General features: G+C 43.9%; 1 protein-coding gene across 2 annotated transcripts; it reads left to right on the top strand.

The window, feature by feature from the left end:
* The first annotated feature begins 8158 nt into the window (after positions 1 to 8158).
* Positions 8159 to 88537, top strand: LOC106609188 (cGMP-inhibited 3',5'-cyclic phosphodiesterase 3A). 2 transcript variants are annotated; one of them, XM_014207699.3, is made up of 15 exons: positions 8159 to 9612; positions 60705 to 60962; positions 69905 to 70062; positions 71567 to 71694; positions 71971 to 72205; positions 75931 to 76004; positions 76140 to 76324; positions 76551 to 76691; positions 78768 to 78879; positions 79184 to 79291; positions 80040 to 80341; positions 80500 to 80703; positions 80983 to 81144; positions 87151 to 87418; positions 87954 to 88537. In XM_014207699.3, the coding sequence occupies exons 1-15, from the start codon at positions 8692 to 8694 to the stop codon at positions 88277 to 88279; spliced, it is 3582 nt and encodes a 1193-aa protein (XP_014063174.1). In that variant the 5' UTR covers positions 8159 to 8691; the 3' UTR covers positions 88280 to 88537. The 2 variants fall into 2 exon arrangements, with proteins under 2 accessions (XP_014063174.1, XP_014063175.1); XM_014207700.3 differs by having other exon boundaries at positions 8160 to 9612; positions 80040 to 80251.
* Positions 88538 to 108701: the final 20164 nt, after the last annotated feature.

Below are 108701 nucleotides of genomic sequence, written 5' to 3'. Positions count from 1 at the left end.
AGGCCCAGGAGAAAGGTTACATGGTCCAGCAGAGGCAGACAGGGCCGTCCTGCTAAGGTTACAGAGATTGGTCCTACAATGCAATACATTGACTTTGTGTAGTAATAACATTGTAATAATGTAATATGGTGTTACCATCCAGTCAACTCTTTGGGTCAGTTTGAAATGGATTTGGTCCTACTGTGAAATGGAATTGGTCCTATTTGTGTTGATTGCTAACTATTGTGTCTCGTTAACAGGAATGCTGCACCCTTTAAAAGGGGGTCTGCCCTCAGCACCGCTGAGCAAAGCACGGCTAGACAGAGAGGAGAGGTGCTGCACGCCAACCAGCCATCTTTATTATAACATTGTAATACCTATGTAAGTACAGTGTGTTTACAGTGTAGGTATACATAACAAGACTGTCTATGAACCACAAACAGATTATACTGGACTCACTAAATATACAGTAGCCCTTATCCAGCTATCCAGTTAGCTAAACACTCAGTCAAATAACTGGGAAGCAGGGTGCTGTTTTGGAAGTTTACTTGAATCACAGTGTGAAAATGCAACAAACATAAAAGTACATGTTTTCAGTTACAGTAGTATAGAGCATAGAATGTCTTCCACAATAACTGCACTAAATGTATGAAATAAGGAATAAGAGTACTCAATCTAGAGCCAAATATAAAATAAAGTTACTAGAATGCAACTGTATGCTTGATATTACTCAACTAGGTATCCCTAGGGAGAAATAGCATTGAAGCTAATGCAAAGTAGCTAACTCAATTATTCATCTTTTACAGAAACATGAAAATGATATGTGATGAACATTTATCTTGGGTTAATAAACAAATGTACTTACAGACATTGCGTCATACAAAGCTTATAAAGAAGGATGTTGAAGGATTGCAACTACTCTGTCACACCTGCACATCTTACACATTGCTTCATTTCTGAAACTGCTTCCTGTCACATGACACAAACAGGTCAATTCTAGACTGCTGAACTTAAACTGCCACTAGGGGGTGGTAAACAACTAACAGGTCCAGAACTCCCCGCCTGGGCTTTAACGATCCCACATAAACCTAACTCTGACCACTGGGGTCTTCCGAAGAAAGAAGGAGAACCACTTCGGAAATAGGCAGAGAGAAGACCTTCATAGTTCCCTCCTTGACAATTCTCACGTTGACTTTCCTCAACCATCCCATCCCGGCTGGGAAGGGTCTTCACAACGATGGCCATAGGCCATTCATTTCTTTTAGCCTGACTATCTTTCATTAAGACAACATCCCCTTCTTTAAGATCTGGCCTCTTAAAATGTAAAAAAAAAAGTAAAATGTTGTCCTGCCACTTGCGTCGGTTCTGCAGCGTGCAGAGATACTTCTTCCGCCACTTGTTCCAAAAGTTGTCTGTTAGACTTTGTACCTGCTTCCACTCTTGCTTGTTGAGTTCTACTTCCCCAAACTTGCCTGGAGGAGGGGGGATGTCAGTCTTCTGGGTCAAGAGCATAGCTGGAGTGAGGATGAGGGGTGATTCCGGTTCTGAAGATACTGGGATGAGAGGCCTGGCATTCATCACAGCAGTGACCTCAGCCATCAGTGTTGTCAGGACTGTTGCCACTCCCATGCACCACCCATATGGGATGAGTGAGGTGGGTTGAACACCCAGGTACATTTCTGTTCTTGGAGATACCTCTCCACGCTCTCTGAACTGGAGCTTGATCTATCCATCCTCAGGTCTCGGCAAGCCCCAACAAAGTTTGTACCACAATCTGAACGTATCTGCTTTGCTATGCCTCTGATTGAGAATAATCTTCTCAGGGCGTTTATGAAGCTGGAAGCACTTAGTGATTCAAGTACTTCTATGAGTACATGCACGAGAACATCACTGCCCACCATTTGCTATTGGCGCGTCCTCCTCTGGTGCGGCCGCAAAAACGTCCGCGCCTACGTAGGTGAAAGTTGGTGCTACCTGTAGCCAGTCAGCTGGCAGTTCTGCCATCTGTTGGTGTTCTGTCTTCCCGCGGAGCTCCTTGCACGTGACACATTTGAAGAGCGCACCGCTGATACATCTCTTAGCTCCAGCCAACCAGAGTCCATCTGCTCGGATGGCACCTTCTGTGAAATGTCTCCCTTGATGATTCACAGCCTCATGGTGGTGACGCACAAGCAAGGTTGCCAGGTGGTGACAACCTGGAATGATGATGGGGTTGACATTATTTGTTCATAATTTAGATTGCTCAGAGTTGGCGGCCAACTCTGAGCAGTCTGTCACTGTCAACGATAGGATGCAGACTTTGTAGACTACCGTCGGTAGGAATACTGCGTTCTGCTGCTATGCACCTACATTCCTCTGCATAACACTCATCTTGGACACTCTTTATCAGAAGGACTTTGGCTCTTTCCAGCTCTTCTTCAGTGGGGTTCTTCAGACAGATGTGCCCTCCATGGCAGCTGCTCTCTTGTGCAGGCTGAGAGAAGGTGTGAGCTATCTGGATTAAGCGTGCTACTGTCCTTATGAGACTGTTCCACTTGGAAAACCGCTCAACGTTTTTGGAGCTCAGCAGGTTCTTGGAGACTTGAGTGACATTAGTAGTCACTTGTGGCCATATCTCAGAGTTGCAAGCAGAGTTGATAAGGTCAAACAATTCTAGAGATTTGGAGGAGTGCAGCGCTGGATTCTGAAGAAAGGCTGGTCCAGACAGCCATGTCATGTTGCTGAGGAGGGCTACTGTTATGGATCTAGACCCATGGTCAGCTGGGTTGAGATCTGTGGGAACATACCTCCATTGGTCTGGGGACGTGGATTGCCGCATATGCTGAACTCTGTTGCTCACGTAGATGTAGAACCACCTTGTTCGGTTGTGGATGTACCCAAGCACCACTTTGCTGTCCGAATAGTATGTGATGCTGTCAAACTTCAGATCCATGTCCTCAACTATCAACTCTGCGATCTCGACTGCCAGCACGGTTGTGCATAGTTCCAGTCTGGGGATAGTGAGTTCTGGCTGGGGAGCCAGCTTGGCCTTTCCAAAAACAAAGCCGACTTCACTTTTTCCATTTTGAGTGGTGACCTTCAGGTAAGCTACGATAGCTTTCACCGATGCATCTGCGAAGACACAAAGTTCCTTGAGCTGAGCATTAGAGGTAGAGGAAAACGTGTAGGTGCAAGGTATTTGGAGCACCTTTTAGTCTTGAAGTGAATCTCTCCCTTTGTTCCACTTCTCTTCCATGTCTGCGGGAAGGGGTGAATTCAAATCTTCCGCTCCCATAGAGAGCTCTCTGAGGAGTAGCCTGCCTTGTATGGTGACAGGGGCAAGGAAGCCAAGTGGATCATATAGACTATTGACCATAGAGAGCACTCCCCTGCGTGTGAATGGCTTCTTGCCGTCTACGGCTTGGAATGTGAATGTGTCTGCCGTAATGTTCCAAGACGCTCCTAGACTGTGCTGTAGGGGGAGATCATCAGTGAAGAGGTTTAGATCCTTAATGTCCTTGGCCTGGTCGTCAGGGGGAAATGCATCCATCACCACAGAACTGTTGGAGACAATTTTGTGTAGCCTGAGGTTGGATAGCGCAAGCATTTCCTGTGCTCGACTGAGGACACTGATGGCCTGTGTTTCAGTAGCAAATTACTTTAGTGCATCTCACATCGTGGAACCTTCTCACATCGCGGCCAAAGTCATCCTCTTCTTCCTTGGCAGCCCTCCTTAGGCCGTATATGGCGACAGCAGGGGACGGGCTATTGCCGAAGACATGAACACGCATTCTGTAGTCCACAATGTCACTGCTGGTGTCATTGTTGTGATACCACAGGAAGTGAAGGAAGTCTATGATCCTCTCTTTCCTGAACCTCATGAGTACCCCCAGCAGGCTGTTGTTGAGATCAGGGCCTGTGAGGAGTACATCATTGAGGGAGACTCCTTCAAATGGTGCACTTGAGTCGAACACCACAAGGATCTGGTCTGGCTGTTTAGGGTGAGAGACTCCAAACAAAGGGAGGTACCAGCATTCTTGACCTTCCTGAAGTGGTGGCGCTACCTCTGCATGGTCGTTGATGAGCATTTTCTGCATGAACTCTAGGAAGTTCTCCTTCATCTGAGGCCGCTTTGCTAGAGTACGACGGAGTGAGGTGAGACGACTGTAAGCGTACTCCCTATTGATAACAAGCCGTAGTCTGGGTGTCTGGAACGGCAAGGGCGCGACCCAATTGTTGGAGCTGGCGGGCAGACCTCGTAGACCATGATCTGAAGGAAAATCGAAGGTGGATCGAAGGTGCAAGTTTGTGATCGCTAGTGGTGCGACAGAAGATTGACCGACCCAGGTTCTCTCCAGTAAGTGTCAGTGAGTTGTCTTGCAGGTTTGGCTCGTCGAGGATCTGCTGCTGTGCTCCATAACTGAGCTTCTCTTTCACCCTAACCTGACTATTGCATGAGCTGAGGCAGGTTGGATGACCATTTTCCAAGATGGATGTCTTGAACGAGCTCACCTGAGATGGTTTGTGGGCACCTCTGAGACACACGTCCCCGACGACAACCCAACCTAGATCTAGCTTCTGGGCGAATGGAGCGTTGTCTGGACCGTTTATTTGGTTCCTGACTTTATGTACTCTCAAGACATCTCTGCCTAAGAGAAGTAAAATGTAGAAGTATGTATGCATCAGGATCCAGAGGTGGGATCTCGTCTGCGATGCGTTTCAGGTGACTGTGGTGGTGAGCTGCAGTTGGAGTGGGAATTTCTGAGCAGTTGTTAGGGACTTGGTTACATTCGATGAGTGTGGAAAGGCAGAGACTCATCTTCTCATTGACTGACTCCACAACGTAACCACGGGCCCTCCTGCAGGCTGTCTCTGTGAGTCCTGCACACATCTTGAGTGTGTATGGTGAAGAACTACCTTTGACCTTGAAGATGTCGAAGAACTCTGATCTTGCTAGAGACCGATTGCTTTGTTCATCCAGTATAGCGTACATCCTTTTGGATTTTTCACGACGTCCTTTGGGGAACAAATTAACAAGGCATATCTTGGAGCATGCTCTCGCGCTCATTCCTTCTCCACATACCTCCGTACACTTAATGTTACCTCCTGATTGGCCGGTTCCTCTTCCTCCCCGCCATACTCTGAAGAGGAAGGGGATGAGCTTAACTTCCATGGAGCTGGGCCGGGATGGAGTGCCTTCTCAAACTTAATGTCTATCTCACTCTTCGCATACGCTGCTCTGGCTTGGGCTGCTTCTGCTTTGGCGATGACTACACAAGCCCTTGAACTGGCTGACGACCTCGAACTGACTGATTGATTTGTAAGAGCGAGAACTTAGACTGTGCATCAAATGCTCCATGTTTGTCTTTAATGTTTTCGTCTTGCTGCGTAGCATTTTCCTTACTACTTTCTGCCATGATGATGTGAGGTAATTGTGGCACGTAGGGTGAAGATTTAAACTGGCGATGTCATGATGGCTTGCTCTGCACCGAGATGACAGACCGCTGACTCTTTAATCCTTGTTGCTCCACGTGGAGGTTCCTCTCTTATGGGTTTTACAGAAACATGAAAATTCTATGTGATAAACGTTTTTGTTGTGTTAATTACAAATGTACGTCATACAAAGCTTATAAAGAAGGATGTTGAAGGATTGTAACTACTCTGTCACGCTTGCACATCTTACACATTGCTTCACTTCTGAAAGTGCTTCCTGTCACATGACACCAACAGGTCAATTCTAGACTGCTGAACTTAAACTGTCACTAGGGGGTGCTAAACAACTAACAGGTCCAGAACACAGATGATTTCAGCCTTTGTGGTAGGGCTCCGGTGTAACACTCATAAAACTAGGCGACCGAAACACAAAATGTACAGAGGTCTGTCTGTGTGTGCACACCTCCTTGTATGTTCTGATCTGGAGTCAGTCACATGTTTATTTTAGCTTGGGTATATTAGCAGTGGTCTCTGTTTGACACATCACACTCTCTTCATCTTCAACTGCTCAGAGCTGTTTGCTTTGAGAAATGGTCCTTGCCATGTGAGATCCATCAGCCCAGGCCTATTCCTGTCTTTTGTCCAATAAACATGTTAAGGTTAAGTTGGAGAGCAGGGCTTTCATATTTAAACGTATTTTAGTGTTTTTGTATAACACCTGAGTGCCAATGTACAATGTTGCCTCTGAAGCTAAGCAGGGTTGGTCCTGGTCGGGCCCTGGATTGGAGACCATATGCTGCTGGAAGTGGTGTTGGAGGACCAGTAAAAGGCACTCTTTCCTCTGGTCTACAAAAATATTCCAATGCCCCAGTGCAAGGATTGGGAACATTGCCCTGTGTAGGGTGCCGTCTTACGAATGGGGCGTTAAACGGGTGACCTGACTATCAGTGGTCACTAAAGATCAAATCAAATCAAACTCTATTTGTCACATGCGCCGAATACAAGTTTAAACCTTACTATGAAATGCTTACTTACAAGCCCTTAACCAACAGTGCAGTTCAAGATGCGTTAAGAAAATATTGACCAAATAAACTGAAGTAAAAAATACTAAAAGTAACACAATAAAATAACAATAACGAGGCTATACACAGGGGGAACGGGTACCGAATCAGTGTGCGAAGGTACAGGTTAGTTGAGGTAATTTGTACATGTAGGTAGGGGTGAAGTGACTATGCGCAGATAATAAACAGCGAGTAGCAGCAGCGTACAAAACAAATAGAGAGGAGGGGGGGTGTCGATGTAAATAGTCCAGTGGCCATTTGATTAATTGTTCAGCAGTCTTATGGCTTGGGGGTAGAAGCTGTTAAGGAGCCTTTTGGTCCTAGACTTGGTGCTCCAGTACCGCTTGCCGTGCGGTAGCAGAGAAAACAGTCTATGACTTGGGTGACTGGAGTCTCTGACAATTTTATGGGCTTTCCTCTGACACCGCCTATTTATATAGGTCCTGGATGGCAGGAAGCTTGGCACCAGTGATGTACTGGGCCATACACACTACCCTCTGTAGTGCCTTACGGTCAGATGCCAAGCAGTTGCCATACCAGGCGGTGATGCAACTGGTCAGGATGCTCTCGTTGGTGCAGCTGTAGAACTTTTTTAGGATCTGGGGACCCATGCCAAATCGTCTCCTGAGGGGGAATAGGTTTTGTCGTGCCCTCTTCACGACTGTATTGGTGTGTTTGGACCAGATGACCTGGCACTTAGGGGGTGTTAACCCTGGTGCCCTGGATAAATTCCCAATCTGGCCCTCATACCATCATGGCCACCTAATCATCCCCAGTTTCCAATTGGCTCATTCATCTCTCTTTCTCTCCCCTGTAACTATTCCCCAGGTTGTTGCTATAAATGAGAATGTGTTCTCAGTCAATTTACCTGTTAAAATAAGGGTTAAATAAAAAGTACATGTAAGGTCAAGCATTAAAAAGCTACAATGTGACAACACATAGCTGGTAGGGAGGGAGGTTGGATGTGTGACTGCTACCTGCGGCATACTGTAAACACAATCTGAAACGCCTTCCTCTCTGAATACATATCCTCTCTGAATCGAACTTGGGTCCCAAATGCCACAGATTCCCTATGTAAAGCACTACTTTTCACTATATAGGGAATAGGGTGCCATTCTTCCCACAACACAAACCGTCAGATCCAGTCTTACATCATGTGAATTGTCCTTCAGTTGCACCTGCCTGGACTCCTCTTTCATGAAAATAGATTTATTTGGATATACCCTAAAATCAATTACTATGATAAGATCATAAAAAGTGAAAGATAGCCTAATGGTTACCCTCTGAAGTGAATTGCTTTCATAAAATACGCTATGAGAGAAGAGGTGTAAGTTGAGCTCATATTTTCAGGATATGGATTGGATGACGTGGCCCATGATGCAAGTGAGTTTAATATGCATTATCTCACGAGCCATTTTCGACTATCATGACATCATGGTATTTATTTCCAGCATAGCCTACAGAAAATGTTATAATTGATGTTTGTGGAAATAGGCCTAATTCTATTGCATTCATTATCATAATTATAATAAATTCCATCACCATCATCATTGATTTGTTTTGTGACGCCTCTCGAGCCACCGGACCAAGCCGGTGCTCTATTTCATCTCCTTTTAAAAAATAAAAAACGTCAGGAAATCTCTATGTAAACATGGTTTACGTCCGGGCAGCATTATGCCACGCTTCGGCAAACTCCGCTGCTGTTTCTTCAAGAGGAGAGTAGTAGCCTAGCCTATGAAGAGCAGAAGAAACGTGAGGGATAAATAATACGGAGAGAGAGGAACAGACGGAGCGGCACAAAGGAGAGAGAATAGTGTTGTGCGGGAGGGCGAGATAGAAGGAGATGAGACGAGATGCAGGCAGTGGCCTAGATGTGCGAATCGCCAAGAGTTGCTCTTTCTGGTTCACTGGATGGAGGCTGCTCTCGCGCAGGGAGGACAATAGAAATATGGGGATGTTTTACGTGGTTTGTTGAAGGCTAAACAGTGAAACGTTACTTTTTCCAGTACGTGTTTTCGTTCATTCGTGTTCTGTGTTTTTATGTGGCCTACTTTATGTGTGTTTTGGGGAGAAATGGGTCAATAATTTCGAAGCGCGCAAGCAGTAGCGCACAGCCCCACACACTGCCGCGCGTTATGGCTCCCTCTGTCAAACATGGTGTATGAAAATGCACTGAACCTTTCACATTTACACACTGCGAATATATAGTTCACGCCGCTTCCTTCGTCCCCCCTGTGTGATGACGATGGAAGTGGAAGCTGACAGCGGCAGACGTATATCAAGGAGCGCTCATGAGAAATGCCCGCGGGCGGTGGAGCGCAACGGCTATGTGAAAACATGTGTCACCCCTCTGTATCAGGACGCGGGCTGCCAGTCGTGGCTGAGACTTGCAGATATATGGAGTTCCCTAAGACTGTCGTCCGCGGTGTGTGTGGGCTCTGTCTCGGTTATTCTTGCTTTGCTGGTCAGATTGGTGGACTGGGACGTGGAGCAGCAGAGTTGCAGCAGTAACAGCAAGAATAACGGCGAGTCTGGATCTCTAGTTTATTTCGTGGCGACCTGTGTGGTGGAACTGTTGTTGAACGTTTGGTACCTGGTGTCCCCCGTCTTCACTCTCGTATGTGCCTTCTTCTGGGTTGGCTTGTACCTGATCCGCTGCGGGGTGCTGATCCGGACCGCCGTGTTTCTGTTGGCAGTGTGTCACTTCGGGGAAGCCGCGGCGCAGTCTCTCCTGTACGGTGCGGAGGACCAGTTGTTGTCGTTCACCGCCACCGTGGTGGTTCTATCCTGTCTAGCCGTCGGAGCGCTGATGGTGGTCAGACTCGGACAGGGGGTTTCCGTCATCGTCTTCATCAGTATCATCAGAACTGTGTCTCTCATCTCCCTCAACAAGATCCGGGCCAGCTGGAGACCCTACCTGGCGTACCTGGTAGGAGTGCTGGGGGTCCTGCTAGCGAGGTATGCTGACCGGCTCCTGACGGGCTCAGTGCCACTCGGGGCGGGTTGTAGCTACGTGACAGCGGGGAAGGAAGAGAATATCATTCCCGTGTTTAAAAGGCGACGAAGGTCCAGTTCAGTGGTCTCTTCAGACATGGCGCACAGTCACAGCAACAGCAAGTCCCACCGAAGGACCTCACTCCCATGCCTTCCACGGGAACAGGTAAAAGCTTAGCTATAATTTGAATGTTTGTCTTTTTTTCGTTTGGGTTAGAGCAAGGGAATGACACAAAAATGTGCACACAATTTATGCATTGTGCCCGAATGTATTATTATTATGATTATGACTAGTATTGTTATTATTATTCGTCATATTTTTATTACATTAGAGGGTCCTTTGAATTACTTTGCGGGATGCCTCAAAGCTTAGCTTCTTCTCTGACACATATTCCTATAGGCTACTCTGAATATAGAACACGTGTGTAAACTTGTGCTGATTCTATCATGAGCACTTTATCTACGCTATTAAAGGTGAAATACTCTTCGCATACACGTTCTAACCCTGGCTGCCTTTTTCTGTTCTATTTTAAAGTTGGCCATTGTTCAAATTGCAAGTATGTGTTTGTGCTTTTGATAAACAACTGTATGCCACTGTCCAGTGGTCCGTATAGTGTATATGTTGTGTGTCCAGTCCGTCCATCTAGCGAAGGATTGCTTTGTCCTTCAGGTAGTAAGTCATGCCAGGGCGGGTCACCTGAGACAGAGTCAGGGCTGATAACCAGCCCTCAAACCCGGCCTTTTGTTTGACCTGGCCCGGGCGGCTCTGGCTCGGAGGAATAGCTTTCACGTCAGCTCACACCAATTTTAAAAGGTTATCAGTAGTTAGAGACTGATATCAAACACATTTCTGCATCGTTTACTGTAATTCACGTGTTTTTATACGGTGGTTACCAGGAAACGCGTTCGACAGACCGGCGTGAATGTGGTTTATATGAATAAGAAATTAATCTTAAATGTGAAGGTACACATTCTAGAGTATCTTTTTATTGTATTCAAGTGCATTTACTGACCTTGCCTATTGTTTTATTCGGCCTCGTGCTTTGTTTATTTTATGTCTCAGGATACTGTGTATCCTCAGAAGGGTTTCCTGTCTTCAAGAACAGATTTTGTGCAACGCTGGACTTTTTTTTATACTACCTGAAATCTTCTCTCATCATTGAATTGCAATCTAAAGTTAGTACAGCTGCTATATTTGAAATGCAGATGTACAGGTTTTGTGCATGGGACTCCCCAAGTATACAGCCTTTATAAGCTGTACAACAGAGAAGACATGCTGTTCTGCTGTTCTGCAACGTTTTTTTTTAAAATCCTCCTCAGCATGTATGATGTGAATGAACACATATGAAGCTGAGGTACTCTAGTATGTCAACCAGACCTGTGGGTGGTGTTCATAATGCATCATCTCAACTGTGATTTCTACAACAAAGTGAATCGACAACGACTGATCTCATAAATGTTCGATTTGCTGTCCCTGATCTTCAAGGGTAAACTTTCACCACAGCTCTACCTCCTCCACACCTTCTCAGCAGTTCCTACTGTGTTGCCTCCCATTGACGTTACGCCCTCGGGTGATAGTTTCGAATAAAACCAAAATAAAAAGGTATCCAAGTTGAGATGATATCCAAGCAGACGTTTTGTGTTGGCAGAAGGCATGTTCCGCTATTTTAAAGACGAGATACCGGACACTCTCGAAAAGGTTTCACATGTATTTGTCCCAGAGGGAAATTGGTTTTGCAGCAAAGGAGCATAAAAAAACAACATTGAACATATAAAATCCACATGGATATCCACAAGGATATTGTACTTTGTACTCAGGATGAGCACGCTGTCCAAAGTCTTAAATATAATGACTTATTTTTAAGTAAGAGGCCCTAGCTGGCCCATAGCTTCATACGGATGTTTATTGCAAAGGATTTAGGCCATGTGTTTTGGTGTTGACTGCTGAGTGACTTTGGGCACATCCCTTTTGAACTGTACAGCGATGGGTCATCTGTTAGCGATGGGTCATCTGATCGAATCGTGTTCAATGATGCTGACCAACCTCACTAACAACACACAACGACACGAGGTCTGACAAATTGGCCCCCCTCTCTCAGAGGACTTGGTTTCGGGAGCTTTGATACTCAAGAGGCCTTGCGATTGGTCAGGGTGAGTGCTGTGCGGAGCGGCAGGCCAGGCAGCGTGTCCTGTCCTCCACAGGCGTCTCCTTGAAGTGAGTTGCGTAAGCCTCTTGAGAGAGAGAAGGCTAGCTACACCAGGAGAGGCTCACTGGCTTGATCAAAACAAGTCTGTCTGAAAAACAGGGCCTGGTCGCCGGTCACCAGGGTCACTGTATGTGCTGTACAGTATAGGAAATTATCAAATGTCACCTATGATGGTAGGACATTATTCTGTATTCTCTATAGTGAATGGCATTTTAGTGCAATGGAAATTGATTGAGGGTATAATTTGAGAAGCAGCCTTATGTTTTTTCCCAAGGGTTAAAAAAACCTGTGTGTGTGGTGTGTGTGTGTGTGTGTGTGTGTGTGTGTGTGTGCGCGCAGCTCTCCTCTGGGTGCAGTTCTCGCTCAACTCAGAGAAGCATAGATTTTCATAAACCTGTCCTCCTGCAGTATTTATGAGCCAGCCTCCTCTGACTGCCTGCCAGAATGTGTTCTTGCTTTACATTGCAGCATCAAACAGCTCCTAGAAGTCCTCCACTGCTACTTCGAACTCTCCTGTCGCCATTGTTTTGCTCAATGTAGCCATAATGTCACGTTTACGATGCGTTTATCGATGTGTAAGGTAGGCTTTATGAACATTCAGTTCTTAGTAACTCATTACCATCTGTATAATATAGAATGTATAGTTTGAGGAAGACATTGTCATGTCAGATGAAACCGTTTCAGATAGATTACTGGTTCATAAATAGTATTTTAATGAATTCTGGGGGATTTCTTAGAACGTTAGAGCACTTCTAATGACATAGCATGATATAAATCTCCTTTTAGACTGAGTGCATGCAGAGACAGTGTGAGTAGCTCTGTGGTAGCGCTGCAGTGGACGAGCTAGCTGCAAAAAATGTTTGTGTTTTAGCAGAGGCTTCTAGAGGGATATGATTCGAGGAAATAGCCTTTTCTAGTGAGTTCGGGGCAGATTCAATCCAAACTTTGGCTCAGTAATAGAGAAGTTGTAAGTAGGACATTTAAAAATTCCATTTTATGAGATTAGTTTCTGCCTTGGTTCTCATTTTCATTTTACCCATCCACACACACAGAAGACTGTATATTATACAATGCCATACATTATAACAATGCTTCTGCTAAAATAGTTGAATGCTTGAAAAAGAGTTGGGGAATGGGGCTCCAACAGTCCAAACAGTTCTGAATTTTGTTCAATTTTCGAACTGTATATTACCTAATTATCAAACGTCTTAATATTTCTATGCCACAGCGAGAGAGAGAGAGAGAGGGAATGACACAGAGAGAGAGAATGACAGAGAGAGAGAAGAAAGAGAGAGAGGGTGTGATTCATTTAAATTTGAAGGAGAAAAGGGTGCAGCGAGAATCTATTTGAGGGAAACACTATTCTCTCAGTGACGCACATTCATTCCCACAGAGACCCGCCACATTACGCTCTGTGCCATAGATTCCTGAATTTCTGTGCCACTGATACAAGGTTAGTAGGCTGGACTATTCTATCTGCCCTCGTAGGTTTAGACTATAGTCCCCAATAGGGCCTGGATCATGTACAGATGTACGATCTTATTTTGATCCCCCTGTTGCAGGAGAACGTTCCTGCGATGCAGGAAATGTAAAGCTTGTAATGTATTTGAGGTTTAAAAAGTCTTCTGAAATTTGTAGATCCCAATTTGAAATTCCGGACTTGATTTTCCCTTAAGAAAAATGTATCAACCCCTACAAAAATGTACATGAATTATAATCCACATAATAATTCACATTTCCTGTTGCTGCAGGATTATTTTCATGCTGTAGCAAACTGGCTCAAATTAAGATCCTACATCTGTACAAAAACAGATTAACTTAGAACCGGTTTGTACTTAACTTAGTGGCTTCTTGTGTGTGTGTCGCAGCTAGGCCGCTCACTCACCAACAAAATAAGCTTGGCCGTGCCGCGCTTGTGTGTGTGTTGAGCATATTCCTCTACATGTTGTCATAGTGAACATTCACCTGTTTTCATCTTGTCGGAAGCAGAGAGGGTGTCTTTTCTACCTGATGACTAGACATGCTGGATGTTGACTTTATTAGTCTGCCTATCCCTCTCTGTTTAATTGAGCTTGTCTGTGTGTGAATGGACAGAGGGATCTTTTACGTGCGCACACACACATGCGCACTCACTCACTCCACTCACTCACTTCACTCACTCACTCACTCACTCACTCACTCACTCACTCACTCACTCACTCACTCACTCACTCACTCACTCACTCACTCACTCACTCACTCACTCACTCACTCACTCACTCACTCACTCACTCACTCACTCACACAAGCTCAGCACGGCCAACCTTATTTTGGTTGTGAGTGAGAGGGGCCTAGCTGCGACTGTGAGAGGGCGTCTGAGGAATGTGTAGCTTCAGCTGTTTGATGGGGCCGCTGGCTGCCAAACCTCATTCATTTAAAAAACACAGCGCTGCACAGCGACCCAAGTCTCAGAGAACAGCACCACCAGTACATGGTCCTGGAGAGGAAGAGAGACGGAGAGGTTAAGGTAGGGAGGTATAGAGAGATGCAGGGGAAGAAGAGAGTGGGAGGGAGAAGCAACGAGAGAGACAGGGGGAGATGCAGAGAGGGAGCGACAAAGGAAGATCTAGATTGATAGACAGAGGCAGCGGTAAAGGATAGGAGAGGTAAAGAAAGATAGACAGTGAGCAAGAGAAGAGAGCGCCGTGCCCTTTTGTCACCAGGTGTGCAGCTGTAGCACTTATGAAGACAAAAAGAATGAATTCAGGCCAGAGGTAGGTGGAGAAGGAGGGAGGAATGGAGGGCAGAGAGCAAGTGGGGAAGAGAAGGATGGGGATGGAGAGTGATGAAAGACGTGAGAGAGATGAGAGAAAGGGAGGAGGGAGAACAGTTTCCTGCCAAGTCTACCAAAGCTGTCAGTCGTAACAGGACAACAGCCTAGCTGGCCTGTGGAACCTCACCACTGTTCTTATAAACACACCACAGCGCCGCTCTGCTCACTAAAACACTAACAGACACCACACTCAAATACTAACACACACTCACTCCAAACACTAAAACATTTCTACAGTTTCTGCCGCGGCTGCCAAGGCAGTGTCTCCTATATAGACAACGCTTCTTTTCCATGTACTTGTTTTTTTCTATCCAGTACCTGAAGGTACATTAGGATTTGGGTTGTTTTCTCTTTCCATTCACTAGTGAAACATAGCAGATGCCTGTGTAGTCTCTTGTGTCGGGAGTTAGAGACCAGAGTCATCCCAAAGAGAAATTCTGCCTCCGGTTGTCACAGTCTGACTTATCCTCCTCATTAGGAGTTCATTATCAGACTCACATCAACATCACTCACATGTGAAACAGGAGGGATGGGATGTGTCTGTATGCTTGCCTGGGCAGCCGAGCGTATGCTCCATGTATATATTCATGCATGATTGTGAAGGCGCGTTTATGTGTGTGTCCACATATGTGTGCAAAATGTGTACGCATAATTGTGTACCCAAATGTGGATGTGTGTGTGCTTGTGCATCTGTGTGCGTTTTGGAGAATTTGTGTGTATGAGTGTACCAGCGAGAGAGAGAGAAAGCTCGAGCCCCAAGTCTAGCTGACTAGCTGTAGCTGTAGGGCTGCTAAGCCCACTGCTGAGAGGCAGCTTGTTTTTTTTAACCTGGACTGGCCGCTGCCCAGATCCCATCTCCCCCTCTCCTTGCTCCCTACCCCCTCCTCCTCTCTCCCCTGCTCCCCTCTCCCTGCTCCCAACTTCCTACTCCTCTCACCCTGGTCCCGGCTAGCTTCTCCTCTCTCCCCTCTCGCCTCAACGTGCTCCCCTCTCCCCATATACAGAGTGGCTACCCTGCTGGCCAGTCATATGAGCCCCTGGCCCTAGACAAGGAGCGTACTGTTACCCACTCAATGGTGTGTTTTAGTTTGAAAATATGCCCGGCAGATGGGGAGGGGGGGAAGAAAGCCAGCCTTTAACAGAAACCAGGTCTGTACATCTGTTAGTCCGTCTGAAAAAGAGTGCGAGCCAGGGAGAGCGAGGGAGAGGCTAGAAAAAAAAAGTTGAAGGATTTTGGTGCAGGGTTTGTTTTCTCCGAGTCTATTTTAATTAGAGAGAGAAGTGGGCTAAATGCTGCCGTGTAACACAGCACAGCACAATGCCATGTTCAGGAGGAGAGGCGTGGAGGAGTCTCAGTCAGAGTACGAGAAGGTGGACTGATGTATGGTCAGATTTTTTGTTGTTGAAAGGAGGACTTTATTAAAATAATTATGCAATGGGTGTTTTTCTCAGTTAATTGGAGGGAACAGACAGCTAATGTAATCAATTGTGTGAATTCTGATGAATCATAAGTGTAATGATAAAATATGATAGATTTCTCTAAATGTCTACAATAGCGTCCTGTTATAATGGCTCAAGCCCCTATATCAGCAGCATTGGAGAACTGTCCTTGAGAAGCCTTCCAGATGACTACAGTCCTCATAAACCATGGAGGAGTCCTCATAAACCATGGAGGAGTCCTCATAAACCCTGGAGGAGTCCTCATAAACCATGGAGGAGTCCTCATAAACCATGGAGGAGTCCTCATAAACCATGGAGGAGTCCTCATAAACCCTGGAGGAGTCCTCATAAACCATAGCTCCTGTCCACCGATCACGTCACTGTGGTTGATTACTATGGCCCAGTTGAACATGCAGCGTTATTGGGTTCGGTGTTTGAGCGATGAGTGTTTATAAATGTTCATACTGTATAACCAGGTCTTTATTGTAAAATATAATTAGTTTTCATTGGCATACCTGGTCAAATAAAGGTTTGAAAAATTGACATTGCAGATTGTTGATGCTTCGGAATAAAATCTCATACATTTCTGAATTTAGCTTTCTGTGGAACAAGAGGGTTCAAGGCTAGCCCTCTGAGTTGCCCAGTGCTTCTGAGCTGTCATCAGTCTGCTGGGCGGCAGTGTTTGCCCTGCCTGCCCCCTGCCTCCCTCCCTGCCTCCTCCAAGGCTCCACAGTGCCTGGTGCTGTGGTTGTCTATCAGGTAATTGCCAGCGTAATTGCATCACATGCAGCTGGTAGTGTTTTTCACTTCCATTACTCTCCTTGCTTGTGTAATGCTGCTTTTACGCACAACACAATGGAGACGTGCGCAATGCAGTGAATTGCACGAAGATGTCTGTTCCTGGAGCCAAAGAGAACCTGCTGCTGGGTTACACTAGGTTGGATCAGATCTTTATCCTGAGAAATGGGTCTGGGATTGGATAGGGACAGTGGGCTACTTGCCTGTTTCTGCTTAAGCCAAGAAGTTGTTGTCCACCATGCTTCACCGGAGGGATGGTGCCAGATTTCCTCCAGATGTGAGTTCATACTTGGTTTCATCAGACCAGAGAATCTTGTTTCTCATGTCCAAGTGGGCTGTCATGTGCCTTTTACTAAGGAGTGGCTTCCGTCTGGCCACTCTACCATAAAGGCCTGATTAGTGGAGTGCTCCACAGATGGTTGTCCTTCTGGAAGGTTCTCTTATCTCCACAGAGGAACTCTGGAACTCTGTCAGAGTGACCATCGGGTTCTTGGTCACCTCCCTGAACAAGGCCCTTCTCCCCCGATTGCTCAGTTTGGATGGGCGGCCAGCTCTAGGAAGTCTTGGTGGATCCAAACATCTTCCATTTAAGAATGATGGATGCCACTGTGTTCTTGGGGACCTTCAATGCTGCAGAACGTTTTTGGTACCCTTCCCCAGATCTGTGCCTCGACACAATCCTGTCTCGGAGCTCTACGGACATTTCCTTCTACCTCATGGTTTGGTTTTTGCTCTGACATGCACTGTCAACTGTGGGACCTTATATAGGCAGGTCTGTGCCTTTCCAAATCATGTCCAATCAATTGAATGTACCGCAGGTGGACTCCAATCAAGTTTTATAAACATCTCAAGGATGACAATTAATTTAAAAAAATTAAATCCATTTTAAAATAAGGCTGTAACGTAACAAAATGTGGAAAAAGGGAAGGGGTCTGAATACTTTCCGAATGCTCTGTACATGTACGGTGCCTTCAGAAAGTATTCATACCCTTTGACTTATTCCACATTTTGTTGTGTTACAGCCTGAATTCAAAATTGATTAAACATATATTTTTTCTCAACCATCTACACACAATACCCCATAATGACAAAGTGAAACATGTTTTTTGAAAGTTTTGCAAATGTATTGAAAATTTAATACAGAAATGTTGAATTCACATAATTATTCACCCCCCTCAGTATATATATGTTAGAATCACCTTTGGCAGTCATTACAGCTGTGCGTCTTTCTGGGTAAGTCTCTAAGAGCTTTGCACACCTGGATTGTACAATATTTGCACATTATTCTTTTTTAAACTCTTCAAGCTCTGTCAGGTTGTTTGTTGATCATTGCTAGACAGCCATTTTGAAGTCTTTCCATAGATTTTCAAGCCAATTTAAGTCAAAACCGTAACTAGGCCACTCAGGAATATTCAAGGTCATCTTGGTAAGCAACTCCAGTGTATATTTAGCTGTGTGTTTTAGGTTATTGTCCTGCTGATAGGGGAATTTCTCTCCCAGTGTCTGGTGGAAAGCAGACTGGACCAGGTTTTCCTCTAGGATTTTGCCTGTGCTTAGCTCTATTTAATTAATTTGATGTGTTGGGTATGCCCCAAACATAACGCTTTGTATTCAGGAAATAAAGTTAATTTCTTTGCCACATTCTTTGCAGTTTATTTTTATTTTTAATCCCATGCCCCCTTCCCCGCAGGAGGCGTTTTGCCTTTTGGTAGGCCGTCATTGTAAATAACAATTTGTTCTTAACTGACATGCCTAGTTAAATAAAGGTTAAATAAAACATTTAAATAAAATAGTGCCTTATTGCAAACAGGATGCATGTTTTGGAATATTTTTATTCTATACAGCCTTCTTTCTTTTCACTCTGTCATTTAGGTTAGTATTGTGGCGTAATTACAATGTTGTTGACCCATTCCCCATATCACAGCCATTAAACTCTGTAACTGTTTAAAAGTCACCATTGGCCTCATGGTAAAATCACTGAGCGGTTTCCTTCCTCTCTGAGTTAGGAAGGATGGCTGTATTTATTTAGTGACTGGTTGTATTGATACACCATCCAAAGTGTAATTAAAAACAGATACTTATATGTGTGGGTTACTGAGATGAGGTAGACACAGTCATATTATTGCACACAGAGTAAGTCCATGCATCTTATTATGTGACTTGTTAAGCACATTTTTACTTCTGAACTTATTTAGGCTTGCCATAACAAAGGGGTTGAATACTTAATAGACTCAAGACATTTCAGCTTTTCATTTTTTATTAATTGGTAAAACTGTCTAAAAGCATAATTCAATTTTTACGTTATAGGGTATGCCAGTGAGACAAAATCTTAATTGAATCCATTTTAAATTCAGTCTGTAACACAACAAAATGTGGAAAAAGTTAAGGGTGTGAATACTTTCTGAAGGCACTCTATGTGTTGTATGCAAGGCCTGTAATGCACAGAGTGAAGTAGAGAAAGCACTAAGACAGTGGCTGTTCACTCTGCACTATCCTACAGCCAGCCTGCCAGACCTGCTCTGTTCTGTGTTGTTGGAGAAGTAGTTATTCCCTGGTAATTTGGTGGTCATTTTGTGTACACAAGTCAAGGCATTCTGAGCACAGACGTATGCAGGGACTGAATACAGTGACTGAAGGCGCTTGAAGATGACATCATGCTGGTGAACATTAAGCCTTTTTTATTTGTTTGCTTTTATTTGCCGACACGCTGCATTTTTCAGCTTTTTCATACACTGGATACGTTTTATGAGGCCTTAGGGATAAACCAGATTATATATTTCTTTTGCCAGGTTTTCAACTGGAGTAGCTATCGTTTTGGTGTGCAGGATGGGGGGGGGGGGGGGGGGGGGTGTGTTGCATCCTCAAGTGTGTCCCAGCTGCCACACGCGCACACACAAACACAAACCTCCACCCCCCATTAATTACTTCCAGAAGGCCTAATGGGTTTCAGAGCAGGGAGAGTTGCTTTAAAACCCAGGCCAGATCAATGCTCTGTAATAACAATTGTGTGTGTGTGTGTGTGTGTGTGTGTGTGTGTGTGTGTGTGTGTGTGTGTGTGTGTGTGAGAGAGAGATGGCTGACTGGCGGCTCGTTACCTCACAACTGCTGGGGTGATGACGCTGTGCAGAATTTGCTTAAAAAATGCAAAATAACACAAACTTGGGACAACACAGCATGTGTATTTGTGTGTATCACAGAGTGTGTGTGTGACATTTGTGTGTATCACAAGTGTGTTACGTGTGACAGAGGGAGCTTGCGAGTCCGGCTAGGGGTGTGAAAAGGAAAGTGGGAATGTGACATTTTGTGAAGGGAGGTGTCACTGTTCCAAGTCCCTGAGCTGGAGAGATCCCCTGAACCTTATCCTACTCCTCTTTCTCCTCCTCCTTTCTCTAAGGTGACGATGACACTTCCATGACACTAAGGTACAGTACCTGTTGTCTGAGCAGCAAGAGGTCTCTGGCGGTAAGGCATGATGACACAGGGTAACGTGTTAACTCTAGTGGCACAGGGAGATGGAGACTGATATGAAATTAAGAACCAACCATCTCTCCCCCTTGCCTTCAACCAGAGTAGGAAAGGCCCTGTACCAACCCACAGAAGCTGCACTGGTCATTACATAAGACCCAATGCCCTGTCCCTCTACATCTCACTCTGCATGCTTAGCTGTAGATTTGTGTTTCTCTCTAACTCTCTCTCTCACTCTCCAACTCACTCTCCAACTCACTCTCCAACTCTCTCTCTAACTCTCTCTGTCTCTCTAACTCTCTCTCTCTAACTCTCTCTCTCAGTCCATCTTTCAGAGGACAGATGCCAGGTGTCCTCTGAAAGATGGAGTTAGAGAGGGAGTGGCGTCCTCAGCTGCCATCACACACTGTTATGTAAGGCAGATCTCTGTGTGTGTGTGTGTATGTGTGTGTGTGTGTGTGCTCGCGCACATTCATTTTGGCCTGATTTGCCCGACGTGTCTGTGATGGGACGGGCCATCATGTGAGGCTGGGGTGGACCATCATGTAGGGCTGTGGTGGAGGATGGTCGTTTGTGTTTAGAAATACACTCTCTATACTCGTGCTTCTCAAAGTACTGAAAGCCCGTGTCCTGGGCCCGTAACTTTGTTCACGGTCCCTCCCTACCACCCCCACAGTAGACCCACAAAGTCGGCAGATCCATCCACCTGACCTGTGCTTCATGCTACGCGCTTTAGCTACCTTCTTCATCTGTGCTTTAGCTATGTGCAAAAGCATTTATCCATGCTTTATCCCTAAATCCTATCTACAAGGTTTATCCTGTAGTCTATTTTATTACCACTACTGTTCTGATCTTATCAGAAAGGATGATTTGATGATATAAATATATACTGTCAATACATCTCGTTAGTCAGAACATTAGGCTAATCCAATCAGTTAGTAGGTCCCCGGGCCTGAGAGGGCTCATCGTAGGGCATGTACTGGAGAGTTGGCTTTGACACCATCACCCCATCTGCAGGTAGGATGTTCAGCCACAAAATTCAATGCCTCTCAAATTGGTTTGGATGGAATTGTTTTCTAATTCTTATTGTGTCCGTCTGACTGATGTGAGCTTTGTCCGTTAGATGAGTAAGTTCACTGGTCTGGTCCGCTGTTAGACTCCATTGCTCAGTAAAAACTGTGTTATCAAGCTCTCTAAATAATGAAGGAGCCATAAAGAGCATCGTTCTCTCATAAACAAAGAGAAAGCTCTTTTCATCTTTTGACAAGTAAAAGGGGGACATTTGCTCTTTGCAGCTGTTGGTTTATGTTTCATGTCCAGCTCCGAGGCAGAACACACACACACACCGCTCTCGTCCCTCCATCGTTTTCTGCCCATCTGACATTTCAAACAGACGTGCAGAAGAGCGTACAAGGCAGGCGGGGGGGGGGGCAATGGGAGGGCTGGCCTGGTCAAATAAACACAGGAGCAGTGATGCTAGTAATCCCTACCAGACCTGCAAAACACACCCTGTGTGTGTGTGTGTGTGTGTGGGTGTGTGTGTGTGTGTGTGTGTGTGTGTGTGTGTGTGTGTTCATGGCTCGAGTCATGATCGACATACAAACCCAGGAGCTTTGTCCTGCCTCCGTGGGTTAAACAGTGGTCCCAGAGGTTGTCAGGTTGGATAACCAGCTGTAGTTAACCACTGCCTTTAACCCTGTATGTCAAGCATCGTGTGTGCGTCCCTATGGGAAGCATAAGGGGGTTCAAAACGCAGCTCTCTGTGGTGGGCTATCATACTGGAGCATATCCTAGCTTGACGTGTGCTGAGATGTTTGAGCATATTTAGGTGATCACTTGGGCCCACAGGGTTGGTGTTCCACTGTGGTTGACTCATGGTTGTCTGTGTGGTGTGAGTTTACGTTCTGCGAACACTGAACATTGACAAGCGTCAAAACCCAATCACCCAATCCAACAAGCAACACACTTCGCACTTTCATATCCTTAAAAGGAGACACCTCTCACACTTTATCCTTAGTTAGCTCTCTCTGAACTCCTCGCTCTTCTCTCCGTCTCTCTCTCTCTCTCTCTCTCTCCGTCTTTGTCTTCTCGTTTGTCTCTCCATCTCCTCTTCTCTTTTTTGCTGTTTTTGTGGCTGTGGGAAGACATTGTGAGAGGCAAGGAGCGTCATCGTTAGTGCTCATCTGTGGAACAGACCAGGGGACAGACCACGGCTCTGACGTCTGTACGGGCCATTAGGAGGGGAACACACACAGAACACACACACACACCATGCGCTTTCCTCTCTCACACACACAGAACACACAAACACACACACGCTCGTCAAGATCATGTGGTTAGCTGTGCTGTTTGGCACCTTGGGGCCTGTTACTGTCTGTGTTTATGTCAGTGTGGTCCTCCAGGCATGATGGCTCTCTCGTCCATTCACCAGCCATTCACTGTTTCCTCCAGCCATCCATTCACTCCTAATTCCTCTCTCTCTCCTTCTCTTTCACCCCTCCTCTCTATTTCTCCCTTCTCTCTGTTTACCCCCCCCTCTCTTTTTCTGTCTCCCCCCATCCCCCTCTCCCTCTCTCTCCAGTCTCATTCAGGGCAGAAGCCCTTCTTATATTGGATTATGTTGTTGTGATGGGCGTTGGGGCGTCTGGTGGTGGTATTACTCGGAAGCAAAGGATTAGGGGAGTTCAGTTTTCCTAGAAAAGCTGTTTTTATCAGGGGTTGGAACCGGTTCAGGGAACAGAACCGAAACCCGGAAAATAACGTAATTTGTCTAGGAACAGAATCAGAACCGGGAAAGTGATCTACAGCGCTTTCGGAAAGTATTCAGACCCCTTGACTTTTCCCACATTTTGTTACGTTACAGCCTTATTCTAAAATGGATTAAATTGTTTTTTCCCCCTCATTAATTGACACACAATACCCCATAATGACAAAGTGAAAATAGGTTTGTAGAAATGTTCGCACATTTATATATATTTTTTAAACAGAAATACCTTATTTACATAAGAATCCAGACCCTTTGCTATGAGACTCGAAATTGAGCTCAGGTGCATCCTGTTTCCATTGATCATCCTTGATGTTTATTAAACTTCATTGGAGTCCACCTGTGGTAAATTCAATTGATTGGACATTATTTGGAAAGGCACACACCTGTCTATATAAGGTCCCACAGTTGACAGTGCATGTCAGAGCAAAAACCAAGCCATGAGGTCGAAATATTTGTCCGTAGAGCTCCGAGACATGATTGTATCGAGGCACAGATCTGGGGAAGGGTACCAAAAAATGTCTGCAGCATTGAAGAACACAGTGGTTTGGAACCACCAAGACTTTTCTTAGAGTTGACTGCCCAGCCAAACTGAGCAATCAGGGGAGAAGGGCTTTGGTCAGGGATGTGACCAAGAACCCAATGATCACTCTGACAGAGCTCCACAGTTCCTCTGTGGAGATGGGAGAACCTTCCAGAAGGACAACAATCTCTGCAACACTCCACCAATCAGGCCTTTATGGTAGTGGGGAGATGGAAGCCACTCCTCAGTAAAAGGCACATGACAGACTGCTTGGAGTTTACCAAAAGGCATCAAATGGACTCGCAGACTATATGAGAAACAAGATTATCTTGTCTGATGTAACCAAGATTGAACTCTTTGGCCTGAATGCCAAGCATCACATCTGGAGGAAACCTGAAGCATGGGGGTGGCAGCATCATGCTTTGGGGATGTTTTTCAGCTGCAGGAACTGGGAGACTAGTCAAGATCGAGGAAAAGATGAACGGAGCAAAGTACAGAAAGATCCTTGAGGAAAACCTGCTCTAGAGTGCTCAGTAACTCAGACTGGGGCGAAGGTTCACCTTCCAACAGGACAACGACTCTAAACACACAGCCAAGACAACGCAGGAGTCTCTGAATGTCCTTGAGTGGCCCAGCCAGAGCCCGGACTTGAACCCGATCGAACATCTCTGGAGAAATCGGAAAATAGCTGTGCTGCAACGCTCCATCCAACCTGACAGAGCTTGAGAGGATCTGCAGAGAAGAATGGGAGAAACCCCCGAAATACAGGTGTGCCAAGCTTGTAGTGTCAAACCCAAAAAGACTTGAGGCTGTAATCACTGCCAAAGGTACTTCAACAAAGTACTGAGTAAAGGGTCTGAATATTTTTTTATTTGTAATACATTTTCTACGTTTTCTAAAAACCTTATTTTTATTGTTCAGTTTAGATTTTCAGAATATTCCTATTTCAGCTATTCTCAATAAGCTTCAGGTTGTCATCTAATATTTTTCATAGATCTTTTGTTTGTTGAGTTCATATTACTTGTCTTTGTGTGAGCCATCATTTGAATGAAAACAATAGACAACTGGATGTTCATTCATTCATGTATGCAAATTATACAGGAAAAGGAAACCACTTCCCCACTTGAGCTCATGATGTGGTTACATTTTTACCCAGTTTTATATGTACTCTATATACAGGTCTGCTCAATTTTTTTCACCAACATGTCTCTTGTGGTTGTGCTGTTCTTGTTCCCCCTGAGGACAACACTCTGACTCTGAAGTCGAAGCTCTGAGTTGTAACACTCAACAAACAGGCCCCTGGAGGACAAAGACAGGCAACGTCTATGGTCTCAGCACCACAACACAGAACCTCCATTAGCGCCATTAGATCCAACCCTGCAGGGGTCACACAGACACACACACACACGCAGACACACAGTCTAAACTCTAGAGGGAGAGAGCTAAGTACAGTGCGTTTTGTCCAGTAGAGTGATGGTGATGGAGTTTCCTGCTGTGTTGACATGTGGAGAAAGCCTCCTTGGGTTGGCTGAGCACTGGTTGATCCATGGTCACAGCAGGGAGAGCGAGCAGGGGTAGACCCGTAATGGCATCTAGAGGGAGAGAGAATACTATTACATGGAGAGGTCCAGGAGAGCCGTAATGGTGGTCAGGGAAGTCAGTGTACACTAGAGGTCTTCACGGGTCCACCTGAACCCGATTACCCGGGTCCCGACCGGGCCGGGTCCGAAATTCTGTAGTTGACCCTCGGAGCTGGGTTCGGATCTGATTCTATTGTCACTTGTTCTGATTTGTATGGGTAAGGACCCATACAGACCCGAATGCGACTCATGCTGCTGTTCAGCCTTTTCACGAGAGTACCGCGTGTAGCTTGTTGTTGTCGGCCAATCACAAGTCATCAAAGCGCCACTATCCTCTGGCTTTGTGTGTGTCGTGGCAAGCAAGTTAGAAGATGAATGGAAGATGGAATTAAAAGTTAAATGAGAAGAATGTTTCAACCACCAAGGGCCAACAGGTAGGCTGATAATACTCTATGGAGTTGATTTAATTGTGTAGGATGGGGGAAAGTGCAGCCTATGTAGCCTCAATTAGCCTCCTTCTCTTTTCAGTTTGTTACAGTCAATATATGTACTACGTAATCAGATTGGATGATAAATAACCTAGCAGGAGGTCAGGAGATGCCATCAAAACCAGCCACTAGGGGCAACAGTGAGCACTATTACCATCGAGTAGGCTTGAGGTTTTGCTAAGGTGTTGTGGACGGGGATGGTGGATGGGCGTAAGCTGTGAGCTCCGAAGGTTGTATGTTCAATTCCAGTGCTAGGCACTCATTGTATATGTATTTTTTTTTTTAACCCTATCCCAAACTTTAACCCTTAACTTAATCATTAAGAATTAGTGCCGAAATGTGACTTTTATGCATAAAGGTTTGGACGTCTAATTCTGCAGTGAGACTGTGAAAGCTTGTTGCTCTCCCTCCTCCCTGCTTGCATGTTGCGCCACTCATACACACCACACAGTCCCTCCCCCGCATTCTGCTAGAGCTTCTGTTTCCCTCTCCCTCTGCTTTTGCATTAACAGCTTCAGTTAGTAAGGTAGCTCAAAAAGAAATGCTTTTCTGCTGCTTCCCTCACTCGGATAGGACCCGACTGGGTCTTTACGGTGCCGGGTCTGGTTGTCCTCTGGTCCGTTCGGACCGGGTTTCCATATTTTTTTGAAATTATTTATTCGGGTAGGGTCCGGGGAGGAAAGTACCGGGTCCATTTCGTAACGGGTCCAACACAGTTTCCAGGAAGCCTGAACACTTTCCATGAATGGCTTGGGCTGCTTGACCTTCTGGGTGCTCACCCACTGTCTGAGTGAAATCATATTAGCAGAGATGATTATATGCCTGTTGTTTCATCCATGTAACAATGATCTAATCATCTAAGCTAGTGTATCATTCTATTCTCCATCTCTCAGACCAATATGCTGCTATAATGATAAGAATTTGGTGGGTGATTATATTTGTCCTATTTCACGTGGGAATTTGAAATATGTTTTTTTTTGCATATCCCAGCTCTTCCTGAGACACCCTTGGAGAGGGGTCATGGCCAGGGTCAGCCATTATCAACGGCGACCCTGGAGCAATTAGGGTTAAGTGCCTTGCTCATGGGCACATAGATTTTTCACCTTGTCGGCTCAGGGATTCAAACCAGCGACCTTTCGGTTATTGGCCCAACACTCTGACAACGAGGTTAAAAACACTGATTGATTGTATGCACATCAATCAATCTGTCATATGAAACATGGGTTGGTCGTTGTCTTTTGAATACAGTTTTCCAATGCAGCCACTGCATGAGATGTGTGTACAGTACGATTTAAAAACGACCATGAACACTGCACAGTGATCGTGCAGAAATTCTGTTTAGATTAGTTTTGTGTGTGTGTCTGTGTAGCTTCCAGCTGTGTCTTATTAAGCTTCTCTCAGGACTGTAAGAAAACTGAATGAGTTCACTCAGGGTTGGGTGAATTATCTCTCTCTTTCTCTCCATCTCCCTCCTCCTCTCTCTCCCTCTCTCTCTCTCTCTCTCTCTTCTGTTTCTCTCTCCCTCTCTCCCTCAGCTCCAGCGATCTAAGCTAACAGAGGCAGAGTGTTTGTATAATGCCTGGCTAAACTCTGGCTGTTCCACTGAGACCCACACGCCCTCAGTTAAAATGTTGACACTTCCAATCCTGCACAAATTGTCCAAGAGCCATTCTTCCTCTGAACACAGCGCATTCTGTGTTTATTTAGATAATCAAGAACATATCCTCCCCTCCACGTCGGCTAAAACAGCTGTCAGACTAAAACAGGAACGAACAGCAAAAAGTACAGTCCGAAAGCACCCATACAACCCTTCAATACAAACTGTTATAATTTCAATAGTAAATATGCTGGATGATATTGGACTATGGAGTTTGGAGATATTTTATTTATCTACTGATGGATTTTGATCATTCATAATATTATATGATTCTATAATATTTTGCCGCAAAAGGAAATAGGGCCTACATTATGGAATAGATTTTCATCCATTCTTCTCAGAGATGGAGGCATGCAACTCATAGGCCTACAGTAGGGATAATAAAGTAAATGGAGTTCCTGTATCTCAATCTTCACTTTTACATGAGAAGTCAATGACTCAACTAACGTTCACGCCACATACCACGTCAATCATTAGGCAGTGAAAGGGGATCGAAGGTCACGGAGGATGCCGCTTTGGCGAGCCGTGACGCACGTGATGTGATGCTCTCTGACAGTAATGGCAGTAAAGAGCTACGCGACGCCAGTAACCTAAGACTGGCTTGCCATTAGCACGGGAAACGCTCCACTTAGAGGGAACCAGTGGAAGGAACGGTGTGTGTGTGCATAAAGCCATTGGATGCATGAAGCCATTGGATTGCCTCTTAATGCGGCTTGGCAAATTAAGTGAAGGGGTGCACGTTGCGGAAACCACGCATCATGATTCTATCATCTCCAGTCTGGCGTTTTCTATGAAAATTACACTGATTCAGGGCCAATGTTTAACAGACCTTTAATTTCTCTTAGATGGAAGAGCAGGGCCTTTTCCAAATGGCAAAATTCTAACACATACATACATTTTACCCGCTAGATAGAATTGAATGCATGCAGTGAGACACACAACATAACAAATATAGACAGTTTCTCTCAGGCATCCAGCTGTGATACATAGTGTACATACACTACCGTTCAAAAGTTTGGGGTCACTAAGAAATGTCCTTGTTTTTTAAAGAAAAACACTTTTTTTGTCCATTAAAATAACATCAAATTGATCAGAAATACAGTGTAGACATTGTTAAAGTTGGAAATGACTATTGTAGCTGTAAACCGCAGATTATTTTAATGGAATATCTACATAGGCGTACAGAGGCCCATTATCAGCAACCATCACTCATTGTCAAGTTTGAGAAACAGACGCCTCACAAGTCCTCAACTGGCAGCTTCATTAAATAGTACCCGTAAAAAAACAAGTCTCAACGTCAACAGTGAAGAGGCGACTCCGGGATGCTGGCCTTCTAGGCAGAGTTGCAAAGAAAAAGCCATATCTCAGACTGGCCAATAAAAAGAAAAGATTAAGATGGGCAAAAGAACACAGACACTGGACAGAGGAACTCTGCCTAGAAGGCCAGCATCCCGGAGTCGCCACTTCACTGTTGACGTTGAGACTTGTTTTTTACGGGTACTATTTAATGAAGCTGCCAGTTGAGGACTTGTGAGGCATCTGTTTCTAAAACTTGACACTCTAATGTACTTGTCCTCTTGCTCAGTTGTGCACCGGGGCCTCCCACTCCACTTTATAATTTGGATTAGCTAACACAACGTGCCATTGGAACACAGGAGTGATGGTTGCTTATAATGGGCCTCTGTACGCCTATGTAGATATTCCATAATAAATCTGCCGTTTACAGCTACAATAGTCATTTATAACATTAACAATGTCTACACTGTATTTCTGATCAATTTGATGTTATTTTAATGGACCAAAAAATTTGACCCCAAACTTTTGAACGGTAGTGTACATGCACACGCCAACGCATGCGCAAAGACATGCAATGCACACTTAGAACACATAGGTCCCACTCAACCCTCAGGCGACCATCACAGCACAGTGATGACTTGTATGTAATTGTGCACAAAATCAAATCAAAGTTTATTGGTTGCGCCCACAGTTTTGCAGATGTTATTGCAGGTGCAGTGAAATTCTTATGTTTTCAGCTCCAACAATGCAGCAATGCTTCACAATACAATATTCACGTAATCCAAAAGTAAAACAAATAAAATAAAGAACAAGCAATGTCAGAGTGCAGAATATAAATAAATACAGTATCAGTCAAAAGTTTGGACACACCTACTCATTCAAGGTTTTTTTTTTTTTTGGGACTATTTTCTACATTGTAGAGGTAGTAACCAAAGAAGTGTTAAGCAAATCAAGATTATATTTTATATTTGAGATTCATCAAATAGCCACCCTTTGCACTCTTGACATTCTCTCAACCAGCTTCATGAGGTAGTCACCTGGAATGCATTTCAATTAACAGGTGTGCGTTCTTAAAAGTTAATTTGTGGAATTTCTTTCCTTCTTAATACGTTTTAGCCAATCAGTTGTTTTGTGACAAGATAGGGGGGTATACAGAGGATAGCCCTATTTGGTAAAAGACCAAGTCCATATTATGGCAAGAACAGCTGAAATAAGGACATGAAGGTCAGTCAATGCGGAACATTTCAAGAACTTTGAAAGTTTCTTCAAGTGCAGTCGCAAAAACCATCAAGTGCTATGCCCATAATATGGACTTGGTCTTTTACCAAACAGGGCTATCTTCTGTATACCACCCCTACCTTGTCACAACACAACTGATTAGCTCAAACACATTAAGGAAAGAAATTCCACAAATTAATTTAAAAAGGCACCCCTGTTAATTAATTGAAATGCATTCCAGGTGACTACCTCATGAAGCTGGTTGAGAGAATGCCAAGAGTGTGCAAAGCTGTCAAGGCAAAGGGTGGCTACTTTGAAGAATCTCATTTAAAAAAAGCACTTTTTATTACTACATGATTCCAAATGTATTATTTCATAGCAGATGTCTTCACTATTATTCTACAATGTAGAAAATAGTAAAAATAAATAAACACTTGAATGAGTAGTTGTGTCCAAACTTTTGACTTGTACTGTATGTATGTGAATGGTGTATAGACAGTATGCAACGAGCGCACTGAGAGTCGGGAAGCAAGTTCAGGGATTGTGTTTTAATAAATAAAACAATCCAAAACACGAACAACGCACAGACAAGAACCAGAAACAATGACGCCTGGGGAAGGAACCAAGGGGAGTGACATATATAGGGCAGGTAATCAAGGAGGTGATGGAGTCCTGGTGAGTGTCATTATGCGCGTAACCAGAGGCCAGAGAGGGAGCACATTTGACAGTACCCCCCTCCCCGACGCGCGGCCTTAGCTGCAGGACACCGACCCCTGGGATCAGGAGCGGACCGGTCACCCCTGCCAAGGCGCGGGAACATGGCGACCTAGAGCGCCGGAGAGAGAGAGCATACGTGACAGTACTCCCTCCCCGCGCGTTCGGCACCAGCCGCAGGACGCCAACCACACGGACGATCCCAGGGAGCAGGAGCGGACCGGTCGCCTCCGCTGAGGCACAGAAATCTGACGAAACGACTGAGTGAGAGCCTGATGAGCCGGCTGAGACCTCCCCGGTTGCCTCGGTCCTGACACCCGGACCCGACATCACCTCCAACACGAAAACAAAAACTCCCTGATGCTTCCCTTTGGTGAGGCGTCATTCTGCAACGAGTGCGCTGAGAGTCGGGAAACAAGTACAGGGACTGAATATGTTTAATAAATTAATTAAACAAGCAGCGCACCGATATGAAACACATTCAGAGACAATGACGCCTGGGGAAGAAACCAAGGGGAGTGACATATAAAGGGCAGGTAATCAAGGAGGTGATGGAGTCCAGGTGTGTGTCATTATGCACCTAACTCGAGGCTGGAGAGGGAGCACACGTGACACAGTATGGACAGTATATGAGTAGAAAAGCTGTGTACAGAAGTAGTTATATAGGATGAGCCATGACTAGAATGCAGTATATACATATAAAATGGGTAAAACAGTATGTAGACATTATTAAAGTGACCAGTGTTCAATGACTATAGACATAGGGCGGCAGTCTCTAAGGTGCACGGTAGAGTACATAATCATGTACCATGTAAGCATCTAATAGAGATGGAACAGTCTCCCTATAGGAGTTGTGTCGTGAGGCTGTGACCTCAGCCCACACACACGTCATCGTGGTCAGCAAACTAGGTTTCCCTAGTTTACTGAAGGTGACCTTTCTCTCCCCCTTCCTCTCCCCCCTCTCAATCGCTCTCGCTCTCTGTCTCCCTCTGTCCGTCTCTCATTCTCTCTCTCTTTCACTCTCTCTCTCTCTCCTTTTGTCTGTTTGTGTCTCTGTTTTCTCTGTTTCTCTCTCTCTTCATCTCCCCCTCTTTCTCTAGCAGGTTTGTGTTTGCTGTCATGAGTCTTGTCCTTGAGGCAGAACTAAGCGATTTCCCCTTAGATAGGCCAGCTGCAAAGTCAATATTGGCTATATTGTAAATATTCATGAAAACAAAAATGTAAGGTTAGGCATTAGGGTTAGCAGTATGGTTAGGGTTAACGTTTGGGTTACATTTAAAATCCGAGTTTGTGGCTCTGCCAGCTATTGACCACTCTGCAGAGCTGCCTCCAGAACATGACGAAAAACAATAACCTGCTTTTCTCTACCTTCCTCATGCTCAGGTCTGTTTTTCACCTCCTTACTGCATTGTGGGATTGTGTGTTTTTCATTTGGTCTGTGTAAAAATGTTTAAACTGTGATTCAGACTGTTCTGTGACAAGTGAGAAACGATCCATTGACGTATGTATGTGGTGCACCGCAGCAGATGGGGCCGACTACACAGTCCAACCTCATTCTTTGTGTTTCTGAGGTCAGGAGGGTAATTGTTTGCATCTGATGCATAGTGGGACTTGGTGTTGATGACGCAGGCAGCTTGGGAGAGGGCGGGACCATGGGATATGTAGTTGATTTATATAGGACCAGAGGGAGTCTGTCTACTTTAGGTGTTTTTCAGCATTGTCATGGAAATGAATCCAAATCAAATCTGATGAAAACAGAAACCACTTTTTGAAACAGAGGCCAGAACGTCTATCTTTGGACTGAGTTTAGACTGATGTATCCGTATCTGGAGCTGAGATAATGACTGTTTGTCAGTGTGTTCGTCCCTGTAGACCACTGATCCCTGCTGCTTGGGTGTCTGCTCATCCTGATGGAAGAGATTTAGGACACCAGACACGTCCCTATTACCGCTCCCAATGTAATCAGTGGTGTGTCCAGGCAAGGGGTAAGAAGGGTTAATGTAGCTCCTCAATAGCCAGGCCATTAGACCTGCTCTAACCCAATCACAGTCAACCAGAGCCCCTCTCTGCCCCTCTCAGTAGCCCTGCCACAGGGACTGTACCTGCCCTGGGGACTGGACAGGGACAGAGGGCTTCCAGACACACGCACACACACACACACACACACACACACACACACAAGACAGATGTCACTCACACTCACTCACAGGAAGCAACAACATGAGTCATGGTCTAGAGGGGGATAGAGAGTCAGGCCAGTGTCAGAGAGTGAAGCACCTACAGTGCATCATCTTCTGTTGGTTCACCCAGCGTTGATACTTTTACATGTCTGTTTTAGTGCACACTATACTTCAAATGTTCCTGTGTCTTGTCTAGACGTGTGTTCCTTGCTTAACATGGGTTTGTCCTATTCTCTGTGTACGACTCTGTTTCTGTCTGTCTGTCCATGGTAGTACACCACATTCGTGTCAATCCAGGCCTTTTTCTAACGTGGTAGTTCCATCAATGGGAGTAGTGCCAAATAGCAGACTTTTAACCTGCTTTTTCTCTCTCTCTCTGTCTGTCTGTCTGTCTGTCTGTCTGTCTGTCTGTCTGTCTGTCTGTCTGTCTGTCTGTCTGTCTGTCTGTCTGTCTGTCTGTCTGTGTAGTGATCTGACCTCTGTCTCTGGTTCATCACTGTTCTCACGGAGCACTAAGAGCCAGTGATTTGTCTGGTTCTGTTAAATTCATCTGTGGAGTAATACCCTCTGTCATAAAAAGTGAACATTTCCCAGATGGAAAAAGGTGCCCGTATATGCCTGTTTCAGGGTGGCCTCCGTCTTTACAAAGTCGATGTGGGCACGAGCCCATATGTCACATTTTGATGTTATTGTAGTGCTTTATTTTTTTTGGTGCGTTTTTCCTGGATATGTTTTGAAATGTATTTGTATTTTTTATTTAACCCTTATTGTACCAGGGAAGTTGACTGAGAACACGTTCACATTTACAGCAATGACATGGGGGGGGGGGGGGGGGGGAGATGAATGAGCCAATTGGAAGCTGCTCTCTAATTTCTGCCTACTGCGTACTTTGCTGTTCACTACCTCAGAGAAAATGTAACAAAGAAATTAAATACACTCGTACGGGTAATTTTAACTGGCGGGCAAGGTCAGGAAAATCACACCAGATGCACTTTGCACGCAAACGTGTCATCAATTCTGTAGAGTAAATTCGATTCATACTGTAGTAAAATGTCAATGTTCCACCTCTAGCAGCTTTTAAGGTATTGACGCTATACTAATTCAGAGCATTGATTGAGAATCATTCAAGTTTAATGGGCCTGTAGGTTGGTAAGTTTTCAAACTGTAAATACCCCAGACAGATGATTACGATGTCCAGGCTCTGAGTTGAATGCCTCTTCTGACCCAACAGATGTGTTACCTAGATCCACATGCTCCTAACATGTGGTCTACCCACTCCTCCTTCCCACAGCCTCTCCTCCTCCTCCTCCCTCCGTCATACCAACCTCTCCCCTATACCTCACCCTTCACATCCCTTTCCCTCTTCCTCACCTCACCCCTTCTTCCTCTCCAACCATTCCATCTCTTTCGTCTCTTTTCACCTCCCCCAGTACACAGCAGGTCTGTGAGGTACTGAATGACGCAGGAAGATAATGTGATCAATAAGCAATCCCAGAACAGGCTGATCGACAGACAGACGGACAGGCGGCCGGACACAATTAGCATCAGCAAGCACAGCTGATGGCCCATGGGGACGTAGATGAGTGGTCTCTCTCTGTGAGTCATCAGCCCGTCCCAAGGGTCCCTTCAACGCAACCCATCAACATGACTTCCACTGTGAGTGAGGGAGTGATGGTGAGAAGGAACAGATGCAGAGTGAGGGAGGGAGGAGGAGGAAGAGAGAGAGTGACATAAATGATGTGAAAGTGAGGTAGGGGAGTATAGATTGAGTGAGAGTGTGGGGGACAGGGGGAGTAAGAGAGGGAGAGGAGGAATCTAGATGGAGAGAGTGAGGGAGGAGAGGAGTTGTGATGTAGTGAGTGTGTGTTTCAGCATGATGACTGAACCCAGATCAGATGTGCAGGATCATGTTTCCTCCAGGGAGAAGATTGGTTTATATAATCCCTCCGGGGACACCGAGTGCTGTCTCTCTGCAGACTCTCTCTCTCTCTCTCCCTTCTTCTCTCTCCTCCTTCTCCCTCCTCTCTTGTTCACTCTCACCCTCTCTAGGGGTGGCTGAGATATAAGATGTATTCTTCAGAAGAAGAGGTCAAGGGCGAGGCCAGCTTCTAGGAAGGAAGCTCCCAGTGGTACATGCTTTCTTGGGACCCCTCAGTCTCTGTCAGGAAAAATCTTGACACACACACACACACACACACACACACACACACACACACACACACACACACACACACACGATTAGATAAGAACGCACTGCACTGAAGAATGGAGCAAGGAGACAGAGGATGGAGGAGCCCTCGACAGATGTTAAATAAAGGAGGAGACCTGTGGCGAATAATGTTCTTAAGGTACAGAGTCAATGTGGCAGTGAGTCAAAGTTTTACATGTATTCGGGTTTATATTTATTAGGATCCCCGTTAGCCTACGCCAATGGCGAAAGCTAGTCTTACTGGGTGCCGACACATAACGAAAAAGACATTACAGACAAAAGTTAATTTGAAGTTGAGACAAATCGTTTCTCGAGACCTTAATTGGTTAATAACTGCACTCGTGAGATGTCGCGAACTGTCTGATGTACATGATGATGTAAATGTTCCCTGGCCCTGTGTCTGTTGTTTACAGCTGACTGTCTGATGTACATGATGATGTAAATGTTCCCTGGCCCTGTGTCTGTTGTTTACAGCTGACTGTCTGATGTACATGATGATGTAAATGTTCCCTGGGCCTGTGTCTGTTGTTTACAGCTGACTGTCTGATGTACATGATGATGTAAATGTTCCCTGGCCCTGTGTCTGTTGTTTACAGCTGAGGCCACGCGTAGCAGCTGCTGGCCAGCCGGCTTTGTCTCACCTCGTTATGCAGATGAGCCCTGGGCCCTCTTCAGGCCTAGAGTGGTCCAGTCGTGACGCGCAGGGAGGGCAGAGGGGAGGGAGAGAGGGCTATCTGTCTGTCACTCAGCCAAGGGCTCTATCTGTCTAGGCCTCTCTCTCTCTCTCCCGCTTTCTATGTCGCTCACTCTCTCTCTCTCTCTCTCTCTCTCGTTCTTCCATAGTGTAGTGGTGTGGTCATGATGTGTGGGTGCGGTGTGACGCAGGCCTGTCCGTCATGTCATTCAGCCAGGGGTCCTTTCAGAACAGTCTAAAGACACTCATACAGGGGCAGCCCATTCACAACATATTCCCTCTTCTCCAAGGCCTTTATTCCTTACAAGGACTTGTTTATTTGGGTGACGCACACACCTGTTCCCTTGTTTCGTCCCTTCCCCTATACACCAGCCCTAGCTCCAGTCACACATACCCCAGTTTAATTCTCCTGCTTCAGCCCCAGTCCCGACTCTGGGCTTCTAGCAACCAGGTTTTATCGATGTGTCCACTGTAGTCCGTCCATTCTCTAGAGTCGTCTGTGGGTTTTCCTATCCAGTGGCTGGCGTTACAGAGGCAGGGTTGTGCTGTTGCAGCGTGTATGTCTCCTAGTGTTTTACAGCTCTGTCAACATATGTGGTCGCTCTTCCCTCAGGATTTCCATTGTTCACCCATCGCTCCAACATGTAATCATGTGGTGTGTGAATGCTGCTGTGGTGCCACTGATTTTGTTGATTGGTGAAATTGAGGAAAACACATGGAGTCCCTTTCAGAGATGCGTTTCATTGAGTGTTTTTGCATGGACATTTACTATATGGAGCCACTGGTTGGCTGTAAAGGTCTTGGTCGATACAGGATATACTAGCAGTCAGTCAGACCTGCTGGTGCTGTAAAAGATTTACACTGGGAATGTAACACACAGGCCTGTAGTGTGTGTGTGTGTGTGTGTGTGGAAGCAGACTGTAGTAAACACAGTGGAATGTGTCAATATTCATAACATGTATGAGAGCTGCTAAAAAATCCATGGCAGACATATTGGGATCAACCTCACCTGTCATTTATGAAACATTTATAACTGTCATTTACCAGACTGTTTTATTCAAAGGGACTCGTATTAACTTTATATACATTCAGTACGTGTGACCCATGCAGGAATCGAACCCACAACTTTGTCATCATCTTCACCAGTTGAACGTGTTGCATTTTCACACAGGGAAGTGTTGGACAAGACCGATATGTGTGAGTCACAGAAACGCCAACCCCATGGTTGCAATTACCGTCACGCTAAGTATTTTCTATGGCCAGCATGAATGTGCCATTATTTCTTAATGGGCTTGGAAGGCCTTGAAACCCTCGGGGGGGGGGGGGGGGGGGTAACTAGCAAGACATCTAGATCCTGTTTAGCAGCCAACACTGTTAAAACTACCTCCAGATCCATTGTGTGTGTGTTTGTGCGTGTGCCCATGCAAACGCAGGTGCACCTGTGTGTGTGTGTGTGTGTGTGTGTGTGTGTGTGTGTGTGTGTGTGTGTGTGTGTGTGTGTCTGCACATCTGTGTCTGAATGTGAGTCTGATCATATAGCATTCAAAAGTGATAAAAGCAAACCTCCAGCAGCCCTGCCTTTCCTCTCCTGGCTGTCTGACACCCCCCCCCCCCCCGACCAGAGTTAATGAATCTATGCCAGGAGTCTAGCAGCAACAGCCCCGTCTCTCTTCCTCCCTCCTATAAAGTGTCAGGGTTTCAGGCTTCAGGCCCAATTCTCACTGGAGCAAGGAGGCCTGATGAGGGTCCTGGGGATTGACTGGCAGCGTCTGTCCTCCAATCCCGTGTCCAGTTGGCCTTTCTCCACAATAACAGGTAGTGGAGGGTGTCTGTGAGCTCTGGGTTGGATTTCATTGCAAAATGTTTTGTTGCATTGTGGATTTTGCCCTCTTTCACATCCCTTTGTAGATCTAAGATGACTGGATTGGTGAAAGGGAAGGGAGTAACTATCTGGAATGAAATGCAGCCCAAGACTCAGGTCCGTGTCTGGTCTTTTCCAGAGTCCAGAGAGAGGGGTAGTTAAGTGTCTTAACGCCCTGAGAAGGAGTCTGGGAAGAGGCAGTAAATTCCCTGCTTTATGTGTTGTTTTCAAGCTGGGTCAGAGGAGCGTTTGACTGTTACACTAATACAGCCCAGGGCACGTATTCATAAACCACCTCAGAGTCTAAGCTCTGATCTAGGATCAGGTACCCACCTGTCCATTTTTAATATAATGCAAAACTGATCCTAGAATACAGGCCCAGGTCAGGATAACAGCTCCACCTGCAGGTGTAAAGCAGCACCCCACATCGTTAGCAATCTCCCCTAACGAGGAGAAACTAAAAAAAAGTCGATAGAGAGAAGGTCGTCCCAAGTCCTGGTATGGAACTGATTGAAAACCAGAGCTTAAATTACGAGAGAGAGAGAGAGAGATAGGAAGGGGTAGTTATCTCTGCTGGCACTAGGTTGGAAGTGAAAATGTAATCGCCATGAATTTGGACAGTGAAGGAGCCTACATTGATATGAAGCTATCGATAGAGCATGATATTACCGTGGCCCCGGGCATCATAAAACAACTATTACGCTAGTTATGAATGAATCATAGAGCTGTGAATGGTAATCTGGCACAACACTGCATTAGGCCCCAGTGGTTTCCTACCCTCCCATAGTCTTCACATTATTAAAAGTGCATTAGAGCCGTAATGAAGGCCATCTGAGGGAGCACTGGGGCTGAGTGGAGGGCCCACATACAGGTTTGACCAGGTGGTGTGTGTGTGTTAGTGATGTGTGGGTCAGCTGTTTGTTCACCCACACCCAACTGCAATTGCTAATAACCCCTCCGCAAACACCCAACTATATGTGATCAAGTGAAAATCTGATGCCCTGACGCTAACCCGCTAATATAGAAAATGCGCTGTACAGTCAGAGATGACGAAGCGATGTTTTGACGTGCCTTTTCAGATTTCTGACATTTTGGTAGGCTGTTTGTTAGTCAACTTGTCTATAGTTAGATGCATGCAGCATCTCTTCTGTCATTACTTGTTGCCCTAGAATACTAAATAAGTCCTTGCTCACCAGAATAATGTCATAAATCGATAGAATGAATGAATGATTCAATCTAGTTGACATTGGTAAAGTTTTCCCTTCTCTGCTTCTCTCACGCTACAAAGATGTTTAGGGACCGGGGATAAAATGCAATAACCCCCAAAAAACTACACATTTGTCATGCTAAATTTTGACAGTTTGACTCGTTTTAGAGAAATGAAAAGCTGTGAAAACTACCCAACATGTTTCTGACCTGATTTTGGCTTGGATGCAGATTTTATGTATTTGATAGTACTATCAGCTTTTATGATGCTGATAAAGAGAGCACCTTTATAGACCTTTATTCTTTCAAGATGCTGAAATAAGTCAATCATATTTCTCCACTCTTGTTCCCGAGTCAAAATGTACATTTTGTGTATAATTTTACTGCAAGAAATGCTTAATTCTGCAGGGGTTAATATTATATTAGGCTTTGTGAGAGGTTGTAGACCTACAGTCAGTTTCCAGATTTCAGTTACAATTCCATTTGAACAGTAGCCTACAGTTCCCTTGACATGTCATTGTGAAGTCCCCGTCTTGTGACTGTCGAGTTTTGTATAGCAACTCATAATCATCACACATAACATAACACTGCTACCATCCTCTTTTACCACTTCATTAAATCTTTCCCAAACATTGGGCTACTGTTCTGGCCTTCCATCTATTTCTTTTCAACTCTCCATTTCGCAGCTTTTCTCTTATTGAATGAAACTCCGACATTGTCCTTTTATCTCAGTGGATCGACGTAAATTCTTTCTGCCCAAGTTCCCAAAAGCATTTGGCAATTGGCGTGTATTTGTTGAGCGTAAAAGCCTAAATGTAACCTATAGATATTAATTGCTCAAGAATGATCCATTTATGGATTTTTAATGCATTGTTTTGTCTTTATTCAACCCGCCCACCACCCACCCACCCTTCATCCACACAATATTTCATGACCCTAAACCCACCCGCCCCGTGGATATAACCACGGGGATTGCGGGTTATGAGTCTAACCCCGCATCACTATTGTATATGACACCAATGATTAGGGCAGAGAGAGATAAGACACACAGAGAAGAGGGCAAGATGATATATATATATATATATATATATATATATATACTGGAGAGAGAGAGCGAGGGATACTGAAGAGCGAGGGAGATACTGAAGAGAGGGAGATACTGAAGAGCGAGAGAGGGAGATACTGAAGAGCGAGAGAGGGAGATACTGAAGAGCGAGAGAGAGAGATACTGAAGAGAGAGAGAGAGATACTGAAGAGAGAGAGAGAGACTGAAGAGAGAGCGAGATAATGGAGAGAGATACTGAAGAAAGAGAGAGAGATACTGGAGAAAGCGAGAGAGATATGAGGGTTATAAGTCTAACCCCGCATCACTATTGTATATGGCACCAATGAGCAGGGCAGAGAGAGATAAGGAAGACACAGAGAAGAGGGCAAGATGAGAGAGAGATACTGAAGAGATATATATGTATATACTGAAGAAAGAGAGAGATACTGAAGAGAGCGAGAGATACTGAAGAGAGAGAGAGAGGGAGATACTGAAGAGAGAGAGGGAGATACTGGAAAGAGAGAGCGAGATACTGGAGAAAGAGAGAGAGAGAGAGATAGATACTGGAGAAAGAGAGAGCAAGAGATACTGAAGAAAGAGAGCTACTGGAGAGAGAGAGAGAGAGAGATACTGAAGAAAGAGATATTGAAGAAAGAGATACTGAAGAAAAAGATACTGAAGAAAGAGAGAGAGAGATACTGAAGAAAGAGATACTGAAAGCGAGAGATGGAGATCGAGGCTGTAGATACACGGAGAGAGAGAAACTGGAGAGAGAAGAGAAGGGCATTGCCAGTGGCGGTGTTTCATTCATGGTAAATTAAACACACTGCATCATCATCCTCTAATTAGGTAGATTGCCTCGTCTGTCATTTAATAACACACAGACAAACAGAGTTCTGTTTTGCAGCCCTGCCTCCCCATCGTCCGTCATCTGTCCTCTTTCTCTGTCATCCTCTATCATGCTCCCTTCATCCTTTGTCATCCTCCCCTGAGAGTTTTTACATGTTCTATTTTTCTCTTTCTATCTAAATGAACAAAACACAGAGAGAGAGTTAGTAGTAGGACATATCAGGCTCTCTGTTTGCTCATTAGATTTTCATGAGCTGTACACTCACTGCTTACTCACTCCCCTCTGGTTCAGTGGTGGTCCAATTCATCCTGTTCTTCTGCCCAGGGACTTATTTTTACATTAGAGTCATTTAGCAGACGTGTTCCAGAGCGACTAGTCAGTGCATGCATTTTCAACACTGGTCCCCCGTGGGAATTGAACCCGCAACCCTGACTTTGCAAGCGCCCATGCGCTGCCATTACGGGACTCGGACTGAGCCACACGGGACTCTGTTACTGGTAACTTGTTTAGAACTGGATGGTTCTCATGGCTCAGTTAATTAGCGTGTAGTGACTAGCACACAGTCTCTATCACTGGAGTAGAGTTGGTTTGATTCCTTAGTGGTCTACCGTATCGTGTGTCAACTATAAGTCACTTTGAATAAAAGTGTCTCCTAAATGACTGTTATTTATATGATACATTAAAGCTGTCCCTGGATAAAATTGTAAACAGTTTAAAATCCTGAACCATGGAAAGGAACACTGCTCCGTTTCAAATGCTACTTCTCTAATGATTTTACCAGAGAACTCAATAAAATGAAGGGTACAGCCCAGGGGACTCTATTTTGACTTAAAGTTGCTCTTGCTGTACTTCTAGGAAAACAGCCCAGCCGGACCATAATATAACGTATAGACCTGTAGGTTTTTAATGGAAGCTCAGGAAAATCGCCATAAACAATGTTGACGTTTGAGAGAAGTCTTTGACGGATGAGAGAACCTCAAAGCCTCCGGACGTAGCGCACATTGTAGACTTGGTTAACTTAATGGTTACTTGGCTGAGACTCACCATCCAACCACGGAGAAGATCAGGAGGTTCTCTCTGCGATCATTAGCCTCTCTGTATGTTTCATGGTATTAAAACCTATGTGTGTATATATATATTGCAACGGCATACGCAGCTAACTATGGTGTGGTCAGAGGGAGAGAACACATATGTGGACTAGAAGCAGAATATTCATTTTTTTCAGCTGTATTGAGTAGATACAACACCTGTCTAGTTAACCTGGATGTTGAGTGGTGGTAGGGGGCTTGACTGTCGTTGAGTTGTCATTAGTAGGGGTTAGGGTAAGGGGACTCAGGACAAAGACACAGATTGGGGTCACTGTTATTGAGGGAGGGAGACGACTACAGTACCATACTCTCCTCTACGCTAGAGGACGAGAGAGTGGAAGAGATCAACAACAAAAAAACACCCAGAGAAAAATGATCTGAATGATCCTTTTATAGATAAATAATGTTTCCGTTGACTCCCTCTCTCTCCCTCTTTGAAAAGGTTGTGTTAAAAAGAATCATGGTTGAGTTTGTGGCTACAATGGGAATCTGGGTGAGGACCCCACCAAAAAGTGTTGCGTAATGTAGAACTTGTAGAAACGGTGATCTGTTTGCTAGCATGTTGCACCTGAAGCAGAAGCTTGATTCTTTCAATAGGAGCTACAGCTGTTTTGGAGATGGCAGCGGAAATACCACCAGCCAAGAAGACATACAGCCAGCCGTACACAGAGAGTCAGCTTGTCAATGCAGGACTCATTCTCAACAGCTGAGTTAAGTCGCCCCATCAGATTGTAAAAGACTGGACACTTATTGTATCATACTAGGACACTCTTTTTTTGCGCCCTGCAAGCAGAAACTCAAATCAGAGACAATGTAACTGATTTTAGAGGGACTCTTTCACTTTGTTGTACATCGGTTCAAACCGTGAGAATATTCAAGCTACTGTACATTTCAGTCAATTTGTGGGTTCCGTCTTCTCCTGCCCCTGCCTTACCATGAAGATTATGCCAGGGTAAACTAGTCTCTGCAATGTGTGTCCAAAATGCCAATGATGCTTTAATGCTGTGATGTTGATCCGGCGACGCTTCCTGTCTGGCGATGCGAGTGTAAACGAGCCTTCACTTAGCATGGCGTGCCTTCGGGACGGAGGTTAGTGTGTGTGTGTGCGTGTGTGTCTATGTTAGTACTGTATGTTGTTTATTTGCTAATTAGAGTGATTAAAGTTTTAGCCTGGCAGAGGCCATTATGCTGTGCTGAAAGGCTCAGTACGCCCCAGCCTCACTGTGAAATTACATTACAGCCTAGCCTTGTTGATCAAAATAGAACGGGTTGGATAGAGGAATAGAAGGGAGGAATGAGAGGGGGATGGAGGGATGTGTCGATGAAGCCCGCAAGCGTAGGTGATGCACTCTTTTCATTCATCACCACCGCCTCGCATTTATTTTTAGCCCCCCGGCAGAGAGGGGGAGGAGGAGGAGGAAGAGGAGAGATAGTGGAGGATGATAGAGAAGAAAGCTTAAAGGTACTGTAGTAGACTGGAGGTGAATGTCCTCTAAACTGGTGTCTCCCTCCTGTCCCCAGATGATCTCACAGACAGAATGGGACCACAAGAGGGGTGCCCGGGGATCCTAGGTAGGACAGAGAAGGGGAAGAAAGGGAGAACATGCTTCTTTTTCTAACCCTTTATTGAATGAACACTTCGGGGCAGTACAGAGAGGGGGAGGGAGGAGAGGGATGCTACTTCTTTCTCTAACCGTACTGAATGAACACTGACGGAGCGAGAAATCAATAAAGCTACTTCTCACTTCTCCACCGGACTGATCCAGTGCTTGTGTGCGTATCCCCTCCTCTCCTCCTTTCCCCCTCTTCCCCTCTCCCCCTCTTCCCCTCTCTCCCTCCCCCTCTCCCCTGGTCAGATGGGGCTACTGCTGTCTGTCTGATCAGGAAATACTTCAATACTTTCCTTGTAGGTGGCTGGTTTTCCTTTAAGACCCAGGCAATTACGGAGCAATATAAAATTGCATGCCTAAACAATGATCTAAGGTTGGTGGTTTTCTCCCCTAGTGGTTAAGGTTAGGAATAGGGTGAGGATAAACTCATTCTAGATCTGTGTCAACCTCAGTAACTAAAAAGTTGGTGGTTCAAATCCCGAGCTGGCAAATTGGAAAAATTGGAAAAATCTGCCATTCTGCCCTTGAGCAAGGCAGTAAACCCCCAACAACAACTGCTCCCCGGGCACCGATTATGTCGATTTAAGGCAGGCCCCCATGCCTCTCTGATTCAGGGGGATTGGGTTAAATGTGGAAGGCACATTTCGGTTGAATGTGTCCCCGTTTTTCTTCCCTTAGTTATTATTAGAGATGATGGTGATGCTATAGGTATACAGTAGGATATTATGGAACTCTGTAGACTGCAGTAAATGGTGAATAACTGGAGATTATTGTAGCGGGATTTTCATAATTGATTGTGAAAAGGACAGATCAGAATTGTGGGTAAAATACTGTAGATCATGTATCTTATTTCTGGAAAGATTGCTATGACAGTGGCTTACACAGTCACGTGCGCACACACACAAAACGTTTTAATTTTCCAAAGTATTTTCTAAAGTCTCTCTATAGTGTACAGACATGCTGGCACTGTATGATACATTCAGACTGATTACAGTTTGTAGGAGAAGCGAAGCCTTAACACACACACACGCACACGGACAGACAGACATGCACACACTGATCGACCAGTCAATCACAACCTTCCACAATGTGTCGTGTCTGTGAGAGATTGTGTTGGCAGGAGGAGAATGTATTGAGCCCTTGTAGAATCTGGAGGCTTGGTACTGATAGCAGGAACAATGACACTAGCACTGGCTGAACAATGTGTGTGAATGTGCATAAACATGTGCATGAAACATCTTGGTTCTGCACCTCTCATTGATTTTATAGGGATACATTCCAAAAAAAATGATATCAATGGAAACGTGTGTAAAGAGGTAAATATTGGGTTACTGACATTATTCCATTCTTGTCCCATATGGGAGTGTGTATATGTGTCTATTTTAGTTCAGCAAGAGTAGGTCTCAGGGGAAGAAGAGAATGTATCACTCATCCCACAGTGTCTCTTCAGTTCCTGATATGAATGCTCGGTTATGAAAAGCCAACTGACATTTAGTCCTGAGGTGTAAAACTGTTGACGCTGCTGGTCATCTATGAACATTTGAACATCTTAAGCAAGGATCTTGCCTAAATGACCATGTACTCTTATAATCACCACCCGGCACAGCCAGAAGAGGACTGGCCACCCCTTGGAGCCTGGATCCTGCCTTTCTAGGGAATTGTTCTTAGCCTCTGTGCTTCTACATCTGCATTGCTTGCTCTTTGGTGTTTTAGGTTGGGTGTCCAGCCAGGTCACTCGAGATCCAAGGCAATATTTGACGTTCGTCCAGATCCCCAGGGCGTAGGGAGATGCCTTCAAAAGCGGCCACTAGGAGCAACATTAAAACCTCATTGGGATAGGCCTGCCGATAGCGGGAAACCTCGACAACATCCGGTGAAATTGCAGAGCGCCAAAATACAAATTAAATTACTATAAATATTTAACTTTCATAAAATCACAAGTGTAATACATCAAAATAAAGCTTAACTTGTTGTTAATCCAGCCGCCGTGTCAGATTTCAAAAAGGTTCTACGGCGAAAGCAAACCATGCGATTATCTGAGGACAGTGCCCCGCATACCAACACATGAAAAACATATTTCAAACAGGCAGGTGCGACACGAAAGTCAGAAATAGTGATATAAAAAATGCCTTGCCTTTGATGATCTTCTTCTGTTGGCACTCCAAAAGGTCCCAGTTACATCACAAATGGTCCTTTTGTTCGATAATGTCCTTCTTTATATCCATAAAAACTCAGTTTAGCTGGCGCGCTTCAGTCAATAATCCACTCAGTTTCCCTCCATCAAAATGCATACAAAATGAATCCCAAACGTTACTAATAAACTTTTCCAAACAAGTCAAACAACGTTTATAATCAAACCTTAGGTGTCCTAATACACAAATAAACAATACAATTTAAGACGGAGAATAGTATGTTCATTACCAGAGAGAAATAAGAAAAAACGCGCTTTCCTCCACGCGCTTGGAAACACTACAGCCAAAATGGGAGCCACCTAGAAAAACTACAATTTCTGGGCCATTTTTCCAAAAACCAGCCTTAAACTCTTTCTAAAGACTGTTGACATCTAGTGGAAGCCCTAGGAACTGCAATTTGGGAGGATTTGAGCTTATAATTATAGTACTAGCCATTGAAAACAGTGGTAAGCTGAACATGTATTTTTTTGGGATGGTTTGTCCTTGGGGTTTTGCCTGCCATATCAGATCTGTTATACTCACAGAGATAATTGTAACAGTTTTAGAAACTTTAGAGTGTTTTCTATCTAAATCTAACAATTATATGCATATCCTAGCCTCTGGGCCTGAGAAACAGGCAGCTTACTTGGGGCACGCTTTTCATCCGGACGTGAAAATACTGCCCCCTATCCCAATGAAGTTTTAACTAGGCTTGCGGCTTGCTAGGGCATTGCGGATGGGGATAGTGGATAGACGTAACCAACAAGCTCTGGCTCTGAGGGTCGTGTGTTCACTCCCAGTACTAGGCACAATATTTTTTTTTTATACTACACTGCTCAAAAAAATAAAGGGAACACTTAAACAACACATCCTAGATCTGAATGAAAGAAATAATCTTATTAAATACTTTTTTCTTTACATAGTTGAATGTGCTGACAACAAAATCACACAAAAATAATCAATGGAAATCCAATTTATCAACCCATGGAGGTTTGGATTTGGAGTCACACTCAAAACTAAAGTGGAAAACCACACTACAGGCTGATCCAACTTTGATGTAATGTCCTTAAAACAAGTCAAAATGAGGCTCAGTAGTGTGTGTGGCCTCCACGTGCCTGTATGACCTCCCTACAACGCCTGGGCATGCTCCTGATGAGGTGGCGGATGGTCTCCTGAGGGATCTCCTCCCAGACCTGGACTAAAGCATCCGCCAACTCCTGGACAGTCTGTGGTGCAACGTTGCGTTGGTGGATGGAGCGAGACATGATGTCCCAGATGTGCTCAATTGGATTCAGGTCTGGAGAACGGGCGGGCCAGTCCATAGCATCAATGCCTTCCTCTTGCAGGAACTGCTGACACACTCCAGCCACATGAGGTCTAGCCTTGTCTTGCATTAGGAGGAACCCAGGGCCAACCACACCAGCATATGGTCTCACAAGGGGTCTGAGGATCTCATCTCGGTACCTAATGACAGTCAGGCTACCGCTGGTGAGCACATGGAGGGCTGTGCGGCCCCCCAAAGAAATGCCACCCCACACCATGACTGACCCACCGCCAAACCAGTCATGCTGGAGGATGTTGCGGGCAGCAGAACGTTCTCCACGGCGTCTCCAGACTCTGTCACGTCTGTCACGTGCTCAGTGTGAACCTGCTTTCATCTGTGAAGAGCACAAGGCGCCAGTGGCGAATTTGCCAATCTTGGTGTTCTCTGGCAAATGCCAAACGTCCTGCACGGTGTTGGGCTGTAAGCACAACCCCCACCTGTGGACGTCGGACCCTCATACCACCCTCGTGGAGTCTGTTTCTGACCGTTTGAGCAGACACATGCACATTTGTGGCCTGCTGGAGGTCATTTTGCAGGGCTCTGGCAGTGCTCCTCCTGCTCCTCCTTGCACAAAGGCGGAGGTAGCGGTCCTGCTGCTGGGTTGTTGCCCTCCTACGGCCTCCTCCACGTCTCCTGATGTACTGGCCTGTCTCCTGGTAGCGCCTCCATGCTCTGGACACTACACTGACAGACACAGCAAACCTTCTTGCCACAGCTTGCATTGACGTGCCATCCTGGATGAGCTGCACTACCTGAGGCACTTGTGTGGGTTGTAGACACCGTCTCATGCTACCACTAGATTGAAAGCACCGCCAGCATTCAAAAGTGACCAAAACATCAGCCAGGAAGCATAGGAACTGAGAAGTGGTCTGTGGTCACCTCCTGCAGAACCACTCCTTTATTGGGGGTGTCTTGCTTATTGCCTATAATTTCCACCTGTTGTCTATTCCATTTGCACAACAGCATGTGAAATTTATTGTCAATCAGTGTTGCTTCCTAAGTGGACAGTTTGATTTCACAGAAGTGTGATTGACTTGGAGTTACATTGTGTTGTTTAAGTGTTCCCTTTATTTTTTTTGAGCAGTATATATTTTTTTAACCCTATCCCAAACCTTAACCCTTACCTTACCCATTCGGAATTAATTCCTAAACCTGAAAAAAAGTTGAATACCGATGTCTTGTTATCTGTATAGACCTTTGTGACAGCTGCTGCTCTAAAAAGGGCTTTATAAAATATTTGATTGATGAATGCAATGCCATGCTCTCAATAGTCTAACGTGGCTTCCTCTCCTCATCTTTCTGCTCATATCCTGTCCTTCATCACTCCTTCTTATTCATTTTTTACTCATGAGAAAGAGTTGTACTGGTGAATGCAAATACCTGATGAAAGCCTCGTCCCATTGCTCTCAGCTGTGTCTTCAGTGTCACTGCAGATGAAAGAGAGAGGACACGAGGAGAGGATGAAGCCAATTTAGACAACTGAGACTACTGTGACGTGTGGGGAGCACTGTACTAATGCAAATAACCCACTTCTATTCTTTCCCGTCTTTTCACACTATTAATAATAAAAGGGAAACGCGTAGGACGGGATGACGCGTTGTTGCGTCCAATTTAACCCAAACAACTATTTATATTGTGTAGGACTCACTTTGCTCTTTGCCCCTGCATCTCCTAGCAACAGGCTATTTTCTATATAAATGCTTCCTGTCTGTCTGCCCACCTCGGTGGAGCGACGAGTGGAGGAGCACCTAGGAGCATTCTCTCACAGGATTGGCTGAGGCAGGAGCAGGCGAGGGCCAGAGGGTTATTGGGACTGACTGCATATGTGGTACAGTTGGGCAGAGGAGAGAAGGGTGTGAGAGAGGAAGGAAAAGAGGGAGGGAGAGAAGAGAGGAGTGACAGTTTACTTTCTGAGGAGGAGGGAGGACAGGCACCATAGGAAGACAGCTACTGCAGCTGTGAGGAAGAGATAGGAGTCGGGTATCGGGTGTTTTGATGTTGAGCATTGGTTGCTGGTTGTGTGCATTGTGTGTCTGATGAACAAGGGGTACACATCGTGTACCATGAGACGCTATCAGGAGACCACCCATCCTTCCAAACAGGTGGGCTCTTTACCGCTGTGTTATGTTGTGAGGCAGCATGTATGTTTTCATCTGTGTACACAATTTTTGTTGTTGTTGATTCAACTAATTATGATTTAGTAACTGGTTCCACAGTCTTTTATAGTTTACAAAACTTTTCGGTCAAAGTGTTACCTAAACATAACATTTTTGGTTGGCCCAAACTTATCTCCAACTTGAGAACTTAGGTTATGGACACCCACGCATTAAAATGGTGTTTTTAACATAGAATGGTTTCAACATATTTGACACACGTGATTCCCTTGCGCCCTTTCATTTACAGACAAATTATTATTCAACATATCCACACCTGGGATTTGAACGTCCAACCGCATGGTTCATAGCATTCCAAGCTTACTGCTACTCCACCATGTCTGTGTCAATGACTGATTTCACCTGTATTTCTATACGTTGCACTTCAAAGTGAATTTCATCTCTGTTAAAAGTAAACTCAAGAAAAACTATTTTATTTATCATAGTGATAAAGGATTGTGAGTTCAAATGAAATGCTTATTTGCAAGCCCTTAACCAACAATGCAGCTCAAGAAATAGAGTTATGAAAATATTTACTAAATAAACTAAAGTATAAAAAAAATCGAATCAAATCAAAAAGTAACACAAGAAAATGACATAACAATAATGATCAATGGGGTCAATGTAAGTAGTCCGTGTGGCCATTTGATGAATTGTTCAGCAGTCTTATGACTTGGGGGCGGAAGCTGTTAAGGAGCCTTTTGGTCCTAGACTTGGCGCTCCGGTACCACTTGCAGTGCGGTAGCAGAGAGAACAGTCTATGACTAGGTGACTGGAGTCTTTGACAATTTTTTGGGCCTTCCTCTGACACTGTCTAGTATATAGGTCCTGGATGTCAGGAAGCTTGGCCCCAGTGATGTACTGATGTACTGGGCCTTACACACTACCCTCTGTAGCGCCTTACGGTCAGATGCCGAGCATTTGCCATACCAGGCGGCGATGCAACCGGTCAGGATGCTCTTGATGGTGCAGCTGTAGAACCTTTTGAGCATCTGGGGACCCATGCCAAATCTTTTCAGTCTCCTGAGGTGGAAAATATGTTGTCGTGCCCTCTTCACGACTGTCTTGGTGTGTTTGGACCATGATAGTTTGTTGGTGATGTGGAAACCAAGGAACTTAACTCTTGACCTGCTCCACTTCAGCCCCGTTGATGTTAATTGGGGCCTGTTCGGCCCTCCTCTTCCTATACATAGTCATAGACTGTTTTCTCTGCTACCGCACGGCAAGCGGTGCCGGAGGTCCAAGTCTAAGACCAAAAGACACCTTAAAAGGCTCCCGAGTGGCGTAGCGGTCTAAGGCATTGTGTCTCAGTGCTAGAGGCATCACTACAGACACCCTGGTTCAAATCCAGGCTGTATCATAACCGGTTGTGATTGGGAGTCCCATAGAGCGGCGCCCAGCGTCGTCAGGGTTTGGCCGGTGTAGGCCGTCATTGTAAATAAGAATTTGTTCTTAACTGACTTGCCTATTTAAATAACGGTTCAAAAAAATATATAGTTTTTTTATAGCTTCAAGCCATAAGACTGCTGAACAATTAATGAAATGGCCACCGGATTATTTACATTGACACCCCCCCTCCATTTGTTTTTTACACTGCTGCTACTCGCTGTTTATTATCTATACATAGTCACTTCACCCCTACCTACATGTACAAATGACCTCGACTAACCTGTACCCCCGCACATTGACTCGGTACCGGTACCCCCAGTATATAGCCTCCTTATTTTATTGTGTTACTTTTTATAATTTTTCAATTTAGTTTATTTGGTCAATATTTTCTTAACTCTTTCTTGAACTGCACTTTTAGTTAAGGGCTAGTAAGTAAGCATTTCACGGTAAAGTCTACACATGTATTCGGCGTATGTGACAAATAAAGTTTGATTTGATTTAGTTTTTGCTATTAAGCAGGAATCAGGAGGATAGAATTATGATCAGATTTGCCAAATGGAGGGCGAAGGAGAGCTTTGTATGTGTCTATGTGTGTGGAGTAAAGGTGTTCTAGTGTTTTTTCCCCCTCTGGTTGCACATGTGACATGCTGGTAGAAATGAGGTAAAACGGATTTAAGTTTGCCTGCATTTAAGTCCCCGGCCACTAGGAGCGCCGCTTCTGGATGAGCATTTTCTTCTTTGCTTATGGCCTTATACAGCTCGTTGAGTGCGGTCTTAGTGCCAGTATCAGTTTGTGGTGGTAAATAGACGGCTACAAAAAATATAGATGAAAACTCTTTGTAGATAGTGTAGTCTACAGCTTATCATGAGGTGATCTACCTCAGGTGAGCAATAGCTCGAGACTACCTTAATATTAGACATCACACACCAGCTGTTATTGACAAATAGACACACAGCCCCACCCCTTGTCTTACAGGACGTAGCTGTTCTGTCCTGCCGATGCATGGAAAACCTTACCAACTGCATGTTATCCATATCGTCGTTCAGCCACGACTCGGTGAAACATAGGATATTACAGTTTTTAACGTCCCGTTGGTAGGATAGTCTCATCCAGTTTATTCTCCAGTGATTGCACATTGGCCAATAGAACGGATGGTAGAGGCGGGTTACCCACTCGCCAACTAATTCTCTCAAGGCACCCTGATCTCCGCCCCCTGTAGTTCCTTCTTTTCTTCATGCGAATGACAGGGATTTGGGCCTTGTCTGGGAGCAGCATTATATCCTTTGTGTCAGACTCACTAAAGAAAAAATCTTCATCCATTTTGAGGTGAAAAATTGCTGTTCTGATATCCAGAAGCTAGTTTCAGTCATAAGAGACGGTAGCATCAATATTATGTACAAAATAAGTTAGAAACAATGCGAAAAAAAAACACACAAAATAGCACAATTGGTTAGGAGCCTGTAAAACGAGAGCCATCCTTCTGGCGCATCCCTCTGCAAGTAGGCGAAACCAGCCTTCGTTGGAGGATGACTTTACTACAAAGCTTTATTATTACACTTTTATTTGACACATTTCTTCTGATTGTTCTGTAGCTATCGGAATGTGGGAGTGTTGTGCTGTAGTATTACTGTAACAGTGAGTGTTGTTTACCATCCTGTAGGTTTTCGCTCCAACCCTAATCTAGCACACCTGATTCTAACAATTAGCTGGTTGATAAACTGAATCGGGTTAGTTACAACTGGGGTTGGATTGAAGGTTAGCTCTCCAGGAGCAGGGTTGGAAAACCCTGGTGTAGAGTCCTGTGATCATACTGTATTAGAGTATTGTTGACTGTAGTAATACTGTATTAGAGTAATATTTACTGAAGTTATAGAGTGCTGTGAAGAGTGCTGTGGTAATACTGTATTAGAGTATTGTTAACTGTAGTAATAGGGTAGATTAATGTAGTAATGCTGTATTATAGTATTGTTGACTGTAGTAATACTGTAGAGTACTGGGGTAATACCGTATTAGTGTATTGTTGACAGTAGCAATAGTGGAGTGCTGCAGTGGATGTCAGCCAGTCTGTAACTGTTGGGCTGTTCACTTTCCACCTGGCTAACTCAGTTCTGCCTGTGGACTCAGCTCACCATCTGTACACGCACGCATGCGTGCACACAAACACATACATGCATGTACACACACAACCACACACACTCACACATTACACACAGCCGTGCTTACGCCTGAACTGGTCTCATGTGCCTTTCAGTGTCTCTGAAGAGGAGAAGGGATGAAGAAAAGGAGAGAGAACACGTCCCATTTCGATGGAAAGAACAAAAGCTGCTCTATAGTGTTCTGGAAAATGGATTCCTCTAGTTTGCATAGGTTTTTTTCCTCTATATGCAGTTTTAAACCGGTATGCAAGATCACATAGGTAATGTAGTTACTGTGAAATAAGGGCCTGGGTTTACAGTACTACTTCTACAACCCTAAAGCTATTCCATCAATGACAGATATTGACACCCTGTTCCCTTGGGTCTCTCCTGTGTGTGTGTGTGTGTGTGTGTGTCTGTGTGTGTGTGTGTGTGTGTGTGTGTGTGTGTCTGTGCGCGTGTGTGCACATTCAATGACTCTGTGTTCTTGGTCTGTTTGCGATCGGTCTTTAAACCTATCAAGATCAATACTTCTCTACTTCCTGACCTCTGTCTCCTCTATAAATAACTGTTCCCACTATCACTTGCTTGGCCTAAATACACACGTACTCACGTAAAGAAGATACACACAGGCCCACACTCTCTACCTTGTTATCTACAGTATCTTTCTCTCTCTCGCCCTCCCTCCCTCCGTCCCCCCCTTTCTCTCTCCCAGGGACATGAGCCAGCCACACAGAGTCCATTACTGCCAGGTAATGGTTGAATGTCACAACCACAGGATGTCGTAAAGACCTGAGTGAAGAGAACTCTAATGGGTTTTGTTCAGGTTGAGCTGATTTCGCACAGCAATAGAGAGAGTTTGCGTCTCAAATGGTACCCTATTCCCTATGTAGTACACTACTTTTGACCAGGGCCTATAGGGCTCTAGTCAAAAGTAGTGCACTACAGTACATGGGGAATAGGGTGCCAATTGGGGCCCATACCCTAGCTGTTCCACATCTATCTGTATCAGAGCATCAGGCTACTTTGAGGAATCTATTAGCTCTCTCTGCATCGCTGTTAGATCTGTTTGGTGAGTCAGTCATCAGGGTTCCAGTGTTTGAGGAGTTAATACGAGGTGTTTAAGTAAACAAGATGGTCATGATAAATCATTTGTACTGTTTACATAAGAGTTTCTGTACAGGAGTGGGACACTGGTGTCTATCCCTGTTTCAACTCTCTGTAACTGCTATAAAACATCTCCAAAGTGCGGTTTTTGAATCTGTGTGTGTGCACTGATAAAGAGAGCGAGAAAGAGAGTGTGTGTGTGTGTGTGTGTGTGTGTGTGTGTGTGTGTGTGTGTGTGTGTGTGTGTGTGTGTGTGTGTGTGTGTGTGTGTGTGTGTGGTGTGTGTGTGTGTGTGTGTGTGGTGTGTGTGTGTGTGGTGTGTGTGTGTGTGTGTGTACTCCCGTGGCTGTGTCCATGCATGTTCATGTGTGTCTGTGTATTTATTTATCTGGTCTCTCATCTGATCAACACAGCAGTTTGACCTGAGAATGTGGGAAATGTCCGTCCTGTGCTCTGCTGTGGTCGGTTGTTTATGATGCTGCTCTGTTTACCGAGCACTAAGAGCGAGTATTATTGGAGGCCAACAGAGACATGAGAGATAGAGGGAGGGGAGAGAGATGGAGCGAGCGGAAGCCTCCCACACAAAGGAGTTGTAAGGTCTCCCGTCCACTTACCCTCTCTCCTCTCGCTCACGCTCAAAATACATCCCTCAATATAGAGTTACTGTCAGCTCTCTTACGTTTGGCCACATCTAACCCTGAACCCTGTGATGAAACACACAGACACACGTAGACAAAGTCATACAATTTGTGATTCACATAAATTCTATGAAAACCCACACTAAGACACGGTTCTATTAACAGTATTGCACTTTTCATGTATCATACTTTTGGCATAGCCTATCCACCAACCAAGCAACATTATAGACTACACGTTAAAATCCGGTTGTTGCAGGATTTATTTGGCTGTGACAATATAGGTCACATTAAAATCCAACATCTGTAGGAAGGAAAGTAGATATGGAAAGGATACCACTTTAGACAATTGAGATTCACCCTATGAAGCACAGTTTATTGTGGCTATTTACTTTCACAGATTGCCTGGTTGAAATGGCTCCACTATGATATATGAATGGTGAAAAACCTCTCCTCTCAGTTGCAAAGGTGTGGTCAGAGGAATCAGTGGTCAGAAAGAAACTCTACAGTTTGTGTTTTTGCAGTAATTCGTGGCAGGAAGTACCAGATTGAATGTTGTGACGCTTTCCATGAGCACTGTGTAATTTACCAAGGCTGTTAGGGGAGTGTGTGTGGATGTGTGTGTCTGTATGTTTTTGTGTCTGTTATTGCCCAGGTCTGTGGAGAGTGATTCTTGGCGCTTGGAGCTGATTCTAATGATGTTGCTTACAGTAATTTCAGCTTTGCTCTGTACAGTAAAGAAAAACGAAAGGGAAAGGGGGATAACCTAGTCAGTTGTACAACTGAATGCATTCAACTGAAATGTGTCTTCCGCATTTAACCCAACCCCTCTGAATCAGAGAGGTGCGAGGGCGCCTGCCTTAATCAACATTCCTGAGCTTAGCCTACTGCTGTGGACGTGCCTTTACTAAACTAAACCTTTTTCCCCTAACACTTAACACGTCTGCTGAACGGGTACAGACCGAAAACAAAGAGTAGAGAGGAGAGCAATGGGACTGAATGGAAAGAGATGTAAATGAGCTGTAGGGGGGCAGGAAGATTGGAGAGCAGCCTGATCACTAGAAATAAACTTCCATTTTGGACGTTTGAAAAGATCCTGAGAACGTCGATTATATGCCTTCCTCCACACTCACAAAAAAGATTAAATGCAATTGCCCAGCACTGGGCGCAAACTCATGATACTGGGAGCTGGAGCTTGCTGCGCCACTGCAGTTCACAATATTCTAGCAAGCCGTGAGAATACTTAAAATTGTTTAACCTTTATTTAACTAGGCAAGTCAGTTAAGAACAAATTCTTATTTACAATGGCAGCCTACACCGGCCAAACCCAGATGACGCTGGGTCAATTGTGCGCCGCCCTATGGGACTCCCAATCACGGCAGGTTGTGATACAGCCTGGATTCAAACCAGGGTGTCTGTAGTGATTCCTCAAGCACTGAGATGCAGTGCGTTAGACCGCTGCACCACTCGGGAGCCCGAATCAATGGAGCAGAGAGCTGATACCCACATACCACTGTGTGTGTGTGTTCCTGGTAATAGCACGTTGTTTTAATGATTTGTTTTAAGTCTTCCCCAAACCATAGCCCTAACCTTAACCAATCGGAATGAATGCCTAAACACCTCAAACTCAACTCTGGACCTCAATTTTTTATTTTATTGTTCCCCTCTAATCAGGGTGCAATTAATGATCAGGTAGAACAGAAAACCAGCAGGCTCTGAACCTCGTAGGGTAAGAGTTGAATAGCCCTGGCCTAAACTGTTACCCTTTGAGTTGTTTCTGTTTTAACCCTATAACCACTTGGAATTAATGCTTCAAAAATAGACGTTCATCCATAATACGTTGAATTTCGAAGGGAAACTATGAGATCTTGTTGCAGCAAGAGCGGCATGTTGACATTGACAGGCAACTGGCGTCCAGGCGTCCATTATGGCCCAACTCTGCTATGACAGGAGGTGGCCATTATGGGTCTGCTCTGACATGGCATGGACAACCTTTTTACATGAAGCATGTGCTGCATTGGTTAACAGGTCAATACATTGATCCGCCCTGGCGACTGCTGTTGATGGTCTCAGGCACGCACAGAGAGGAACACACACACACACACACACACACACACACACACACACACACACACACACACACACACACACAGTGGTATGTGGGTCTCAGCTCTCTGCTCCATTGATTATTGATCGGAAACTCAACATGGATTTATTATAAAGTTTTGTCTAATGTCTGAAACAAGAAAAACACCATCTGTCCCTCTTGTCTTATTTGTGATATATAGCATGAGATGCATGAGATGTTGCTGTGTGGTCCTAGCATGAGATGTTGCTGTGCGTCCTAGCATGAGATGTTGCTGTGTGGTCCCTCAGATTACACAAGCGACGGATACAGGGTGTTTCGACATAAGACACCAGCTCTTCCATTCTTCCACTGAATGTCTCACCAACACTCATAGGGCGGTGCACAGGTTGCTTTGGAGTTGTCATGTTGTGTTATTGTGACTCCCTCTACTGTCCCTGTGTGATTGAGATGGTCACTGCTATCCAGGCTGCTCTCATCCTCTCCCATCACTCCCTAGGTTATTTATACAATTATCACCTCTGTAGGAGTTAGAGCAGTCACACACACGTAAACAGACACATGCGCACACACACACACACACACCGACAGCAACAGAGGCACAGTCACAAAGCCGGAGATGTTCCAGCCAGCAATGATCAGTACTCTTAACAGTGTACTGTTATGATGTGTTAGATTAGTTTAGTCTAGTCTCCAGTGACTCCACCACTCTCTTACTCCCGGGGCTCCTGAGTGGCGCAGCGGTCTAAGGCACTGCATGTCAGTGCTAGAGACGTCGCTACGGACCCTGGTTCGATCCCGGGCTGTATCACAACTGGGACGTGATCAGGAGTCTCATAGGGCGGCGCACAATTGGCCCAGCGTAGTCTGAGTTAGGGAAGGGTTTGTGTCGTTAAATATTAAAAAAATTTAACTACTGTGATCACAACTTGCTGGAGTGTATTATCCCCTTAAGAACAATACAGTGCTACGTTGAACACAGTTGTTTTGTTATCAAAGTGGAAAGACACGGGAGGCCGTGCTATGTCGTGGTAATCATCGTTTCTTTGATTGCATTGGTACTATATGTGGTTGTTGTTCTAAACTCAAACTCAAACATTCAAACCCTTTCAGTGTGCATTCATTTTGTTTGTAGACATCTTTCATCACACAAGCATTGATCCAAAATATGTTTACTGTGAAATATAACGAGTACATTGGTTTAATCACCAAAACACAGCATAATGATATCTTCTTAATGTAGTTGTTTTAACAACCAGTTAATCCAATAGCAAAAAAATTACCCTTTGAATGTAGTATGTTACAGTACTGTAAATTAAAGTACATTACACTGTTTTCACATTAGGCAATACACTAGCACTCCCCATTAACATTGACTGAACATCACATTTCCAAAATGTATGTCCCATGTGTGATCAAAGGTGTGATCATTGAAGACATATTTCGCAATGTTATCAAATGAAAGAAACATCATATTTAGCAGGCATTAGTTTGCATCAAGTCATCTTGAGCATTTGGCCATCGGTTCTCATCGAAATCACAGTAAATATCCTCATTGTTTATGCACCTGGGGAAAAACCTTTTGGCATGGCGAATCCAAGCCTGACATACTGTAGGTCTGAATTGATATCATTCTATTCCTCATTCATGGGGCGGCAGGTAGCCTAGTGGTTAGAGCGTTGGGCCGGTAACTGAAAAATCTGTCGTTCTGCCCCTGAACAAGGCAGTTAACCCACTGTTCCCTGATAGGACGTTATTGTAAATAAGAATTTGTTCTTAACTGATTTGCCTAGTTAAATAAGGAAGGTGGTACACTCATGCGGGTGGCAGGTAGTGGTCCTGTACGTGGCTCAGTTCATTCACTAACAACACCATAATTGTTCGTTCGATTCCCAATGGCGTCACATACCAAAATCTGTGGACTGTTGTCACTTTGGGTAAAACTGTCTGCTACGTAAATGGCATATATTACAGTTCTGCATTAGCCAATGCAATTTTATTAAAGCATGCTATACTTTGGATACATGTTTACTGTATAGGAGATAAAACATTTTTCTGGTTTTGGACTTTCTGTAAGGTTCTGGGTGTAGCTGGTGCAGAGGAGTCAGGCGCAGGACAGCAGAGATGAGTAACACAATGAACTTTACTCTGAATTTCCAAATACATGAAGTAATACCAAGTCCACAAACAACGGACCGAACTTACAATAAAACAATCAGCCACAAAAACCATGGGGAAAACAGAGGGTTAAATAATGAACATGTAATTGGGGAATTGAAACCAGGTGTGTAAAACAAAGACAAAACAAATGGAAAATGAAAAGTGGATCAGCGATGGCTAGAAGGCCGGTGACGTCGACCGCCGAACGCCGCCCGAACAAGGAGAGGGACCGACTTCGGCGGAAGTCGTGAAACTTTCTGGATTATTTGCATAAATGGTATTGGGTTGATATTGTATTACTGCACTGTAGGAGCATTTCGCTGCACCTACTGTAATCTGCTAGTCTGTGTATGTGACCAATAAACTGTGATTCGATTTGTTACATACAGCACATCTCTGATCTTTTTAATACTTACTTTGAAGTAAAATCATAGTCATCATCATAGTAGTACATTCGAGTATGTATCATACTTGTTTCTACTAAACATACATTTTCATTATGTAGTTCTCAAAATCTGTAGTAAACAAACCATTTTACATGTCAAATTCTATCAATTTACCAGTCGGATTACGGGTGTTTCACACACAGTTTTGAGCTATAGTTCGAATCAGAGTTTGACTATTTGTCCGGGCCGATTCAATCAGGTCTGGCCCCCCGGAAAAGGGCTGCTTCTGGGCCGATTCCTCATTGCTAGCTGGGATGCGCTCATAAATGTCCTGCTATTAGCAGAATGTTTCAGAGATCTCAATTTATGATGTGTGTATTTCATCAAATGCTCGCAGTCAAACAACCAATAATGATGCGGAACTTTGGTTCATATCCTGTGTTTGGTCCAGACTGCGTTCTCACCTACAGTGAACCGCACCACCGTACGAATTGAATCGGACCGAGACAACCCTTTTGGAGTGAACCACGGCGCGTTGTTTAGTGCGCTGCCGAGTGTGGATAGTGCTCACGCCAGTCCAAACGAACCAAACTAAGAGTTTGTTTTTTAAAAAGTTTAAAACGCATCAAACCAATTTGGTGTGAAAGCCCCTTAAGTAATAGTAAAATGTATTTTAACAAAAGAGAATAGAGTCATAAAAGTAATGTGAGCATTGTATGAACATGTATTGCTATGTGAAACAAGTATTTCTAGATGAAACACTAAGTCTGGTGAAAAGGTGACTGTATAATCTTTTGTGTTGTACTTTTAGATTTTTTTTTGTTGTTGATCTGTTTTGAGTTTTGTGCTAAGAGTTGGGAAAATGTACCACAAACTTGCACCAAAGCGATTAAAAAAACAATGTGTGTGTGTGTGTGTGTGTGTGTGACCCTCAAGCGGATGCTTGACATATATTGCCTCAGTACACACAGCTGTATGGATTCATATGGAGTTAAGAGTTGTCTTGGAAAAGATTAGCTGCTTCCATGCTTAGAGAGTAAACAATGTCAGCTGCTCTTCCATCATCTTAATACGAGATCTACATTATCTAAATATTATTTTTACTAGTGCTAGTGTGGTAGCCTGGCTTTTGGTCTGAACGTTTTATGCATTTTCTTTATATGTGTCTCTGTGTGAAATGGGGATGTATCCCACCTTCCATGGACTCCAAAATGGATAACGTGTTGCAGACGCAAACACATCCCATTGAAGAGCAGTGCCCTGCTGTGAAACTGTCTCCCCGACATGGCTTCCTGTCTGCTTTAATGTCAGATATCAGAGTGGATGCATCTGGCTGCCAAAATATAGAGGCCCCTGTCACAAACAGCTTGTTTAGTGTGTGTGTGACCCACAGAAGCTAGTCTGTTGCCACAGCAACCACTGGTCTGTCTATTCTATCATGGCCTTGCCAATACACAGTTTTCAATGGGAGCTGGAGTGACACAGAGGCGCGCACACACACACACTGTCCTGGGATATGTATGGGATGAATGTGGATTCCAAGGAATGGCAGGATGAATCACAAAGATTCAGACAGCCTTCCTCCTTACCCACTGGTTGTGTTTTCTCTGACACTCTTACAGAGATTAAATTAGTTAAAGGAGGATATCATGTCCCCTCCTTCTCCCCTTACTCCCTTTCATATCTCTCCCCCTCTCTCTTAAACTCATTGTTGGCACTCTTTGTCTCTCCTCCTCTGCAATCCCCCCCCCCCCTCCACACACAGGTACAGTACGTATCAGGGCAGAGGCAGAATCGGTGTGCGTCAGCATGCGGTGACGTCTGCCTAGCATAGTGATAGCGTCACCTTTGCACCGCGTCAGCTTTCCTGAACAGGAGATGCGCTAACTGACTCTCTTTCACCATCTTTCTCTCCTCTACACTCCCTTGCTTCTTGTCCCTTCTCCTTCCCCCTCTCTCTCCACCCCCCCCCCTCCCCTCTCTCTCCCTCTCCTCTCTTCCTCAAGTCGTCGGGTACCTGTGTGGTGGTGGACATAGCGGTGATGGGGGAAGCCCATGGATTGATCTCAGACCTGCTGGCAGACCCCTCTCTGCCCCCCAACACCTGCAGTTCCCTGCGGGCTGTCAGTAACCTGCTCAGTACCCAGATCAGTTTGCAGCCGCTGCACCGGCCTCGAATCAACCCTCTGCAGGCACTCAGCGACACACACACCTGCTCCGACTCCGAGGACTGGCCAGAGAGAGAGAAACTGGCCATCCCAAAGGTAAAGGCTGCTGTACTTTTATAGACACATGTACGCATGCATACACACATACATACATGCACACAGGTTTTGTGCGTGCATGAAAAATCTGTACATTTTTATTCTGCTGATTTTAATTAACTACATTTTCAATGAGAACGCCTTGAATGTTCATATTTTCTGTTAGTTAGCACTTCTCACACACACACACACACACACACACACACACACACACACACACACACACACACACACACACACACACACACAGACACACTCCTCTCATCCTCGTCCACACACATACATCCCCATTTCCCCAGTTTTTCCTTGTCAGGTGACGTTTTCAGGTCAGGGGAAAACATTGGGTTCGTGGCATGGCTCATAGACACCCAAGCATTGCACTAGTCATTGTGGCTAGTCAACTATGAACATAGTCATAATACACAGTGTATGCTGTGTACTAGAGGTGGACCGATTAGGATTTTTCAACGCCGATACCGATTATTGGAGGACAAAACCGCCGATACCGATTAATCGGCTGATATTTATGCATATATTTGTAATAATGACAATTACAACAATACTGAATGAACAATGAACACTTTTATTTCAACTTAATATAATACATAAATAAAATCAATTTAGTCTCAAATAAATAATGAAACATGTTCAATTTGGTTTAAATAATGCAAAAACACAGTGTTGGAGAAGAAAGTAAAAGTGCAATATGTGCCATGTAAAAAAGCTTTCGTTTAAATTCCTTGCTCAGAACATGAGAACATATGAAAGCTGGTGGTTCCCTTTATCATGAGTCTTCAATATTCCCAGTTAAGAAGTTTTAGGTTGTAATTATTATAGGAATTATGACGCGTCGACTATTTATCTCTACCTTTAACTATTGGATGTTCTTACAGGCACTTTAGTATTGCCAGCCTAATCTTGGGAGTTGATAGGCTTGAAGTCATAAACAGCGCTTTGCTGGAAGCATTGCTAAGAGCTGTTGGCAAATGCAGTAAAGTACTATTTGTATGAATGCTTACGAGCCTGCTGCTGCCTACCACCGCTCAGTCAGACTGCTCTATCAAACATCAAATCATAGACTTAATTATAATATAATAAACACATAAATACAAGCCTTTGGTCATTAATATGGTCAAATTCGGAAACTATAATTTCGAAAAAAACAAAACATTTATTCTTTCAGTGAAATACGGAACCGTTCCGTATTTTATCAAACGGTTGGCAACCCTAAGTCTAAATATTTCTGTTATATTGCACAACCTTCAATGTTATGTCATAATTATGTAAAATTCTGGCAAATTAGTTCACAGTTCGCAACGAGCCAGGCCGCCCAAACTGTTGCATATACCGGGACTCTGCTTGCATTGAATGCAAGAGAAGTGACACAATTTCCCTAGTTAATATTGCCTGCTAACATGAATTTCTTTTAACTAAATATGCAGGTTTAAAAAAATATACTTCTGTGTATTGATTTTAAGAAAGGAATAGATGTTTATGGTTAGGTACATTTGTGCAACGGTGGTGCTTTTTTCACAAATGCGCTTTTGTTAAATCATCACCCGTTTGGCGAAGTTGAAGTAGGCTGTGATTCGATGATAAATTAACAGGCACCGCATTGATTATATGCAACGCAGGCCAAGCTAGTTAACCTAGTAATATCATCAACCATGTGTAGTTAACTAGTGATTATGTGAAGATTGATAGATTTTTTTATGAGAAGTTTAATGCTAGCTAGCAACTTAACTTGGTTACTTGCAGCCACAAGGTCCTTTTGACGATGCACTCGCATAACAGATGGTCAGCATGCCACGCAGTTTCCTCGCCGATTGCAATGTAATCGGCCATAATCGGTATCAAAAAAGGCTTTGAAATCGGCCCTAATTATTCGCTCATGCCGATTAATCGATCGACCTCTACTGTGAACCCATTCAATTATATCTCTGGTGTCATTATATCATAACAGCCAGGTCTTTACAGAGATATTGCTCCTTATATCACGTGTATCGGGCCCCAAACCCTTACCCTGCTCCCTATAACTGCTACCCACACCTGTGTTTAGCTTTACATCAGCAGTCTAGACCCCACTACCCCTTAAACCCCTATGTTTCATCTCACCATCTACTGTATCTGATACTGTAGTGCTCTATTCTTCTAGCTAGACTGTTGACCACATTTTTGGTCTCCACTCACTCTAGACTCTCAGCCTGTGAATTAAAGGTGACATTCTGTCTGTTTCTGAGTGCAGACAAACACCACTGAGAGCATCTGGTTCCTGAACTGCTGCTGTTTTATCTGGGGTTCTCCACAGCTGTGTCAACACAGAGTCTATCTGAATAAAACCGTGTCTGTCCAACATAAGTGTCCGTCTCTCTCTCTCTCTCCCCCCCTCTCTCTCTTACTCTCTCTGATGGTTAAAAGTAATCAAAACACAATTTAGAGAAGGTCGTAGTGAGGAGGTGAGGCCCTTACATCTGCTACCCAGTCCACACTGCCCCTTTACTTCCTTCCTTCTTCCCTCAGATCAGAATACTGGTTTGTTTTAGGGGATGTCTGGTTGTGCAGTTCCATCTCTGTTTCTTGTATAAAAGCTGTTTCGACGTCGTGAAGCTCGGTCTGCTAGACAAAACACTTTCTGAAAATCCAGAGAAAAGATGTGCTACTCTGGAATATTGGAGTTTTCTTTTTTGGATTCCCCTCCTGAATGTGTGTGTGTGTGTGTGTGTGTGTGTGTGTGTGTGTGTGTGTGTGTGTGTGTGTGTGTGTGTGTGTGTGTGTGTGTGTGTGTGTGTGTGTGTGTGTGTGTGTGTGTGTGTGTGTGTGTGTGTGTGTGTGTGTGTGTGTGTGTGTGTTAACTCAGTCTGAGGGCCTGGGACAGAGAGAGACTAGCTAAATGCAGTCCAAAGGAAAAGCTGCTTTGCTCACACTGTGTACCTCTAATGATAATGGTGATTTATTAGAAGTTATTTAAGCTTGAATTCTCCCCAAAACCTTTTCCTCTGACAAATGCAGCCAAACCAATGTTTTGTATTAGACTGTAGTGAAAAACAGCATCCCAGGCGTATATCACAATGGCATAATGTGGAAAATTTCACCAGAAAATAGATGAATTGTATTAAATATACTGAACAAAAAATATAAACGCAACATACAGTGTTGGTCCCATGAGTTTCATGAGTTGAAATAAAACATCCCCGAAATTTTCCATAAGCACAAAAAGCTTACTATTTTAAAATTTGGTGCACAAATTTGTTTGCATCCCTGTTAGTGAGCATTTCTCCTTTGCCAAGATAATCCATCCACCTGACAGGTGTGGCATATCAAGAAGCTGATTAAACAGCATGACCATTACACAGGTGCACTTTGTGCTGGGGACAATAAAAGGTTACTCTAAAATGTGCAGTTTTGTCACACAACACAATGCCACAGATATCTCAAGTTTTGAGGGAGCATGCAATTGGCATGCTGACTACAGGAATGTCCATCAGAGCTGTTTCCAGAGAATGTAATGTTAATTTCTCTACCATAAGCCGTCTCCAACATTGTTTTAAAGAATTTGGCAGTACGTCCAACCAGCCTCACAACCATGCCAGCCCAGGACCTCCACATCCGGATTCACCTGCGGGATCATCTGAGACCAGCCACTCGTACAGCTGATGAAACTCAGGAGTAGTTCTGTCTGTAATAATGCCCTTTTGTGGGGAAAAAGTAATTCTGATTGGCTGGGCCTGGCTCCCTAGTGGGTGGACCTGGCTTTTAAGTGGATGGGCATATGCCCTCCCAGGCCCACCCATGGCTGTGCCCCTGCCCACTTATGTGACATCCATAGATTATGGCCTAAATAATTGATTTCAATTGACTGATTTTCGAATATGAACTCTACCTCAGTAAAATAGTTTAAACTGTTCCATGTTGCGTTTATATTTTTGTTCAATATAGTTTAATTCACTAGAACCTTATACATAGCAAAGTAGTATTGACATGCTTTTAGACCCAGATAGATTTCAGAATAGATTCAATGAGGTAACGTTTAGAGCCCATTAGACACAAACCAGGGCTGATATGAGGAAGTGGGCCAGACCCTGATAGGACGAGACTTGACCCCTCCCCCTTGGCTGTGACACAGACTGTCTTTGTGAGTAACTGGAAGAGACATGGCTCACCTCGATAGCATCCGACATCTGGACCTCTGCAACCCTTTGAATCCTGCTCCAAGCCTCTGAGTCTGTAAGCCAATCACACTGTGTCCATCTCACCATCAGGTCATATAAATGTCATAAGGACGACAATGACTGTACTCATGTTATAACCAATGGAAATACAAATCCATGGTCCTGAGAGAGAGGCTTTAGAAAGAGTACGGTGACAAGACCGTCCCGGGATGCACAGGGTGGGTGTGTTTCAGATGGATTAATATGCTGGGAGGCACACATACACACATACAGTTGAAGTCGGAAGTTTACATACACTTAGGTTGGAGTCATTAAAACTCGTTTTTCAACCACTCCACAAATTTCTTGTTAACAAACTATAGTTCAAAGCAAGTTAGTTAGGACATCTACTTTGTGCATGACACAAATCATTTTTCCACCAATTGTTTACAGACAGATTATTTCACTTATAATTCACTGTATCACAATTCCAGTGACCATCGTTATGTTTGGAGGAAAAAGGGGACGCTTGCAAGCCGAAGAACACCATCCCAACCATGAAGAACTGAGTTTAAAACTGAGTTTAAATGTATTTGGCTAAGGTGTATGTAGACTTCCGACTTCAACTGTACAGTTTTTCACAATTCCTGACATTTAATCCTAGTAAAAATCTGTGTCTTAGGTCAGTTAGGATCACCACTTTATTTTAAGAATGTGAAATGTCAGAATATCAAAAGAATGAATAGGAAAGAATGATTTATTTCAGCTTTTATTTCTTTCATCACATTCCCAGTGGGTCAAAAGTTTACACAATTAGTAATTGGTAGCATTGCCATTAAATTGTTTAACTTGGGTCAAACGTTTTGGGTAGCCTTCCACAAGCTTCCCACAATAAGTTGGCCCATCACCAACTGACAAAGCTGGTGTAACTGAGTCAGGTTTGTAGGCCTCCTTGCTTGCACATGCTTTTTCAGTTCTGCCCTCAAATTTTCTTTAGGATTGAGGTCAGGGCTTTGTGATGGCCACTCCAATACCTTGACTTTGTTGTCCTTAAGCCATTTTGCCACAACTTTGGAAGTATGCTTGGGGTCATTGTCCATTTGGAAGACCTATTTGCGACCAAGCTTTAACTTCCTGATTGATGTCTTGAGATGTTGCTTCAATATATCCAGATAATTTCCCCCCTCAAGATGCCATCTATTTTGTGAAGTGCACCAGTCCCTCCTGCAGCAAAGCACCCCCACAACATGATGCTGCCACCCCCGTGCTTCACGGTTGGGATGGTGTTCTTCGGCTTGCAATCCTCCCCCTTTTCCCTCCAAATATAACAATGATCATTACGGCCAAACAGTTCTATTTTTGTTTCATCAGACCAGAGGACATTTCTCCAAAAAGTACGATCTTTGTCCCCATGTGCAGTTGCAAACCGTAGTCTGGCTTTTTTATGGCAGTTTTGGAGCATTGGCTTCTTCCTTGCTGAGCGGACTTTCAGGTTATGTCGATATAGGACTTGTTTCACTGTGGATATAGATACTTTTGTACCTGTTTCCTCCAGTATCTTCACAAGGTCCTTTGCTGTTGTTCTGGGATTGATTTGCACTTTTCGCACCAAAGTGCATTCATCTCTAGGAGACAGAACGCGTCTCCTTCCTGAGCGGTATGACGGCTGCGTGGTCCCATGGTGTTTATAATTGCGTACTATTGTTTGTACAGATGAACGTTGTACCTTCAGGCATTTGGAAATTGCTCCCAAGGATGAGCCAGACTTGTGGAGATCTACAATTTTTTTTCTGAGGTCTTGGCTGATTTCTTTTGATTTTCCCAGGATGTCAAGTAAAGAGGCACTGAGTTTGAAGGTAGGCCTTGAAATACATCCACAGGTACACCTACAATTGAATCAAATTATGTCAATTAGCCTATCAGAAGCTTCTAAAGCCATGACATCATTTTCTGGAATTTTTCAAGCTGTTTAAAGGCACAGTCAACTTCGTGTATGTAAACTTCTGACCCACTGGAATTGTGATACAGTGAATTATAAGTGAAATAATCTGTCTGTAAACAATTGTTGGAAAAATTGCTTGTTTTATGCACAAAGTAGATGTCCTAACCGACTTGCCAAAACTATAGTTTGTTAACAAGAAATTCGTGGAGTGGTTGAAAAACGAGTTTAATGACTCGAACCTAAGTGTATGTAAACTTACGACTTCAACTGTACACACATACATACAGTGCTGTGAAAAAGTATTTGCCCCTTCCTGATTTCTTATTTTTTTGCACATTTATCACGCTTAAATGTTTCAGATCAAACACATTTAAATATTACACAAAGATAACCCAAGTAAACACAAAATGCAGTTTTTAAGTGATGATTTTATTTATTAAGGGAAAAAAGCTATCTGAACCTTCATGGCCCTATGTGAAAAAGTAATTGCCCCCTAAACCTAATAACTGGTTGTACCACCCTCAGCAGCAACAACTGCAATCAAGCATTTGTGATAACTGGCAATATTTCACATCGCTGTGGAGGAATTTTGGCCCACTCTTCTTTGCAGAATTGTTTTAATTCAGCCACATTGTAGGGTTTTCGAGCATGAACCACCTTTTTAAGGTCACGCCACAGCATCTCAATCGGATTCAAGTCCGGACTTTGACTAGGGCCACTCCAAAACCTTCATTTTTTTTTTTTTTAAGCCATTCAGATGTGGACTTGCTGGTGTGTTTTGGATTATTGTCCTGCTGCAGAACCCAAGTGCGCTTCAGCTTGAGGTCACGAACTGATGGCCGGACATTCTTCTTCAGGATGTTTTGGTAGAGAGCAGAATTCATGGTTCCATCAACCACAGCAAGTCGTCCAGGTCCTGAAGCAGCAAAGCAGTCCCAGACCATCACACTACCACCACCATATTTGACTGCTGGTATGATGTTCTTTTTCTGAAATGCTGTGTTACTTTTACGCCAGATGTAACGGGACGCACACCTTCCAAAATGTTCAACTTTTGTCTCGTCATACCACAGAATATTTTCCCAAAAGTCTTGGGGATCATCAAGATGTTTTCTCCCAAAGGTGAGATGAGCCTTTCTGTTGTTTTTGGTCAGCAGTGGTTTTCGCCTTGGAACTCTGCCATGGATGCCATTTTTGCCCAGTCTCTTTCTTATGGTTGAGTCATGAACACTGACCTTAACTGAGGCAAGTGAGGCCTGCAGTTCTTTAGATGTTGTTGTGGGTTCTTTTGTGACCTCTTGGATGAGTCGTCGCTGCGCTCATGGGGTTGTTTTGGTAGGCCAGCCACTCCTGGGAAGGTTCACCACTGTTCCAAATGTTCTCCATTTGTGGATAATGGCTCTCACTGTGGTTCGCTGGAGTCCCAAAGCTTTAGAAATGTATTTGTAACCCTTTCCAGACTGATAGATGTCAATTACTTTGTTTCTCATCTGTTTCTGAATTTCTTTGGATCGCGGCACGAAGTCTTGCTTTTTGAGATCTTTTGGCCTACTTCACTTTGTCAGACAGGTTCTAATGAAGTGATTTCTTGATTCAACAGGTCTGGCAGTAATCAGGCCTGGGTGTGGCTTGTGAAATTGAACTCAGCTTTCCAAAAAATTTGATTAACCACAGTAAATTCATGATTTAACAAGGGGGGGGCAATTACTTTGTCACATAGGGCCATGAAGGTTCGGATAGCTTTTTTTCCTTAATAAATAAAATTATCACTTAAAAACTCCATATTTTTATTTACTTGGGTTATCTTTGTGTAATATTAAATTTGTTTGATGATCTGAAACATTTTAAGTGTGACAAATGTAAAAAAAAAAAAAAAAGAAATCAGGAAGGGGGCAAGTACTTTTTCACAGCACTGTACATACATACATACACACTCCTCTCAACCTCGTCCACACACATACATCCCCATTTCACCTCCCCATGCTGGAAAGACCCTATAATGTAGTGAGCATTGACAGACATTCCCACAGAAAGCCTTTAATGTTTTACAAGGCCAGCACTTCAAAATGCATGCAGGCACTTAGTGTGGAGGTGAGACTAAATAAGGGTGTGCACAGGGTGTGTGTGTGTGTGTGTGTGTGTGTTTCAGATGGATTAATATGCTGGAACACACACACACACACGCACGCACGCACGCACGCACGCCTAGGAAAGAGTGAAATATTAATGTTCCTGTCAGCAAGGCTTATCTCTGGTTCTGTTCCCGCTCACTTTAGTCAATGAACAATGGTGCTTTTATTCTCTACTTTAAAACATATCTATCCAAAATGATGGATAAAATTTGTTTCATTAAGATGAAGTTAATACTAGACTATACAGTATGCTTTGTATCATCATAAATAAAAATCATTCAAACTAATCTCTCAAGCATGTGTTATTTTATTTGAACTGATAATAATGAATCATGCAGTCACTGGAAGATTTGACCTGGCACAGATTTTTTGGGCCACATTTTACTGTGGTTAAAGAGTAAGACTTTTCCGACCAAATGATTCTGAGGACATTCCTCCAGATCTTCCATCTGTCACGTTCCCTTATCAACCAGAAAACCATCATCTGCCTACCTCAAAAGTTATTCTCCTTTCATAATGTCTGTCTGTACTGTCGTGATTGACCTCTGGTCTCCCGTCCAGGATGTTGTTGGTGCACAGTAGAGAATCAAATGTTTACAAGTAGATGCATTTTGCTACACCCGCAGTAACATCTGCTAAATGTGTGTATGTGACCAATACCATTTGATTTGATTAGCTGTTCAGAGAGCTAGACCTGACCCACAACTTTGTGTGTTGTAGCGTCTGCGACGGAGCCTGCCTCCAGGCCTGCTGAGAAGGATCTCCTCTACATGGACCACCACCACCTCAGCTACAGGTCTTCCCACCATAGAACCAGGACCTGTACGTAGAGACCGCTCTGCCAGCATCAAACCCCTCCAAGACAGTCCACAATGCAGGTAGCATGCACTATCCTCTACTACCCTTTTCTCTCCATCTCTCTCTCTCCCTCTCGCCATCTCTCTCTCTCTCTCGCACACATTTCCTTTGTCTTTCCCTCTTTTTCTCCCTCTCTCACTCTTAGTCAACCGCCATGCAGGTAGCAGCCCCTCTCCTCCTCGATAGACTCCCTCTCTCTCTCTCTCTCTGTTCGTCTTTATTTCTCTCCACATCCAGACATCAGACTTGCTTCCTGCTGCTCGAGTAACTTCCCGTAGGGGTCATCCTGAGGCCAGCGGTCCTCACAAGGCCCTCCCCAGCTGTAAACCCTCCTTTATGGCCCGTCACAATAGTGAAGTATTAGACCTATAATGCACGTGCAACACTGATATATTTTCTTATGTCGTGAATGATGGATGGGTCATGTGGGAGTTTGAACTGGAGAATGTAGGATGTTATGTGTGTACGTCTGTCTTTGAAGGAGACTGTTTGTGGTCTGTTTGTGGCTCCAGTCCTGTGGAGTGCTTCTCCAAGGCAGCTGGCCTTCATCTGTACCGAGACTGCGTTTTAGCATCCAGTCTATTGCCCAATCCTAAACTGACCCTAGTCCTCTACTTCCTACCCTACACTCGCTAACCCCTACCTCATAGCACTTTGTAGACCCTACAGATTTGGATATGTCTAAGAAATATGCAGAATAAACCACCTAACCTGAGATGATAGGATTGTTTGAGACATACAGATGATAATGCACACCAGTTTTGCGATTAATTCCATTTCCACGCTGTGTCAGGCTCAGAACTGGCTGTACTCTCCGGGGACAAATCTGTGTTGTTCTGGCCAAAACAACATCCCTTTTGGTGCTATTATTTATCATCTAAATTGTTCCTCTTTTTGAGATATTGGTTGAAGCTCAGAGTATAACAGTTAATCCTGAAGTCAGATGGCTATCTGCAGACTTCAGTCTGGCTCTTTGGCGGCTTCCTGGAGACTAAACATTCTAGAATAAATGTTCCAGGGAGATTTTTATCCTGTATGTCAGAGCAGGCTTAAAATACTGCTGGGGTTACCACCCAGTACACTCTCAGGAAAAAGGGTTCCAAAAGGGTTATTTGGCTGTCCCCATAGGAGAACCCTTCTTGGTTCCAGGTAGAACCCTTTTGGGTTCAATGTAGAACCCTCTGTGGAAATGGTTCTACATGGAACCCAAAAGGGTTATTCAAAGGGTTCTCCTATGGGGACAGTGAAAGAACCCTTTTAGGTTCTAGATAGCACCTTTTTTTCTAAGAGTGGAGGGTTCATGTTGTGGAGGTGACGGTATTATAGTAGTGTCTGATCTGCCACTCTTCAGGGACAATGGAAGTTGAATAGATGCTCTGTTTAATTGCGAAAAGCAACACAGTTCACCATAACAGCATTCAACAGACTGCTTCCTTTTACAGTGGAGACAGACTGTGGTTGTGATATCCTGTGTGTTAGAGTATTGTGACTTACTGAGGTTTTGATATCCTGTGTGTTTTCCAGCATGGTGAACAGTGAGTCGTGGAACAGCTCTGTAATGCTCACCATCTCGAAGAGTCGCTCCATGTCTGCCTCCTACTCTGCTTCAGCCACCTCCAACCACCTCTACAACAGACGAATGACCAGACCAGGTGTGTGTGTGTGTGTGTAGACACTTTGAGTGACAGAGAGTGATATTTTTAGTCCATCAGAACAGAACGGGTAATTTAGAATGATTAAAATGTTATGGGGCCATGTAAGAGACGGGTTAACCCATTCTCTGTCCATTCAGTGTGTGTGTGTGTGTGTGTGTGTGTGTGTGTGGGCAGTATGTGCAATTTCTCTTTTGTCTTTGTTTAAATCGTGATCTAATTTGTTACATTTCGTTGAATGAGTCTTCCCTCCTAATAACCCTGTTCTCTCTCCAGGTTACCCCCCCTCCAATATATCACCTCTGGCCTCTCCCTGCCACTCCCCTCCAGTCCAGGGGACCCCTGTCTCCAGCCCCACCACCAAGTCCTGCTCTGTGGACCTACCGGACCCTGTGGACAGCCAGGGAGAGAGGCTTGTGGACCCCCAGGCTCCACACAGAGCCTTAACACACAGCATCAGTGCACCTAGCTCCACCACACCACACTGGGGGCCACCATCGCTCTGCAGCAGGTAGCATACACGAACTTACAGATATACACAAAACAGATACTGCCCTTTTTGCTGTCACAAAGAGGTACCATATACAGAGTATACACACAGAGAAAAGCTTGAACGTCGCATTCTTGCCTGTTACTTCACTGATCATTGGCAGCGCTGTCTAGAAGACACTGAAGCGGAGACTGAGGAAGTCGTGCATGTAGCTATAAGCTCAGCCTCGCTGAATCGGAGACGAGACGTTATTTAACGGCATCATGCTGCTTTATTGTCCTGTGTGTGTTTCTGTTCTGTGTGCATGTGCATGTGTCTTACAAAGGGCGAGAGATGAGTAACCAGTCACGTCGAGAGAGAGAGAGAGAGAGATCCTCTGAGGCACATGGACTCATGCCAGAGAGAGATGAGTTAGACAGTCAAAGAGAGAGAGAGAGAGCGAGGGAGGGGTAGAGAGTCAGAGAGAGGGAAGGGGAGAGAGTCAAAGAGAGGGGGAGAGTGTCAAAGAAAGAGAGGGTCAAGGGGAGAGAGAGGGGGAGAGAGTCAGAGAGAGATGAAGAGACTTCCGCTGAGGCACATGGACTCACGCCAGAGAGAGAGATGAGTGAGACAGTCAAAGAAAGAGAGAGAGAGTCAAAGAGAGAGCGAGGGAGGGGGGAGAGTCAAAGAGAGAGAGGGAGGGGGAGAGAGTCAAAGAGGGAGGGGGAGAGCGAGAGAGTGAGTCAAAGAAAGAGAGGGGGAGAGAGTCAAAGAAAGAGAGGAGGAAAGAGTCAAAGAAAGAGCGGTATCAAGAAGAGAGAGAGAGAGAGGGGGGAGAGTCAAAGAGAGACATGAAGAGACTTCCTCTGAGGCACATGGACTCACGCCAGAGAGAGAGATGAGACAGTCAAAGAGAGAGAGAAATAGCTAGAAAGAGACTTTCTCTGAGGCATATGGACTCACGCCAGAGAGTCACAGAGAAGGTCCCGCTGCAATGTTCTAAGATGAGGACGTGGATAAGGAGTACAAGTTGTCTTTATGGCGGCGACAAGATGTTCAGTTATTAAGATGAGTGATCTAAGGAAGAAAAGTCCACCACAGAGGAAATGCATAAAGACAATAATGAATGGCTGGATGTGGGAGGGTTATAAGTGTTAAGATGGTGGACATAAAGGAAACGATAAAGTAAGTAATGGAGGCCAGGTCTGTGTTGTTGACATGGGAAGGGAGTACTGGGGTGTATTCACTAGGAACCAAACGGAAATAAATGGGGAGGGAACTACTGTACCTGAACTTGTCCAATAGAAACTCTTGTTTGCATTGTGAAAAGTTTTGTTACGGTTTGCGCTAGTGGATATGATCGGCTGAGAGAACTTGATGATAAAAAGATTGTGGGAGCTGTTTTGTTAGACCTCAGAGCGGCTTTTGACGTTATCGATGTCTAACAGAAGACAGAGGGTGTTCTTTAATGAAAGCCTCTCCAACATAATCCAGGTAGAATCAGGAATTTCCCAGGGCAGCTGTCTAGGCCCCTTACTTTTTAAAATCTTTACTAATGTCATGCCACTGGCTTTGAGTAAAGTCTATGTATGCATATGACTTAACACTATACACATCAGCTACTACAGGGAGTGAAATTACTGCAACACTTAACAAAGAGCTGCAGTCAGTTTCAGAATGGGTGGCAAGAAATAAATCCTAAATATTTCAAAAACTGAAAGCATTGTATTTGTTTTAAATCATTCACTACACCCTAAACTTCAACTAAATCTTGTAATGAAAAATGTGGAAATTAAGCACATCGAGGTGACTAAACTGCTTGGAGTAACCCTGGATTATTATTATAATTTTTTTTTAAATCTTTACTTTAATAGGGAAAACAGACTGAGACCTGGACCTCTTTTACGGCTGTGCCCTGTGTAAACATGTTGACATGTACAGTTTTAGGCATACAGACAAGAACATTTCAAACATACAAAACAAAGACACAATTCAACTGAAACAATCACAGACAACATCATATTGATCCTCCATAACATTTTTGAAATGGGCAAGGGACACCAGAGTGTCTAACTTAAGTTGGATCTGCAGTTTGTTCCATAAATAAGGTGCAAAGGAACTAAAGGCAGTCCTACCCAACTCTGTGGAGACCGCAGGAGTCTCTAATGTAATCCACATCTGTGATCTGGTTTTAAAATTAGTATATCTAGTGGAAATGAATGATGATATATATGGAGGTAGTTTTAAAAGAAGTGCTTTATAAATAAACAAGAGAGCATGTTGCTCTCGCCTCACAGATAGAGAGGCCCAACCCACATGTTGATAAAGGATACAGTGATGAGTTTTGTAACTATCACCCGTGATAAACCTGAGTGCACAATGGTAAAAAGCATCCAGTGGTTTTAATGTGTTTGCCGATGCATGCATATAGATAATATCACCATAATCGAAAACGGACATAAAAGTAGCCTGCACAATTTGTTTTCTATTTACGGAAGACAGACAAGCCCTGTTTCTGTAAAGGAACCCTATCTCGAATTTGAGCTTTTTTCCCAATTCAGTAACATGTTTTTTAAAAGAAAGCCTATCATCTAACCATACCCCTAAGTATTGTAATGTAAACTGTAATGGACAAAACATGTTGATGCAACAGTAGCTAAGATGGGGAGAAGTCTGTCCATAATAAAGCGCTGCTCTGCCTTCTTAACAACACTATCAACAAGGCAGGTCCTACAGGCCCTAGTTTTGTCACACCTGGACTACTGTCCAGTCGTGTGATCAGGTGCCACAAAGAAGGACATAGGAAAATTACAATTGGCTCAGAACAGGGCAGCACAGCTGGCCCTTAAATGTACATGGAGTGCCTAGATTAATAATATTCATGTCAATCTCTCATGGCTCAAAGTAGAGGAGATATTGACTTCATCACTACTTGTTTTTGTAAGAAGTGTTGACATGCTGAATGCACCGAGCGGTCTGTTTAAACTACTAGCACACAGCTCGGACACACATGCATACCCCACAAGACATGCCAACAGAGGTCTATTCACAATCCCCAAGTCCAGAACAGTCTATGGGAGGTGCACAGTCCTACATAGAGCCATGACTACATGCAACTCTATTCTACATCAGGTTAACTGATGCAAGCAGTAGAATCAGATTTAATAAATATATAAAAATACACCTTATGGAACAGTGGGGACTGTGAAGAGACACAAATACAGGCACAGACACACGCAAACAGATAAACATGATAACAAACGCACTCTACACACACGTACACATGGATTTTGTATTGTAGGTATGTGATAGTAGAGTAGTGGCCTGAGGGCACAAACTTAATGTGTTGTGAAAAGTGTTATGAAATGTAATGTCATGTAATATATATATTTTTGTATATAACTGCCTTTATGTTGCTGTACCCCAGGAAGAGTAGCTGATGCCTTGGCAGCAGCAAATAGGGATCCTTAATAAATACAAATATACACCCCTGGATCTGGCTGTGTTGAGAGGAATAATGTCGTTGATCCTGGTTCAGCTAGAACAGCTGGTCTGATGATGTGAGAAGTGATCGCTGACCTGGACTCTTTAGCCTTTTATCTGGCCTTGTTTCCTCTAACGCTACGGATGTGGTTAACTCTTCGCTTATCCTCTTGTTCTCTTTTCTCCTCTCCCATTAGATAGAAATGTATAGCCTTTTTTCATATCGTAGTTGTTTACGTGTTTTGAATATCCTTCGTTTATCTGTCCTTTGTCCCCTCTCTCAGCTGTGGTAGACCGTACAGCAGGCTGAGCCATGGGGAGGGATCTATGGACAAAGGGGACAGAATACCCCACCCTGGTAAGTAGTAAAAGGACACTTATCTACTTCTCCATATATGTCTTCTCTCTTAGTGTTACATTTCTATTTGCCACGTCGTGAGCGTGTCAACCACCTGACTTAACCCCTGACCCCTGATCTGTCCTGTCCTATAAGATGACCCGGCAGTAGCGTCGTCAGACTGTGAGAGCACCTACGAGACCAACCACAGTGACAGCAGTGACTTTGCACAGAACGAGGAGGACGGGGAGGGGGCCATGAAGCCCTCAGACACCCAGGACGGGTGCAGGTCGTACCAGCCTGAGGGCATCGTCCTGCAACCCCTAATGCCACCTCCAGAGGTAGGTTCCTCTATAGAAATGCATTGAGTGGAATGAAAATGGGTCTACAAATATGCTAAACATTTCATGGCTGCAATATCAATCAATCAACACATTATGAAATTATGCATTTGATTCGAAGAGCAATTACCAAATAACACGCTATTTCCCTATAAAGTACACTACCCTACTTGTAACATACTATTACCCATAGCCACTTGAAATTACCCTTGATCCTGACCTCTAGGACACACAGCCTATCCTGGCCCCAGAGCCTCTGGTGATGTCAGAGCTGGATCCTCTGATGACTCAACTCAACAGCTGGAACTTCCCCATCTTCAACCTGGTGGAGAAAACACACGGCCGCTCAGGATGCATCCTCAGCCAGGTGAGAACAGGCCTCAGCCAGGTGAGAACAGGCCTCAGCCAGGTGAGAACAGGCCTCAGCCAGGTGACAACCAGTGAGTACAGCATATCTTCAACCTGGCGGAGAAGACACACTGACAGTCTGGCTGCATCCTCAGCCAGGTAAGGATACAAACAGCCTTAGTCAGGTGAGAACAGGTGAGACTTAGCTTGGTGTGGATCGTTTTCAACCAGGTAGAGATTAGGCTCCATCCTCAGTCAGGTAAGGTTAGCTACTGTAGAGCCAAGTGAGAAAAACCCAGACCCATCCAGGTAAGGATAGGTAAACAGGTAAGAATACTGTGGTGAAAACAGTCCATCGTGAACCAAGAGAGAATGGCTCAGACTTTAAATCAAACTTTATTTAAAATGCATTTAAAATCGCAACACAATTAAGAAAATACATTACGACAATGCAATGAAAAATAGTTAAAGCAAACAGGAAGCAGTAAAAAGTATGAATAAAAAGAACATAAAACACATATGATGTTAAAACAGTCACTGATTAAAGGCCAAGCTAGAAAGGTGGGGTTTTAAATGTGATGTTAAAGCCTCAATGGTGTGTGCCTCTCTTATCTGACAGGAACAGCTATTCCATAACTTAGGGGCTTTGATAGACAGAGGAATCTGCTCACCGATTTGTCCATCGAGGGATGCCTGTGAATAAAGCACTGTGAGAATTGGGTGGGATTACACTGCCATCTACTGGTTGAAACAGAAGTTACAAGTAATTGGAATTGCAGTGTGCTGTAAACCAAGACAGCAGTAGGGTCGTTCCACGAAATGAGTTCCATTTCGGAAGTGTAACTTGGTGAAAAACAACTTTCTATTTCACCTAATTTTAACATTCTGTCATGAATAGCACATGTTCAACTTAATAAAAAACATGTTCTCTCATCTCAAGAGATTCATAAAAAAATGACTATAATATCAAATCAAATTTTATTTGTCACATGCGCCGAATACAGCAGGTGTAGACCTTACTTACAATGCAGTTTTAAGAAAATACCTAAAAGAAAAGTAAGAGATAAGAATTAAATAAGGTAGAGTTATTAAATACATGTAGGTAGAGTTATTAAAGTGACTGCATAGATAATAACAGTGCCTATTAAGTGCCAAATAAAGTAACAGGGTTGACCGTAACAGGGTTGACAAAGTGTTTTTCTTCTCCAATTTATGCTTTGGCCACAAATACGAGTATAGGATGTGTCAACAACATTAATTGGTTATGAGGGAACAGATTATACACTTAAAAGTGAGATTTTACTTTAAAACACGTCTAGCCTGTCTATCTATCTCTGGGTAACAGGGTTGACGTGTTACACTCGACCCACTCAGTTTCCTACCACAAAACACCAGAAAATAGGCAGAAAGAGTAGAACCAGCTCACTGTTTTTACACTATGATTTGATTATTAAATGTTACATTTTTCTTTTGAAACAAATATTTAAAAGGAATAGTTTCACCATATTAGAACGAGAATTCAGTTCACTTAACAGGGCTGACCATAATCACATGAAATAAATAATAAGCTTTAGAAATGACTTTATCGAAGCGACAAAGTAACTACGGTTTTACAATGATGGTGAACATTTTGGGATTAAGTAAAATCTTGCTAGAAGTCACAGACGGTGCACAGAGGCATAGCCGCAGGAAGTAGGGGTGCTGGGGTTATGCACTGGGCCTTTACTAGTCCTGTATTAGTGGACCTATATAGCCTTCTGTAGCGTGGGAAAAAATAACTTTCTCCACCCACCCCTCCCTTGTCGACCCAAAGTTCTCACACGGTTATACACAGATGGACATGTCAAAATGCAGAATTTTGCAGAAAGTCTTTAATCGTATAAAACAATCAGATGTATTGAATTTTCCATTTGGTCTATATTAAAGTGCACTTGATTTAATATAACAGGCTTTTAATTCAATATTGGTGCACAATTTCTACATAAAATATCAAAGGGGACTCATTTCGGGGAAAGACCCATGAGCAGGATCACAGCTTCAGGTGTGAAGAGACTAACTAGGTGGATGGGATAAGGCTGTTCTATGTGTGTTCCAGGTTTCCTACCGCCTGTTTGAGGACACGGGACTGTTTGAGACGTTCAAGATTCCTGTCAAGGAGTTCATGAACTATTTCCATGCTCTGGAGAACGGATACAGGGATATCCCATGTGAGCAAACGTTACCATCAATCCTCTATGTGAATATGCTTTGAAAATACACACACAGTTACATCAAGTACTCGAGAATATCAAAAACATTTGATTGAAACTACCGTAATCCAAACTCTGTGCAGCTGTGGTAGCACTGCCTATTCTATCCACAAGAGGGATGTGTTGGCTTTCTCAATGCAATCACAGCACTAGTTCTGTTCCCTCTACCTCCACCTGTCTCTGTATGGTTTGTGAGGCATCCTTATCATCCAGTGGACTAAGTTAGTATTACAGTAGGCATCTCCTCTCCCTCTCCATGCAGACCACAACAGGATCCATGCCACTGATGTGCTCCATGCCGTGTGGTACCTCACCACCCAGGCCGTGCCAGGCCTGCCCAACCTCCTCACAGACCACAGCTCCGACTCTGGTGAGGACACACACACGCATATGCAAATACAAGCATACACACATGCACGGACACACGCAACCACACACTCGCGTGCGCGCACACTCCTTTCCTCCACTCTCCATTCCTTTGTGTTCTGACGGAGGCTAATATCCTATGTCGATAAGCCTACTGTTGTATGCTTGTTGCTGATGGCATCCTTCTGGGGCTCAATTAGCTGCTGTATATTAATTCATACACACCAACCACATCAGTAGCTTATGTGAAATGGCATAATATTGTCTTACATCAGCCTTACAGTTTGCAGACCGGAGGCTGTGGAAGTTCCCTGAACAGTGTTTCCAGTGAGATCAGATGACCGTTAGCTCATAGTCATCGACAGTTCTTTTACCTCTCGTTCTCGTTCTCTATGTAGAGCTGTTCCATAGAAGCCTATCTCTTCCAGAGGAACACAACAGACACCAATGTCAACACGCTGATCTTGACTTGTTTGTTCTTTACACAACCTGTCTGACTGGGCTGGCAGATGGCCTACTCTGATGGCTGAGGGGCAGGGTGGCTGGCTGTCTGTCATTCATGTTGTTTTCTGATGCTCATGTCATCCCATGCACACATTTGCCCACACATTAGCACGCTAACGCGCACACACACAACACCCATTGACCCAAGTGTTTTGTGCTAAAGTTTCCGATTTGTTACGACAATGTCCATCACCCCTCACCTCATTTATCTCTCTGACCCTTCTATCCCCGTGTGTGTGTGTCCCCAGACTCTGACAGTGGGCTCCTCACCCCCAGCCATATAGGCCATACAGGGTTCCTGGTTTCTAAGATGTCTGCGGTGATGGAGGAGGGTTATGGATGTCTGTCTGGCCTCATCCCATCACTGGAGCTCATGGCTCTGTATGTGGCTGCAGCCATGCACGACTACGACCACCCTGGACGGACCAACGCCTTCCTCGTGGCGACTAGCGCTCCTCAGGTAGGAAGGGAGAGAGGGAAGGAGGGAGGAAGAAGAGAGAGAGAGGATGGAGAGGATGGATGGATGGATCTAACTAAAGGAACTGGAAAGGTGAAAGCAAAGTCCCGGTAGATGTCCACCAATAATACTTTCATATCTTGTGTTCTTCTCAGATCACTGAAGAGATAAATGGAGGAAGACAAAGGGACCACTGAGATGCACCAATGATAACTAATGAGTGACATGTTGCTCTCTGTCTCCCCCTGTAGGCCGTGCTATATAACGACCGCTCGGTGTTAGAGAACCACCACGCTGCGTCGGCCTGGAACCTGTTCATGTCCCGGCCAGAGTACAACTTCCTGGGCAACCTGGAGCATGTGGAGTTCAAACGCTTCCGCTTCCTGGTCATCGAGGCCATCCTCGCCACCGACCTCAAGAAACACTTTGACTTCCTGGCAGAGTTCAACGCCAAGGTAAACACAACAAATGGTCATGAGCTTCTAATCTATACATTTCTCTTTGTACAACGTATCTGAATGGACTGAAGCGCTGTGTCATGTTCTCTGGTGATTGACAACTGACAGTATGTCAGTAACAAGCCTGTAGGAGAAGATCTAAGGTTTGTTTACTCAGAACTTTTCCTCTTATGCTCTCCTTGCTTCTCTCTGACAGGTTGAAAGGAGGTAGGGATAGAGGATGTGAGGACACGAGGAAAGACATTTGAGATTCATTTAACCCTTGCTTCTCTCCAGGTGGGTGACGATGGCTGCTCGGGAATCGACTGGTCCAATGAGAACGACCGGTTGCTGGTGTGTCAGATGTGCATCAAACTGGCGGACATCAACGGCCCACTGAAACACAAGGACCTGCATCTACAGTGGACCGAGGGCATCGTCAATGAGTTCTATGAACAGGTACATCTATTAGGTCTAGGTTTGCCAGAAGATACCGACCCTACCGTTACGCTTGTTTACACTGAGCTGCACTGGGGTCAGAATGCAATCATGGTTACATTAAGAAACCGTGGAGCCGGCGCGAGATGTGCATCAGAAAACATACCTCAATGCAGGAATGGGATATGCCACTGTACTCCAAATTTGACCTTTGCCCACACTGCTCCATCGAGAAGCCTGAAATACTGCTAGTTTTCCCGGAAAACTGCCCTTTTCGTCCTCATGCTAGCTAGCAGTAGCCACCACTAGGGTGACCTGAATTTAATTAAATAAACGTCATTGATCCCCAGACGGGAAATTGTGTGAAAGATGCATCTTGCCATGCAGATCCAACATTTACAAAATTACAATGATTGGTCCAAGGGGGGCGCTGCATAATTTGTGGGGGACGACATGTATACAGTTGCCTTGTTGTTGCTATCTTTCTTGTGCACCCATGCCCCCCCCCCCATGAAACTGCCTAATCATGAAATGGTCATTACACTACCTCCTGCATAAATAGCTATGACAGACTTGAGAGGGCGTAGAGGGGCAATTATATTTCTCCATCAAATGACATTGAAATGTGCTCCACTTGGGACTAAAATAGAAGGCAGGCCACTTCATGAGTCCATCACAGTACTGCTCAGTGTGAAGAGGTACAGGTGCCTGGAAACAGCCCACTCTCCAGTAGCAATGCTGCTCATTGGTCATATCAAACATCTTCAATCCAAAATCAAATCTAGAATCGGCTTTCTATTTCGCAACAAAGCCTCCTTCACTCACGCCGCCAAACTTGCCCTAGTAAAACTGACTATCCTACCGATCCTCGACTTCGGCGATGTCATCCACAAAATAGCTTCCAATACTCTACTCAGCAAATTGGATGCAGTCTTTCACAGTGCCATCCGTTTTGTTACCAAAGCGCCTTATACTACCTACCACTGCGAGCTGTATGCTCTAGTCGGCTGGCCCTCGCTACATATTCATCGCCAGACCCACTGGCTCCAGGTCATCTACAAGTCTATGCTAGGTAAAGCTCCGCCTTATCTCAGCTCACTGGTCACGATAACAACACCCACCCGTAGCACGCGGTCCATCAGGTATATCTCACTGGTCATGCGCAAAGCCAACACCTCCTTTGGCCACTTTCCTTCCAGTTCTCTGCTGCCAGTGACTGGAACGAATTGCAAAAATCACTGAAGCTGGAGACTTACATTTCCCTCACTAACTTTAAACATCAGCTATCTGAGTAGCTAACCGATTGCTACAGCTGTACATAGTCCATCTGTAAATAGCCCAACCAATCTACCTACCTCATCCCCATATTGTTTTTATTGACTTTGCTGCTCTTTTGCACACCAGTATCACTACTTACACACCATCATCTGCTCATCTATCACTCCAGTGTTAATCTGCTGAATTGTAATTACTTTGCTACTATGGCCTATTTATTGCCATACCTCATGCTATTTGCACACACTGTATATAGACTTTCTTTTTTTTCTATTGTGTTATTGACTGTACGCTTGTTTATTCCATGTGTAACTCTGTGTTGTTGTTTCTGTTGCACTGCTTTGCTTTATCTTGGCCAGGTCGCAGTTGTAAATGAGAACTTGTTCTCAACTAGCCTACCTGGTTAAATAAAGGTGAAATAAAAAATGTTTTAAAAAAAAGATGGACGAGTGCCTAGCAACCACACCGCTGATCACGAAGAGCGACTCTAAGATGTCAGAAAGCGATCAGCGTGTAGGCAGATATATTAGAGAAAGGAGGAGATAGGAATCGTATTGGGCAATGAATGGAGGAGCATATAACTCCCCACCCGGCAGACTGTCGACCAATCGCGTTCACGTTGTTATGCTGTGTCACGTGGTTGCTAAGCTAATCGTCATGCAATCCCTTCTAAAAGTCAGGGTATGAGTCGACAAACCTGCCTATTTTCCTCAAAAGTACGTAATGTCACAATTCCAAAGCTATACGATATTGCAGAGACAAAGTAAATTATCTCACATCTCGGAAAGATTTGTAATGTTTACATTTACATTTAAGTCATTTAGCAGACGCTCTTATCCAGAGCGACTTACAAAATGGTGCATTCACCTTATGATATCCAGTGGAACAACCACTTTACAATAGTGCATCGAAATCTTTTAAGGGGGGGGGGGTTAGAAGGATTACTTTATCCTATCCTAGGTATTCCTTAAAGAGGTGGGGTTTCAGGTGTCTCCGGAAGGTGGTGATTGACTCCGCTGTCCTGGCGTCGTGAGGGAGCTTGTTCCACCATTGGGGTGCCAGAGCAGCGAACAGTTTTGACTGGGCTGAGCGGGAACTGTGCTTCCTCAGAGGTAGGGGGGCCAGCAGGCCAGTGGTGGATGAACGCAGTGCCCTTGTTTGGGTGTAGGGCCTGATCAGAGCCTGAAGGTATGGAGGTGCCGTTCCCTTCACAGCTCCGTACGCAATCACCATGGTCTTGTAGCGGACGCGAGCTTCAACTGGAAGCCAGTGGAGAGAGCGGAGGAGCGGGGTGACGTGAGAGAACTTGGGAAGGTTGAACACCAGACGGGCTGCGGCGTTCTGGATGAGTTGTAGGGGTTTAATGGCACAGGCAGGGAGCCCAGCCAACAGCGAGTTGCAGTAATCCAGACGGGAGATGACAAGTGCCTGGATTAGGACCTGCGCCGCTTCCTGTGTGAGGCAGGGTCGTACTCTGCGAATGTTGTAGAGCATGAACCTACAGGATCGGGTCACCGCCTTGATGTTAGTGGAGAACGACAGGGTGTTGTCCAGGATCACGCCAAGGTTCTTAGCACTCTGGGAGGAGGACACAAGGGAGTTGTCAACCGTGATGGCGAGATCATGGAACGGGCAGTCCTTCCCCGGGAGGAAGAGCAGCTCCGTCTTGCCGAGGTTCAGCTTGAGCTGGTGATCCGTCATCCACACTGATATGTCTGACAGACATGCAGAGATGCGATTCGCCGCCTGGTTATCAGAAGGGGGAAAGGAGAAGATTAATTGTGTGTCGTCTGCATAGCAATGATAGGAGAGACCATGTGAGGATATGACAGAGCCAAGTGACTTGGTGTATAGCGAGAATAGGAGAGGGCCTAGAACAGAGCCCTGGGGGACACCAGTGGTGAGAGCGCATGGTGCGGAGACAGATTCTCGCCACGCCACCTGGTAGGAGCGACCTGTCAGGTAGGACGCAATCCAAGCGTGGGCCGCGCCGGAGATGCCCAACTCGGAGAGGGTGGAGAGGAGGATCTGATGGTTCACAGTATCAAAGGCAGCAGATAGGTCTAGAAGGATGAGAGCAGAGGAGAGAGAGTTAGCTTTAGCAGTGCGGAGAGCCTCCGTGACACAGAGAAGAGCAGTCTCAGTTGAATGCCCAGTCTTGAAACCTGACTGATTAGGATCAAGAAGGTCATTCTGAGAGAGATAGCAGGAGAGCTGGCCAAGGACGGCACGTTCAAGAGTTTTGGAGAGAAAAGAAAGAAGGGATACTGGTCTGTAGTTGTTGACATCGGAGGGATCGAGTGTAGGTTTTTTCAGAAGGGGTGCAACTCTCGCTCTCTTGAAGACGGAAGGGACGTAGCCAGCGGTCAAGGATGAGTTGATGAGCGAGGTTGTAATGTTGTACTTAATGTTCACGTAATTCATGCTTATGTTGGGTTTTTGAACTAGCGCCCAATTGACTCCCATTCACTCCTTGAAGGAGTGCTCTTCTTGTCCCAGAATTGCCCAGAATGCACCACGTGGCCCATTGACGATGCATGGGCAACGTAAACAATGGCCGTTAATACGATTCCCATCAGAATAGATAGAACCAATGGATACTCCCATTCAAATCAAAGTTCTCTGATGTGGAATCGTGGCCATACTGGGTCTACCAGTTCTGGAATAGTCTATGCCAGTGTTTCCCAAACCTATCCTTGGGTACCCCAAGTCAGTCCACTTATTTGATGTATTTCAGAGCTTACACTTTTAACTAATGAGTGGCTTGATGATTAGTTGACCATATAATACGTGGACTGGTTGGGGGTTACTCAATGAGAGGTTTGAGAAATGCCATTCATTGCCTGTGAGGAATAATGTGAAATGTAGAACTACTTTTGTTCTTCTGTGTCTTTATCAGTAATGTTGATGTAACACATACCGTCCTTGTATGTAGGCAATGTACTGCATAATGCATAATCTATTCAAAATGAGAACCCTGGCATTGATGGAGAGACAGTTAGATTGTTGATGTGTTGACAAACAAAACGCACAATATGTCACTCTACAGTGATCGGAGCACCGAGGGTGTAGGTTATAATCAGTGCTACTGTGATTGACAGCGCAGTCTGTCTGTCTCTTCAAAGCCTGAGCTCACTCAATGATAAAACCCAAACCCTCGTTCAAATGTCAGATCTGCTTGCGTCCTTGGAGAGAGAGGGAGGAAGAGAGCGAAAGATAAAGGGGGAGGGCGGGAAAGACACAAAGGCAGGGAAGTGAAAGGGAGAGGGGGAAAGACGGGGAGGAGAGAGCGAGGAAAAGATGAGAGAGAGGAAGTGTTGTTGTACTGCAGTTTAGCTGACCTACTTGTGTCATCAGTGACAGTCCTCGTTCACACAGACAGAGATGCAGCAGCAGCAACACATCAGATCACAGAGCACTCAACTGCACTGACTGCACTATACGTCAAGACATGCACACGGATAACACACAGGGGAGCACACACACACACACACACACACACACACACACACACACACACACACACACACACACACACACACACACACACACACACACACACACACACACACACACACACACACACACACACAACACACACAAACACACTAGGGTCAGTAGAAGCATCCCCACAATCCTAACGCTGACTATAAACACAGTGAAAACATCTTGAAGATCTGACCCTGTATCAGTGGTTAAGTTGTAACTTTACCTGCTCCTTGACACCTGTCTTTAGAAGACGTTTTAATGGTTCAGTACGACCCTCTACTCTAGAGTAGCACCTCTTTCTCTTTTTCCCTCTCGCTCTCTCTCTCTCCCTCTTCACTTCAGACAGTCATTTCAATCCACTGCACTGACTGACGAAAGCTCCGCTGGTTACTATGGCAACAGGAGACCTTGCCTGCTGCGGTCCACTTCGAGTGTATAAAGCCCCTGACGTCAACAGACACATATATATGTATCCTGCTATATATTACTTTGCTATACATGCATATACGTGATCTTGTCAGTCAGCCAATACTGAACCTATAGATTCACTTGTAGGCTTCCTCTAGCTGGATAGACGTGTGTGTTTTGCTGTTTATGTTCTTGACCTAGTTTTAAGCTTTGATTATTCAGTAGCTAATCCCACAGGCTCTGCGCACTGGTGGTTGCTGTTGGTTTACCAGCTTAGAGACTGAGACGGGCTGGTGAACAAAATGAGAAAGTTACAGATGTTGATATGTTTTCTACCATCAGTTAGAATGCAGTTGAATGTAGTTTTACATCATTTCTGAAGGTCATTTTCTCTCTCTGTGTATTAGTACCTTAATTGTGACTCCCTGCATTTGACTCTAATTTCCCTCATGTCATTGGCTGGTTGATTGATTGATTGACTTTCTTCAGTGCCAAATGGTGATGTAAAGAGGTCATTCATATTATATTCACATTAGTCATTCAGCAGAAGTGCTTACCCAGAGCAACTTAGTTAGTGCACTGCATTCATCTTAAGGTAGCTAGGTGAGACAACCATATATCACAGTCATTGTAAGTACATTTCTTCTCAGTAAAGTAGCTATCAGAAAAGTCAATGCTAGTATGAATAGACAAGTACAAGTGTTTAATAAAATCAAGGTTATTATCTTTTTGGGGTGGTGGGGGGTTGAGAGGGGGGTGCTGTGGGATTAATCAAAATACTTTGTGAAGAGGTGGGTTTTCAGACGCTTATATCTAACATTCTGCCATGTTTACCCATAATGCACCACTCCTCAGGGCGATGAGGAGTCGAGTCTGGGCCTTCCCATCAGCCCCTTCATGGACCGCTCTGCGCCACAGCTCGCCAAGCTCCAGGAGTCCTTCATCACACACATTGTGGGGCCGCTCTGTTCCTCCTACGACTCCGCCGCCCTCATGCCGGGGAACTGGGTCGACCCTGCCGACGCACGGAGGAAGGAGGGAGAGGAGGTGGGGGAACGAGAAACAGAGGAGGAAGAGGAGGATACAGCAGAGGAGGATGCGTCGACTAGCTCTGAGAGTTCCCGTAAGAGCATGTTGACGTTCATGTTGAACTTCTTTGAGTTGAAAGAACTCCGTTAACAGAAACCTATTGAAATCAAAGCTAAGCTTGAAATGGCCCAGGTATTGAGTTGTTGATATAGTGCCCATCAATAATGCATGTAGTGGATTTAAGCAATAAGGTATAGTGGCATGACGCCAAGCGGACTGCCTGTATACAGCCCTTAGCCGTGGTATATTGGCCATATAACACAAACACTGCGGAGCCTTAATGCTATTATAAGCTGGTTACCAACATTAATAGAACAGTAAACAAGTAAACCAAGTCAGCCAATAAGCATCCAGGACCCAAATGACCCGGTTTATATTTAGCAGTAGATGCAGAAGCCTCAAATACATGAGGCTACCTGATCTGCCTTAAGTGTATTTGGTCTTCCCAGGTTATCAGACCCTGCTTTGTAACCCCTGTCCAGAGGATGTATTGATAAGGGTTTGCGTGTACAGTATAAGGGGATAGAGATGTAGTAGGTTTTGTTCTGAGGGATTTTTTTCCCCTACAGAGAAGCATGTGGTGAAGCTTAAGAAGAGCAGGAGGAGAGTGTTCTGTCCCATCACTCAGCACCTTCTGGACAACCACGAAATGTGGACAAGAGTCATCGTCTCAGAAACCCGGGACACACCAGACAGAGAGGCGCCTAACTGCCTCAGCATCCCCGCCGAGCTAATCACAGCCATCCACGAGGAGGAGGATGAGCCAGCCAGCAAGGAGGAGCCAATAGATGGCCAGGGAGAGGAGACGGAAGGGGAAGAGACGGGGCTTGCAGAGGAAGAGGAAGTGGTCGAGCAATCAGAGACCGCAGAGAAAAGGGAGGAGGAGTTGGAGTGAGAGGATTATCTTTGACCCTTGAAGATCAGGAAACGGAACATTTATCCAAACTCATACCCTCTCCCAAATAGACTTTCTGACTCATGTCAGAAATTATACTCTATTCCCCATGTGGTGCACTAGCTGGCCAAAAATAGTCCACTATACAGGGATTGGGGTGTTGTTTGAGACACAGCCTCTGATATTTGGTTGCCAGCAAATCACTTAGACACAACACTGTAGAAGTTTTGGAGTAACATGTGCCTAAAGAAAACAAGGTGGAGGGAGGGAGGGAGGGAGGGAGGGAGGGAGGGAGGGAGGGGAAGCTGAGGATGAGGTGGGATTTATTGTTTTACATACGTACTATATTGGATCAGGTTTCCATTTCAGGATCCCTCTCCCTGACGAGGTGCCCACAACGCAATACGGGCCCACAGAACACTGACCCCACTGCCAGCCTCAAGACACAGCCGGCCATACGAGTGGTCCGCATCCACCTGACCACCCTCACAGAACCAAGGTGTACAAAGTGGACTGTACTGAATAGACAGTAAAAACACTAGCTCCTGAGGACAATGAGATGAAAGTGCGGGAAAAGGCTGTGTCCGCTCTGTGTTGGTTCTCAGGGAGCGAGGAGAGGACTGAGGACTTAGGACTTGGGAGAGGATGGCCAGTGTTGATACAGAGTGTGCTCACACACACGCATGGAGGCAAACACACACTCACACACACACACAAACCCGTCAGAAGATTTGCTAGCTACCCCAGGAAGAGGGAATGGGAAGTCTAACATAGAACCCTGTAACTCTGAAAAAAGCTTTATACTCAGTCATGGAAAAAAATCCACAGCACAGTGTTTCTTCACATTCTTCATCTCTCTCCCTGTTCCCAATTTTACCATGTTTTCTCTCTTTCTTTCTTTCGTTCTTTCTTTCATTCTTTCATTCTTTCTGTCTTTCATTCTTTCTGTCTTTCTTTCTTTCATTCTTTCTTTCACTCTCTCCACTTTTGTGTCGGTCATTCAGGCTCTTCTTTTCCTGTCACTCCTACGCAGTTCCACAGGACTTTGGAACACTGACACACCCCACTGGGCACACACTGGTTGAATCAATGTTGTTTCCACTTCGTTTCAATGAAATGACGTTGAACCACAGTGAAATTGGCATTGAATTGACGTCTGCCCAATGGGACCCAACGCAGACCCCTCATCACAGTGTCCTTGTACGCTTTGTCATTATTGCTTCAACCAACACAAGTGATTGTTCTTTCCTTTGTGTTATTGGTTTGTGGTTTTACTTTCTTATTTTTTTTTTTTACATTGGCCGTAAGATATTCACTCTCAGTGGCGTTTGTGTTTTTAAAATATGGCGTGGGACTCTTATTTTGTTGCCTTTCTTATTTTACGTACCCTGTATTTTGATTATCTGCACACTACAAAGGGAATCACTTTGAATCTGAATCACACGGTTTCTTACAGAGTTAGATCTTTCTTTTATTCAGAAGCCTAGTTACCTATTCCAATGTAAGATGTTTTAGAAGTGCAGATTTTTTTCTCTCTTCATAGCCTTGACCCAGTAGATGAGTACATGTTCCACCTCACTGGAGAAGAAGCATTCGTATTTGGATTAATCTGTGGATGTCAATCTGACCATGACATTGAAAAAGAGATTCACCTTTTTGAAAGGTTCTCTACAGCCGTCTTCATTGATAAACTATTTTGTAGAACTCTCTCGTAAAACTCTTTTGATGGGACACTGACCTCTAGCCTGTGTTTTCTGTGCTCTCTCACAATGGGATCTACCACCCAATACCCTGACAGGAAGTTCAGCCAAGAGAGCCAATGTCGAAAGTTGACAGATTCTCTTCAGCGAGCATCATTCCCCATCAAGTGAGCTGTCTCACTCAGTTCCTTCAAAGAACCAAGGTTACAGTCGTAACCAGGCATTTTCTATTGAACTCTGGGAAATCATCTATTTCTCCATCAGGCTGAAATGATAACAGGCCTTGGGCTCCAATAGCTTTCAGCTAGTCAAGTGATCAAAGAAAGTTAATTGCTGAGTGGCCCTTAGAAAGCCTTGAAGGAGATGTGGAGGAGCACTGAGGTTCAACCAAGAGAACACGGTTATAGATATGCTCCACATACCCACAGAGAGACTGTGCTGCTCTATAGAACATGGTGAATCATGCATGGGGCTGAATGCAAAGCAAACAAAAGTGTGAAGAAAGAGAATGCAGTAAAAATAGCCATACCAAGAACAGATGTCTGCTAAGTGTGTGTTTGCTCACTCCCACAAATAAGTTATGTATTTATTAACTTTCTGATAGTTTCAACATTTCAACCATAGGTCCAACTGGTTCAAGCAACTATCAAAGAAGGCCAACATGGTTGAACTGTAGCTACCCCATTGTAGCTATCACATGATACATCTACCTGCAGCTATCCCATCTCTCCCTATCCATCCCGCTCCTAGCCCAGGGCAGCTCCCATGACATGACCAGGCAGATCAGGCCTAAGCAGGTGTGTGTCCGGAAAGGCACCCTATTCCCTACATAGTGCACTACTTTTGACCATAGTCCTATGGACCCTGGTCAAAGTAGTGCAGTATATAGGGAAAAGGGTGCTATTTGGGACAGAACCCAGGTAAACTAGCCAGCCAGCCTGAGCCAGGCAGCATGCTGCAGTCAGCACATGGACCAGTGCTGGGCTCCACGTGGCTGTCCATAGCCCCATTTGATGTCCAGAGAGAGAGAGAGAGAGACAAATTGGTGGTGACAGAAGGATGAGAGGGAAAGGTAGAGGAAACAGGAAAGGAGAGAGGGAAGTGAAGAGGATATGAGAGAGAGAAGCGGATAAGAGAGAAGGAAGGGGATGAGAGAGAAAGGGAGATGAAGCGGGGCAGAAGAGAAGCGTTTGGGGGGTTTTCTGAGGTTGGTCAGATGTCTCTTTTCTGTGCACTGATGGTCTCTGTGAAAAGGGCCCTTTGAATGAGGAGCCAATTAAAATGCCTGTCTGTCCCTCCGTCTTTCTGTCTGTCTGGTTCTCCTTGAAGATTCTACCCTTGACAGATTGTTGTAGCTGGTAATATTAACAGGAAAAAGTAATTGTGTGATGACAATGTTTAAAGCAATACTGACACTTAATCTGTATCTGGAGCGTTTGAGTTGCACTATCTCTCTCTCCAGTATCTCTCTCTCCAGTATCTCTCTCTCTCCAGTATATCTCTCTCCTCTCTCTCTCTCTCTCAAACACCAACCTCTTTGTTATGTGATCTGTTACGGGTCATTATTTAACAGTGGCATTTAGTGTTGTAGCTGACATAACATCTTGTGATGGGCTAGGGGCCAGGTGGTTGCGTGAATCGTTAAAATAGTTATTGGCCCATATTAAACGATACAGAGAAGAGGAATCAGACTAGTCAACCCCTGACCTATACATCTGCTGAGTCACTGCCTCATCTGAATAAGGCCTTTCACGATTTCAGTGTGTGGCCTAGGGGGAACTGAACATTAACAGACCCAATGGAGTGAATGCAAAATCAATATTCACAGCCTATGATGACCCGTGTGCGTGCATGGATGCGTGCGTGTTCTGCGGGAGCATTAGTTCAAGGGGTATTGTGAATGTGATTTGGTGGCCAACGTTAACAATCTACTATGGGAGGACAGCAATATATTGCTCTTCCTCATATGTATGACTAGTCAACACCTAACCAAACAACACCTAACCAATGAGTTCCGTCACCAACTGTGATTTCAGATCGCTTTTGGAGTGGTATATTTCAACATGGATTTCTAGAAACATCCGTTTCTCCACTGCTTGGTTTCCATGCAGACTACCCCAGGTGGAGGTGGATGGGAGATGGAGAGAGACAAGAGTCTGGAATTCTACGCTGTTCCTTAATTGAGCTGTGGACAACCATTGAGTTGTTTTGATCAGAGTTCACATTTCTGTAAAGGTTAGTTATGTGGGGATTTTTGTTTTGTGGTATAATCGAAGGGCTGTGTTTATTCCTAATTTGCAAAGGTCAGCTATGTAACTGGTATGTGATGGAGATTATACAGTATGTGTCACGGTTATATGTGTGTGAGAACACGGTTATTCATGTAACCACCTATCAGATGAGAGGTTAGCTCTGTTTGCTCCGATTCCATCTGTCTGAGCTGAGGGGGGTGGGGGGGGGCTCACACACTCATACGCGCATACACACACATGCGCACACACACACATGGGCACACACACAAATGTGCACACACACACACACACCAACTGTAGACTGCCTCGTGCAATTACAAAGTCATGTGCAATTGTCTAGGGGAGCTCACTTGCACGCAATTCCAAAGTGGGTCATAATACATTCTATTCAGAACAGAACCTTAGATTAAGAATAACATCTTGGCATTTAGTAATTGACAAGGACGTGATAGTGGTCACATGCTCTTGTTGACATTTCTTTCAGAGTACTACTATTCCCATAATTCCACCCTATCAGTGGGCAGCAGCAACTCTACAATAGGAACCAAACATGGGCAATTGGGCATTGAAAGCATTGAGCTCCCGTGGTTTAAACAACAACAGGCACGGTTTGAAGCCCAACATCCTTCCTCAGACTTTGCTTTTGCTTCATGTTTTAACTCTGTCCTGTGTGATGTTTTTTCAGGCTATTGCCAGATTCTGTCTGCGTCCTAAATGGCTCCCTATTGACCAGGGCCCATATGGCTCTGGTCAAAAGTAGTGGACTACACAGTATAGTGAATAGGGTGCCATTGGGAACGAACAAAATGTCTCTCTCTTTGTGGGCATATGTCTGATTACCATAATCAACATCGGCTCACATATTAGCCACAACGAGAACCAAATGAGCTTTACACCTTCTTAAACGAGACATATGAGACTTGTTTTAGATATTTATCTTTAGCGGCACTTCACAAACTGAATAATTATTACTGTTTCTTCTCTCTTGTATCTTGCACTTAACACATGTAGCAATACCTATAGGATGGGGAAAACAGACGTGTGATTCACCAGTATTTGTGAAGTATTTCATTTTATTACTGGTTTATTGTTCCATTTTGTACAAAATATATGCTGTACAGATATAACAAAAGTCTTTTAGATAAACTTTATTTATTTTTACTGTTTTTGTAATTTAGACACTATACTGTAGCTCCTTTTTGGCCAGAATTACTGAAAGTGCCTCTTGGTATAATGTATTACAAAGTAAATATACAGTATATTGAGATTATTAGAAATTGTCACTAGCTGAACAATGTGGATGTTGTAATGTGAATACTGAATAACATGAGTTAAATGCTGTGGTAATCGTATGTGTGGTCTCTTTGCCTCGACTTACATTTATTTTTTCATCATTATCTATTTCATATAACTATGTCAACATGAAGTATGTAAATGCCTTTCAACTTCTCAGGTACGTCCTCAAGGTTACTGATACATTCAATATTTGATTTGATTTATGCCTACCCGATAAGTTGATTAGGGGTGGCAGGTGGTCTAGTCGTTAGAGCGTTGGGCCAGTAACTGAAAGATTGCTGGATCGAAACCCCGACCTGACAAGGTAAAAAAAATCGTCCCGCCCCTGAACAAGGCAGTTAACCCACTGTTCCCCAGTAGGCCATCATTGTAAATAAGAATTTGTTCTTAAATGACTTGCCTAGTTAAATAAATGAATTTTGGCAACATCATAGCATACTAGTGATAGGTTTGGTTTTTGAGCTTGAACTATTATTAACCATTAGTTATAAAAGGTGACATGAGGGGGGCCATAAATTACGTTTTGGAGGGGCTGAGTGCAGGGAACACGGTCACATGTGGCAGTACTGATAAGGGGAGGAACTGTTTAAGGCCCATATCTGTTAGCTCCCTGCCTAGCAATAAGGATGCAATGTGTAGCGATGAGGAGGAGACTCCACCCAAGGTGGGGTATGTATACACTACCATGGGTGAAACCATGGCTTTGTCTAATGCAGCTGAATTGACCCTCTGGGCAGAATAAACTTGGTTTAAAGCTTTCATATTGTCTGTTGAGTTTGTACTCTGAAAACTAGAACCTAACACTAGAAAGATCCCATTCTTTTCCCACCCTCTTATAAGATGTTATTGAGATATAAACAGTAGTGACGTGTCAGTATGGAGGGATTAAAAGAGAGAAAAAAGATGGCTATGTTACGAGATTATGCCTGACTCATTAGTTGAGGATTTGTCTTAAAGCGTAGCTTTATACTCTGACGGCCGGGGTTTAACACTTTCTACACCGGATTAGCCACCATCCACCAGACCTACCTGGGTTCCAACAGTATTGGTTTTCTGTCAAGTACTTTTTTGAGCATTGGATTGAGTATGCCTGGAGTGCGAGATGCCATATGGGTGGGTTTGCACTTTTGAGACTATTTCATTGGCTCCATTGCATCACACAAGCTCAATCAAACTCAGCTAATGTATTTAAAAAAGAACAGACATCATTTGAACCCAGATCTGCTGAACACACTGGTCTCTGTCTTTTGATCCTGAGACCTGAGCTATGTGGAGCTGAAGGTAATTAACATCAACTGGTCTCACTTCCAACATAGGGATCAGCCAGATCAGCCAGCCATGGGTTGAACCCTGACCTTTAACCCCTTCACTTCCTCATTCACTAATCTTAAATAATGGTGATCTGGCAGTTTTTAATGCGGTTGTGTTGTCTCGACTCAAAGACAAAGGGATTGAGGCAGCACTTAACACCAAGTTACCCTCACATGTTCAGTACCAGCCAAAAGTTTGGACACACCTACTCATTCAAGGGTTTTTCTTTATTTTTACTATTTTCTACATTGTAGAATAATAGTGAAGACATCAAAACTATGAAATAACACATATGGAATCATGTCGTAACCAAAAAAGTGTTAAACAAATCAAAATATATTTTATATTTGAGATTCTTCAAAGTAACCACCCTTTGCATTGAGGACAACTTTGCAAACTCTTGGCATTCTCTCAACCACCTTCACCTGGAATGCTTTTCCAACAGTCTTGAAGACGTTCCCACATATGCTGAGCACTTGTTGGCTGCTTTTCCTTCACTCTGCGGTCCAACTTATCCCAAACCATCTCAATTGGGTTGAAGTCGGGTGATTGTGGAGGCCAGGTCATCTGATGCAGCACTCCATCACTCTCCTTCTTGGTAAAATAGCCCTTACACAGCCTGGAGGTTTGCTGGGTCATTGTCCTGTTGAAAAACAGGACAAACCAAATGGAATGGTGTATCGCTGCAGAATGCTGTGGTAGCCATGCTGGTTAAGTGTGCCTTGAATTCGAAATAAATTACTGACAGTGTCACCAGCAAAGCACCGTCACATCACACCTCCTCCTCCTCCTGCTCCATGCTTCACGGTGGGAACCACACATGAGGAGATCATCCGTTCACCTGCTCTGCATCTCAGAAAGACATGGCGGTTGGAACCAAAAATCGCAACATTGGACTTATCAGACCAAAGGACAGATTTCCACCAGTCTAATGTACATTGCTCGTGTTTCTTGGCAAAAGCAAGTCTCTTCTTCTTATTGGTGTCCTTTAGTAGTGTTTTCTTTACAGGAATTCGACCATGAAGGCCTGATCCACGCAGTCTCCTCTGAACAGTTGATGTTGAGATGTGTCTGTTACTTAAACTCTGTGAAGCATTTATTTGGACTGCATTTTCTGAGGCTGGTAACTCTATCTATTCTACCACGCCCAGAAATCTGCCCCTTTTACTCTCTGTTCCCAACGCACTAGACGACCAGTTCTTATAGCCTTACCCTTATCCTACTCCACCTCTGTGCCTCTGGTGATGTAGAGGTTAACCCAGGCCCTATAGCCCCCAGCATCACACCTATTTGCCAGGCGCTCTCATTTGTTGACTTCTGTAAGCGTAAAAGCCTTGGTTTCATGCATGTTAACATCAGAAGCCTCCTCCCTAAATGTGTTATATTCACTGCTTTAGCACACTCCGCCAACCCTGATTTCCTAGCCATGTCTGAATCTCCAACTACAACATTTTACATCAAGATAGAACTGCCAAAGGTGGCGGGGTTGCAATCTACTGCAGAGAGAGCCTGCAGAGTTCTGTCATACTATCCAGGTCTGTGCCCAAACAGTTCAAGCTTCTACTTTTAAAAATCCACCTTTCCAGAAATAAGTCTCTCACTGTTGCCACTTGTTATACACCCCCCTCAGCCCCCAGCTGTGCCCTGGACACCATATGTGAATTGATTGCCCCTCATCTATCTCCGTCCTACAATCTAAGCTAGATGCCCTCAATCTCACACAAATGATCAAGAAACCTACCAGGTACAAACCTAAATCCCTTAACATGGGCACCCTCATAGATATCATCCTGACCAACTTGCCCTCTAAATACACCTCTGTTGTCTTCAACCAGGATCTCAGCAATCACTGCCTGCATCCGTAATGGGCCCGTGGTCAAACGACCACCCCTCATCAATGTCAAACGCTCTCTAAAACACTTCAGCCAGCGGCCTTTCTAATCGTACCCTGGAAGTATATTGACCTCATCCCATCAGTAAAGGATGCCTGGTTGTAATTTAAAACTGCTTTCCTCACCACCTAAAATAAGCATGCCCCATTCAAAAAATGTAGAACAGATATAGCCCTTGGTTCACTCCAGACCTGACTGCCCTTGACCAGCACAAAAACATCCTGTGGCGTACTGCATTATCATCAAATAGCCCCCGCGATATGCAACTTTTCAGGGAAATCAGGAACCAATATACACAGTCATTTAGGAAAGCTAAGGCTACCTTTTTCAAACAGAAATGTACATCCTGTAGCACTAATTCCAAAAAGTTTTGGGACATCGTAAAGTCCATGGAGAATAAGAGCACCTTCTCCCAGCTGCCCACTGCACTGAGGCTAGGAAATACTGTCACCATCGATAAATCTACGATAATCGAGAATTTCAATAAGCATTTTTCTACGGCTGGCCATGCTTTCCACCTGGCTACCCCTACCCCGGCCAACAGCTCTGCACCCCCCGCAGCAACTTGCCCAAGCCCCCCCCCCCGCTTCTCCTTCACCCAAATCCAGATAGCTGATGTTCTGAAGGAGCTGCAAAATCTGGAACCCTACAAATCAGCTGCACTGTACCCTCTCTTTCTAAAATTATCTGCCGAAATTCTTGCAACCCCTATTACTAGCCTGTTCAACCTCTCCTTCTTATCGTCTGAGATCCCTAAAGATTGGAATGCTGCCGCGGTCATCCCCCTCTTCAAAGGGGGAGACATTCTAGACCCAAACTGTTATAGACCTATATCCATCCTGCCCTGCCTTTCTAAAGTCTATGAAAGTCAAGTTAACAAACAGATCATCGACCATTTCGAATGCCCCCTCTCCTTCCAGATTCACATTAAGCATCTCCAATCCAAAATCAAATCTAGAATCGTCTTCCTATTTCGCAACAAAGCCTCTTTCCCTCATGCTGCCAAACATACCCCCGTAAAACTGACTATCCTACCGATCCTTGACCTCGGCGATGTCATTTACAAAATAACCTCCAACATTCTACTCAGCAAATTGGATGTAGTCTATCACAGTGCCATCCGTTTTGTCACCACCACTGTGACCTGTATGCTCTCGTTGGCTGGCCCTCGCTACATATTCGTCTCCAAACCCACTGGCTCCAGGTCATCTATAAGTCTCTGCTAGGTAAAGCCCTGCCTTATCTCAGCTCACTGGTCACCATAGCAACACCCACCCGTAGCACGCGCTCCAGCAGGTATTTTTCACTGGTCATCCCCAAAGCCAACACCTGCTTTGGCCGCCTTTCCTTCCAGTTCTCTGCTGCCAATGACTGGAACGAATTGCAAAAATCACTGAAGCTGGAGACATATCTCCCTTACTAACTTTAAGCATCAGCTGTCAGAGCAGCTTACCGATCACTGTACCTGTACACAGCCCATCTGTAAATAGCACACCCAACTAACTCATCCCCATATTGTTATTTTTTGTTGTTGTTGCTCTTTTGCACCCCAGTATCTCTACTTGCACATCTATCACTCCAGTGTTAATGCTAAATTGTAATTATTTCGCCACTATGGCCTATTTATTGCCTTACCTCCCTAACCTTACTACATTTGCACACACTTTACATAGATGTTTCTATTGTGTTATTGACTGTATGTTTGTTTATCCCATGTGTAACTCTGTGTTGTTGTTTTTGTCGCATTGCTTTGCTTTATCTTGGCCAGGTCGCAGTTGTAAAAACTGGCCTACCTGGGTAAATAAAGGTGAAATAAAAAAATAATTAACTTATCCTCTGCAGCAGAGGTAACTCTGGGTCTTCCTTTACTGTGGCGGTCCTCATGAGAGCCAGTTTCATGATAGCGCTTGATGGTTTTGCGACTGACAAAGTTCTTGAAATTTACCAGATTGATTGACCTTCATGTCTTAAAGTAATGATGGACTGTCGTTTCTCTTTGCTTATTTGAGCTGTTCTTGCCATAATATGTACTTGGTATTTTACCAAACAGGACTATCTTCTGTATACCAACCCTACCTTGTCACAGCAAAACTGATTGGCTCAAACACATTAAGGAAGAAAGAAATTCCACAAATAACTTTTAACAAGGGAACCTGTTAATTGAAATGCATTCTAGGTGACTACCTCATTGTCATAAAGTTCGTCGTCTAAGAAGGAGAAATCATCGGACCAATATGCAGCGGTTAAGGTGCTCATCTTCTTTTTATTTAGAAGGGAAAAGAATACTCATACAAAAACAAACAACGAAAAAACAGTCCCATAAGGTGCTCAGACTATACGAGGAAACAACCACCTACAAACACAAGTGAAAACAAACACACTTAAAAATGGCCTCTAATCAGAGAAAACAACAAACGGCTGCCTCTGATTGGAGGTCATTGACAAAACTAACATAGACATAGACAAACTAGAAAACCCACATAGAAATAGAAAACATAGAACATCAACCAAAAACCCCGAAACACACTAAACAAACACCCCCTGACCAAACTACAATAACAAACAACCCCTTTTACTGGTCAGGATGTGATACTCATGAAGCTGGTTGAGAGAATGCCAAGAGTGTGCAAAGCTGTTATCAAGGCAAAGGGTTGATACTTTGAAGAACCTCAAATATTTTACTACATGATTCCATATGTGTTATTTCATAGTTTTGATGTATTCACTATTATTCTACAATGTAAAAAATAGTCCAAATAAATAAAAACCCTGAAATGAGTAGGTGTTTCCAAACCTTTGACTGGTACTGTAATTGCTCTGTAATTACTTTGGTAACTAAAAAGTAATTACCTAGACATGATACTGGCTGTGCTGCCCTGCCTGACACTCACTGGAGGACTTCCCAGAGGTTAGGTAAAGCCCTTAGGCAGCTGGCACAGATCTAGGATCAGTTTACAATCCCCAATTCCTAACCCTAACCATTAGGGTGGGGGTGAGCAAAACTGACCTAAGATTAGCTTCTAGGGTTAACGTAATTATTCTTGAAGAACGTGGAATAATGAAAGCTGTGTCTGACAATCAAATTTCGTCTGCAGTGAGACATCACATGACTCTATGTCTACCACTCTCTCCCTAGCTCTCTCTCTTCTCTCTCTTTCTGGTCTGCTCTCCCTGCCCTCTTGCACTCTCTCTTCTCTCTCTGTCTTTCTTTTTCTCTCTCCCTGTTCGCTTTCTCACCCTTCCACCCCCTTCCCTCTCACTCTAGCCCGCTGCTCTCTTTCCCTTCCTCTCTTCCCCCACTCTCTCTCACTCAGATAGTTTGTGTTCCTCTCTTCATCCTCTGCTCTAATCTCTTCCCCTCTTGAGATCTAGCAAAAATACTGTTAATGACCATGGGAATGGGCCCGGAAAGAGATGTAGAGAGACAGAGATGGGAGCATCAGTCACAAGATCACATATGCCTAGTAATTAAGGATTCACACATACAGTGCCTTTGGAAAATATTCACAACCTCTGATCTTTTTTCACATTTTGGAAAACTGTTCATGTTTTTATTTAATATTTATTTTAAAAAGGATTAAATAAATAAAAATCCTTAGCAATCTACACACAATACCTCATAATGACAAAGCAAAAACAGTTTTAATACATTTTTTCAAATGTATTTCGGTTTTAAAATGTTAATACCTTATTTACATAAGTATTCAGACCCTTTGCTATGAGACTCAAAATTGAGCTCAGTTGCATCCTGTTTCCATTGATCATCCTTGAGATGTTTCTACAACTTGATTGGAGTCCACCTGTGGTAAATTCAACCAAAACATTTCTGCAGCACTGAAGCTCCCCAAGAACACAGTGGCCTCCATCATTCTTAAATGGAATAAGTTTGGAACCACCAAGACCCTTTCTAGAGTTGGCCGCCCGGCCAAACTGGGCAATCGGGGGAAAAGGGCCTTGGTCAGGGAGGTGACCAAGAACCCGATGGTCACTCTGACAGAGCTCTAGAGTTCCTCTGTGGAGATCGGAGAAACTTCTAGAAGGACAACCACCTCAAAGATGAACTTAGCAAAGTCCAGAGAGATCCTTGATGAAAACCTGCTCCAGAGTGCTCAGGACCTCAGACTGGGGCAAAGGTTCACCTTCCAAAAGGACAACGACCCTAAGCACACAGTTAAGACAACACAGGAGTGGCTTCGAGACAAGTCTCTGAATGTCCTTGAGTGGTCCAGATTGATCATCTCTGGAGACACCTGAAAATAGCTGTGCAGCAATGCTCCCCATCGAAACTGACAGAGCTTGGGAGGATCTGCAGAGAAGAATGGGAGAAACTCCCCAAATTCGCTACACTTGCATAAATGTCTGCTAACAATGTGTATGTGACCAATAAAATTGGATTTGATTTGAATACAGGTGTACCAAACTTGTAGCATCATACCCAAGACGCCTTGGTGCTGTAATCACTGCCAAAGGTGCTTCAACACCTTTGGCAGCGATTACATGACCTGCCACTGGCATTAAACAAAGCATGTGTGTCCATGTATGCTGATGATTCAACCATATACGCATCAGCAACCACAGCTAATGAAGTCACTGAAACCCTTAAAGAGTTGCAGTCTGTTTTGGAATGGGTGGGCTGATATAATCAGAGGGCTGATATAAATACTATGCATGCCAGTCTCTCTTGGCTAAGAGTTGAGGAGAGACAGACTGCATCACTTCTTCTTTTTATAAGAAACAATGTGTTGAACATCCCAAATTGTTTGCATAGTCAATGTACACACAGTTTTGACACACACACTTATCCCACCAGACATGCCACCAGGGGTCTTTTCATAGTCCCCAAACTCAGAACAAATTCAAGAAAACGTACAGTATTATATAGAGCCCTTATTGCATAGAACTTCCTTCCATCTCAAATAAACAGCAAACCTGGTTTCCAAAATCAGATAAAACAGCACCTCGCTGCACTTGATTTATCTATTGGAGCCAAGTATGGTGAATGGGAGTATTTGGCCACAAAATGACAATGTGCAGCTTGATCAGGGGTGATTCACATAACATAGAGTTTGTATTCAGTCAGTATGTGCTGAAACCTGTACCTATCTAATAATTTGGATTTGTCTGCAAGGTATGAAGAATAGGCTATAGCTCTAGGAGACAAATTACACAACAGTATATAGAAAGATCCTTGTCGGATTTCAGCAATCAGCTAAATAAGTGTTGTCAGTAGGAGACAATGACTTACATCCTTGTCAGAATTCAAGGTTGAGTGAAAGCACAGAGGGGAGCGGAGAAGGGTGGGAAATTAGCTTTCTTCTGTATGGCTGCTAGCTGAGGGGAGGTTATTCCTCCAGTGTATTGTAGAAGAGAGAGGCTTGGCAGGTTTCATCTCTGCTCAAATCCCTCTCTAGGGATCCCTACTTAATGCACAGCAGGGCGCCTTGATAACCACACAACTATAGCCACACCGGTGCACGCCCTGAATACAGCTTTGCATATCATGCTTCTCCCCTCTGAATCTGGCATCGTAAAGATAGGCCAACATGGATAAGAGTCAGTGAATACTTTAAGGGTGATGATCATGGATTGGCAGAAACAGATATGCATCCTATGCAATCAGACGGACCCACTTATTCCAACCCACCAAATTCTCACTCATTCCTTACTACTGCTACAGATGGTCGCCTAGGCAGCAGAGAAACACAAGACACAATAGCAACTCCATAGACGTGGTAAAGAGGTCAATGGATCACAGACCATGGTGGATAGAAGGATGCTGGGTTGGTGCACATTCAACAAACTGATATATTTGTCAAATCTGTCATGATTGATTTATTGTAACAGGCCCAATGTGGTTACTAAAGTCCGATTTTGATATATTTGGCTGTTTTCGATGCATAACATGTAGAAGTAGTCCCATTCGATTAAGCCGGTAGCTTAGCGAAATCGGTGGTGGTAGTCAAAGTCATTTTTAACTGTAATGCAGTTGATCCTATTTTTACCTGAACATAGTATGGAATACACATATAAATAATAGCCAAATTTTGCTGGGGGTCAATGAGGATAGTCAGGATCGTTCCCATGGCATTTCCATTGACCTCTTTTTATTTAACCAGGCAAGTCAGTTAAGAAGAAATTCTTATTTACAATGACATCCTAAGAACAGTGGGTTAACTGCCTTGTTCAGGGACAGAATGACAGATTTTTACCTTGTCAGTTCAGGGATTTGATCTAGCAACCTTTCGGTTACTGGCCCAACACTCTAACCACTAGGCTACCTCTTTACCACATCTATGTGATCCTTAAGAGTTCTGTAAACAGCTCTGGTTCAAAACAATCAATCACAAGTATTTGAGTGTAATGCCTATAAGCCTGCCTACAGTTGCATGGGATGGTGGTCCCAGATCTGTTTGTGCTGTCTTGCCAACTCCTATGGTTGTTTTAAGCTGAGGAAGCACAGTTCCCGCTCAGCCCAGTCAAAACTGTTCGCTGCTCTGGCACCCCAATGGTGGAACAAGCTCCCTCACGACGCCAGGACAGCGGAGTCAATCACCACCTTCCGGAGACACCTGAAACCCCACCTCTTTAAGGAATACCTAGGATAGGATAAAGTAATCCTTCTAACCCCCCCCCCCCCCCCCCTTAAAAGCTTTAGATGCACTATTGTAAAGTGGTTGTTCCACTGGATATCATAAGGTGAATGCACCATTTTGTAAGTCGCTCTGGATAAGAGCGTCTGCTAAATGACTTAAATGTAATGTAATGTAAATGTTTTAAGTCATGTCCCAACTTCTTAAATGACAGTTTGAGTGAAATTAATCTCAGTAAGTATGCATACTCCCGAGTGGTGCAGTGGTCTAAGACACTGCATCTCAGTACAAGAGGCCTCACTGCAGTACCTGGTTTGAAACCAGGCTGCATCACATCCAGCTGTGATTGGGAGTCCCATAGGGCAGCGCACAATTGGCCCAGTGTCACTGGGGTAGGCCGTCATTGTAAATAAAAATTTGTTCTTAACTGACTTGCCTAGTTCAATAAAGGTTAAAAAGAATATTAGAATAATATGCTAATAAATTATTAGGAGGTGGTGAGCTCTATGTGATTCAATATAAATAAGTTTTATTTCCTAAGAGTTAACTTCATATGTGGTGACTGGTTGGTACGTATAAGATACATAACAACATACACTCTCAGAAAAAATGTACGGTTAGTGTAGAGTATTGTTCGCAGGTATACAAAAAGATTGAAATACACATACATAATGTACTTTCAGAGGAACACATATCTCAGATTGTATTATTCAGTACCTTTTAGGGTAGATGTGCGGACAATCTAGGGCTCTATTCAATACATATCGCGGAGGTTCAGCATTACAGCGTGATTGGAATTTAAAGGCAATGTTCCCTATACATTTCTATTGCTTCAGTGATACAGATTGAATATGACCCCTGGTATAATGGTACATTTCTTTACCCAATATTCCTAATATAAATGTACAATTATCCAAGGTTATTGTAGTTGTGTTTTTTTATCAAGTTGTTATTTCCATTTGTTTTTAGATTTTTATTGAATTTCAGTTTAGTTTCAGTTAGTTTCCGACTTGATTTACTATCATTTGTTCAGTTTTAGCTTGATAAAAACATTCCTATTTAATTTTTGTATTATTTAGTTTCAGTTTTAGTATTACACTGTTAGCCATTTTTGTAATTACTTACTGTATTAATCAACAGTTAAAACTGAATATAGTATATTACTGTAGAATGCACAGAAAAATAGCATACATTTGTTTTACAGCACATTGTAAGACCTTTCTGTCATTTTAACAGTAAAACACTGTAGAATGCACAGTAAAATACTGTAAATGTGTTTTACAGTATTAATCAACAGTACTCATTAAAATATTTTAAGGTGTGCCTTGTAAGAGGCTATATTTGTTGCACCCGTGAGTGAGAATGCTGTACCCCCACAGAATACGGTAATATACTGTATTTTAGGAATTCTACAAATATTGTCCTGTAACTCTACAGTAAGTTACTGGCCAATTCAGAATATAGTACCATACTGCATTTTTTGTGTGCCTTTTGAACAGTAGGGGGTGCGTTGTATTGCTGTTTCTCACTTATTAACATATTTTGAGACGTCTTGTAAGAGGCTATATTTGTTGTACACTTAAGTGCTGTACCAATTAAAGTGATATGTGGTAGTGGTTCCCTAGCAATTACATTTATGTAGAAGACAGATCAGAAAGGCAGCAAGTCTCAAATCTTTAAGCAAACCATATCCTTTTGCTCTGTAGTCACTGTCAGTTCAGAAGCCTTTGTTAAGGCCTAATTTGCAATATCAGTTGGTATGCTGTAATATACAGTTAAATATTCACTATTAGCAATTGTTGATTTCATTTTGAATACAATTCAACAATAAAGTACTGTATAATTGTTTTGCTATATATTTACTGCAGCATACTGTAAATGATGGTGCATTGTGGAGAAATATTGTGGGAGGAGAAAGAATCGCTGACTCATTAACATATTTTAAGGCGTGCCTTGTAAGTGGCTATATTTGTTGCACCCATTAGTAAGAGTCCTGTAACAATTTAATTGATATGTGTTAGTAGTTCCCTAACAATTAAATGTATACTGAACAAAAACTATAAATGCAACAATTTCGAAGATTTTACTGAGTTACAGTTCATTGAAGGAAATCAGTCAATTTAAATAAATTAATTAGGCCCTAATCTATGGATTTCACATGACTGGGCAGGGAAGCAGCCATGGGTGGGCCTGAGAGGGCATAGGCTCACCCACTGGGGAGCCAATCAGAATCAGTATGTGTCTTTCCCAACAAAAGGGATTTATTTCAGATCGGAATACTCCTCAGAACGCGCCCCCCCCCCCCCCGCCAAATTCTCTAAAATGACGTTGGAGGCGGTATATGGTAGACAGAAACATTACATTCTCTGGCAGCTCTGTTGGCCATTCCTGCTGTCAGCATGCCAATTGCACCCTCCCTCAAAACTTGAGACATCTGTGGCATTTTGTTGTGTACCAAAACTGCACATTTTAGAGTGCCCTTTTATTGTCCCCAGCACAAGGTGAATCTATGTAATGATAATGCTGTTTAATAAGCTTCTTGATTAGAGGTCGACCAATTATGATTTTTCAACGCTGATACCGATACCGATTATTGGAGGACCAAAAAAGCTGATACCGATTAAAAAAAAAATATATACATGTATTTGTAATAATGACAATTACAACAACACTGAATGAACACTTTTATTTTAACTTAATATAATACATCAATCAAATCCATTTAGCCTCAAATAAATAATGAAACATGTTCAATTTGGTTTAAATAATGCAAAAACAAAGTGTTGGAGAAGAAAGTAAAAGTGCAATATGTGCCATGTAAAAAAGCTAACGTTTAAGTTCCTTGCTCAGAACATGAGAACATATGAAAGCTGGTGGTTCTTTTTAACATGAGTCTTCAATATTCCCAGGTAAGAAGTTTTAGGTTGAGGTTATTATAGGAATTATAGGACTATTTCTCTCTATACCATTTGTATTTCATATACCTTTGACTATTGGATGTTCTTATAGGCACTTTAGTATTGCCAGTGTAACAGTATAGCTTCCGTTCCTCTCCTCGCTCCTACCTGGGCTCGAACCAGGAACACATCGACAACAGCCACCCTCGAAGCATCGTTACCCATCGCTCCACAAAAGCCGTGGCCCTAGCAGAGCAAGGGGAATAACTACTCCAAGTCATAGAGCGAGTGACGTTTGAAACGCTATTAGTGCGCACCCCACTAACTAGCTAGCCATTTCACATCGGTTACACCAGCCTAATCTCTGGAGTTGATAGGCTTGAAGTCATAAACAGCTGCTGGCAAACGCACGAAAGTGCTGTTTGAATGAATGCTTACAAGCCTGCTGCTGCCTACCACCGCTCAGTCAGACTGCTCTATCAAATATCAAATCATAGACTGAATTATAACATAATAACACACAGAAATACGAGCCTTAGGTCATTAATATGGTGAAATCCGGAAACTATAATTTTGAAAATAAAACGTTTTTTCTTTCAGTGAAATACGGAACCGTTCCGTATTTTATCTAACGGGTGGCATCCATAAGTCTAAATATTCCTGTTACATTGCACAACCTTCAATGTTATGTCAAAATGATGTAAAATTCTGGAAAATTAGTTCGCAACGAGCCAGGCGGCCCAAACTGTTGCATATACCCTGACTCTGCGTGCAATGAACGCAAGAGAAGTGACACAATTTCCCTCGTTTAATATTGCCTGCTAACATGAATTTCTTTTAACTGAATATGCAGGTTTAAAAATATATACTTCTGTGTATTGATTTTAAGAAAGGCATTGATGTTTATGGTTAGGTACATTCGTGCAACGATTATGCTTTTTTTCGCAAATGCGCTTTTGTTAAATCATCCACCGTTTGGCGAAGTTGGCTGTCTTAGGAAGAAATGGTCTTCACACAGTTCGCAACGAGCCAGGCGGCCCAAACTGCTGCATATACCCTGACTCTGTTGCACAGAACGCAAGAGAAGTGACACAATTTACCTAGTTAAAAGAATTTCATGTTAGCAGGCAATATTAACTACATATGCAGGTTTAAAAATATATACTTGTGTATTGATTTTAAGAAAGGCGTTGATGTTTATGGTTAGGGACACATTGGTGCAACGACAGTGCTTTTTTTTGCGAATGCGCTTGTTAAATCACCCGTTTGGCGAAGTAGGCTATGATTAAATGATAAATAACAGGCACCGCATCGATTATATGCAACGCAGGACAATCTAGATAAACTAGTAATATCATCAACCATGTGTAGTTAATTAGTGATTATGTTAAGATTGATCGTTTTTAGCTAGCACCTTACCTTGGCTCCTTGCTGCACTTGTATAACAGGTAATCAGCCTGCCACGCAGTCTCCCTGTGTAGTGCAACGTAATCGGCCACGATCGGTGTCCCAAAACGCCGATTACCGATTGTTATGAAAACTTGAAATCGGCCCTAATTAATCGGCCATTCCGATTAATCGGCCGACCTCTATTCTTGATATGCCACACCTGTCAGGTGGATGAATTATCTTGGCAAATGAGAAATGCGCACTAACAGGGATGTAAACAAATTTCTGCACAAAAATCGAGAGAAATAACCTTTTTGTGCATATGGAACATTTCTGAGATCTTTTATTTTAGCTCATGAAACATGGGACCAACACTTTACATGTTGTGTTTATATTTATGTTCAGTATATATAGATAACAGATCAGATTGGTTGAATATTTACCCATGTCCATTCGATCTGTTTTGCTCTGTAATCATGGCCAGTTTGGAAGCCTTTGTTTAGGCCTCTAGAAGTATAAGTGATATAAAACACCTAGTAATCATTAATATGCTGTAAAATGCAAATGCCAACCTGCTTGCTCTAATCACTTGTAATTGCAGTAAAATACTGTATAATTATTTTTCTTACAGTTTACACTTTTACTGTATTGTACTCTGTTTCTTTGCTCTGGTATCAAGTTACCATTAATATCTCAGTATTGTATTGGCACTATGCAGAGATGGTCAGAGATATATAATAAGATATCTTGTTGTAAATACAATTATTTTGTTGACCAATGTATTCTTAATTAACTACAGCAACAGCTGCATTCAGTAATTCATGTAGTATCATGTAGTAACCAAAAAAGTGTTATACAATATAATATCTTTTATATTTTAATTTTTTTCAAAGTAGCCATCCTTTGCCTTGATGACAGCTTTGCACACTCTTGGCATTCTCTCAAACAGCTTCATAAAGAATGCTTTTCCAACAGTCTTTAAGGAGTTCCCACACATGTTGGCTGCTTTTCCTCCATTCTGCAGTCCAACTGATCCCAAACCATCACAATTGGGTTGAGGTCGGGTGATTGTGGAGGCCAGGTCATCTAATACAG

Source organism: Salmo salar, chromosome 07 (genome assembly GCF_965601325.2).
Source record: "Salmo salar chromosome 07, fSalSal1, whole genome shotgun sequence".
NCBI lineage: Eukaryota > Metazoa > Chordata > Actinopteri > Salmoniformes > Salmonidae > Salmo > Salmo salar.
The sequence above is the reverse complement of the archived record's forward strand: the minus strand, read 5'-3'. Positions and strand labels throughout refer to the sequence as shown.

What these genes read in the sequence shown, in the direction of transcription:
- LOC106609188 (XM_014207699.3), top strand. Translation starts at nt 8,692, where the DNA reads ATGACGATGGAAGTGGAAGCTGACAGCGGCAGACGTATATCAAGGAGC. An exon ending in TCAATGAGTTCTATGAACAG is followed by an intron (nt 81,145 to 87,150) that starts GTACATCTATTA and finishes ACCACTCCTCAG; the next exon opens with GGCGATGAGGAGTCGAGTCT. An exon ending in GACTAGCTCTGAGAGTTCCC is followed by an intron (nt 87,419 to 87,953) that starts GTAAGAGCATGT and finishes TTTCCCCTACAG; the next exon opens with AGAAGCATGTGGTGAAGCTT.